Source organism: Denticeps clupeoides, chromosome 9, assembly GCF_900700375.1.
Source record: "Denticeps clupeoides chromosome 9, fDenClu1.1, whole genome shotgun sequence".
NCBI classification, from domain to species: Eukaryota; Metazoa; Chordata; class Actinopteri; order Clupeiformes; family Denticipitidae; genus Denticeps; species Denticeps clupeoides.
In genome coordinates, this window is record NC_041715.1 from 3541228 (window position 1) to 3680511 (window position 139284).

The 139284-nt window shown below is 47.9% G+C and overlaps 16 protein-coding genes, 1 long non-coding RNA gene and 2 other non-coding genes across 37 annotated transcripts in view; 9 read left to right on the plus strand and 10 right to left on the minus strand.

Moving 5' to 3' along the window:
* Positions 1–6239: 6239 nt before the first annotated feature.
* On the plus strand, positions 6240–6796 carry LOC114797366 (uncharacterized). The gene is made up of 3 exons (XR_003750850.1): positions 6240–6354; positions 6456–6648; positions 6746–6796. It is a non-coding gene; the product is annotated as an uncharacterized LOC114797366 (long non-coding RNA).
* Positions 6797–6813: 17 nt separating this feature from the next.
* LOC114796797 (gasdermin-E-like) lies at positions 6814–10041 on the plus strand. The gene is made up of 5 exons (XM_028991287.1): positions 6814–6921; positions 9272–9392; positions 9462–9617; positions 9695–9827; positions 9909–10041. The coding sequence occupies exons 1-5, from the start codon at positions 6853–6855 to the stop codon at positions 10039–10041; spliced, it is 612 nt and encodes a 203-aa protein (XP_028847120.1). The 5' UTR covers positions 6814–6852.
* An 860-nt stretch (positions 10042–10901) lies between these two features.
* On the minus strand, positions 10902–17698 carry LOC114797252 (MAGUK p55 subfamily member 6-like). 5 transcript variants are annotated; one of them, XM_028992027.1, is made up of 13 exons: positions 17591–17698; positions 15097–15147; positions 14047–14165; positions 13800–13952; positions 13536–13688; positions 13167–13394; positions 12939–13070; positions 12768–12864; positions 12602–12670; positions 12353–12514; positions 12072–12274; positions 11803–11931; positions 10902–11720 (listed from the first exon to the last, which is right to left on the minus strand). In XM_028992027.1, the coding sequence occupies exons 2-13, from the start codon at positions 15119–15121 to the stop codon at positions 11544–11546; spliced, it is 1647 nt and encodes a 548-aa protein (XP_028847860.1). In that variant the 5' UTR covers positions 15122–15147; positions 17591–17698; the 3' UTR covers positions 10902–11543. The 5 variants fall into 5 exon arrangements, with proteins under 5 accessions (XP_028847860.1, XP_028847864.1, XP_028847859.1 ...); XM_028992031.1 differs by having other exon boundaries at positions 12602–12667; positions 17430–17679; XM_028992026.1 differs by having other exon boundaries at positions 17430–17678.
* Positions 17699–18572: 874 nt separating this feature from the next.
* LOC114796798 (pro-neuropeptide Y-like) lies at positions 18573–22149 on the minus strand. The gene is given in 5 exon segments (XM_028991288.1): positions 18573–18622; positions 18704–18799; positions 19235–19349; positions 19352–19423; positions 22131–22149. Coding segments are annotated over 5 exon segments (327 nt in total). The 3' UTR covers positions 18573–18597.
* A 2927-nt stretch (positions 22150–25076) lies between these two features.
* Positions 25077–28811, plus strand: LOC114797034 (coiled-coil domain-containing protein 126-like). 4 transcript variants are annotated; one of them, XM_028991638.1, is made up of 4 exons: positions 25077–25235; positions 25367–25383; positions 27037–27300; positions 27707–28811. In XM_028991638.1, exons 3-4 carry the CDS (start codon positions 27066–27068, stop codon positions 27970–27972), a joined length of 501 nt encoding a protein of 166 aa, XP_028847471.1. In that variant the 5' UTR covers positions 25077–25235; positions 25367–25383; positions 27037–27065; the 3' UTR covers positions 27973–28811. The 4 variants fall into 4 exon arrangements, with proteins under 4 accessions (XP_028847471.1, XP_028847469.1, XP_028847468.1 ...); XM_028991636.1 differs by having other exon boundaries at positions 25077–25383; XM_028991635.1 differs by lacking the exon at positions 25367–25383 and having other exon boundaries at positions 25077–25316.
* Positions 28812–33548: 4737 nt separating this feature from the next.
* Positions 33549–43486, plus strand: LOC114796800 (insulin-like growth factor 2 mRNA-binding protein 3). Its single transcript, XM_028991291.1, is given in 17 exon segments — positions 33549–33755; positions 33841–33901; positions 35676–35724; positions 36868–36919; positions 36992–37055; positions 37279–37560; positions 37659–37811; positions 39367–39480; positions 39791–39902; positions 39904–39927; positions 39996–40130; positions 40218–40337; positions 42583–42657; positions 42721–42852; positions 42935–43048; positions 43142–43237; positions 43451–43486. Coding segments are annotated over 17 exon segments (1794 nt in total). The 5' UTR covers positions 33549–33580.
* Positions 43487–44938: 1452 nt separating this feature from the next.
* On the minus strand, positions 44939–48741 carry LOC114797033 (protein QNR-71-like). 2 transcript variants are annotated; one of them, XM_028991633.1, is made up of 12 exons: positions 48480–48741; positions 47975–48109; positions 47787–47894; positions 47530–47688; positions 47296–47457; positions 46877–47206; positions 46749–46793; positions 46246–46485; positions 46028–46133; positions 45733–45953; positions 45560–45647; positions 44939–45483 (listed from the first exon to the last, which is right to left on the minus strand). In XM_028991633.1, exons 1-12 carry the CDS (start codon positions 48733–48735, stop codon positions 45330–45332), a joined length of 2004 nt encoding a protein of 667 aa, XP_028847466.1. In that variant the 5' UTR covers positions 48736–48741; the 3' UTR covers positions 44939–45329. The 2 variants fall into 2 exon arrangements, with proteins under 2 accessions (XP_028847466.1, XP_028847467.1); XM_028991634.1 differs by lacking the exon at positions 46749–46793.
* A 1557-nt stretch (positions 48742–50298) lies between these two features.
* On the plus strand, positions 50299–55171 carry LOC114797067 (oxidoreductase NAD-binding domain-containing protein 1-like). Of its 4 annotated transcripts, none has more exons than XM_028991694.1 (8): positions 50299–50432; positions 50826–50963; positions 51036–51099; positions 51916–52022; positions 53127–53268; positions 54063–54311; positions 54452–54560; positions 54669–55171. In XM_028991694.1, exons 2-8 carry the CDS (start codon positions 50863–50865, stop codon positions 54821–54823), a joined length of 927 nt encoding a protein of 308 aa, XP_028847527.1. In that variant the 5' UTR covers positions 50299–50432; positions 50826–50862; the 3' UTR covers positions 54824–55171. The 4 variants fall into 4 exon arrangements, with proteins under 4 accessions (XP_028847527.1, XP_028847525.1, XP_028847526.1 ...); XM_028991692.1 differs by having other exon boundaries at positions 50363–50459; XM_028991693.1 differs by having other exon boundaries at positions 50394–50450.
* Positions 55172–57378: 2207 nt separating this feature from the next.
* trnaa-cgc (transfer RNA alanine (anticodon CGC)) lies at positions 57379–57450 on the minus strand. The gene has a single exon. It is a non-coding gene; the product is annotated as a tRNA-Ala (tRNA).
* Positions 57451–58534: 1084 nt separating this feature from the next.
* On the plus strand, positions 58535–58606 carry trnae-cuc (transfer RNA glutamic acid (anticodon CUC)). The gene has a single exon. It is a non-coding gene; the product is annotated as a tRNA-Glu (tRNA).
* A 1144-nt stretch (positions 58607–59750) lies between these two features.
* dazl (deleted in azoospermia-like) lies at positions 59751–62043 on the minus strand. Its single transcript, XM_028991298.1, has 8 exons — positions 61951–62043; positions 61782–61873; positions 60850–60901; positions 60658–60724; positions 60224–60360; positions 60027–60107; positions 59885–59935; positions 59751–59795 (listed from the first exon to the last, which is right to left on the minus strand). The coding sequence occupies exons 1-8, from the start codon at positions 62041–62043 to the stop codon at positions 59751–59753; spliced, it is 618 nt and encodes a 205-aa protein (XP_028847131.1).
* Positions 62044–65734: 3691 nt separating this feature from the next.
* On the plus strand, positions 65735–70625 carry LOC114796799 (inactive phospholipase C-like protein 2). The gene is made up of 7 exons (XM_028991289.1): positions 65735–66002; positions 66220–68277; positions 68810–69169; positions 69635–69838; positions 69951–70026; positions 70111–70220; positions 70317–70625. Exons 1-7 carry the CDS (start codon positions 65916–65918, stop codon positions 70464–70466), a joined length of 3045 nt encoding a protein of 1014 aa, XP_028847122.1. The 5' UTR covers positions 65735–65915; the 3' UTR covers positions 70467–70625.
* A 171-nt stretch (positions 70626–70796) lies between these two features.
* Positions 70797–81417, minus strand: tbc1d5 (TBC1 domain family, member 5). Of its 4 annotated transcripts, none has more exons than XM_028991978.1 (23): positions 81306–81417; positions 78832–78862; positions 78185–78284; positions 77797–77845; positions 77607–77715; positions 77159–77248; positions 76998–77072; positions 76850–76917; positions 76620–76722; positions 76419–76507; positions 76246–76296; positions 76052–76121; positions 75795–75967; positions 75012–75154; positions 74739–74845; positions 74552–74637; positions 74149–74420; positions 73218–73280; positions 72492–72700; positions 72316–72412; positions 72133–72212; positions 71859–72035; positions 70797–71322 (listed from the first exon to the last, which is right to left on the minus strand). In XM_028991978.1, the coding sequence occupies exons 3-23, from the start codon at positions 78279–78281 to the stop codon at positions 71119–71121; spliced, it is 2412 nt and encodes an 803-aa protein (XP_028847811.1). In that variant the 5' UTR covers positions 78282–78284; positions 78832–78862; positions 81306–81417; the 3' UTR covers positions 70797–71118. The 4 variants fall into 4 exon arrangements, with proteins under 4 accessions (XP_028847811.1, XP_028847812.1, XP_028847810.1 ...); XM_028991979.1 differs by having other exon boundaries at positions 78821–78862; positions 81306–81378; XM_028991977.1 differs by having other exon boundaries at positions 78185–78862.
* A 4528-nt stretch (positions 81418–85945) lies between these two features.
* kat2b (K(lysine) acetyltransferase 2B) lies at positions 85946–96997 on the plus strand. Its single transcript, XM_028990563.1, is given in 19 exon segments — positions 85946–86352; positions 86895–86936; positions 86938–87031; positions 87133–87278; positions 87389–87475; positions 87574–87755; positions 87850–88041; positions 89390–89487; positions 89561–89683; positions 91154–91290; positions 92443–92651; positions 94330–94456; positions 94526–94636; positions 94716–94859; positions 94954–95068; positions 95655–95685; positions 95777–95840; positions 96336–96420; positions 96498–96997. Coding segments are annotated over 19 exon segments (2382 nt in total). The 5' UTR covers positions 85946–86151; the 3' UTR covers positions 96692–96997.
* Positions 96996–112487, minus strand: LOC114796474 (uncharacterized). Of its 4 annotated transcripts, none has more exons than XM_028990560.1 (36): positions 112339–112487; positions 109880–109948; positions 107840–107864; positions 107726–107743; positions 107531–107593; positions 104658–104794; positions 104421–104534; positions 104170–104227; positions 104042–104083; positions 103422–103490; positions 103202–103344; positions 102994–103119; positions 102852–102909; positions 102688–102771; positions 102504–102611; positions 102392–102423; positions 102184–102252; positions 102069–102093; positions 101965–101976; positions 101799–101864; positions 101576–101715; positions 100984–101103; positions 100838–100895; positions 100431–100475; positions 100280–100342; positions 100066–100205; positions 99878–99985; positions 99682–99739; positions 99503–99571; positions 99105–99404; positions 98931–99011; positions 98684–98749; positions 98466–98599; positions 97694–97819; positions 97483–97540; positions 96996–97383 (listed from the first exon to the last, which is right to left on the minus strand). In XM_028990560.1, the coding sequence occupies exons 1-36, from the start codon at positions 112357–112359 to the stop codon at positions 97232–97234; spliced, it is 3057 nt and encodes a 1018-aa protein (XP_028846393.1). In that variant the 5' UTR covers positions 112360–112487; the 3' UTR covers positions 96996–97231. The 4 variants fall into 4 exon arrangements, 2 of the variants coding, with proteins under 2 accessions (XP_028846393.1, XP_028846394.1); XR_003750737.1 differs by having other exon boundaries at positions 97365–97383; positions 97659–97819; XR_003750738.1 differs by lacking the exons at positions 96996–97383; positions 97483–97540; positions 97694–97819 and having other exon boundaries at positions 98524–98599; positions 99098–99404.
* A 3749-nt stretch (positions 112488–116236) lies between these two features.
* cd164l2 (CD164 sialomucin-like 2) lies at positions 116237–120767 on the minus strand. Its single transcript, XM_028991300.1, has 6 exons — positions 120471–120767; positions 119598–119702; positions 119256–119329; positions 119090–119116; positions 118690–118841; positions 116237–117377 (listed from the first exon to the last, which is right to left on the minus strand). Exons 1-6 carry the CDS (start codon positions 120547–120549, stop codon positions 117362–117364), a joined length of 453 nt encoding a protein of 150 aa, XP_028847133.1. The 5' UTR covers positions 120550–120767; the 3' UTR covers positions 116237–117361.
* Positions 120768–123222: 2455 nt separating this feature from the next.
* On the plus strand, positions 123223–124784 carry LOC114797204 (G-protein coupled receptor 12). Its single transcript, XM_074933637.1, is given in 4 exon segments — positions 123223–123274; positions 123610–124142; positions 124144–124386; positions 124388–124784. Coding segments are annotated over 3 exon segments (930 nt in total). The 5' UTR covers positions 123223–123274; positions 123610–123617; the 3' UTR covers positions 124550–124784.
* A 205-nt stretch (positions 124785–124989) lies between these two features.
* wasf2 (WASP family member 2) lies at positions 124990–128994 on the minus strand. The gene is made up of 9 exons (XM_028991216.1): positions 128692–128994; positions 128032–128182; positions 127780–127914; positions 127546–127699; positions 127242–127359; positions 126400–126521; positions 126174–126323; positions 125627–126090; positions 124990–125528 (listed from the first exon to the last, which is right to left on the minus strand). Exons 2-9 carry the CDS (start codon positions 128162–128164, stop codon positions 125371–125373), a joined length of 1434 nt encoding a protein of 477 aa, XP_028847049.1. The 5' UTR covers positions 128165–128182; positions 128692–128994; the 3' UTR covers positions 124990–125370.
* Positions 128995–131069: 2075 nt separating this feature from the next.
* ahdc1 (AT hook, DNA binding motif, containing 1) overlaps positions 131070–139284 on the minus strand; it is a 14402-nt gene continuing 6187 nt past the window's right edge. Inside the window, exons 2-5 of one of the 2 annotated variants that reach the window (XR_003750813.1) lie at positions 137939–137973; positions 133780–137575; positions 131733–132084; positions 131070–131644 (exon numbers count right to left, since the gene is read on the minus strand). Coding sequence is in view for 1 of the 2 variants with exons in the window: in XM_028991845.1 (XP_028847678.1) it covers positions 133797–137480 (3684 nt within the window). In the remaining variant the exon portion in view is untranslated. Of the gene's footprint in view, positions 131645–131732; positions 132085–132975; positions 133423–133779; positions 137576–137938; positions 137974–139284 lie in introns of those variants that run through there. The other variant, XM_028991845.1, reaches the window with a different exon arrangement.

Consider the following 139284-nt stretch of genomic DNA (forward strand, 5'->3'; position numbering starts at 1 on the left):
ATCACTTTTGTGTCCTATTAATGTGTTCATAGAACAGGGGACAGAGTGGTGTTGACATGAATGATCTCTTGATGCTTCAGTAGAATATTGGTGGTTATTTGGCTGGTAAATAATGCTGTGTTCTGATTATCAGAAGAACGCAGTGTCATTATTAAATGTCTGACCTGATTAGAATGCCGCGGTGAGAATGAGAAGAATTTCCGTCCTGTTCATTACCGCCGTCCACAGACAGTTGCAGGAAGCAGCGTGTGTGGAAAACATCAGGAGTAGATGCGAAACAAAGGGCTCAGAACCAAGGTCATGCTCCAGTTTTCTGGGATCAAAGCTACTGTTCTTGAAATAAAAAATTTTGGTCATCAAGTAACCAACATCAAACCAGCGTACAACTTCAGATCAGTTGGAACCCGAATGACTGCAGCATAAATAAACAGCTACATAAGACTTTATCACATTCAGTTGCGGAGCTTCAGGTGCTGCTTATTTATTTATTATTGTTGCGTGTAGTAGGAATATTACTTGTATGAATATGGACTGGTGTGCTTTTTGATATTAATAACTGGGTTGTGTTTGGTTATTGGTATAATTTTGGTGTCTAAACCTGAGATGAGAACCACACATTCATGCATTTGTCTCGATTTTCCATCCTGTGTTCCCATGGCACTGAAAAGAAGCTAATTAGCAAAACAGTCTTGACTGCATGTGTGTGTTATGCACGTTACTCACTCTCATTTGTAGGGTGTGTGTGTTTGTGTGTATATATAGCAGGTGGTCATCTGGATGTGTCGCTGTTTCTGACTCTAACATCAAGATGCCCGTTGCTCTCTGCCTCTCCCTCCTGCTCTCCGCTTTGATTCTGTCCATCCAGGGGGTTTCGGTTCTCCCAGAGCTCCTTGCCCCGGACAACAGCCTGCACTGGCCCAAGATCAAGGTAAGTGGCCTGTGACCTCTCACCTGTTCATAATTGGGTTTGAAATACTCTATCAATCAATCAAAAGATTGACTTCAAAAGAAGTCAAAAGAGTATAGTAACACCCATCAAACCATCAACCAATTCTCTAATCCACCTGTCAAACCATCAACCAATTCACTAATCCACCCGTCAAACCATCAAACCAACCAATTCGCTAATCCACCCATCAAACCTGCAACCAATTCACTAATCCACCCATCAAACCATCAACCAATTAACTGATCCACTCGTCAAACCATCAAACCAACCAATTGACTAATCCACCCATCAAACCATCAACCAATTTGCTAATCCACCCATCAACCAGCCACCAATTCTCTAATCCACCTGTCAAACCATCAACCAATTCACTAATCCACCTGTCAAACCATCAGCGAATTCACTACTCCGCCCCATCAAACAATAAACCAATTAATTAATCCACCCATCAAACCAGCAACCAATTCGCTAACCCACCCATCAAAACCATCAACCAATTCGCTAATCTATTTATCAAACCACCAACCAACTCACTAATTCACCCATCAAACTCTTCACCAATTCACTAATCCACCCATCAAACCATCGACCAACTCACTAATCCACCTGGTCAAACCTTCAACCAATTCATTAATCCACCCGGTTTATGAACCAGGAACGTCTTTGTGTTTCGTCATGTTAACTTTCTGTTCCTGACATTTTCAGCGATTTCAGGAGACCCCCCCGCAGCCTGGAGGTTCTCGACTCCCGCTGCCCGTCATTCAGTTCAGCAGCCGCCTGTCGGCTCCTTCCCTGCTGTGAAGCTGTACCCCCGCAGCGGGGGAAGCCGTCCCACATGCACGCCAACCTGCCACTCCGGTTCGGCCGCTCGGACCAGTGGGAGCGCGGGCCCCGAACCAAGTCCTCCCTCAACCTGCCGCAGCGCTTCGGCCGCTCCTACATCTGCAGCGACTGTCCCCGCGCCGGGACCCGCCCGCCGTCCGCCACCCTGCCACAGAGGTTCGGCCGGAGAGGGCGCGCCGAGCGCGGCGGAGATGATCCGAGATCTTCTCACCAAGCTGGTGGCGGAGAGCGAGTGAGTGGCTCACACCTTCTCGCCCCACGAGTGACGCGGTGTCTCAGGAAATGTTAAATGACCTGTGTGTGTGGTGGTGTGTGGTGTGTGTGGGTTTGTCAGGATGCACCCTGGAGAGCTGCTTGAAGGTGCGGTGTCAGAGGAGGACAGCGCCATTACGGATCTACTGTAGAAGATGAACTCTGATGTTCTGCCCTGTTCTGTAGTCTTTATGATTATCGATGTGAACTGAAATAAATTGTCTTTTAACAGAAACAAATTGTTCTGTGTAAAGTATGAATGGAATAATGTTATTTTACTATGGATTTTTAGTTTTATTAGTGCCGTCGGTCCTGTGGATAATTTAATCCACAGAACATCATCAGAAACCTCATTGCCAAGACCTCCAGGGTGTGTGTGTCAGAGAGAGAGAGTTTATAGAGTTCCATCCCTTCAATACTTTCCAGTATGAATCACCCAAACCCTCCAAACACACACACAGCAGACACTCCGAGTGTTGGGTTTTGGTTGAACGGCCTTTATTGCGCTTTATTCCTCATACATATGGACCATACATATGGATTATGGGGCAGTGGTGGCCTAGCTGTTAAGGAAGCGGCCCCGTAGCCAGAAGGTTGCCGGTTCGAATCCCAATTCGCCAAGGAGCTACTGAGGTCCCCTTGATGAAGGTCCCGTGAAGGGCGCCTGTCATGGTGCCCACTGCTCACTCAGGGTGATGGTTAAATACAGAGGACACATTTCGTTGTGTCACCGTTTGCTGTGCTGCAGTGTTTCACAATGACAATCACTTCACTTTCACTTTCATGAGAATCAATGTTTTAGTGAAGACGTTAGAACGTTCGTCCTCCTCCATGTGAAGTGCTGGAGTGTTCAGAAATATGGCAACAAGTCATCGTGACCTGCTGTCACCGTGTTCTGTGCGTGTGTCCGGTTTAATTGACCCTGCGCTGCTCAAACCCACTGCCGTAGTAGATCCACGACTTCCCGCGTGAGACGCGGATGTTCGTGTCGTTCTAGGACACAGAATGAAACCGCGAATCACATTAACCAATCAGCGGTCATAAGGTTCTCATTTCTGCGCAACGGGGGCCACGCCCCTCCACAGCGCACACGCCCCTTAGCGGAAGAACTCTCATGATTATTCATCAGTGCCGCTCAGGTGGGCGTGTCCCCCGCCCACTGGTCCTGAACAACTGAAGCTCACAACAGACCCCGTCTCTGGAGTTGGGGCTCCGAGTGACGTCACGCTCTTCTATAACGCAGATTTGGCGCTTTGTGCGGTTGGACGGCGACAGGATAACAATCAGGTAACGCGGCCACGCTTTTCATCTTTCAGCAGACTTTTTACCTCATGAATATTCATCAGCGCCGCTCAGGTGGGCGGTGTCCCTGTCGCTCAGTCTCTGGAGTTGGGGCTCCGAGTGACGTCACGCTCTTCTATAACGCAGATTTGGCGCCTGTGCGGTGGACGCGAGACTCCGACAGCGACAAGATAACAGTCAGGTAACGCTTTTTCATCTTTCAGCAGACTTTCTACCTCACGAAATGCATTCTTCTCGGGCGTGTGAAGAGCCCCTGAAGTGCGCAGCTTGTTTAACAAGGTCTGAGATCCTGAGCAGAACCTACTGGAGCACCAGAGTTCTGCTGGAACTGGACGTGATAAATGTAGAGTAAAATCATTTATGACATGGTGCTGAATGTTCTGAATGACAACTGAGAATATAAATTGTGTGTTTGGTATTTCATGCCTTTGGAATTTACTCTGATTGGGAAATGACTTCTCAATGCTGAGTGTGATGAAAGTCCCACTCTTCATCTCCCCATGTGACAAGAGGTCTGTCCCACATCATTGGCACTGAGAATCTGATCAAATGTTGCTTTTTTGTTGATAATAGACAGAGTTATGAAGAATATTTCATGATCATCATGTCATAGATAATATCATACCCAACCCTCATCTCCTGATGAAGATAGGTTCTAGGAGTGATCTTCTGCAAAGCAAGATCCTTCAGATGCAGTATGCAGAGCAAAAAGTAAAAAAACAAGATGGTTATGAAGCACTTAATCAGAAACAGACCCACAAGTCTAACACAAGGAATTATAATCTAGCACTCGGGATTATGAGTCCATCAACTGGAATTATAAATATTGCAACTGGAATTCTGAATATTGCAACTGGAATTCTGAATCTACCACCAAGAATTCACCAGTCTAGCAAAACGGAATTATGGAGTCCTAGCACCAAGAATTCTGAATTGTCCACCAGTAATTCATAATCAAGCACCAGGACTTCTGAATATAAATCTCCCTCCAGGAATTCTGAGTTCTAGCACCAGTAATTCTGAACATTCCACCAGTAAATCTGAATCTGCAGTCGAGCAACTGGAATTCTGAATCCACAATCATGGAATTCTGAATATCACAACTGGAATTTTTAATCTAGCACCAGGATTTCTGAGTCTAGTACCAGCGTTTCTGAATCTAGCATCCGTAATTCTGAAGGGTGGTAGTAGCCTAGTGGGTAACACACTTGCCTATGAACCAGAAGACCCGGGTTCGAATCCCCCTTACTACCATTGTGTCCCTGAGCAAGACACTTAACCCTAAATTGCTCCAGGGAGACTGTCCCTGTAATTACTGGTTGTAAAGTCGCTCTGGATAAGGGCGTCTGATAAATGCTGTAAATGTAAATGTAATGTAAATGAATATAGGCTAGCAACTGGAATTCCGAACCTACCACAAGGGATTCTGAGTCTAGCACCAGAAAGTCCACATTTTCCATCAGTAATTCTGAATCAGCACTAGGAATTCTGAGTCTAATACCAGGAATCCTTTATCTACCACCACAGAGCTTCACTATGTCTGTGTGTATGTGTGTGTGTCAGATTTCTGTGAAAGTGCTTTTCTGTGACCTGATCTGGGTACAGTAGTGATGACACATCAGATAAAAGCAGAAATGAATCTGATGCCCTGACAAGAGAGAGAACCTCCTCACAGTGCGTTAATATTCTGTGTTCCCCATGGTAACTGAGTTCATGAGTGAGTGGGGCACCTCAGTCCCCGCCCTGCGCCCAGTGTCCCCAGATGGGCTCCGACAGGTGTGACCCTGAGTAGGTGTTTTAGCACAGCGAATGAGTATCCTCTAAACCTCCCAGCCAAGTTCACTGGATACAGGATATTCTTTTATTCCGTTTAAAATGGAAAGGATAAGACTTTCACTTAGGGGTTCCCTTAAGACAAAAAGTTGGGGTCCTTTTCTCAATCTGGTAAGAGTAAGAATTTCCCTTCTGTTCCTGGGTGATACATTTCATGTCTGGGTGGAGCTTTGCAGTGGTGATTTTCTTTTTTTATTTTTTATTTATTGTTTATTGATAGGTTGTTTATTGATGGGTTATTGTATTTGTTTATTGATAGGTTATTTTTTTCTAAAAACTATGAATGAACACATGTGGAGTTCTGTACTTAACAAAAAGTGGAGACCTGGCCTCCACAGTCACCAGACCTGATCCAATCCAGAAGGTTTGGGGTGAGCTGGACCCCAACAAGTGCTAAACACCTCTGGGAACTCCTTCAAGACTGTTGGAGAAGCATTTCAGGTGACGACCCTCTTGAAGCTCATCGAGAGAATGCCAAGAGTGTGTAAAGCAGTAATCAGAGCAAAGAAACTAGAATATAAAACATGTTTTCACTTATTTCACCTTTTTTGTTAAGTACATAACTCCACATGTGTTCATTCATAGTTTTGATGCCTTCAGTGAGAATCTACCAACGTAAATAGTCATGAAAATAAAGAAAACACGTTGAATGAGAAGGTGCGTCCAAACTTTTGGCCTGTACTGTATATGTATGGATGTATATTTTTTTTTTCCTTTTGTTTGTTTCTTTTTATTGGGGTCTAGGTTTGGGGATTGTTTGAGCTGTTTCTTTTGTAACTATTTGAGAACGTGGTTATTGCTCATGTTCTAATTCCAATAAACAAAGTAAAAAAAAATTACAGCGAATGAGTAAGTGACTGTTTTGCACCCGGTGTTATTGGGGCAGAGGGAACAAAGCAAGTTCTTTAGGAACCTATGAGCAGGACGTCTCTTCATTGGAAAATTGTTGCTTGGTCTTAGGAGATGTTAGGGAAGGCCACCGGTCACCTGGTCCGGCAGATTGACCCGGATGGTTCTCTGATCGGAGTGTCCCGGCTGGCGGACTCGGATAGGCTGCAACCCGCTGGGTGTGGTTCTAAAGCGACCCGGACGATGGCCGTGGAGCCGAGCCAAGTACAGGCCCACCGACTTCACCCTCACACACATCACAACCGGCAGGAAGTCACCAAAGATAGGTATACACAAACACACAATTCAATTCTGCCTCTGTGTTGTATGAAGGTTTTTGTGTTTGTGTGGGTTACTGACGAGTATTTGTGTGTGTCTGATTGTGCAGAACTGACTACAACAGACTTCATGAATTATAAGGGTACATACACAGAGAAAATGGGTGGGGCTCTACACGCTGAAATGGGAGGAGCCAGGATGCAGGCAGAGGGGCGGGGCTCCTCTCAGCTCCAGTCGTCTTTTGGAAAACTGCGCAAGGAGGTGGTGAACGTGCGAATGCTGCTGGACAGCTCTGAAGACCGGTCAGTAAAACACACACACACACACACACACTGCAGCACACTGTGTGTGTGTGTGTGTGTGTTTAGGTGTGTAACTTTGACCTCTGTTGTTCTGTAGGCTGGTGGATTTGCACCACCCCTTGGTTCAGCAGACAGGTTCTCAGTTGGGTTCTGTTTCTGGCCGTCCTGAAACAGAGGATCATCACCTCCTCTCCCTGCTCCATAATGTTCTCCGGCCTGCAGCGTGGAACCTGCTCCGCTGTTCTCAGAGCCCTGGGCAGCAGGAGCATACAGGTACAGAACGTTCAACTCATGAACAATTTCCACATTCTAACCCTAATAAACATACAAAAACCAACACATACATTCTAACACGCAAACACTAACATGCAAACACACTTACATTAACACACACAACACCAATACAGGGAGTGCAGAATTATTAGGCAAGTTGTATTTTTGAGGAATAATTTTATTATTGAACAACAACCATGTTCTCAATGAACCCAAAAAACTCATATCAAAGCTGAATGTTTTTGGAAGTAGTTTTTATCTATTTTAGGGGGATATCTGTGTGTGCAGGTGACTATTACTGTGCATAATTATTAGGCAAATGAACAAAAAACAAATATATACCCATTTCAATTACACTCAAGGACACTCAACATTTACATTTACATTTACAGCATTTATCAGACGCCCTTTTCCAGAGCAACTTAAAATCAGTATTTAAAGGGACAGCCCCCCTGTAGCAACTCAAGGTTAGGTGTCTTGCTCAGAGACACAATGGTAGTAAGTGGGATTCGAACCCGGGTCTTCTGGTTCATAGGCGAGCGTGTTACCCACTAGGTTACTACCAGCCTGCCATCCATGGATTCTGTCAGTGTTTTGATCTGTTCACCATCAACATTGCGTGCAGCAGCAACCACAGCCTCCCAGACACTGTTCAGAGAGGTGTACTGTTTTCCCTCCTTGTAAATCTCACATTTGATGATGGACCACAGGTTCTCAATGGGGTTCAGATCAGGTAAACAAGGAGGCCATGTCATTAGTTTTTCTTCTTTTATACCCTTTCTTGCCAGCCACGCTGTGGAGTACTTGGACGCGTGTGATGGAGCATTGTCCTGCATGAAAATCATGTTTTTCTTGAAGGATGCAGACTTCTTCCTGTAGGACTGGGAGTTGAGCTTGACTCCATCCTCAACCCAAAAAGGCCCCACAAGCTCATCTTTGATGATACCAGCCCAAACCAATACTCCACCTCCACCTTGCCGTCTGAGTCGGACTGGAGCTCTCTGCCCTTTACCAATCCAGCCACGGGCCCATCCATCTGGCCCATCAAGACTCACTCTCATTTCATCAGTCCATAAAACCTTAGAAAAATCAGTCTTGAGATATTTCTTGGCCCAGTCTTGACGTTTCAGCTTGTGTGTCTCGTTCAGTGGTGGTCGTTTTTCAGCCTTTCTTACCTTGGCCATGTCTCTGAGTATTGCACACCTTGTGCTTTTGGGCACTCCAGTGATGTTGCAGCTCTGAAATATGGCCAAACTGGTGGCAAGTGGCATCTTGGCAGCTGCACGCTTGACTTTTCTCAGTTCATGGGCAGTTATTTTGTGCCTTGGTTTTTCCACACGCTTCTTGCGACCCTGTTGACTATTTTGAATGGAACGCTTGATTGTTCGATGATCACGCTTCAGAAGCTTTGCAATTTTAAGAGTGCTGCATCCCTCTGCAAGATATCTCACTATTTTTGACTTTTCTGATCCTGTCAAGTCCTTCTTTTGACCCATTTTGCCAAAGGAAAGGAAGTGCCTAATAATTATGCACACCTGATATAGGGTGTTGATGTCATTAGACCACACCCCTTCTCATTACAGAGATGCACATCACCTAATATGCTTAATTGGTTGTAGGCTTTCGAGCCTATACAGCTTGAGTAAGACAACATGCATGAAAGAGGATGATGTGGACAAAATACTCATTTGCCTAATAATTCTGCACTCCCTGTACACAAACGCTAACACACAAATACTAACACACAAACACTAACATGCAAACACACAAACAGCAATACACAAACGCTAACACCACCAACACTAACATGCAAACACACTAACATTAACACACAAACACTAACATGCAGACACACTTACATTAACACCCACAAACACCAATACACTAACAGTAACACACAAATACTAACACACAAACACTAACATGCAAACACCCTAACATGAACACACAAACACCAATACACAACGCTAACATACAAATACTAACCACGCAAAACACACTAACATTAACACACAAACACTAACATGCAACACACAAACGCTAACACACCGATACTAACACACAAACAGTAATATGCAAACACACTAACATTAACACACACAAACACTAACACAAACACACACAATACTAACACGCACAACTAACATGCAAACACAAACTCTACCATACAATGCTAACACACACAACATTCTAACACGCAAAAACGAACACATAAACTCACTAACATTAACACACACAAACACATAGAGAGTTACATAGACACTCCTCAAAATTCTGCTGTTTTACTGTTCTGTAATGTTTGTGGATTTGTTTTAACAACCTGGTGTGTTTTGTTTGTGTGTGTTCTCAGGTCAGTGTGAGTGAGAGCACATCGGTACAGCTGGACAGTGACGTTTCCATGGAGATCCCTCCCAACACTGTTCTGGCCTACAGTGTCATTGACCTCCTCATCAAAGAAAATGGCAACTATGGTGAGTGTGTGTTGTTGGTGTGACATATTTATTTGTGTCTCTGCACATATTTATTTTGTGTGTGTGCAGAGTTTTGCCTTCAGCCTGAAGTTCAGGGTGGATTTGCATCTGGGAGAACCTCCCGCCGCTCTTGGGTGGATGAGGTGGACCATGGGGATGGTGCAAGGGTGGAGCCAGACCAGGAGATACATGGGGCAGGAATTCCACTCGTGAACATACAGCAGCGTACGAGTAACTTTACGTTTATTAGGGAATGGATGTGTGTATTTTTGTTCATTCATCATGTGTTTGTGTGTGTGTAGAGTTAATGCAGGTTAAGATAGACTTGCAGCACCTGTGTTGTCTTGTGGACTCAACCCGGTCAGATCTGCTCCACCTGCTGACTTCCCTCCTGCCTGACCATGTCCTCTCTCTGGACTGCGGCTGGAGGAAAAGGTGAGTGACAGCTCTGGACCAATCACATCCCCCCGTTATTATTAAGCAGGAAGTAGAACTGTGACATCCTTTCTCTCCTAGTTGGATGATTTATGTTCAGGTGACCCAACCTGCCTACAGTCTGCATCAACCAGCAGCTCCCAGAATGGCTCAACCAATGAGGGATCCTCGAGTCCGAATGCCCCCTCAATCAGGGCCATGCATCTGCTTGTAAGCGCCCTAGAGGGTATGTAGCAATCACATGACCAGATCCTTACTGACCAATCAGCATCTTTGTAGTACAGGAGCAAATAAGTGTTTTATTTTATTCCATCCTGTTTCTCAGTGGGAAGAATTCACAGTGTGTGTGTGTGTGTGTGTTTGTGTGTTCAGAGCTCCCTCCCAACTGTTTAGATCAGTTGGTCTCATGCTGTTCCGACGGGCTTCTGTCCTCCATCAATCAGCTGGTAATTTACACTCATAACGTACTCACACACAAACACACACACACTCAATGACTCGTGTGTGTTTCCAGGTAGCCGCTCTGCTGGGATCTCAGATCCTCCATGTCGATGAGCTGCCACCACATCTGCAGAGTGCGGAGTTTTTGCTCCGGGCGGAGCAGCTGCTGGACTCGGCGGGCGTGGCGCTGAAGCGAGAGATGGGCGGCGTGTGGGCGGAGTCTCAGGACACCCCGGGACCTGCGCCCTCTGCTGCTGTGTGTTGCTGTCCATGGGTTGAACTGCCTGAGCAGCACGGGGACATTCCCTGTGCCATTGTAACCACTCAGGGTAGCAGAACAACTCAACAAATGATGATGATGGACGATGGTGACGATGCCAATGTTCCAGAAGTTCAGCAGATGCTTGCAGAACTGTTCCATGTTGAGAATTTTGCATTCTGATGTTCTTTATTCCTCATCTGTGTGTGATGTGATGATATTTCAGAACTTTTGTCATGTATTGTAAGACCGTACCAGTATTTCATATCAGTAATATCTTATAAAACCTGTAATAAGACCTGGTATCTTCTCTATCATCATATTAAGGATTTCATTTTTAATCCAACACACAAGAAAACTGGCACTGATGCTTCTGTGATGAGATGAATGGCATCATCATTTATTGTTTTTTGGGGGTCCTTTTCACCACATTAGATAAGAACTGAAAACATTTAAACTGAAAACAAATGTGAAAAGCAGGCAGCAGGAAGTGATGAGCGGACAGAACACAAAGAATAGACAACAATGTTGACATTAAAAACTACGACACAAAGGATCATGGGAAGAAAAGGCTGTACTATACTGTACTGTACTAAACTAACGGTCCCATAAAGAAAGCAGAACAGCTGAATCGGGTTTAGAGGGACTTTTACAGGTTCTGATTTACTCAGCTGGTAATGCTGATTATTTCCCCATAAAGAATCTCTATTAATGATAATATCTAGTGGAGTGGAGATCTCCTGTATTAAAAACATGATAGCGATGATGAGCTCTGTGCAGGATACTCAGTTGTTCTTGATTGAAATAACACTGTTTGGAACATTCATATTTTAAACACACACACAGACACACACCATCTCCAGTTTGGCCGTACTGATGTGACTAGAAATGTTTGATACAAAATTTCCCGTAATAAAATAAATTAAGATCCGGCTTGAGTAGAAAGTCCCGGGGTTTGGGGGTTTGGCATCCCGTGGGTGTGGCCAGGAACTGAGAGGGGCTGCTTACACACAGGTTCAGAAGACCCAGTTGACGGGGACCCACTGTGGCTGGGAGCCGAGCTGCTGGACGGCGTCCTGCAGCGCCTCGAACGCGGCGTCCAGGTTGTTGTTGACGATGGCCAGATCGAAGTAGTGCCTGTAGGTTCTCTGAATGCGGGCGCTCTCGTCCACCGTCTTCTTCAGATCCACGTCCTGATGGGGAAACCCGCGTCACAGACTCAGCGCAGACACACACACACACACACTCACACAGTCGGACGGATTCGGGACTCACTGTCAGCTGTTTCCTGCTGAGTCCAGCGTCCAGTGCAGCCTGATGCATCGACTTCAGCGTCTCAAAGTCAGGGGCCGCGATGAAGACAACGAACGGCATGAACTCGCCCGTCCTCACCAGCTTCAGGGCCTGGAGACAGACAGAGAGAGACGTCATGATCAGGACTTGTGAAGACAGCGTCCGAATTCATAACTTGGCTCTGACTGGTCGAGATCTGACTCAGCACTTTATTTCTCGGTTCTGCGCTTGGTGTCTCTCCGGTTCCTCACCTGTGGGTTGACATCCAGAATACAGGTGCGTCCAGTCTTAGCCACCTCATGAATGGACTCCATCTTGGTTCCGTACAGGTTGCCGTCGTACTCACCGTGCTCCAGGTAGCGCCCCGCCCGAATGTCCATCTCCATCTCCATCCGACTCACAAACCGATACGAGTGTCCATCCCTGTCGTCGTCACGTGGCCGCCGAGATGTGACTGACATCAGGAGAGAGTGAGTGTAAGGGTGGCTCTCTGTGTGTGTGTGTGTGTGTGTGTGTGTGTGTTCATGCTTACAGGGAACTGTTGTTCCGAATTGCGCCGGGTGCTGCAAAACCAGACGGTTTTTCAGGCTCCGTCTGCCCACCCCCTGAGCGCCAATCAGAACCATGGTCTTCCTTTGGAACGGTGGCATCCTGGCCACCTCCTCGTAAATCTGAAGCTCATGCCTGTCGAACTCTGCAACCAACAATGGAGGCTCCGGTCAGCTAATCAGAAAGGCCGGCAGAAAACCTGAACCCTGGACCGATCCGAAAGCGGACTCACCTGCGTTCCTGGCCGTCAGGTACATCATCTTCTTCTTCTTTTTCCCTGATACTGTCCCACACAGCACTGCTGAGGAGGACAGGAGAACGTTTCAGCTCCAGAGGCCTTCAGATGGAACGTCTTACAGTGGTCCTAAAAAGGACTCTGCGTGTGGGTGTTTGTTTACCTGACCCATCCCAGTCTTTTGGGACAAACGCTTTCCTCTTTTCTTCTAGAAACTGACTGGGGATCAGACCTGTAGCCCCGCCCACAACATGGCAAGCCTGGCAGGAGAGAAACACGAAGGTGCATTTAAAACAACATGAACAGGATCCACCAATGACATCGCAAGGCTCACCTGCCACCAGTTCAGATCCTCCCTGTTCACAATCTGAAGGACGTCCCCCCGGGAGAATGCTAGCCCCGCCTCCTTACACGGGATTAAATTGTCATTGGCTGGATTGTAGTCAAAGTGTGGCTTTACATACACCTGGAAGAGGGACAACAGATACACACTAACACCATGTGTCTGGGCAGTGTGTGTGTGTGTGTGTGTGTGTGTGTGTGAGTGTGAGTGTGTGTGTACCTGTGGAGGTGAGGGTGTGTCTCTGTAACTGGGCAGGATCTTCAGGGTGATCGCTCCACTGATCTCCTTCAGAAGATCCTGTAACTCGGTCGGATTGTTCCCCACGTCCCGCCCATTCACTTCCTTTATGATGTCACCTACATGCAGGAGACCCTGCCTGTCAATCATGCCGCCGTGGAGAATCCGTGCGATGATCAGATCGTCCTTCTCCACACGGAATGTCACGCCCTGAACAGGAACACACACAGTCTGTTTGATTAAACAGTGGTGACCACTAGAGGGAGCAGTCAGATCATTTTTATATTTCCAAAATAAGGGAATTTTACAATTAATGCAGTAATGAACACACACACACACACACACACACACCAGTGGTTCTCCAGCCTTCTTGCGAATGCCGATCATCCTCACAGCATCCGCCTGCATGAGAGCGCTGTTCACCAGTGCCTCATTGGTAGCTTCTGGTGGAGGCGGGGCTTCGTAGCACTTCGTAGCCACCATATCATGAGCTTCCAGGAGTGACTGAGGGGGAGGACGCAATGTTATTACAGGCTGTAATGACCCCGCTCCTACCAGCAGCACCACCTGGTTTATTATTCATGATGATGATGAAGATGATGATGAAATTCACACCTGGAAGTGTGGCTCCTGCAGGATCCTGGACAATTCCGCTGCACTGTCATCGCGGTTGCTCAGGCCAGTGATGTCACCTAGGATCTCAGTAACGAGTTCCACGTTGTTCTCCTGCACCGCCTCCAGCTTCACGTCCTCTAGACGCTCATGAGCCTGCAAGAACGCACACATTCACACACACTTCACTTTACGTGCACATTCTCACTTTGTGTGTGTGTGTGTGTGTGTGTGTGTAAGTGTGTGTCACCTTCGCCAGTGAGCGCACAATGGGACTCTCCATAATTCCTCGAAGGAAGATCAGGTCAAGGTCTTGGCTTCCAGCGGACGAGGGGAACTCCCCCAAATTATCCAACACCTGCTGCATCGCTGCAGACACACACGTACACACACCCCACACACACACATACACCATTAACACTGATTTATGGTTTCTAGAAAGACTCCTGAACTCACCTGAACTGGCGAATTTTAATGTAGAACGTGTGGAACAGCGAAACCTTCCATCATAAAGACAACGTTCAATCACCTTCTGTGCTGGTGAAACCATTGTGGGTCTAACTTCTCTAATCCGGGGCCTCGGATGGTGCGTTTCTCTCGGATGAACGGGTAGGACGCTCTCATTTACTACGTCGATGGAACTGGGCATTGCTACTTCGGACTTTCCTGCCAATCCCTGGCTGCAGCTCACACTGCACTGCATCTGTGACCTGACATGAACATCCCGGGGTATTCCAGCGCTGACAGAAGAGGATGGGTTCTCCGCTCGATCGCTCACTGTGTGTGTTCGTAAAGTTCTGCTGGGTAAACAGCCTGGACCTTCTCAAGAGTGACCATCGTACACTCAAACACTCACTGAAAACCACAGGCAGCATGTGTGAGGCTGCCAGTTTGATCCTAGAACATGGCAAGAGAAACCTACCGATGTGGAACTCACATTCTGCCCACATCAACATAATCCCACAATCCCCTGCTGCATGTGTCGAGAGCTCAGTGTAGACCCCGCCCCTCCAACACACACAAGCACACATTTTATATAATCGGCACTAAGTGCGTCTCACACATCTCTCTCTCTCTCTCTCTCTGAAGTTCTGCCGGGTGGTATGACTGGTGTGTCAGAAGTGGTGGATCTGTAAGAGGATCTGGCCCTCTACCCCTAATCCTGCCAACCCCCCAGCCCGAGTCTGCATGCTGTAAATCCCAATGGGATTATAATCCCGTACGGAAGCACAGCGGCCCAGGATCGACCACCAGACCAGGCACATGAATTATATTGAAGATGTTATAAACACACACTCACCTGTCCCTACGATTGTACACACCATCAATCCAACAGCTCAGTAGTGTGATCCTAAAAACACACACAAAACAAACACATAAATGAAAGAAAAACCTAATGGAAGCAAAATAATAAATGAATTACAAGATAACACTGCCTCTAGGCTACAACGTTTCTGTATTACAGTCCATCACACAACTGTGTCTCCAACACAGACAAAGCGCTACTAAACACACACGCACACACTCTGCCCCTGGTACTCTTCACGGCAAACCTCTTATTGTTCTAGAGCAGCACTGAGGCTTACTGTTCTCATCAGCAAAGGAACAGTTTACTGCAACACACACAGACATGCACACACATCACACCAAATAACCCCACATTATCACTATAACTCCATCATCACATTTTCATGCCATGCCAACCAACATTCCCACCATCCCTCAATCACCCCATCATTTCATCATCACATTACTCCACAGCACAGTCATTAAACATCACCACTATCCCTCCATCATCATCTCATTATCACATCACTCCACAACTCCAACCAACATCCCCACCATCCCTCCATCACCCCATCCTCACGTTACTCCACAGCACAGTCATTGAACATCACCACTATCCCTCCATCATCATCATCTCATTATCACATCACTCCACAACTCCAACCAACATCCCCACCATCCCTCCATCACCCCATCCTCACATTACTCCACAGCACAGTCATTGAACATCACCACTATCCTTCCATCATCATCATCTCATTATCACAGCACTCCACAACTCCAACCAACATCCCCAGCATCCCTCCATCACCCCATGAAGTCATCATGACATTACTCCACAGCAGTCAAGCAACATCCCCACTATACCTTCATCATCATCTCATTATCATATCACCCCACAGCAGTCATTCAGCATCCTCACTATGCCTCCATCACCCCATCAAGTCATCATCACATTACTCCATATCACAATCATTCAACATCGCCACTATCACCCCATCATCATCATCTCACTTTCAAATCAGTCCATCACCATTACTCTACATCACCACTCCAGTTATAAGATAACTTCACTGATTAAATTAACTCAAATAATATTTTGTACTTTTACTTGTTTTACTTCAGGTTTACGTCTTAGTTCTACTATTCAATACATCATGACATCTTTTATTTTAAATGACCTCCGAGTCTGAAGACATTCTGCACATATAAACCTGAAACCGAGCCCCTCCCACCTCCTTTGTTGCCAGGCAGCCTGAAGGAGAACCGTTTGTTTTGTGACTATCACTTCAGTTAAACAGTAAGTAAAGGACTCGAAGCCTCAATTTGACCCTATGATATCTGTCACACAAGCACACCCACACAGTGCTGTCCCACTGAGAACGTCTGGAGCGTGTTTTACTCACGTTGGCTGTCGGTTGCAACTGAAGAGGCTGAAGATATGGGAATGGGGGGGAGGGAGAGACCAAGCGCCAGACACACACACACCGGTCATATGTAGGTCATACTGTGCCCCACAAGCACCCCAGCATAAGAGGATTGGTTCACTCAACCACAAATAATAATGACAGAACAATAATTATTATGACAATATTTTATCGTTATGGACTAAATTCTGTCTCTAGTTCTCTCTCTTAAGCACACATTCACAGCTCATTCCTGTTTTTGAGTGTGGAGTACCGTGTGTGACATAACCCACTCTGTCACATGACTTCGCTCGTCTTTCTCTCCCCCCTCTCCTTCAGGGCCTTGCGTATTTGTGTATTTGTGTGTGTGTGTGTGTGTGGTGCAAGTACAGAGTCTAAATGAGGTCACTGTTGGAAATGAAGTAAAAATATCTCAGGGACGAGTGTGTCTGCACTGGGACAGCTGATCTGAGATCTGATCTGGTCTGAATTCAAAGATCATCTATTATAAATGTAGATCTCAGTTCAGCAGATTAGTTCCTGTAAGATTCTGTGCTGGAAGGGGTGGAAGTTCAGGGTCATGGTCAGATATCAGTGCTGCAAAGACAAAAACATCTTTAACATAATTTTTTTTAAACAGTTTTAAAAACATTTGTAAATGCATATGAGGACACGTTGGGGTTAAAGGTCCCGGAAGGATCCTGCAGCATCTCCCTCTAACCCAATCTTAATGCCTCTGGCCTGGCCTGTGGTCAGTGAACCATCTGGCCACCAGGTCATTGGGGCATGACCAAAAGTGCATACACGCTCTACACACACACACACACACACACACACACACACATATGTATAGCTGTATGCGTGCGTGTGTGTGTGTATGTGTTGTATGTGTGTGTGTGGTGTGTGTGTGTGTGTGTGCATATGTGTGTAGATATAATACCGAATTTTTAATTGCAGACGGTCGTCGATATCTGAAGAAAATAAATTAATAATCCAGCGTCCAGAGAAACGATTTCATCCCGGAGCGTCTCCTGTCCGCACCACCACCTCCTTTTCTCCTTCTTCTCCCCTCCTTCCGTCCGGAGCGGAGCGGAAACTTACCGCCGAGCCGCTGAAGGACGCACTGGGTCGGCCGGTCCTGCACAGTGTCCCGGTTCCGATTCAAACCTCCACTGTCCCGGAGCTCGGCGTCACGTGGTGACATCAGATCTGCCGGACACGCCCCTCTGCGTGACGCCAGACAGAGCTGGCCAATCAGCGCGCCAAACAGTAGAACAGTAACAATAAAAAAATAATAACGATAAATAAATGTACTGAGGTGTATGCATGTTTTAATATCCATTGTCAACTTGGAACATCACAAATGTTGTTCTATTGAAAAGGCGGGGAACTGGGGCTGCAGAACCCGGTGGAACCCGGATCTCTGGTTCCACCTGACCCCATAAAGCAGCGCACCACATACCATCCAGATTAAATTTTGTACTTTTTTATGCTGTAATTAATTTTCTGCAAATGGAACTGAAATAAGAGCCATTATAGAAAGTTTTAATGTACACATTTTATAAGATGATGGAAGGGAATTATTGTTATTATTATTTACTAATGTTAATTCCAAGGTTTGATATTCTTTAATTATATTCATATCTGTATGAAATCACACAGTTGTGGATTGCAGGAGTGACGTAGATAATTTCAGAATACACAGAATTTCAGCAGTCTCACGTACAGATGGAAATTATTTTATGCTGTTTTTTATATATATACAATTTTGTACGTCATTAAAAAAACGAAACCAAGATTCGGCTCCTACATTTGAGGTTTTTATCTTTATCCAGAAAAATAGTTAAATCCATTCATTTATTTACTGTGCAGTGTGAAGAGCAAACTGCAGATTATGTCACCTTTGACCCCTAATGTAAAGCCCCTCCTTTCCCTACGGAGGTGTGTGTCGTCTTGTTCACATCCATCCACACAATGGTGCTTTACTCTCTTTATTGTCACACACACACACAAAAAAAAAAATCACACTGCTAAACAGTTCAGGAGCTTCAGGAAACACTGGACTGATCAGGATGAGAAGTTTGTGCTGCAGGTCAGAAGGTCAGATGTCACCAGAGAAGCATCTCGTCATATCTAAGAGTGAGACGGAAATTCAGCATTTTAAAATTCAATTTTCACCTCCTTCGCGCGTCCAATTTAAATCCCGCCTCTGACCTGCCCGGTGGGCGGGGTCTGCCCTGTGGGTGGAGCATTGGCTCCTCCAGCAGCAGATCTTTGACCAGCGAGTCCGAACCTGACCTCTTCCCATACCTGGGAGGAGATAAAACGCACAAACTGAACACACACAACCGAATAATAATAATCAAGAATAAATGAGCCCTAACAATAATAACCCACACACTCACAAACACACACGCACATACCCCCACATATAACATACACAGGTTTATAAATTGTCTTTAGTAGGGTGGTAGTAGCCTAGTGGGTAACACACTCGCCTTTGAACCAGAAGACCCGGGTTCAAATCCCACTTACTACCATTGTGTCCCTGAGCAAGACACTTAACCCTGAGTGTCTCCAGGGGGGGACTGTCCCTGTAACTACTGATTGTAAGTCGCTCTGGATCAGGGCGTCTGGTAAATGCCGTAAATGTAAATGTCTTTACTCTGGAATATTAAAATAAACAAATATAACACGTGCATAACATAACAGTTGCCACCAATAATGCGCTCTGATTGGCCTCACCGCTGCCGCGTGATCAGGTTGATGTAGTGGCGCAGCGTGGCGTAGTACTTGCTCAGCTCCTCCGCCGGCGCGCCCGCTCCCGGGTCGTCGGGTTTAGTCGGGTACCCGCGGGTCCCCGCGCCAGGCACAGCAGCGCCAGCCACACGGCGCAGCACGCGTACGGGACGCATCGCACGATCCACGGCACAGCTTAAAATCTGCCAGGAACGTCTGGACCCACTAGAACCCGCGCAGAAGGGTGGCGTGGAGCGTAACTCGCTGTGGATCTGGGTTCCTGCTGCTGCCGCCGCCGCTGAGGTGGCATTCTGTCCAAGCACCAAGGTCTCTGCCTTAAATACTAACCCTAAGCAGGAGACGTCAACATTGCGTGTGTGTGTGTGTGTCTGTGTGTGTGCATGTGTATTACTGATTGGACATTTAAGGTTCTGATATTGAAAACCAGAATGGAACCATCATCAGCTTCATCATCATCATCATCAGGGAGCCACACTGCAGATTAATTATTTATAGTGTTTTATTGGTTAAGAGCAGAATTTGGACACAGCATCCTGAAGCCACACAACATAACATACAACTCAACATACACACACAACTTCACTATTTGTGTGTTCAGGTTCTCTGCTGAAATAGGAATCTCATTCCAGTAGCGATGGACTGGAGGTGTCAGGTCTTGCTTTTGGGGTTTTAAAAGAGCAGCTGGAGAGTTCTGGAGAAACACACACACAGACGGTTTAACAGCCCATTTGTGCTTCAATTGATGCTCATTATAAGTCTTTAAATGAAGCACAGGCAGGGAGCAGTGGGTCTCCTGGCTGAGGTGAAAGGTGCGTCTGGACATTTTAAATCTGCACTGCAGCCTTATTAATATTCATGGAAAGTGTGTGTGTGTGTGTGTGTGTGTGTGTGTGTGTGTTAGTGTGCATGTGTGAATCGTGGCCGTGTATATTTGTGTTTTCAATTTGACAAATTTATCATCTAATGTAACACTGACCATGCTCACCCCCACACACGCACACACACACACACTTTTTCTCACACTCTCTCAGATGCACAATTCACAGACATTCATTTCAGCTTAAGTGCCCTGGCTGTGTGCTTCCTGTGTAAAGTTAATGGCTTTTTAAATGTGTGATAAAAGCAGCATCCACAGTCAAACCATTCAAGGCACTTTAATTTATTACACACACAGTTAACAGATCTCAGGACACACACACAATCCTGACTCATATTCTTTATGATTCTTTTTTCCCTGATGGTTCTGTTCTTTCTCATGTAGTTGAGTAGTTTAGTAACAACTCCTCTTGTAAGTCGCTTTGGATAAAAGCGTCTGCTAAATAAAGTAAAGTAAAGTAAAGTAAAGCAATCTCCACTATTCCTGTATGTTCACCAACATACTCTTTCACTCACTCAATCCATCACTCACTCCTTCACTCACTCAACCCGTCACTAACTCCGTCACTCCCCCACTCAACCCCTCACTAAATCACGTAAACAATACCTCACTCAGTCACTCCGTCATTTACTCAGTCACTCCCTCACTCACTCCGTCACTCCCCTCTCAACCCCTCACTAAATCACATAAACAATACCTCACTCATCACTCCCTCACTTACTCAGTCATTCCCTCACTCACTCCGTCACTCCCCCTCTCAACCCCTCACTAAATCACATAAACAATACCTCACTCATCACTCCCTCACTTACTCAGTCATTCCCTCACTCACTCCGTCACTCCCCCTCTCAACCCCTCACTAAATCACGTAAACAATACCTCACTCATCACTCCCTCACTTACTCAGTCATTCCCTCACTCCCTCACTCACTCCGTCACTCCCCCACTCAACCCCTCACTAACTCACGTAAACAATACCTCACTCATCACTCCCTCACTTACTCAGTCATTCCCTCACTCACTCCGTCACTCCCCCACTCAACCCCTCACTAAATCACGTAAACAATACCTCACTCATCACTCCCTCACTTACTCAGTCATTCCCTCACTCACTCCGTCACTCCCCCACTCAACCCCTCACTAAATCACGTAAACAATACCTCACTCATCACTCCCTCACTTACTCAGTCATTCCCTCACTCACTCCATCACTCCCCCTCTCAACCCCTCACTAGCTCATGTAAACCAATACCTCACTCATCACTCCCTCCCTCACTCCATCATTCTTTCACTCAACCCCTTACTCACTCCCTCAATCAACCCCTCACTCACTCCTTCACTCACTATCTCACTAAACACATCAATCACTCAGTCTTTTTTTTCACTCAACCCCTTACTTTCTCCCTCACTCAGTCATTCCCTCACTCAACCACTCACTCACTCAGTAACTCACTCTGTCACTCCCCACTCAACCCCTCACTAACTCACGTAAACAATACCTCACTCATCACTCCCTCACTTACTCAGTCATTCCCTCACTCACTCCGTCACTCCCCCACTCAACCCCTCACTAAATCACGTAAACAATACCTCACTCATCACTCCCTCACTTACTCAGTCATTCCCTCACTCACTCCGTCACTCCCCCACTCAACCCCTCACTAAATCACGTAAACAATACCTCACTCATCACTCCCTCACTTACTCAGTCATTCCCTCACTCACTCCATCACTCCCCCTCTCAACCCCTCACTAACTCATGTAAACCAATACCTCACTCATCACTCCCTCCCTCACTCCATCATTCTTTCACTCAACCCCTTACTCACTCCCTCAATCAACCCCTCACTCACTCCTTCACTCACTATCTCACTAAACACATCAATCACTCAGTCTTTTTTTTCTCACTCAACCCCTTACTTTCTCCCTCACTCAGTCATTCCCTCACTCAACCACTCACTCACTCAGTAACTCACTCTGTCACTCCTCTACTCAACCCCTCACCTAACTCCTTCAACCCCATAACTCACTCCCTCACTCCATCATCCTTTCACTCAATCCCTCAAACCCTCCCTCACTCAATCCCTAACTTACTCACTCACTCAGTAACTCCCTCACACAACCCCTCACTCGCCAAGTAACTCCCTCACACAACCCCTCACTCACTCAGTAACTCCCTCACACACCAAGTAACTCCCTCACACAACCCCTCACTCACCAAGTAACTCCCTCACACAACCCTCACTCACCAAGTAACTCCCTCACACAACCCCTCACTCACTCAGTAACTCCCTCACACAACCCCTCACTCACCAAGTAACTCCCTCACACAACCCCGCACTCACCAAGTAACTCCCTCACACAACCCCTCACTCACCAAGTAACTCCCTCACACAACCCCTCACTCACCAAGTAACTCTCTCACACAACCCCTCACTCACCAAGTAACTCCCTCACACAACCCCTCACTCACTCAGTAACTCCCTCACACAACCCCTCACTCACCAAGTAACTCCCTCACACAACCCCTCACTCACTCAGTAACTCCCTCACACAACCCTTCACTCACCAAGTAACTCCCTCACACAACCCCTCACTCGAACTCCTAACTCATCACTCAGTAACTCCCTCACACAACCCCTCACTCACTCAGTAACTCCCTCACACAACCCCTCACTCACCAAGTACTCTCTCACACAACCCTTCACTCACCAAGTAACTCCCTCACACAACCCCTCACTCACTCAGTAACTCCCTCACACAACCCCTCACTCACTCAGTAACTCCCTCACACAACCCCTCACTCACTCAGTAACTCCTTCACACAACCCCTCACTCACCAAGTAACTCCCTCACACAACCCCTCACTCACCAAGTAACTCCCTCACACAACCCCGCACTCACCAAGTAACTCCCTCACACAACCCCTCACTCACCAAGTAACTCCCTCACACAACCCCTCACTCACCAAGTAACTCCCTCACACAACCCCTCACTCACTCAGTAACTCCCTCACACAACCCCTCACTCACCAAGTAACTCTCTCACACAACCCTTCACTCACCAAGTAACTCCCTCACACAACCCCTCACTCACTCAGTAACTCCCTCACACAACCCTCACTCACTCAGTAACTCCCTCACACAACCCCTCACTCACTCAGTAACTCCCTCACACAACCCCTCACTCACCAAGTAACTCTCTCACACAACCCTTCACTCACCAAGTAACTCCCTCACACAACCCCTCACTCACTCAGTAACTCCCTCACACAACCCCTCACTCACTCAGTAACTCCCTCACACAACCCCTCACTCACCAAGTAACTCCCTCACACAACCCCTCACTCACCAAGTAACTCCCTCACACAACCCCTCACTCACTCAGTAACTGCCTCACTATCCTTAAACACTTAATCCTGTTACTTAGGGTCACACCTGCCAGAGCCCGGGGACACCGGCCAAGGACTCATTTACATTTACATTTACAGCATTTATCAGACGCCCTTATCCAGAGCGACTTACAATCAGTAGTTACAGGGACAGTCCCCCCCTGGAGCAATTTTAGGGTTAAGTGTCTTGCTCAAGGACACAATGGTAGTAAGTGGAATTCGAACCCGGGTCTTCTGGTTCATAGGCGAGTGTCTAACCCACTAGGCCACAGGACTCACCCATAGCAGGGTGCCACACGCACACATACACGCACACAACAGTCACTTACACCTTCACATCTACCATTTAGAGTTTCTAATCCACCTAGTGTACATGTGATTGGACATCGGGAGAAAACCCCTCCAGGGTGGAAGCATCTTAGTGGGTAAAACAGGACCAGAAAAACCACAAAGTCCCAGGTTCAAACCCCACTTACTAATATCATGTCCCTGAGCAAGACACTTAACCCTGAGTGTCTCCAGGGGGGACTGTCCCTGTAACTACAGATTGTAAATTGCTCTGGATAAGGGTGTCTTGTAAACGATGTAAATGCAAATCCCTGCCTACTGCATGCAAAATCACACGGAATTATATAGAATTTAAATTCATTTTACATATATAGTAACTCGTTGAAGCAATCTATTATTCTAAAATACTTTTTGTTTTTTTGCTGTTTCAGATTAAAGGAGGGCAGATTGGAACACTGCCGCCCCCTGGTGGCCTCATTTGAAATCTGCTCATTTGAGTCAACATTCAGTTCCACATTCAGCTGGTTTTGCCGTGTCCAGTTCTTCTGATGCTGAGGCCAGCAGTGGTGTTGACAAGCTGTCAAGCAGAAGACGCCCCACATCGGTCAGTAGACTGAAGGCTCTGGTTTTCCTCGAGTGTGGTCTTCTGGGTTGTGGTAATATGAGATGATCTTTACATGTTTAAGTCATCTCATCATCATCTTGAGGCAACTGAGAGAAGATGAAAACCTATTATTTCAGCTAAAACCTATTATATCAGCTATTATTTCAGCTTTAAAATCTTAAGATTACTTTGTGGAAATAAGTGTGTTCACATTTTTTTTAATTATTTATAGCAAGAACAGAAAATAATAATAATAATAAAAAAGTTCATTCAATGAATCAATCTGCCTGTCAATTTTGTTCCTCTCATTTAGCGTCATAGTCTATTCAGACTTAGTATTGGGTTCATCAAGGAAAATAAAAATTTTGAGAAAACTCGGAGGCGGTGCCGGTGCATCAGCCATACCAGGAAACACCAGCGCGGCGGTTTCATTTTCACTCAGTGAGCAGCGAGATGGAGATATAACGGAACACGCATCAGTGCAGAATAAGTAAACACATGAAGAAACACATACACGGCGACATTAAGCGAACAGAATAATTGGTTCAACCTTCTCTTCATCCCATTAGTCACGCCAGCTGCCACTCAAACTGGTGGGCGTTAACTTTAACTCGCCGGACTTTCATTGGCTGTGGGAAGTCGGAGTCAGTCACGTGGGTGTGTGCACGAGAGGTCGCCAGACTCGATCACGTGACTGTGTGCAGCGGCGGTCCAGCTCGGGTTTTTTTCGCGTTACTACTATTATTATATGATTATTATTGGTGGCGGTGGTATAATAATGTCATCGCAAATGAGCGACGCCAAGGATGGACTCTTTGAAGCCCACGTGAGTACTGCTGCAGTGGACAGAAATGTGGACCACGCACCAAAGCTAACGGCTAACCGCTAATGCTGCACATGACAAGAGGTGTTTACATTTCATATTTATCTCATATTCATCTCCATCCGCCTATCAAGAACACTCGTTTAAACAGGTACTTATGAAACAAATTTGCCGTAATAACTACAATTATTATTGTTATTAATTGTGGCAACATACAATTCCTGTATACATAGAACAACTAATTACACCAGAAAAATCTCCTCCACTGTCCTCAAAGAGACATTTTTGGTGTGCAGGAGGTTATTGGATGTTCTGTGTTGGGTGGGGTTCTGGTCTGGAGGAGGTTATTGGATGTTCTGTGTTGGGTGGGGTTCTGGTCTGGAGGAGGTTCTTTGATGTTCTGTTTGGGGGTGGGGTTCTGGTCTGCAGGAGGTTATTGGATATTCTGTGTTGGGTGGGGTTCTGGTCTGGAGGAGGTTATTGGATGTTCTGTGTTTGGGTGGAATTCTGGTCTAGAGGAGGTTCTTTGATGCTAGTGGGTGTTCTGTGTTGGGGTGGAGTTCTGGTCTGGAGGATGTTATTTGATGTTCTGTGTTGAGGTGGGGTTTTGGTCTGGAGGAGGTTATTGGATGTTCTGTGTTGGGTGGGGTTCTGGTCTGGAGGAGGTTCTTTGATGTTCTGTTTGGGGTTGGGGTTCTGGTCTGCAGGAGGTTATTGGATATTCTGTGTTGGGTGGGGTTCTGGTCTGGAGGAGGTTATTGGATATTCTGTGTTTGGGTGGGGTTTTGGTCTGGAGGAGGTTATTGGATGTTCTGTGTTGGGTGGGGTTCTGGTCTGGAGGAGGTTCTTTGATGTTCTGTTTGGGGTTGGGGTTCTGGTCTGCAGGAGGTTATTGGATATTCTGTGTTGGTGTGGGATTCTGGTTGGAGAATGTTATTGGATGTTAGGGGCAGTGGTGGCCTAGCGGTTAAGGAAACTGCCCCGTAATCAGAAGGTTGCCGGTTCGAATCCCGATCTCTCAAGGTGCCACTGAGGTGCCACTGAGCAAAGCACCGTCCCCACACACTGCTCCCCGGGTGCCTGCCATGGCTGCCCACTGCTCACTCAGGGTGATGGGTTAAATGCAGAGGACAAATTTCACTGTGTGCACTGTGTGCTGTGCATCACATGTGACAATCACTTCACTTTTTCACTTTTTATTTATATTATGGATGTTCTGTGTTTTGGTAGGGTTCGGGTCTGGAGGAGGTTATTTGATGTTAATGGGTGTTCTGTGTATGGGTGGGGTTCTGGTCTGGAAGAGGTTTTGGATGTTCTGTGTCAGGGTGGAGTTCTGGTCTGGAGGAGGTTATTTGATGTTAGTAGGTGTTCTGTGTTGGGGTGGAGTTCTGGTCTGGACTAGGTTATTTGATGTTCTGTGTTGGGGTGGAGTTGTGGTCTGGAGAAGGTTATTGGATGTTATTGGGTGTTCTGTGTTGGGGTGGAGTTATGGTCTGGAGAAGGTTATTGGATGTTATTGGGTGTTCTGTGTTGGGGTGGAGTTATGGTCTGGACTAGGTTATTTGATGTTCTGTGTTGGGGTGGAGTTGTGGTCTGGAGGAGGTTATTGGATCTTCTGTGTTGGGGTGTAGTTCTGGTCTGGAGAAGATTATTGGATGTTCTGGTCTGGAGGAGGTTATTTGATGTTAATAGGTGTTCTGTGTATGGGTGGGGTTCTGGTCTGGAGGAGGTTATTGGATGTTCTGTGTAGGGGTGGGGTTCTGGTCTGGAGGTTATTGGTGTTATAAATGTGTGTGTGTTACAGCTTGTCTGAAGACCTGTCGGTGTTTTGAGATGCTGTGTGCTCCATGGCGGAGGAACACGCCGCAGCGCCTCAGTGTGGCCCTCCTGCTGGTGGGTCTGTGCTGGGGCTTCATGCTGCTGCACTACACCCTGACTCGCCCGCAGAACCAGTCCAGCACTGAACTGCGCAGGCAGATCCTGGAGCTCAGCCGCCGCTACGTCAAAGCCCTAAACGAGGAGAACCATGACCCCTCTGGACCTCAGGGCACCTCCATGGCTGGATATGGTGAGGCTGTGTGTATGTGTGTGTGTGTGTAGTAGTGGTTGTAGTCTAGTTGGTAAGAGACCCTACAATGAACCAGAAGACTACAAAGTCCCAGGTTCAAACCCCACTGAGCGAGACGCTTAACCCTGAGTGTCTCCAGTGGGTGACTGTCCCTGTAACTACTGATTGTAAGGCGCTCTGTATAAGGGCGTCTGGTAAACCGGGCAGAAACAGCCTTTGGGGCAGTGGTGGCCTAGCGATTAAGGAAGTGGCCCCGTAATCAGAAGGTTTGAATCCCGACCCGCCAAGGTGCCACTGAGGTGCCACTGAGCAAAGCACCGTCCCACACACTGCTCCTCAATTTTTTTTGCCTTAATGTAAATGTGTGTGTTGCCCTCAAACTGATCTTGACGCGGATGCCTTGCAGCGGATCTGAAACGTACTATTGCTGTTCTCCTGGATGACATCCTGAACCGTCTGGGGAAGCTGGAGGGCCACGTGGAAGCTGTGGTCAACGCCTCCTTCCTCAACACCTCCCATCCAGCAGGAGGCGCCCTCATGTCTTCACCTGCCACCTTACAGAAGCTTATAAGAAAGGACACGGCCGTCAGCCACCCTGAAGCATCCAACTACCACAAAGTCACGATGCCCCACCCACCACAGCGTACACGCAGGCCTCGCCCGGAGAGATAGGTGTGCGGTGTGTGTGATGGACTGTACCGCCAGTAGTGCTTTATAATGAAGAAGCTACACATGTAGCTGTCACTGCTTCATTTTTTGTTTATTTTGCCTTTGGGTTCTAAGCTTCTAATGCGGGAGTGTTTTGTTTTTGGGGAACATATCTGACAAAAAGGGGTGTGCAATTTGTCATAGAAATGAGACTGATGAGAGTTGATGAATGTTCCGAGTCAAATACAGTTTCTGTGCCACTTATGAAGAAAATGCCAACAATGTGCATGTGTGAGTTGTTATAAAAATGTTTTACATGCCATTGACCGCAATGTGAATAGACTTTTTTGATCATATTTGAAGTTTTTTATTTAATATATTAAGGAATGTTTCAGTGCAAAATCCAGTCATCTTTAAAGATTTACAGCAAATTTTATTTTGAACACTTTTACCCACAGATTGTTTTGATCCCTGTACGAAGCACTGTCAATTTTATCCATTATATGCTTTTTATATCCTTTTAAAATATATTTTTAAATTTCCTTTCATTATCACGATATTTAAATGAGCTTTAACATAAAAAAAGAACCCAGATTCATTCTCCACGATCAACATTCATGTGAAAGTTCATTACCCTAGTGCCCTTCAGGTTTCTATGCGGTACGTCACAGCTACTCTCGCGAGATATAGCGTGACTGTATTGGAATTCTCGCGAGGTTTGGGGGTAGCCACCATTTGCCGTACTGACTGTAGTAGATCCAGCGGTCTCTTTGCGTTTCTGTATCGGTGTAAAGAGTTAAAAATGAATGGCAATCGGCTCCTCTTCCGCCTGTTTTCTTCCTATTAAACACGCTTTTAGTGTCCCGCGCTGTGTTAGTTACTCTGAATGACTCGCGTATGCTACGGTAATGCTCTATGGGTCTGAATAACTGACGGTCTTAATACTAGATATAATAACTACATTCATGTTCTATCGGCTCATTTACTAATATAATAAAAGACTTTATGGCGTATATTTATATCAGAAGTAAGTAAACAAGACCAAGAATTAGCAGCAGCAGCAGAAGTGACCGGAAGCGCCGTACAGGGGGCGGGGCAACCGGAGCTCTCTTCTGATTGGTACAGAAAAGACTGTCCAGAGCACACATTGACCCGCCTCCCAGCCCGACCTCTGACCTTCAGCAGTTGTTGTCCCGTTCCTTTCTGCTGTAGCTAGTACTCTGAGGGATTTCATGACTATGTTACGGGTGTCAAAGCACGTGATTTTAATTCTATGGAGTGAGAGGTGACTGTTATTGTGAAACACTTTGCGTGGACACAACGCAATGTGTCCTCTGCGTTTTTCCTTGTGTCCTTTTATGAACTTTTACACCCAGCAATGAAACCCAGGATTTCATATGCCGTATTTTGGCCATCCATCACACTTGCAGTGTGTTTCGAAATACTGGTGGATTGTCCATTGTAGGACGAACCAGTGGTAGTTAGAATTAGCCATTTTAGTTCCATGTCGAGACGGGCGTTGTTCCCTACGTTCGAGTATAAATACAGGCAAGAAGTGTGTATGTGTGTGTGTGTGAGAAGGTTTGATCTGACCTGAGAAGTGCAGGTCTGCCTGGACCATCTGTATGCACACGGTGGAAACACACACACACACAGACAGTATGTCTCAAACTTTTTTTCAAGAAATAAACATTTGGAAATGATTTGTGTGTAAAAGTTCAAAGTGAACTTTATTCTTCACAAACACAGAAAGACAAAGTAGCAATGCTCAGATTCCACAGTGTACACACATGCACACAAATATGACTGCACATTAACAGCAGGTCAATATAAGATCACACTATATAGTTCTCCTGGCATTCGAAATTCCTTCTTCACCCCACTTCTATCCTCCAGTCTTATAAAACACAGGCTGACAAAACAGTACATTTAATCAATTTCACACATATATATATATATATATATATATATATATATATATATATATATATATATATATATAAAATCAATTAACAGAATCAATGATTGTGCAGTAATTTCTACAGTCCTGTAATGAAAGTGCAGGTCATCAGAGTTAATCTCTTATAGGGAATAGAGTACAGAATTTAAGTTTTAGTTAGTATAGTTTAGTGTGTATATACATAGCTATTTTTCTTTCTTTTATGATTGCACTGGGGGTGGGGGGGAGACCTTATTTCAATACACGGTATACTGTTCCAAATTGAATGAGGATGGCAGTGGGAAAGAGGAGCGATCAAATCAGTCAAGACTGTACATATTTACTTCACTTTAAGACAAATTAGCAAAAGGACTAAGGAAAAGAAGAATAAAGTGAACAACGACACAACAATGGATGCAATTTTAACTGAACAATCCTGAAACGGCTTACAAAAAAAAATTCAAAAATACACCCTATATGATTGCAAACGCACCCTGTACACCACACCCATACACAATAAATGAGTTTCAGACCTTAAGTGACGCGATTAGTTGTCACATGTGACACAGCACAGCAGCCGTGACAGGGAATCGAACCCGCAACCTTTCGTTTCTTTACCCCCGCTAGGCCACCACTGCCCGACTATCCAAATGATTTTTACTTCGATTTATGTCCACCAGGGGTCAGAAGCAGCTTTAAAATGGAGCTGACTAAATATCACAGGTCAAAGGTTACAGGACTACACTGCCTCAGATGTAACAAGGTGAAGTTTGAACCAGCGGCAGGACCCTGGTAGTTTTCTGCTTTATGAAGGAAAGAGCTGTGGTGCAGTATGATTACCTGGTTCTGTTGAAGTTATCCGGATTTTGCCCATAAAGCCATTTCCACGCTTTAAATGTCCAGCGGACTGCTGATGGGGTGGTAGTAGCCTAGTGGTAACACAGGTTCAAATCCCACTTACTACCATCGTGTCCCTGAGCAAGACACTTAACCCTGAGTGTCTCCAGGGGGGACTGTCCCTGTAACTACTGATTGTAAGTTGCTCTGGATAAGGGCGTCTGGTAAATGCTGTAAATGACATCAGCTGGATTTCCTTCATACTTGTTCTATGGTTAGAACCAAGACTTCACGGTAAAAATGTTTATTATGAAAGTCATCACTATCCAGTCGGTGTTCGGTCAATATGACACAAAACCACGGTGTTGTAAAGGAGTACAAACCACACAGGAGTCAGGAGGAATCGCTTAATGTGAGGGGGCTTCCTTCGTTGATGGGTTCAGAACTGGACCAGAAAGGGTGGTACTAGCCTAGTGGGTAACACACTCGCCTATGAACCAGGAGACCCAGGTTCAAATCCCACTTACTACCATTGTGTCCATGAGCAAGACACTTAACCCCGAGTGTCTCCAGGGGGGGACTGTCCCTGTAAGTCGCTCTGGATAAGGGTGTCTGATAAATGCTGTAAATGTAAATCTAAACATCCCAGGTTCTATCCTTTTTACGACTGTTCTAAAGGAACATCTGCGTTCTAGCACAGAACAGTCCTCCGCAGGCATTCGAACCCAAACGTGGAGGGGCAACGAGCTGGGCGCCGAACAGCCGCAGCATCCGGATCTTCGATTTGTCACACAGCAGACACCTTCTGAAGGGAACGCCACTGAAGGCTCCTCACGCCCGGAACATTCCAGGGTCATCTCCAAACAAAGACGCGAAGTGGCTTTCTATTCAGAGCCACGATCTGCCATAAATCTAAATTCAATTGAGCACGAAAAAAAATTATTCATTCATATTTAATTCAGACGCTCACATTTACTCTGGTGAAATTTAAAAATGCTGTAAATTTATAAATGCTGTAAATGTAAAAAGCAGCTCCGTTTTACTCTAAACACCAATTAAAGCATTTATAAAAGAATAAAACCATGCTGAAATTAATAGTATTAAAATTAAACGTGAAATAATTAAACGAAGAGCTTCTGACGTCAAAATGGACACTAACATTATGCTTTCCGTTAGCAAACTATTTGCTTTTCTGTAAATCGTAATTTTACCATTAAATCGGATTTATTTAAAAACGGAATCTTAAAACAATTAGAGTCGTAATTATAGTTTTCGCTGCGCGCAATTAAAAGCGCAGAAACACAGAAACGTCGAACACGTTTAACGTGAGAATAATTCCACCGTCCCGTCGAACAAATTTAGGAGGCGCGATCGAATCGAAAATCGAATTCTGATGAAGTAAGTTTTTACACCGACGTGGACATGCCGGGAAAATGAAATTAACGTGCAGATTAATAAAACGCAGGATTCTCCGGCCCGAACGCCGGAAAGATTACTCCCGTCTCGGGGTCTTTTGTGTTCCCACCGCCATTTTCTTTAGAACCGACCCTCCGCGATCCATACGAAGCGGGAGGGCGACGCGTTCAAGGCGGCTTTACGTTCCCGCGAACTCCGGGCTCGGCTCGGCTCCCGCTCGGAACCGACTCGGCTCCCGCTCGGAACCGGCTCCCGACGGCTCACTCCCCGCGGATCGAGCGAACTTTCTAACTTCGTGAGGAGCCCCGCCGCGCCTCAACATGGCGATCCGGAGGGGGAACGTTCCATACGTTCCCCGCACTCGCCCCCCTGCTCCACCCCGCAGGCCGGAACCGGTGTTCCAGAGCGGACGAACAGACTCGCGAGTTCGTTTTTCAGTTCATCCACACCGCCGCAGAATCCCGGAGAACACGAACGCGCAGGCAGAAGTGCGCGAAGGAACAATCACGCGGTTACGTAAAACCCGCCGGAGTCGAGTCGATGGCGAACCGGTACCTGGATCCGGAAACCGGGAATCGGTGCGGGAGGTTCGTCTTTTCGCGCCTCGGCTCGGAAACCAACCGAGCGGGACGGGCGGCCGCTGATTGGCTGCGGGACGGGCGGCCGCTGATTGGCTGCGGGACGGGCGGCCGCTGATTGGCTGCGGGCTGCGACCAATCGCACCGCGAGCTCGTCGTTCTCATGTACAGCATTTATCAGTCAGTAGTGACAGGGACAGTCCCCCCCTGGAGACACTCAGGGTTAAGTGTCTTGCTCAGGGACACAATGGTAGTAAGTGGGATTTGAACCTGGGTCGTCTGGTTCATAGGCGAGTGTGTTAACCACTAGGCTACTGCCACACTGTATTCACCCGGTGGTGTTCTACCGGGGCTGAGGAACGCGGGAACGCTCCCGCCGGACGCGCCTGACCTTTGGCCCACACGTCACACGGTGCGGGCACCCGCGTGCCCCGCCCCCTTTTCTGTAGGTGACACTCGCCCACCGGAAGTAGGAGGGGCTTTTCGCCATGTTCCCTGCGGCCGTGGAGGACCCACGCCACGCCCCCCTTTACGCGGACCGGTTCCACGCGCGCGCGCGCGCTCTCGTCCGCCCCGGTCGTCACGTGACGCGCGCTCGCGCACGTCAATTAATGTAATTGGGAAGTTGATTAGTGAACGTTGATTAGTGAACGGCGACACCACCGCCGCTCCCCCGAGCCCTCACGCGACGGGGCTCCGCACCACGAGGGCGGCGACACGACGGCGACCAATGAGAAGCGGCGGCGGAGAGGGGAAAAAAAAACGTATTTCACCGGGAGCGGGTTCTCGTGGAACCGACGCCCGGTCCGTCTCCCCCGGTGTCTCGAGGCGGCGGGACTCGCCCGTTCACTCCGCCACCGGCATGAACAAGCTCTACATCGGCAACGTGAGCGCCGAGGCCAGCGCGGCCGAGCTGGAGTGCGTCCTGCGCCAGTGGAACCTCCCGCACGCCGGCCCGGTGCTCCTCAAGTCCGGGTACGCGTTCGTCGACTGTCCGGACGAGAAGAGCGCGATGCGGGCCATCGACGTGCTGTCCGGTGAGCAACTTTCCCGGGACGCGGCGGTCCCCTTAGGCCGCGGCGGGCCGCCCGTTCCTGACGAGCTGCGTTGTCCCCCCCGCAGGTAAAGTGGAACTTCACGGCAAAGTTCTGGAGGTGGAACACTCGGTTCCCAAGCGCCAAAGGTAACTCCGCTGGAGCTTCTCGTCCAGGCTCGTTTCCCTGGTTTATGTTTTTTTTTTTTTTTTTTTTATTCTTGTTTTTCGAGGAACTTGATTCATTTGACAAGCAGTAGATCGGAAGCCTGGTTCTCTCTCTCGCTCTCTCTCTGTGTCGGGCCTCGTGTTCTACGTCTGGGTCACCGTTGAATGTTCTAATGTTCTGTTTGGTTTCTCCTGTTTCTCGGACCACTACTTTTATTTATTTCATTTATTTAAATTCGTTTACATTTAAAACAAGCGTCAATTACACGGAACCGCTTCGATTGATGCTCTCGCGAGGAATTCTGCTCTACGTAAGCGCGTGGGGGTCAGAGGTCACCGCCCTCTCTTACGGCCGCACCAGCGCATGCTGGGAAATCCCCCCCCAGACCAGCTGACTGGTTTCCAGTTCTAGAATTAACTCTATACACGAGGAGTAATTCTAAATTAAACAATTGAGTATCTTAAATTAAATTAGTAAACAGATGTTGTATTTATGAATTTATAAAATAATTTTCGGCCGGTTCTCTGCTTCTGGGGTGTGTGTAGTGGGGTTAATGGGATTTTGGTTGTTTTTTTGTCGTAACTTTTTTTTTTTTTTTTTTTTTTTTTTTTTTTTTAAACTGCCCACCCTTCATCTGAATATCCCTGCTCGCGGCAGACCCCCCTGCATGAATGCATGGATTGTTGGTTGGATTTGAAGGTCCCATCCCTCCCACTTGCTGCTCCCTCCCCCCCATTCTCTGTCGGATCAGTTGTTTCCACGGTGACAAGGCCCCACCCCCTGGGGGCCATTATGGGGTCTCTGCCCGCAGGTTACGGTCCCGTTCTCTGTGTGTGTGAGACATTCAATTTAATCTCAATGCAATTTAAATACTTTTTTCATTTTTAGCTGTCTATCATTTTTGATCTTTCAAAATTAGTTTTGTTTTATTTTACCTTTTATTTAAATATATTAGCTTAGAGTTTAAAAAAAGAAAGTGACATGATTTGCAGCACAGCACACGGTCTTTCTCATTCAACAGTCACCTCAGTGGCACCTTGGCGGTTCTGGATTCAAACCGGCAACCTTCCGATTCAGAGTTCCACCCTCAGATGGGGTTTTTTTTTTATGTTTTAAGAAAGATTAGAAATGTAAAAAGGGGCAGTGGTGGCCTAGCGGTTAAGGAAGCGGCCTCGTAATCAGAAGGTTGCCGGTTCGAATCCTGATCCGCCAAGGTGCCACTGAGTAAAGCACCGTCCCCACACACTGCTCCCCGGGCGCCTGTCATGGCTGCCCACTGCTCACTCAGGGTGATGGGACAAATTTCACAGTGTGCTGTGCTGCGCTGCTGTGTATCACATGGGACAATCACTTCACTTTACTTTTCAATGAATTTGCTGTAATTACGTCTGAGCTGGAGCTTTTCGCCTTCACCAAATTACTAGCAGTGTGTGTCACTTCTGGTTGTCTTGTAAGGACATTGTAAGAGCTGCTCTGTAATGTAAATAGATTTTTATTTTATTTTTTTAAATTATTAGTTTGATTGTGGAACCCGGCTGGCTGCTATTCTGTTTGCTATTCTAATGACTGAAATTATTATTATTATTATTTTAAATCTCAATTCTCCTGAACGGTTCCTGATCTGCACCAGTAGGAACCGGCCTGCTGGTTCTGTGTCGGTCGGTGAAATCGGGGCGGATCTCAGCAGAATGTGGGGGTTCTAGGCAATGTGCAGGCATGATTTATTCTGAAATGAATTCTTTCTTCTTCTCTCAGGAGTTGTAAACTCCAGATCAGGAATATACCGCCGCATTTGCAGTGGGAGGTAAGTGTGTGTGTGTGTGTGTGTGTGTGTGTGTGTGTGTGTATCCTTGGTTCTGCCCCTTCCTCTTCATGTTTTCCGTCCTTCAGCCTGTTGACCCGCCTCTGCGTGAAGTGAACGCTGCTTTTGCCTCGTCATGGCTGTGGAATGGCCAATGGCTGGCGAGTGTGTGAGGAAGTGGGTGTGGCCTGCATGTGCAGTTGGTCTCGTTAGCTTTTAGGAGGCGGGGTTCGTGCCATTGCCCCCAGTCCCGTTCTTTTATGCAGGATAAGATTTTATTTATATTTTTTGCTAAATTCTAAAATGTACTAATTCGGTTTCTCATGAGCAGTCAAAACCACTTTTATACAAAAAAAAAATGTGTAGGGTGAGGTTCTGTAGTTTCGCTCGTTGAGGTGTGGTTCTGTCAGAACACTGCTAGCTAGAATAGTACTTGATACTCGTTATTATTTTTATGACTACAGGGGCAGGGAACTTTTTAAATAATTTTATTTAATAAAGAATATTTTTAGAATATTAAATTCAGAACACCATATATATGAATGAATAAATAAATGCATTAATATATGAATATTTTTGAGCCAAAAAAACTCCTCATGCTGCAGAAGTGAACAATAAATGTGTTTTTGCGCAATTAGAGCTATAATCAGGCCTTAAAAGTTACGCCCGTCCTGAGCCTGACAGAATACGCTTTCGCATCTCTCTCCCGATAATTAAAATGAATCACCTGACGAAGACATTTTAATAAAACAAATTTCCGAATGATACAGAGAGGATCGGTTTTTATAGACTGGAAGTTTGTTTGCTGATTTCTGTCGACCCGAGTCCAACTTGGGCCAAAATGGTTCAAATTGAGCCCAGACCCGACCCAAAGCGAAATACTTACAGTGCCCTTGCATTTTGTATTTTCTAGCAGACATGTAGCCTGTTGAATATTGCATAGAAAAGTCTCCTGGTGAATTCCGTGAACCGGCAGATGCAAAACTGGAATTTTAAGTATCGATAATGGTGCTAATTGGTATTAAATATTTGTATTGATGTCTGAGTTTTTTTTTTAATACACAACCCTTAGTCACATTGCAGAATAAACTCCTGAGTTGAGAGATTCTGATTGTTCTAGCTTCTTTCTTTCTCTCTCTCCCACAGGTGCTAGATGGACTGCTGGCAAAATACGGCACGGTGGAGAGCTGTGAGCAAGGTGAGTAGATGCACACCACGAACGCACGCAGAGGAAGAGGTTCTGCGATTTGATGCTGGTTCTCCTCCACAGTGAACACCGATACCGAGACGGCCGTGGTCAACGTTCGCTATGCAGCCAAGGACCAAGCCAGACAGTGAGTCCCAGCATGCACTGCAGCTCACTGCTGCCCCCTGATGACATCGCTGTGTGGAACACACACACACATGGAATATCTCCACATATCTACTAGTCCTGTGATGTTCCACCTTCAGCCATAAAAAAAAACAAAAAAAAAAACTGATATTTATGGAAAGTCAGTGAAAGTGGGCGGGGCCACTCACACACTCGTTCTCTTTCTCCGTCCCTCGCTGCTCCAGAGCCCTGGAGAAACTGAACGGGTTCCTGATGGAGAACTACGCCCTGAAGGTCTCCTACATCCCCGACGAGACAGCGGTTGCGGTAGATGTGGGCGGGGCGGGCGGTCGTCGCGGGTTTGTTCCACGCGGCCCCGCCCGCCAGGGCTCGCCCTCGCTGGGCATGCGGCCGAAACCGCAGTCTGACATCCCGCTGCGCATGCTGGTACCAACACAGTTTGTAGGCGCCATCATCGGCAAGGAAGGAGCGACCATCCGCAACATCACCAAGCAGACGCACTCGAAGTAACACTCTCTCTCTCTCTCTCACACACACGCTCACCCTCTCGCGCACACATCACTCCGCCGTGCTCATGTCAGTCTGTCTCGCTGCGCGTGCGCAGGATCGATATCCACCGCAAGGAGAACTCTGGCGCGTCGGAGAAGCCCATCACGGTTCACTCCACGCCGGAGGGCTGCAGCGCCGCCTGCCGCAGCATCATGGAGATCATGGCCAAGGAGGCGCTGGACACCAAATTGTGAGTCTCGACGTCGGTGTTTTCTAACAGCGGGAGGGATGATTGAGACAGGACCTAAATGGTAGTAGCCTAGTGGGTAACACACTCGCCTATGAACCAGAAGACCCAGGTTCAAATCCCACTTATTACCATTGTGTCCCTGAGCAAGACACTTAAGGTTAAGTTGCTCCGAGGGGGGACTGTCCCTGTAAATACTGATTTTTGCATGTAAATGCAAATATTTGCATGTAATTTGCATGTAAATGCAAATATCTTAGTTAACGAACCTTTTTGATGAGACTTAATACGAGACACAACATAAATGCTGCTCGTGTGACTACTATAATGAAATATATCAAGTAATATTGTTAATAGAATAAATATAGTTACAAATTTAAAGCCATATTAAAATGTCTTCATTTTTGGTGACTAAAGCAAGACGAGACGCTATTTCCTCCTTTAATCGCGTTGTTGTTTTTATGCAGTGGAGTGCACATATGACGCCACTTCCGCAATACGGTATTTAATTAGAATTTCCCGGATACTTGTGGGGGTTTAGCAGATGGGGAGGGAGGAAATCATGGATCTTTGGATGCACTTTATTTACAATGAACTGGGGAAAGAAAATAGAATCTGTATTCTTGAGTTTATAAAGTGACTTAGTAGATAACCTTGTTTTAATAGTGAAATGGGTTTGAATGTTGTCCATTCGAGTAAGAAATTGTGCTATATACACACAGGTTAAATAGTTTTGCATTACTAAAAAAAATACGATTTCCATTGACAAACTAGACATGGATAATTCTGACTCAGATTTTTAGTCTACTGAAACTAGACTAAAAGGACGAGACAACACTAATTAAAAATAAAATTAAGAACCATCCGCCAAAAACGACCATGCTCAGCCTCCATTTTCATGCTAATCGAAACGCCTCACCTGACCACTTATTAACCATGCAAGTACACGCCCAAGTAAAATGATAGACATTATCCCAACTTCTGACAGAAAGTCCTTGTAGGGCAGTGGTGGCCTAGCGGTTAAGGAAGCGGCCCCGTAATCAGAAGGTTTGCTGGTTTCGAATCCCGATCCGCCAAGCTACCACTGAGGTGCCACTGAGCAAAGCACTGTCCCCACACACTTCTCCCCGGGCGCCGGTCCATGGCTGCCCACTGCTCACTCAGGGTGATGGGTTAAAAATTTTCACTGTGTGCACACGTGTGCTGTGCTGCTGTGTATCACATGTGACAATCACTTTCACTTTAAACTTTACTTTTTTAAATCACGTGCATGTTACCCTAATTGAACAACGCGATTAGCATATAGGGCAATTTGTTGCCTACTAATAATTCAGCGGCAAAAAATGATGCACTTTTCATTTTTATGTAGAGATCACAATGTTCAAATTACATAAAGTTAAACATGAATAGTTTATTTTCCAAAGCCACAGGGTGCGGTGGGTGTTTTAAGTCTTCAGAGATGGAAAAAGCTGCATGTGGCTCCAGAGCCGCTGGTTGGCCGAGCCCTGTTCTGGGAGACCCCTGTGGGGTGAAGGGCATGGAGATGATGGCTGATCTCTCTTGCAGCACTGACGAGGGTTCCTCTGAAGATCTTGGCTCACAACAACTTTGTCGGCCGTTTGATTGGGAAAGAGGGACGGAACCTGAAGAAGATTGAACAGGAAACTGAGACCAAGATCACCATCTCACCGTATGTAGAGCTCATCACACACACACACAAACAACTCTCAAAACAACTTGGGGCAGTAGTGTTCTAGCAGTTAAGGAAGCGGCCCCGTAATCAGAAGGTTGCCGGTTCGAATCTCGATCCACCAAGGTGCCACTGAGCAAAGCACCGTCCCCACACACTGCTCCCCGGGCGCCTGTCATGGCTGCCCACTGCTCACTCAGGGTGATGGGTTAAATACAGAAGACAAATTTCACTGTGTGCACCGTGTGCTGTGCTGCTGTGTGTCACAAGTGACAATCACTTCACTTCTTCACAAACTCCTCCCCCTCAGGCTCCAGGACCTGACTCTGTACAACCCGGAGCGGGTCATCACGGTGAAGGGCTCCATCGAGGCGTGCGCCAGAGCCGAGGAGGAAGTCATGAAGAAGATTCGAGAGTCGTATTGAGAACGACGTCGCTGCTATGAATGTAGGACACACACACACACACACGTCCACCACCATTGACCCCTCTCAAAACCACTCCTCTCTCTTTAGCTGCAGTCCAACCTGATCCCAGGCCTGAATCTGAACGCGTTGGGCTTGTTTCCGGGTGGCGCCGCTGGGGGTGTCACCCCCTCCATGGTCAGCGGCCCCCCAGCTGGACCTCAGCCAGGATACCCCTCCTACGGGGTGAGAGAACGAGAGAGAGAGAGAGAGACTCTTCTAATACATGGTCTTGCGTTTGTCCAGTGTTTAACTCAGTGTGTGTGTGTGTAGGCACAGCCGGAGTCTGAGACCGTTTACCTGTTCATCCCGGCACTGGCGGTGGGCGCGGTCATAGGGAAGCAGGGTCAACACATCAAACAGCTCAGTCGCTTCGCTGGAGCATCAATCAAGGTGTGTGTGTGTTTGTTTTTAATATAATTCAGTTGTCCACTTTCCTGGTTATTCAGCTCATCTGACCCTGACCACCGTATTGGCCTCAAGTTTCTTAGTAGTAGTAGTAGTAGTAGTAGTAGTAGTAGTAGTCGTCTGTCATAGCCTACTTAATAGGCTGTGCTACGCAGGTACATTCATGTGGGGTGTGTTCTTTTCATATTAAGCAATCCCTCCAGGATTTAGCAATAAACATTTGTGACTACTTCAATCAGGGCACCTGCAGGGTCTTAAAATTTTGTATTTGTAAATTTAGGCCTTAAGTTGACGTTCCTTGTCGCGGCATGGAACCGTGGTGTGTATGGGATGTTGTGGTAAAGATCTGGGCATAAAAGTTTAGGACGTGAGGACGGGGGAATGTTACGCATTATAGAGCAGGGATGTCTGTTATAAATGTGTGTGTCTGAAGATGACACGCGTTTGTACCAGGTTTGGTGCATGTAGGATATACTGTCTTTCAACAGGAAGCCTTGTTCAACGTACAATAAAGTCCTTATTAGTGGGCAGTGGGGGCCCAGCGGTTAAGGAAGCAGCCCCGTAGTCAGAAGGTTGCCGGTTCAAATCCCGATCCGCCAAGGTGCCACTGAGCAAAGCACCGTCCCCACACACTGCTCCCCAGGCACCTGTCGTGGCTGCCCACTGCTCACTCATTGTACTGGGTTAAATGCAGAGGACAAATTTCACTCTGTGCACCGTGTGCTGTGCTGCTGTGTATCACAAGTGACAATCACTTCACTTTCACTTATCAGTGCTTTTTTTTTTTTTTTTTTTTTTTTTTTTTTTGTTAAGATTTTAGCACAGTAAACATTTTTAATTCACAAATCATATATTTCCTTCATATGCTAGGAAAGGCGCGACATTAGTCGTAAAAGTGGTCTTAAGATTTTAAGATTCAATGTTCTTTGGTAACTGTGAAACTGCTGAAATAACTGAGACTCCATCGGGATGGTTTTGCCTCAGCCGGTCTTGCAGGTCCACAACTTGAGTGCGTGGCAGTGGGATAAAAAGGTTTTCCATTTACTGCTTTAGTTTGTTCCACCACCACGTTACGTGCAGTACAAAATAGTGTAACAGGAAGTGCAAGAGTGACAATGGCGTCAACCAGTGGTAGGTAGTGGCCTAGTGGGTAACCAGAAGACCCGGGTTCAAGCCCCGCTTACCACCATTGTGTCCCTGAGCAAGACACTTAACCCTGAGTGTCTCCAGGGGGGGACTGTCCCTGTAACTACTGAAAGGCGCTGTGGATAAGGGCGTCTGGTGAATGTAAATGCAGTGGCCGTCTAAATGAACTCGAACTTGACTTCTAGACCAACTCCATGTTCTGCACCATGTGATTTTGTAAAGGCCAAGTTGAACAACATTCCTGTCGTGTGGTCCTTTTCCACGCCAACACAGCAGCATCAGTACGCCGGTAAGCAGAGTTAAAAATCGGCCTATCTGCAGCAGCCAGTACAAGGAAAATGGACATGCAACATTAATTTACCCCCCACTTTCATGCAGAACCCTTGGGAACACTTTAATGGTGCAAAATATAGGACGTTCTGCAATAGGTCAAAATTGCCAAAAGGTTGCGGCGGTTCAATAAAAGTGCAAAATGCAAGTAATTTGATTGTTGCGATCATGACATTGCAATTCCTGGATGGAACTTATGTTTGTCCCTTGGTGAACCCAATCCAAGGTCTTCATAGACCTAGTGAGACATTAAATGAGAGCGAGAAGAAAAAGCTTGCCAGGCACTTCCTTGCTCTCTTACCTCTTGGATCAGGAAGCATGACTGAAAGTGAAGAGACATGTAGGATTTTTACAAAAAAAAAAAAAATGGTTTCTTTGTCTCAAAAAGCAGACCCTATTTAGAGAATAGTCTGAACTTGAAGTTCTTTTAATTTTGTAAATTTTATTTATTTATTTATTTATTATTATTTAAACTGGTGCAAAGGTGACAGCAGTGTTTGTTGTGCATGAGAAATACTCCCAGCAGGTGTCCCTTTGCATGAAGGATACTTTTTTTTTTTTTTTTTTTTTTTTTTTTTTTTGTGAGCTTTGTGCAGTAAATTGCTGGATTAGTACATTTTGTGGGATTTGACACGAGGGGACTGAAAAGGCCCTTACAGAGCTGCATGTTTCCCCGGGTAATGGTAGCAGACGTGCGTGTCTTCTGTCGGGAGGGCGGAGCTTGTGTGTTGACCCGCCTCTTCCTGTCTCTCAGATCGCTCCTGCTGATGGAACTGATACCAAACAGAGGATGGCGATCATCACAGGACCACCTGAGGCCCAGTTTAAGGTGTGTGTTTGTGGTTTTGAAGACTCTGTGAAGGTAGAGAACGTGAAATCTTGTGCTCCTCAGGCTCAGGGTCGTATCTTTGGGAAGCTGAAGGAGGAGAACTTCTTTGGTCCTAAAGAGGAGGTGAAGCTGGAGGCTCACATCAAAGTCCCGTCTTCTGCAGCAGGAAGGGTGATTGGAAAAGGCGGGAAAACGGTATACCACAGTCACATGCTCTCACATCTTCTCTACTCGTCTGCGTTGTAATAAGTTCTCTCCTTTTAAACCCCCTGCCCAGGTAAATGAGCTGCAGAACCTGTCCAGCGCGGAGGTAGTGGTTCCGCGAGATCAGACCCCAGATGAGAATGACCAGGTGGTGGTGAAGATCTCAGGCCATTTCTACGCGAGTCAGGTGAGCGTGGAACTCCTCCATGTTCTAACCGGGCCAGTTCTGTGGGAGCGCTGACCGTTACGTGCCGGTTCTCTTCCGGTTCCGCTGCTGCAGGTGGCTCAGCGCCGGATTCAGGAGATCCTTTCTCAGGTGCGGCGACAGCAGCAGCCCAAGCCGGCCCCGCCCGGCCCACCCATGGTCCAGGAGGAAGTAGAGCACCTCTGTCGTCAGGGAGACGGCCCGCCGACCGACTGTACACATCTCTCTCAGGGTTCAAGTCCCGCCCTGATCACACCCTGGGGACTTCCTGTTCTCTCTCCTGGTCTCCTCCCCTTCACTCAACTGGTCAACCTGCACTTTCTCACAGATGTTTTCAGTTGGTTTATGAAATGATGAAATGATTGGGTTTTCTCTTGCTTTCAGACTGGGCGGGACTTACTGACTCAGGGGTTTGTTTGAGACAGGAAGGGGAGGGGCTTGACCTGGAAGTTTGTGACATTTTTATAAATTTGGGTGCATTTTATTGATATATAATAGTAAGAGAATAGGAGGTGGACGACACTGCCGCTGAGAACTGAGGGAAGTGTTGCTTGGTCTTGGCCAGGAAACCAATGAAATATGCATTTTTACCGATCTACCTCAGGCTGTAGTACCTCAGAAAAGATCTATAGAAAATAATTATATAAATTTTTTTTTTTTTTTTTTTTTATTTGCTTTGTGGTATTTTGTATACTTTGTAAAGCTAATAGTTCTTGAACATTTTTTTTATTTTTTAAGAAAAATTTAAACGGTCGGCTGCCAACTCCCTGGTCCTCATCTGCTGCCATGTGGCGCCCCCTTCTGGGGTCCGTCGGTCTGGTTGGGTGTCCGGTTCATTTTGTGTAGATCCATGGTCTGGGGAATAAATTTCCACTTCAATGCCAGAGTGGATATAATAAAATCAAATCTGAATGTCTCTCTAACCCCTCCCTTACCTGCCGAATTTATTTAGTTTTTGGTTCTGCTCGGACTTCCACACTAGTACCGCCATCTACCTCAGTCCCTTGCACCGCGACGTCTTTTCTGTTCTTGATTCTACCTCTACGGAGACTACCGTTTTCGAATCAGAGGGTCACTTCTCCCTGATAAATGGAAATAAAAATAGAGAAGCTTTAAGTGGGAATGATTAGAGTTTAAAGGTCAGTGAACATTTATTTTTGCCTGCCTTATCTGACTGTTATGTGAATTCAAAAAGGGAAAAAAAAAAAAAAATGATATTTGATTTGATTCATCAGTGTCTTCATGGTAAAGGGTCATTTTGGGTCAGTGAATGAGTAAAAGCCTCCTGTGTTTATTTCCTCAGATTTTTCTTTGCTGTTTCTTTTTCCCCTTTGGTTGTGTGCTGGATCATGTATTTTGGAATAATGTGACTGATTTTTTATTTTTTTTGGGGACACGTGTTCTGATCTTCAGCATGGCCTCCCTTCCTCCATGCTTGTCACACCTCACACAACTCACCTTGTCAAAATGGAAAAAATAAAGTCAAGTTGGCTCCAAGCAGTACTGTGCCTTGCTTTACTCTTTAACTGTGTATTATTGAACCTAGGGGGACTGTATAGACTGAGCACTGGACCCCTCTGCCGGGACTTCAGGGCTCACAGATATAAGATTATGACCCACTGATTGTCCGGTTACAGTGGGCGGGATTTTATTAGACACCAAGTGAAGCAGAAAGAATGGTCGATTCTTGATCACCTCTGGACCAGAATGTAATGACTGGACTGCTGGACCAGAGCATCTCTTCTACTGGAGCTCTGGATAAGGGTTCCCTGCCACCCAAAAAAACCCGGTTCTCTAAATGGCAAACTTGGGAACCTGCTCTACATGATGTGGCTGACCGGCACGTGTGTGTGTGAGAGAGAGAGAGAGGGGTTTAGAGAGACAAAAGTTTATATGAGTTCATATTAACACTTTATACCAAAATTCATCCATGCTCTGGGATTGTCTCTGGTAGGAGGTCCGTAAAACAGCTCCATTAACTGTTAATTTATTAGAAGTTCCAAACATGCCATATTGTACAAAGTAAATTAATTAAACCATTTTATATTAGAAGCGTTTCCACATTCATTTGTAGGATAATAGAACATGAAGTGTTAGTAGTTTGTGGTGTTGAAGCTTCAAGTAAGACTTGTCCTGATGGAACATCTGGACGTTTTAGTCACGCTGATAAGACTTTGAGCGCCTGTGATTGTGTGTGTGTGTATGTTAAATATGTTAAATGTGTAATAATTTTCCCAATTTATAAAAATTGACCCCCTGTGACCTACAGGGGGCGCCTGTCTGACAGCAGGTGACTTCGCTCCTCATTGGCTGGGAAGAGTGCTGCCCTCACTCTCCCAAGATGACCTCTGACCCCTGATGGCTCTCCGGCATCCTCAACCATTGACCTCCGCACCGGACGGTAGACTTTATAACGTCTGAGAGACAGAGGGGGGGGGCGGGGTCACAGGCTGGATTTGTGTGTGTTATTGCGAGCATGTACGTGTATGTCACCTGTACACCATGAAGCCGATGATGGCGAAGACAATTAACAGCACAGCGCTGGACGTCAGGACGACCTCCGCAGCCTGAGGTCTGAGCTCTGGGGACAGAGACAGGCGCTTATTACATCGCTTCATCCCAGTAAAATGACTGTTGCCTAGGTAACAGTGTTCGGCCACACGTACCCGTGCGCTCGGCGCTGCTGATGGTGACGGTGGTGGTGGCGAGGGACATGCTCCTGGAGTCCTCCAGCGTGATGTTGACGCAGTACGTCCCGGCCTGACGAAACGTGCGATTCAGGCTGACCTGGCAACCAAGTGGGACCAGTGGCACGGCGTCACACACGATGCTCTTCACCTGGCGACAGGTGCCGTCCGAAACGATGGTGCAGGCAGAGGTTGGAACGCTGCAGAGCAGACAGACGGGTGTGTGTGTGTGTGTGTGTATATGGGGGGAGGTTGGTGTGTGTCACTAACTCACCTGCCAAGGTACGTCACCAGGAAGTTGACAGTTGTGTTTGTCACTCTGGTTGCCGTGATCTCCACTATCCTGCTGGGAGGCTCTAAACGTATATTGGGCATCGGCTCTACACACACACACACACACACACACACACACACACACACACACACAGTGATCTAGACACACCTGTGTGTACAGGTGTGACCAGGTGAGGACCGTATGAAGCTGCTCCTCACCCACGATGCTGATCTTCCCCTCGAACGTGCCATACATGTAGCGGAAGCAATCCGTTGCGGAGAGACGCGAGTGTCGGAGCAGGGGCGGGAAAGAGGGCGGGGCCGAGGGCTGCACGGTGACGTCGCTCTGAGAGGGGCTGGCCACAGGGGGCAAGGACGTCACGTCCCCGCCGGTTGGAAGCGGGTCAGTAGCGTAGGCAGTGGTGGTCTGGACAGGGGGGCGGGGTGTGGTGACTGGGGCTGAAATTGACAGAAAATAAGTCACACACACACACACACACACACTGAAAGTCTTTTTTTCATAGTATATCGGGACATGAGCGGAAACTTTGGATTCTGGTCCCACCTATCTGTGGTGGATGAATTACGGGGACACTGGCCCTGTCCCCATAATCCCAAATGTCCCTGTAATGTTGGTGCGTATTCAGGTCAAAAGTCTTTGTAAACCACAAAAACCAATACACACACCATGCACATGCACGACGATGCACATGCACACACACCTTTGCTGGTGAGGACATGAGTACCAGGAGGGTGGGCGGGTGCAACTGTCAATCAGAGACAAGGACAGTCACGTGACCTGACGCGTGCCGTTGCAGTGGTGGGCGTGGCCGGCAGGTGCGTGCATTACCTGTCGTCGATGGGACTCTGGGGTGCTTTGTAGTTTGGGGTGGGGGCGTGGGCGGGGGGCAGGATGTCCGAAACGCCGCCTCCACCACGAGCTTCACGGTGACGTTTCCCGTCACGCTGTACGCGTGGGTCGCCACGTTGCTATGGGTGACCAGCTGGTTGCCGTCGCGGAAATCCCAGATGAAGTCCACGGCGTCGGCTGTCTTCAGGAAGCTGCTGGGGTCGTGCAGCTGCACCACAAACACGATGTCGGCGCCGCGGATGAAGACGTTCTGCTGCGAGATGTTCCCCGCGGCCTTCTGGGACATGTTCACTGCCAGCGGGATCTTATCTGCCAGAAGAAGACAGTCTCCATGGCAACAGCTTTGGAGTTGTACCTGTGTGTGTGGGGTGGGGGAAGAGGCGCATTGCGGGACGTACCTGTGATGAAGTACACGGTCTTGTCCGCAGCAAGGGGGCTGTACTTCCTGCGTTCACGTTTCCTGTAGACCAGCACTTCCATAAGCCCCGCCCCGAACGTCCAGCCTGTCGTGTTCAGGGTCAGGTGGGACGAGGAGCCGTCGCACGTCTCGAAATACTGACCTGGGAGGCGAGACAAGACAGACGTACTACCTCCAGGGGGACCGTCCCCGTCACCCCTGGCCGCACACTCACCCATGCTGTGCCAGACGTAGACGTAGCTCCTCTGCCTCCAGTCGTTGGTCTGGGGGAAGGGCTTCCCGTCCGGAAACACGTTGCAGCTTTTCGGATCCACACACTTCCCAAATCCATAGTCCTCCATCCAGGATGTCCAGTTGGACAGCTGATCTTTGGCTGAGGAGGAACGTCACAAGCACCAATGAGGAACGTTTGACACCCACCGGTCACGTGGTCCGAGGTACCACGCAGGTCCTTCAGAGAAGCTGCTGCACCTGACGCCTCCATCCCGTCTGCGGGGAACTCCAGCGCGGCCGTGAAGGTCAGGAGGGACCCGTTCATGGCGGGACTGTCGCTGGTGACGCGGACCTTCGGCGGGGACCCTGGTGGGCGGGGCGAGTGGAGCATTTTTTAATCATCGGACTCTTCTTACTGATCCGTTCGGGTGGGCGTGGTCACCTACCATGTCTGCGCGAGAGTCCGGCCGGTCTGAAGGGCGGGTAGAGGGACTCGTCCCACGGGTTGGTGTCGGGATCCCACCCGGGAATCGGGAACGGGACGGGGAAGGTGTGTTGGTGTGGAAACATGTCCCTGTACCCTGGCGCGCGTGACACACACCACGTGGACTTTTATTATGATGTTGATGATGAAGATTATAAATAAGAAGACAGGGCAGGAACGTGGTTCCTGTGTGTAATCAGAGAGCAGCGCGGCAAATTGAACTCACAAGACAACTCGCGCGCGCGCGGGCGCGCGCCCCCGACGCTTAATTGGGTTCATGGGACCGACCGAGCGTTCCGAATAAACATCATCATCATCATCATCACCGCTCTCTGTTACATACATACACGACTTTCCCCTCTAACAAGTCACAAACATTCACACAACTAATAAGACACGAATATTAAAATAATTTCTCTTGTTCAGAAACTTGATTTGTGAGCGAGTCCCGCAGGTCGGAAACTTACTTCTCCCGTCGGCAGAAGCGCCGGACAAGACGCAGAGGACCAGGACAGCAGCAGCAGCAGCAGCAGCAGCAGCGGGGGACTCGACCGTCTTCATCCTCCTCTTCATCCCCATCTCCATCCTCATCCTCAGCTCCGTCCTCTGTGCGCTCCAGCCCGCTTGTGCGCGCGAACCAACTTTTAACGGCGGTCCGGCGCGCGCGAGGTGACATGTGACGCGCGCGTAACGAGACGCGTCTGATCGTTCATTACAGCTCATGTGGACCGAGAGACGCACACACACACACACACACACACACACACAGAGACACACACACATAGAGACACATCCACACACAGAGAGACACGCACACGCAGACACACAAACACACAGACACACACACACACACACACACACACACACAGAAACACATACACACAGAGACACACACACATAGAGACACATCCACACACAGAGAGACACGCACACGCAGACACACAAACACACAGACACACACACACACACACACACACACAGAAACACATACACACAGAGACACACACACACATAGAGACACATACACACACACAGAGAGACACGCACACGCAGACACACAAACACACAGACACACACACACACACACACACAAACACACAGAGACACACACACATAGAGACACATCCACACACACAGAGAGACACGCACACACAAACACACAGACACACACACACACACACACACACAGAAACACATACACACAGAGACACACACACACACATAGAGACACATCCACACACAGAGAGAGACACGCACACGCAGACACACAAACACACGCGCACACACAGACACACAAACACACAGAGACACACACACAGAAACACACACACATACAGAAACACACACACACAGACACACATAAACACCCACACCCACACACAGACACACACACAGACACAGACAGACAGACACACACACAGAGACAAACACACACACACAGAGAAACACACCCAGGCTGTCTATAGGAAAGTTTCGTTTAAACGCAGCCAAATTCTAATGAAACATCCTTTATTTACATTTTTATTTACAGCCCATTTTAAGGTCAATAACAGCAATCAAATATGAACACTATTCCATTTAATAAGTGTTTCTGCTGCGTGTCCGCGCTGTTTGCTGAAGTAATAACGATGCTCGTGTGTCACGTTGCTCCCCGTTTCCGCGACGTTTCCCCCAGAATAAAAGCGGAAGACGCACCTGTCATGCGGCCGGTCCTCGCGGCGCGCCGCGGCGTCCGGTCATGCGGCTGGCGGGGTATAAAGTACGTAGAATACCAATACACACGCACTTCATATGCGTGTGTGAAGCGAGAGACGTGGCCATACAGACTTGGGGTCAGTGGTGGCCCAGCGGTTAAGGAAGCGGCCCCGTAATCAGAAGGTTGCCAGTTCAAATCCTGATCCGCCGAGGGGCCACTAAGCAAAGCACCGTCCCCACACACTGCTCACAGAGACACGAGGTCCCAACACACTGCTCCCCGGGCCCCTGTCATGGTGCCCACTGCTCACTATGGGTGATGGTTAAATGCAAAGGACACATTTCACCGTGTGCTGTGTTAGTAGGGCTGTAGTAGCCTTTCAACCATTGTGTCCCTGAGCAAGACACTTAACCCTGAGTGTCTCCAGGAGGGGACTGTCCCTGTAACTACTGATTGTAAGTCGCTCTTTTTCTTAATTGCGCTACTTTGTCCTCTGTCCCCTGGTGTAAACCTGTTATTATGTACAAACGGACCTGTATGAAAGTGTATGACGATGTATGATGTGTGTTTCGCTCAGCAGCATGTAATTCGCGATGCTGCCGGCGCCAGATAGGGGGCGCTGACGCGTTCTAGGCGCCTCGCTTCGCGCCGTCCGGGCAAGGCGAGAAGCAGTAGTTCAACTTCCGGTGTGAAAGGTGGCAGGCTGCTTCACGTGAGAGAGAAGGTGCCAGAAGACGCCGGTGTATGTCTGGTGTGTGTCCCGTGTTGTGTGGTGATTTGGTTTTGGTTGATTATGCGCTGTGTTTGTTTGTTTGAGACTGAAAGACTCGCTCATCAGCAGCAGCAGGGTCAGAGTTCAGAGTTCAGGGACGCGGTGGTCAAACTGATGAGTCGGTTTCTGTAACTTGACCCGATAAACCAATAATTTCACCCCTCTGTAAAATACACGCTGGTGTAGATGGAGTAGGTGGTGTAGATTGTATGGTGCTGGTGGTTTTGTTTATTTGATGTATGATGTTGTGTGGTGGTTGTGATGATTGTTGTGTGTATTTTGTGCCTGATGTTGTGGTGGTTGTTGTGTATATTTGATGTATGTTGTGTGTATTTTGATGTTCAGGATCTTAACACCACCGGACCTCCTGCGCTGCTACCAGATGGGCGTCACCAGTTTTCTGAATGCAGCCATCAGGAGTTCTGTGGGTTCCAGGGCGACGGTGTTTCTGCGACCGTCCCCCTGTTTCAGCTCCGTACCCAGGTCAGGGTCTTGGTGACTCTCATGACTTCAGGACCGGGGGTCTTCAGAGTCTTAGTGTCTTCTGTTTTTCAGGAAAATGATGTCAGCAGGGAAGATGGATCATCTGCAGAAAACAGGCAGAAACTACAGACAGATGGTGGGTACAGATAGCAAATATGGATATTTATATATACACACACACACACAGTACCAGTCAAAAGTCTGGATGCCCCTACTCTGTGTGGGTTATGGAGACTAAGATGGAGCCATTCTGAAGAATCCAATACAAGAAACATATTTAGTATTTGTTGTATCAGGAGAAAAGGAAGTATGTTTGAGCATCCAGTTTTTTTTTTAATGAGATGCTCATTAACATGAGCGAATGATCAGAAAGTGTTCAGCATTCAGGAGTGATTGAAATCGCCCCCGTCGTCCAACTTAAGATGGCGGAGAGAAGACGTGTGAGATGCTGCCATCACAGTAAAAGCTCCCTGATTTGTAGAGACTGAAATCTTCAACTTTTTCTATGTTATGTGAAAGTGAAGTGATTGTCATTGTGAGACAGCACACGGTGACACAACGAAATGTGTCCTCTGCTTTTAACCATCACCCTTGGTGAGCAGTGGGCAGCCATGACAGGCGCCCGGGGAGCAGCGTGTGGGGTCGGTGGCACCTCAGTGGCACAATTCGAACCAGCAACCATCCGATTATGGATCCGCTTCCTTAACCACTAGGCCCCCACTGTAAACGTACATAACACCATGTTCAATAATGTAAAAAAATGCAAGCCCCATAAATGAGTAGGGGCGTCCAAACTTTTTTACTGGTTGTGTACATAAACAATATTTTAGTTGAAATGTTACTCGGTCGTGTGAGGTGTTGCTGGGAAAATATCAACATCAATTATTTACGTGGTCAGAGGTTAAGAGTGAAAGGTCACCGTCTCATGGTGATGTCGTCGCTGTGCCGTCAGGCTCTGTTCCCGGCGCGGGTCACTGGCATCGGCGCCGAGTCCCAGACGGTGCGGCGGCTGCGCCTAGAAGTGACCGACCCGGACTTCAGCTTTCGAGCTGGGCAGTGGTGAGTCCACACACACACTTCTATGGTGGTTTGTAACAGTAGAGTGTGTTGTGTGATCTGTGTGTGGGTTGTCACGTTCCCCAGTCTAGGGGTTTTAAAAGGTCCCATGACATGGAAATTATCACTTTGTGTGATTATTTAACATTAATACAAGTTTAAAGATCTTGTTCAGCAAGGCAGCTGAAGCACTACATTATGGGATCTGTGGTTTTTGTGTCGTTGGCTCTTCGTGACGCCGGCCATAGTCGTGGATCTGTATGTGGGGACCTCGTGGGATGTTCACTGCGGGCCATGAGCCTGTATAAGGTCCTGCGGTGGTTAGAAATTATGGTAGATGTCCCTCTTATGACTGCCTCTCTCATCCTAAAAATAAAAAATACATTTTAAATAAAAGATAAAATCTACAGCCACCACAATGGCGTGCCCTGGAAAAATCTGGATACATTTGGAAAGAGACTTCGGATACAGTATTAGGGGACCAACAAGACAGATATAAAAGCAAAAAAAAAAAAAAAAAAGTCATGTCATGTCAGGGGACCTTTCAGAAACGCAACATGGGTGTGGAGAGCAGACAGCCAAACAAAACGAACAAACTGTGTGTGTGTGTATGTATGTATACACTCATACAAACAATACCAAGCAGCATCAGCACAGCTGACCGACATCAGAAGAGCCTGAAGTGGTGGTACGGAGAACATAACTCTGTAAGCATGTAGGGAACACAAACAAAAGTGAACAAAGGAGCACAGATACACACAGAAGCTGACACAAGTGTCACGGGTTAACACCGGAGAGCAGTAAATTCAGCACCAATAAAGTATACGCAGACATCTCTGTGGACCCTGGGGACACCCTGAACGAGTAAGGGCCCAACAGACCCTGGGGACCTGCCAACAACACTCTCTTTAAGTCCCCTGATGTAGGTTGTGGTGGCCAATCATCAGATGGTAGGTGGAGCTAGTAGATTTAAACTCCTCCCACAAAGTGAACATAAAAGAAAAAGGGACACAACACGCAGCCAGACACACAGAAGATGTGGGACCATACGTCTAGGGACATGGAGACATAACAGTGTGTTGCTGATACTGTGTTAATCTGTGGCAGGGTGGACCTATTCATCCCCGGTGTGGAGAAAGTGGGCGGGTTTTCCATATGCTCCGCCCCTGGGCTGCTGCAGAGGGAGGGTGTGCTGGAGCTTGCCGTCAAATACGCACAACACCCACCTGCACACTGGGTACACACACAGGTGAGTGTGAGGAAAGATCTACATTTCTTACAGCCTTTTCCTGGGTGGTGGTGGCCTGGTGTGTAACCCACTCACCTAGTAACCAGGTGACCACAAAGTCCCAGGTTCAAACCCCACTTACTACCATTGTGTCCCTGAGCAAGACACTTAACTTTGAGTGTCTCCAGGGGGGGACTGATTGTAAGGTGTTCTGGATGAGGCCGTCTGATAAATGCTCCCAAATTCTCCCATACCACCCCTCTGCTACGTTCCCTTCACTGGCTCCCAGTAGCTGCACGCATCAGGTTCAAAATACTGATGCTGGCCTACAAAGCCAAACATGGAGCAGCACCATCCTACCTCACAGCCCTCATTACACCTCGCACTGCACCTCGTCTACTCCGAGCCTCCAGTACTGCTCGCCTGGTCCCTCCATCTCTGAAGGTAAAAGGAAAACATTCATCCAGACTCTTCTCCGTCTTGGCCCCTCGGTGGTGGAATGAACTTCCCCTCGAGGTCAGAACAGCTCAGTCACTGAGCACCTTCAAACGGCAGCTCAAGACCTTCCTCTTTAAAGAATATTTAGATTAAATTGTAATTTTCTTGTCAAACTTTGTGTACAGAATCTACAACAGAGTGAATTAAATAGATGTATTCATAGTTGGGGTCCTAGTGAACCGGAATTGATCTCTTCATCGATGGTAACTTGAAAGCACGTTGTAAGTCGCTCTGGATAAGGGCGTCTGCCAAATGCCGTAAATGTAAATGTAAATGTAAATGCTGTAAATACTGTGTGTCCCTTTTTTCTTTCTTAGTGTGCTCTGGATTCTCGTGTAGTGGTCAGAGTGGGTGGAGATTTCTTTTTTGACCCCGCCCCTGGTGATTCACCTGTTGACCTTCTCCTAGTTGCCGGGGGCGTTGGCATCAACCCCCTCAACTCCATCCTCCAGCACAACATCGACCTTCTGCGACACTCACACACTCACACACACAGCCAGGTGTACATTCCTGGGCACACACACCTCTGCTACAGCGCCAAGAACACAGAGGAGCTGCTCTTTAAGGTGTGTGTGTGTGTGTGTGTGTGTAGAACATAATTTTCAGCATCAACATTGTGATGTTTACCACAATGTGTGTGTGTGTGTGTGTGTGTGTGTGTGTGTGTGTGTGTGTGTGTGTGTGTGTGTGTGTGTGTGCATTTCAGAGCTCCATTGTTGAGGTTTGTGAGGAATTCCCAGATTATTTCTCTTGTCAACTACATGTCACACAGCAGAGGGGGGAGATTGACCACAAGCTTCAGCCATACACCATATGTGAGTACACACACACACACACACACACGTATAACCACAATATAAAGAGTATGTCGTATGCTCATGTTTATTTTGTGCCTGTGTGTGTGTGTGTATGCGGGGTGACAGCTGAGAGGATATCAGAAGCGGAGCTGGCTGAGTGTGTGAACAATAGAACAGTGTGTTTCCTGTGCGGGCCGCCACCCATGATAGAGAGCGTCTCCACCCAACTACGCGCCCTCGGCCTATCAGAGGACAGGATCCGCTATGAAAAATGGTGGTAAACTGTGGTCAACACACAGTTCTCTCCTGACTTGAACACACAAGCTAATGATGCACTTGACTCTCTGGACCACACCATTACGTGCGCACGCATAAACGGACAAACAGTTGGGGGCGCTGCTGCTGTTCTGGGTTTTTGGCTTGAAGTGTGCAGCTGGTGATAGAGATTTTTTATTTTGATTTATTTATTTGCATTGATTTTAACAAACTCCTTCTGGTGGGCACAATAGAGGCAGATCTGTGGTACCTGCTATGGACACGCCCCCCCTGTACCTCCCGCCAGAAGAACTTTACTCAAACTGTTGAAGTGATTTATTTATCTGTGCCAATAAACATGTACAGTGACTCACGTTGACTTTGTATTCCTACTGTATATTAATCATGATTCCCTTGAGGCATTATAATAGGGCTACAACTAACGATTATTTTAATAATCGATTAATCTGTCGATTATTTTTTTTGATTAATCGTAGAATCTGATTTAAAAAAAAAAAAAAAACAAGAAAAGCATTCATTTCCAACCCTTTATTCAAAAACAGAACCAAAATCTTTAGAAAGTGCACAAACATGTTGCTCCTTGAGCTGTTATAATAATAATAAAATAAAAATTGACTAACACAAAAAACATACACATGTATGCTTTACATCTGCCAAATATAGACTTTTTTTTTTTTATAAAGTGCCATCTGAGCTGCCAGAACGATAAATCATTTATAAAAAAAAAACAAAGAACAATACAAATCAGAAAATTTAACAGGATTTGTTTGAATGTCAGAACTTGTTCTCTACACTACACTGCAGATGCACACACTCGCAGACGCACACACTCACAAACTCACACTGACACACACACACACACACACTGCAAAAAAATGCTTTTCTAACTTAGTAGTTTTGTCCTGATTTCAGTCCAAATCTCTAAAAAATCTTAAATCAAGATACATTTACTAGACACATGAAATAGCATAAGAAATGATGTCTTGTTTTCTGATAAAACATCTCAAAATTAAGTGATTGTTTAAAACAAGCAAAATTATCTGCCAACGGGGTAAGAAAACTAATCTTAATGAGATATAATCTCAAACAGAAGCATTTTAAGCATCACTTAATTTTCTCATGCCATTTTTCTTGTCTAGTAATCTTGATTTAAGATTTTTTTTTTTTAAACACCAGCACCAGGGACATTACGTTCCTCACTTCAAAACGGAACAAAAGTAGGATTCTGTAGCGACTTCCCCTGCTGCTGAACTCCCTTCTTCCTCCTCAAACACTCCAACATGTTTGCGTTTCAGGTGCAGGATCATTGCCGTGGTGCTCCCGTGCCGTGCCATGTCGCTTTTGCATATTTTCGCGCAGATTTCTCTGCCTCCGCCGTGTATCTGTCCTCTACCTCCGCTCGTTTTTTTTTTGTGCTCCGCGCTGACTATGAGGCGCCAAACTCTGCTAGCATCTGTGCGCGAGAGAGACCGAGTGTGTTAACTCCGCTCCACGCTCAAATAGTTTTCTTTTAATAATCAAACGTTTCCTAATCGATAACGAATCGATTAGGAAATTCGTTGCCAACTCTTTTAGTAATCGATTTTTATCGATTCAATCGATTCGTTGTTGCAGCCCTACATTATAATAATAATAATGTGAACTGCTAAACAAGGACATACCATGAAACAAACCAGAGGGTCACCACAGCCACCACCACCGTTACAACTACAGCTTCAGGGATCTTCAAATGGACCAGTAACATCATTGTGGACACGTAATCTAGACCATGACACTGACTACATCCTGGACTTCTCCAACCCTACAACTGTAGGACTTATTATTATATCATATCCAACCCTGCACTGACACCATTTGCAGGCTCACTCTACCCTGGAAGGGGGTCCCCCTCTGTATCACTCCTTCCCAACGTTTCTTCCTTTCTTTTTTTTTTCCTTGTGTGCAGAAGGATCAAGTGTGGGGGGTGTCAACTGTAGGGCCTGTCAAAGCCCATTGAGACATACTGTGTGTGATTTTGGTCCCAGGGGCGGGGTCAAAAAAGAAATCTCCACCCACTCTGACCGCTACGCGAGAATCCAGAACACACTAAGAAAGAAAAAAGGGACACACAGTATTTACAGCATTTATCAGACGGCCTCATCCAGAACACATTACAATCAGTCCCCCCCTGGAGACACTCAGGGTTAAGTGGTTTTGCTCAGTAATGGTGTGGGCCGGCATTTCTTTGGGGCACACAGCCCTCCATGTGCTCGCCAGCGGTAGTCTGGCTGCCATTAGGTACCGAGATAAGATCCTCAGACCCCTTGTGAGACCACATGCTGGAGGACTCCAAATTCAGACCTCCATGGCTTGATAAACTTGGTTTACATCTACAATTTTTGTGTTTTTTTTGGGTTTTTTTTTTGTCAGCACATTCAACAAATTATTTAATAATAATTTAATTCACTCAGATCTAGGATGAGCCGTATATGAAATAAAATAATACAACGTGAATGTGCCTCGCTGGTGAAGTCAGCGGTCACCACAATTACAAAAAAAAAGAAGAAAAAAAAAAACCGAGTGGAGATGCCGGGGATTGAACCCGGGACCTCATACATGCGAAGCATGCGCTCTACCACTGAGCTACATCCCCTCGACGGAACGCGGAAGCCGGATCCGCCGAGGCTCCTGCCGGAGAGCCGTGCGAAGGGTCCACACGCGGCGGACGGACGCCAGAAAAGCTCGAAATCGATTACGATGCGTAAAAATGCGGGGAGATATTTATTACAGCCAGTGTTGGGGATAGTTACTCAAAAAAAGTAATGTATTACATATTACTCTCAAAAATAGTAATGCCTTACTTTACTTTATTACTCCCTGGAGAAAGTAACTAGTTATATTACTAGTTACTTTTTTTTTCTTAATAATGGCCTGAGATGCATCAGATGGAGGGAGCACATACAAAGGAGGAGTGTTCTTTAGGGTCTTTATTACACCAACAACAGACTGGCACTGTCTAGCACAAATAACTACAAACAACTGTACTTGTGCAATCAAGTACAAAAAGTATTAACTTCCTCAATGTTTAACAAACAATCAATCAAACTTCTTCTGGGCTGCTCGTTCATGTCACTCTGTCGCTTCGCAACGAGCCTGATGTGTCCGTGCTGTCGCTGCAGGTGCTTCTTCAAGTTGGAGGCAGAGTTACAAGCGGTGGAGAGCAGCTTTCTCCCCGGGCAGAGTGTTCACTTCACCGTCAAGTTATTTTCCTTCCGTTCAACATATTCAAAATAATGCCTGAATCTCGACCCGTCGAAACTAGCTTTCTGTTGCTGGGAACCTTCCTCTGAAAAAAGAGCTTGCCGTTGTTGACGCGTCCATTTTTTTCCCCATCTGTCTTTGCGGGTGCCGCTCTGCTGCCGGGTGTCGACCAATCGGTGATGGTAAATGATCCCTCGTGACAAACCCAGGCCAATCACTGTTCCGTTCACGCCCCCCGCCCCGCCCCTTCTGTTCTCTGTGTCGTGTGCCTTGTGTGTGATGAAGGTGAAACTGGCAAATGTAACGCAAGTAACAGGCGAGTAATGCCTTACACTACTAGTTACTGAACAAAGTAATATTGTTACAGTAACGCGTTACACCCAACACTGATTACAGCACGTTATAATAAAATACGGACGCCTGAAAGACCGTAGGACCGTCGGAAAGCCGTAAAAGATGGCCGCCACAGCGCACAGTCCCTGGTGGTCTAGTGGTTAGGATTCGGCGCTCTCACCGCCGCGGCCCGGGTTCGATTCCCGGTCAGGGAAGGTTGCTTTTACTCGTCATTTATGGAAGAAATTCAACTCGATTAACGTAATATGAGCTTAGCAAAAAAGAAAAAGGTATTATGAACGTTTTTTTATTATTTAAAATTTCAGCGTCTTAAGAATTTATATACTTTTTTTTTTTTTTTTTTAACAACTGAGCACCATGCAGAACACTACACCACCACTTGCTTAATTTTTAATCTCTCAATTCACCACCAGGACAAGGCAAAAGGAGTCATCATTTTACTCTATATTCTGCCCGCGAGTCAGATTACGCGGTGTGAGAACAATCATCTCCGTTAGGAGGAGACGTTTCAGCAAAAGAAAGAAACTATCATCAAAAATGAATTCAACTGGTTTAATGTCCACCAAAAGAAGGAAACCTTTACAAGCAACTAGTGTACAGTGAAGTGAAGAGGGGCGCGGTGGCCCAACACTCAACAGGCGGAACCTACAAATCCCACAATGTCTCAGGACACCGGTACGGTCACCGCTGCAGCAAACGAGAACAAAAAGTGCACAAACCATGCAGAAAACTAAGAACGTGAACGCTGAACACGCGAGAACGCGGTGAGGAACACACAAGGCGGCGGAGAAGCGGCGCTGGAGAAACCATTTGATGTGGTCCTACGTTCGAGTTGATTCAGATGGAAGTTGATTCCAGACCAGGAGGATCTGCGGGACGCTGGCGGGGCAACAACTGAAATGTTCCAACCACGTGACAAAACTGGGAGCACGAACGTGAAAAACCCAAAAGAAATGGAAATAAAAAAAGGTGAACGGGTGAGAAATGTTAAGCTCCTGGGATCAAGTCTGGAACACACACACACTCGACAAAGGGTTAACATAAAAATAAATAATATCCAAAAGTGGTTTTAAAAGTCTTAATTATTGAATTTTTTTTTTTGTTCCCTGCTTCTACATCACGCTGAAGCACTAAACCCCCCCCCCACCCAACCACCCTCCGAGCACATGTCGGGTTCCCTGTTCCAACAGTCGAGAGAAAAGCTTTAAGATCGGGGTTCTGCGCGCCTCCTCCTGCCAAGGGAAGAACACACACACACACACGACGTGAGCAGCGGGCCGGGCCGGCGACCGCGGTCAAGGCAGCGGCGCTCGTACGGACCTGCCCGCGGCGAACACGCTACAGTAACGTCAACAGCGTCTGTACCCCGCAGTCCACGTAGTTCTGAAACACACACACACACACACACACACACACACTTTACATCCAGCTCGGATCAGAGGGGCGTGACCACTACAGAAACGAAGGCTCACCTGGTTTATGAGTCGCGTTCTCTGTTCTCCAGACCAGTGTGGCGTAGCGTACTGAAACGCAACATCACCACGTCTAGTAGATGTCGCTGGATAAGGCTGTGAGTGAGTGTGTGTGTGTGTGTGTGTGTGTGTGTGTGTGTACCTGGTATGAGTAGGCTGTTTGGGCATAGCTCATGGGCAGAGGAGCGATCACTGGGGACTGGATACTGGAGTAGGGGAAGGGCTACACACACACACACACACACACACACACACACACACACACACACACACCAGGTGGGAGAACCGTTTGAAGAGAAAAATGAGGAATTCCATTTACGGACCGGTCTTCACACACACCTGCATGTACGGCCCTGCCGTATTCAGCACCGGCGAGTTGGGTTGGACGCCGACAGCCGGAGGACAGCACGCGCAGTAGATTGATTGGGAGGGGCTTATCCACGGAGACATGGGCATCAGGTGAGACTGCAACGTGCCTGAAAGTGAAGTGATGGTCATTGTGATACACGGCAGCACAGCACACGGTGCAGACAGTGAAATTTGTCCTCTGCATTTAACCATCACCCTTGGTGAGCAGTGGGCGGCCATGACAGGCGCCCGGGGAGCAGTGTGTGGGACGGTGGTTTGCTCAGTGGCACCTCGGCGGATCGGGATTCGAACCGGCAACCTTCTGATAACGGGGCCGCTTCCTTAACCGCCAGGCCACCACTTCCCCATTAGCACTGATACACACACACACAACCTTAGGAGGCAGCCGGAGGGACGAGACATACGTGAGGTGCGTTCCTTCATAATGGCCGGTCCCAGCTTGAGTTTCCTCCCCTTAAAACTGATCGGCTGCTGTAGACAAACACAACGAAAACACAACGCAAACACAACGAAATACGGAAGACCGTCAGGCAAGAATTCAGCAGCACGTGCGCACACACACACACACACACACACACAGCACGGAGAGCTCTTACTTCGACGATAGTCTGAATGTCCACATCTTCGCTGAAATAGATGAAGCCGTACCTTGAGGACAGGAAGTGAAGATCGGTGAGCCTCATCCACTTCACACGTGGTCCTCACTAGAGCTGTAATTCTTGGGCCCCTTGTAAGGCCGCCCAATTAATCGAATTTTAACCACGATTCGGCTGCCACAATTACATCAAGATGATCGCCAGCGATGTTTAAATAGCCAACCACAAGGGGGCAAAAGAAAGCATAGACAGAGCTGCAACCTCATATTGTGATTAGAGTTAGACAAAAAAAAAAAAAAAAATGATCTGTTGTGATGTATCATTGTGATGCTCTGCAGCACAGCACGGTGACACGGTGAAATGTGTCCTCTGCATTTAACCATCACACTTGGTGAGCAGTGGGCAGCCATGACAGGCTTTCATATTAAGTATTCACATAGTGACCTGCCTTCGGTCATCTCTTAAGCCAGAAATTGTTGACAGGCTGTTTGTTATCAGAAAAAATATCTGGCAAAGATGTCTTGCCTAAAACAAATAATCGTGATTAATGATCAATATTGCAATGCAATATTGATATAAAAAAAAAACTAAAAAAAAACAACAATCATTTTGCCCACCATCGTGCAGCCCTTGCGTTAGATTTTTTTTTATTATTTTACTCAGGCACAGGTTGAATTGTGCGTCGGACAGTCTTCGATTCGCCGCGCCCTGTTTGAAATTTGTCGACCGCTGTGAGGTCTTGTCCTCGCCGCGCACGTGCAAACGCAAGAAGTTTGTACCGCGGTCTCGCCTGCTCATCACGGCCAGAGCCACAGGGGGGGAAAGTTATTTATATACAGTACCGGCTTCTTTAGGCTCGATTACGGCTCTAGTCCTCAGCGCGGTCCACTGGTGGAGAGAAGTAGCACATCTTTCGTCCAGAACCTACTCACCCTTTGCAAATGCCCCCTCGGTACGTGATGATCTTCACCTCTTTCACCGCCCCATATTTGGCAAAAAACTCTTTGATTTCGTTTTCGTCGACCTGGGTATGAAACGGGCCAGATAAGGAAGGGGAGAGAAGAGGAGAAGAGCGGGGCCCACCTGGCGTCAGAAACCCACCTTCATGTCAATCCCACCCACGAACAGGGTGTTGGGGGTCATTTTACCCTCCGGCAAGATGTAGCCGTTGGACAGCTTCAGAGCTGGGCCCATCTGTAAAAAAAAGAAACCGGAGACGGTCGGTTCACATTTATTTACTTCATCTCGTCGCGGTATTTTTTAGTTAATCATTAACCAGTGAATTAGCACGTTCGGGAGATATCGTATTTCCCCCCTTAATTCGGGAGAAGTTATTCGGTCGCTTCTGAACGTGTTGAAGTTGGACCCTCACGACGCAAAACGCAGCGAACCATCTCGAGGCCAAACCTACACACGTTTACTCCTTTGGTTTTATTAACCAACACTTATTTACAGTAAAGCCCCCTTGAGCGGACGGCAGAATAATGTAAACCGAACTCGACTGCTGCAGTTAAAAGCTTTTAGCTGAAATCCGCCATCAGGCCCAACCGCCGCGGCCACGAGGCGGAACTTCGAGGCCGGCGGGGCGGGAGACGGAGCAGGCCGGACCGCCGGGGAGCGGCGGGGGCCGCGGCAGTTCGTGGGCTGAGGCGGATTCTCACCGTTTAAAAGCTTTAAAAGAACAAAATCGATGATGAATTGCCGCGTCACTCCGGCGTCTTGCGACTTTTCTCTACGAGCGACCGGGAGTCGGCAGGGAGCGCGCACAGGTCACTAATGAGGCCCCGCCCATCACGTCGGCGCAGACAGGTCACTAATTATGCCCCGCCCATCACGTAGGCGCGTACAGGTCACTATCGAGGCCCCGCCCATCCCGTCGGCGCGCACAGGTCACTAATGAGGGCCCGCCCATCACGTCCGAAAGCACAGGGCACTAACGATACTCCGCCCATCACGTCGCACGTACAGGTCACAATTCAAGGCTCCGCCCATTACGCAGCCCGCGCAGTTAATTGGACTTGGGGAGCGGTGTTGCCAGATTGGGCGTTTTACATCTTCCTGGTTGTAACTAAATATAAATTGTGTACTGTACCTTGTCGATATGTTTAATAATAGTGCTGTAGTGGAAATCAGCCAATCAGCACTCTGTGCCTACAAATATCCCTGAGAAGCGCACGTTGTTAGTCTCATATGAGGAGTCGCTGGATGAAACCTGTCTGTTCGGATGTTGGAGGTGGATTGTCCACCAAAACCCAAGGGTGTAACTTTGGGTCTAACACTGGGATGGAGTGTTGTTAAAAAGCTCTGAACAGTGGTGTATAATACGACTGTAAATGCCAGAACACCTTTTTTTTGTGTAGTAGCCTAGTGGGTAACATGAACCAGAAGACCCAGGTTCAAATCCCACTTACTACCATTGTGTCCCTGAGCAAGACACTTAACCCTAAGTTGCTCCAGGGAGACTGTCCCTGTAACTACTGATTGTAAGTCGCTCTGGATAAGGGCGTCAATGGTAGTAAGTGGGATTCGAACCCGGGTCTTCTGGTTCATAGGCGAGTGTGTTACCCACTAGGCTACTACCACCCAATCACCGAGGGGGGCCAAGATGGAGAAGAGTCTAGATGAGCGTCTTCCTTTTACCTTCAGAGATGGAGGGACCAGGCGAGCAGTACTGGAGGCTCGGAGTATACGAGGTGCAGTGCGAGGTGTAATAAGGACTGTGAGGTAGGATGGTGCTACTCCATGTTTGTCTTTGTAGGCCAGCATCAGTATTTTGAACCTGATGCGTGCAGCTACTGGGAGCCAGTGGAGGGAGCGTAGCAGAGGGGTGGTGTGGGAGAACTTGGGAAGGTTGAAGATCAGTCAAAATGCTGCTGCATTTTGTATGAGTTGTAGAGGTTGGATGGTACATAGTGGTAGACCAGCTAGAAGGGAGTTACAGTAGTCCAGTCGTGAGATTACTAAGGACTGAACCAGTAGTTGGGTGACCTGGGTTGATAGATGAGGACGGATTCATCTGATATTGTAGAGAAGGAATCTACATGAGCGGGAAAGATTGCTGATGAGAGTCGAGAAGGAGAGTTGGTTGTCTATTGTTACTCCAAGGTTGCGGGCTGTTGTAGAAGGAGAGAGCTGTGAGTTGTACAGGTAAATAGCAAGATCCTGATGTGGTGAAGAATCTGCTGGAATGATTATTAGTTCAGTTTTGGTGGGATTGAGTTGGAGGTGATGGGCTGCCATCCAAGACGAGATGTCCGTTAGACATGCAGAGATTTTGGAAGCAGCATGAAGATCAGAGGGAGGAAAGGAGAAGAGGAGTTGTGTGTAGTCAGCATAGCAGTGGTAGGATAATCCATGTGAGGAAATGACCTCACCAAGTGATCTCGTGTAGAGGGAGAAAAGGAGTGGACCGAGTACTGAGCCTTGAGGGACACCAGTGGAGAGTCTACGTGAGGTAGAGGTGGATCCTTTCCAAGTCACTTGGTAAGATCGCTCATCAAGGTAGAAAGCAAACCACTGCCATGCTGAGCCCTGAATTCCAAGCCTCTTCAGGATAGACAAAGAGGTCGAGCAGAATAAGAACCAATGACAGTTTACATTTACATTTACGGCATTTATGAGACGCCCTTATCCAGAGCGACTTGCAATCAGTAGTTACAGGGACAGTCCCCCTGGAGCAACTTAGGGTTACGTGTCTTGCTCAGGGACACAATGGTAGTAAGTGGGATTCGAACCCGGGTCTTCTGGTTCATAGGCGAGTGTGTTACCCTCTAGGCTACTGCCACCAGTTTTGCCAATCTGTTGGATGCTACAGACTCGCCAGGTGTGTTTTGACAGTGAACGGGTGCTGGTTTATTAGGCCAGAGGTGAGAAGGGTGGAGGAACCTGACTAGCCATAAAGTTCCTCGCGTTATTCAATGCTTTTAAATGGTAAATATTTGATTTACCACTGGTTTATAACTTTATAAGATTTATAACAGTAAAATGAGGCATGTAATATGAACTTCTGGTGACTGTTATTGTATTGTATTTATTGATCAATTGTAATGATGTTAATTCACATATTGAATGGAATTTCACAGTCAATGTTCCGTACTGGTACAAAAGGTCAACACTGCCAGATTCCAAAATTTCTAAATGGTTAACAGTTAAGAATATTCTAATTCAATGTTCATTTATAATTTACAAAAGTACTCAAAACCGATGAAATTCAATTAGCCAGATTACTTTTATGTAGTTACACCACTATTACATGGCTGGTGATATTAATGTCCTGTTTGTGGCACATTAGTATATGTGAGGGGGCAAACTTTTCAAGATGGGTGGTGACCATAGTGGCCATTTTGAAGTCGGCCATCTTGGATCCAACTTTTGTTTTTTCAATAGGAAGAGGGTCATGTGACACATCAAATATATTGGTAATTTCACAAGAAGAACAATGGTGTTCATGAGTTATTTACAAGTTTGTGACCACTTATAAAATGTGTTTAATATCACCAACCATTCCCATTTTATTAAGGTGTGTCCATATAAATGGCCCACCCTGTAGTTTACATTTACAGCATTTGCCAGACGCCCTTATCCAGAGCGACTCACAGTCAGTAGTTACAGGGACAGTCCCCCCCTGGAGACACTCAGGGTTAAGCTCAGGGACACAATGGTAGTAAGCGGGATTTGAACCTGGGTCTTCTGGATCACAGGCGAGTGTGTTACCCGCTAGGCCACTACCACCCACCCTTGTAGTTGTAACAACACTGGTTACAGCGGTAACGGGACAGTGCAAGTTGTAACAGGAAGCGCGCAAAACTTCCGCTTCTGAAGCGAAACGAGAGAGAGAGAGAGAGTGGGAGAGAGAGGTAGAGAGAGCCAGAGGGAGGGAGAGAGACACAGAGAGACTCAGGGTGTGTATCGCGTGTGTTTGTGTGTGAAAGTGCACTGGTTCGCTGGGCGTCGGCGCTGACGTCACTCTGCTTCCCGGGCGACATGGGCCGGCGTTCGCCGCGCGGGGACCGGGACTGCTGAAGCGGAAGCGCGCGCGCGCGCGCGCGGCCCAGCCCGTTACAGCCATGAGCGCGCGCGCGGCCGCGGGTCCGAGCGGAGCGTCGCCCCTGGCGGAGGAGACCGGGACGCCGCGGCGGAGCAGCATGATCAAGGTGAACACGCCCGACTCGTCCGGTTTCACTTTCTCCTTCCGCCTCGGGATGAGATGAGCACACATGATCACGAGTGCGTGTGTGTGTGCGTGTGTGTGTGTGTGTGTGTGTAGTAATGACTGAAGGCACTTCAAGGCTCCTCAGCAGACCCACACACGCATCCTGGTGCAGGTGGCACGTCCGCTTCACCCTCTCATGGTGGTTCCTCTCCCTGCAGGACGGACCCCGCCCCGGAAAGCATCTGAAGAAGACCGTGTCGTTCGGCAGCATGCCCGGGGAGAGCAAAATCAGCTCCGTGATTGGCTGCCTGAGCCGCATGCAGGAGGGCGGCGAGTTCAGCAAGCTCCGCCCCGGGCTCCGCCTCTACAACCGTTACTACCTGTTGGAGGCCGACCGGAGCGCCATTCGATGGGTGCCGTCCAAGAAGGACGCTGGGAAGGCGCGGCTGCTGCTGCGCGACGTCTGCGAGGTCCGGACCGGGCGCAACACGGACGTCTTCCGCACAAGCGGCGCGAGCGACTTCGTGTCCGAGGACCGCGCCTTCTCCGTCATCCACAGCAGTGGCTCTGAGACCCTGGACCTGGTGGCCAGCTCAGCCGAGGTGGCCAACATCTGGGTGACGGGCCTGCGGTACCTGATCTCGCCGGGCTCGAACGCGCACCCGGACACGCCCGCCGCGGCGCAGGACGACACCGGCCAGCTGCGGCTGTCCTGGCTGTCCGAGTCCTTCGCGGCGGCAGGCGGGGCCTGCGGCCGGCTGAGCGTCGCGGAGGCCACGGAGCTGATGCGGCGGCTGAGCCCGTGGGTGAAGGCGTCCCACGTCGAGCAGAGACTCCGCGAGCTGCTGAGGGACGCGGACGCGCCGCCGCACACGCACGTCACGCTGCAGCACTTCGCCCGGGCCTTCCACGACCTCTGCACCTGCCCGGAGGTTTACTTCCTGCTGGCCAACTTCTCCGGCAACAAGGACTTCCTGGACGTCAGAGACGTGATGTGCTTCCTGGAGACGGAGCAGGGCGCGGCCCGGGACTCCGCCCAGCAGGTGATCGACCGGTACGAGCCCTCGCCGGAGGCGCGCCGGCTGGGCCGCCTCTACCTGGACGGACTCACGCGCTTCCTGCAGTCGCCCGAGTGCTGCCTGTTCGACTCCTCCCACGCGCGCGTGTGCCAGGACATGACACGCCCCCTGTCCCACTACTACATCAGCTCCTCCCACAACACGCACTTGACCGACGCGCAGGTGAGGGGAGTGAGCGGCGTGGCCGGGTACGTCCGCGCGCTGCGTCTCGGCTGCCGTTGCCTGGAGCTGGACGTGTGGGAGGGGCCAGAGGGGCAGCCCGTCGTGTGTAAGGGCCACACCCACACGCGCCCGCCGTCCTTCGCCAGCGTGATGGAGGTGGTCGGCCGCCTGGCCTTTGCCGTCTCCGAGTTCCCCCTCATCCTCTGCATCGAGAACCACTGCTCAGCCGACCAGCAGAGGATCATGGTCCGCCACCTGCAGGACTCCCTGGGGGAGCGGCTGCACCAGGGACTTCTGGGTAACGGGGAGGAGGGCCCGCTGCCCTCGCCGGCGGCCCTGAAGGGGAGGGTCCTGCTGCTGGGAAACAGGCCCGTCCGCGAGGAGGGGGCGGAGCGGGCGGCGGCGTCCCGGCGCGTCCCGCTGTGCGCCGAACTCTCGGAGCTGATGTCACTCTGCCACTCCGACGCCCCGCCCGCCGACCTCCCCCGCGAGAACGAGCTGCGGGCCGCCTCCGTCACCTGCTTCAAGGAGAGCCTGGCGGCGCGGCACGCCGGCGAGCGGCCCGGCGACGTGGTGGAGCTCGCCAAGCGCTCGCTGCTGCGCGTGCGGCCCAGCCTCATGCGCGTCGACTCCAGCAACCCCAACCCGCTGGACTTCTGGAAGGCGGGGTTTCAGCTGGTGGGCGTGAACGTCCAGACGCCCGGCGCAATGCTGGACCTGCACCGCGGCTGGTTCCGCATGAACGGGGGGTGCGGCTACGCCCTGCGGCCCTCCCTCATGCGGCAGGAGGTGGCCTACTTCCGCTCGAACTCCCGCGGCGCCCTGCCCGGGGTCACGCCGCAGACGCTGCACGTGCGCGTCATCAGCGGCCGCTGTCTGCCCAAGCCGCGCGGGGCCGGGGCCAAGGGGGACGTGGTGGACCCCTACGTTTCCGTGGAGATCTACGGGATTCCGGCCGACTGTGCCGAGCACCGCACCCGCACCGTCCCGCACAACGGCGAGAGTCCCGTCTTCGACCAGAGCTTCGAGTTCCAGGTCGGTACCCACGTCTGATGAAAACTCACAAACGGGGGGCCAGTGGTGGCCTAGCGGCCCCGTAATCAGAAGGTTGCTGGTTCGAATCCCGATCCGCCAAGGTGCCACTGAGGTGCAAAAGCACCGTCCCCACACACTGCTCCCCGGGCGCCTGTCATGGCTGCCCACTGCTCACCATTTACATTTACATTTACGGCATTTACCAGACGCCCTTATCCAGAGCGACTTACAATCAGTAGTTACAGGGACAGTCCCCCCCTGGAGACACTCAGGGTTAAGTGTCTTGCTCAGGGACACAATGGTAGTAAGTGGGATTTGAACCTGGGTCTTCTGGTTCGTAGGCGAGTGTGTTACCTGCTAGGCTACTACCATCCCATTTAACCCATCACCAAGGGTGATGGGTCAAATGCAGAGGACAAATTTCACTGTGTGCACCGTGTGCTGTTGTGTATCACAAGTGACAATCACTTCACTTTGTTTAACTATAAGTGGGTTCCTCCTCTTTAATGGTTCCGTGTGGTTCTCGCGCCAGGTGAACCTGCCCGAGCTGGCTCTGCTGCGGCTGCTGGTGCTGGACGACGACTTCATCGCCGACGACTTCATCGGCCAGTACACCCTGCCGCTGGACTGCATGCAGACGGGGTTCCGGCACGTTCCGCTGCTGTCCGCGGACGGCGAGGAGCTGCCGCACGCGCGCCTGCTGGTTCACGTGGCCATGACGGAGCGCCGGGGCGGCGGGAAGGCCCACAAGCGCGGACTGTCGGTGCGAAGAGGCCGACGCGGGCGGAGCCTCGTCCAGCCGAGAGAGATCGGGCTGAAGTCCACAGACGAGGTCTTCAGAGCGGCGACTCCGCCCTTGCGGCACGCCACCAACCTGCGAGAAAACGTGCAGGTACGCCTGTTCAGGAACGTTCTGAAGGAACAAAGCAGAGTACGAGCTAGAACTTAGAACTTCAGAGGAGAGACGGTAACATGCTGGGGAGGAGAAACGGAGGAGATGTCACATATTGACAGGGGGGGTTTAAAGGAAGTAGGGAATCAGCTGTCAATCATGCCTGTAAGCTCCTCCCCTTTTAAAACGTCATTCTTTTAATCATCTTTGAAGTTATTATTCTGGGTGTCAGAAATAATTAGTAACCAGTGAGTTCCTCCTCTACAACATGCGGGTAACTAGCAACTAGCAGCCACTTGCTTACATGCTAAACCTACTACACACATCCCTCATTACTGCAGTGCTGCCTGCAGCAACAGGTTAAAGGTCAGGATATTAATGAATGCAATTATGTAATGAATATGATTATATAATTCACAATGCCTACAGTAAATAGTGTGTGTGTGTGTGTGTGTGTGTTTGCAGGACTCTGTGGAATCGTTTAAGGAGCTGTGTGGTGTCTCTGCTTTGTCGAACATCACACAGTGTGTGCTGGCTCTGGGTTCGAGAGTCGTGGGGTCAGAGGTCAGCCTGCCACTGCAGTTTGAGTTGACGCGGCCGTATCCCCAGATGGTGGCGCAGAAGGTTCTGCCCGACAGCCTGCGGCGGGTCCCTGCCGCCTACGACGCGGTTAGTGTGTCTGACCACACCCACCCTGACACACACACACGCGCGTGGCGTCCACTGTAGGTGTAAAGTCGGAGGTGTGTGTGTGTGTGTGTGTGTGTGTGTGATTTTTTAGATGATTGAGGCCTGCAAAGCTCTGATTGAACAGGGTGACGACATCCACAGCAAGATCCTTCACACACACAACGCTGGTGAGAGAGACTGGGATCTCGGTTTGACTGGGTGTGTGTATGCTGGACTAGGAGTCTCTGTAATGTGTGTTTGTGTTGCCATAGCAATGGAATTTCATGAGAATTTACACCACCTGGCAACAAGTGAGGGGTTCAAAGGTCGGAAGGTCAACAGGATCTTAGAGAGTTTCACCTGGAATATAACCATCCTGAAGGTATACAAACACACACACACACACACACTTTTCAAATCCTACCCATGAACCTAAAAAAAAAACACACACACACACTCCTGTGTGTATCCCCTGCAGGGTCAGGCTGATCTGCTGCTTCACGCCAAGTCCGATGCCCAGGAGCTGATGAAGCAGCTGCACTGTGCACTGCTGACCACCGGCCTGTGTGTGTCCGCACAGACGGACGCAGGACCCGGTCACACACCGGATGGGGGTGGGGCCGTATGATGCGATATGAAAATGATCGGCATGCCCTGATCAGGATGCATCGTCTCCGTACCTTGACTGTTTTGTCAATGGCTTCGGTTGAAATGGTGTAATATGGTTGTAAATTCTCACACACACACACAACTTTGAGATTAAACACGGACCACCATGAATTTGAAACTTTTGTGACTCCTTTATCTCCTGCAGTACGACAAATTTTATAAGAAATGCCGCTCAGACACTGCCCCTCCAGCATGGCAGCCAATCACGAAAGCAGAACAGTGTACAGAACTCAAATCCCCCACTTCAATGGGCTGCTTTTTAATTATTCCTGAAAAACGAGGCGGGTCCTAATGAGACAAGTTTTTATTGTTGAATAAGTTTCCAGCTGGAGGGGGGGACAGAGAGACAGAACCAAGAACAATGAAATAGCATAAAACATAAAAAAGAAGAGATGTTTCTAGAATTAAATATAGTTTAATATGGTATGATATAAAGAGTTAAAAAGATACAATAAAAAAAAAAAAAAAAAATCAAAAGGTCACAGTTCTGAGGCACTGAGAGCAGAGGAGATGATAAGAGACAGTCAGAATCCTACAGGTCAGAGCGGAGTACACAGGCGGGTAGGTTATAGTAACAGTATAGTAAAAGTAGGGCAGACAGGCCGCCGGGGTTAAAGGTCAGTGGGGTTGACGATGGTGAAGTCTGAGTCCTTGCTGTGTGTGCTGCCCTCATCGGGGCTGGACGAGCCAGAAGTGGTTCCTATTAGGGGGTCATGGAAAGAAGGTCCAGGGGGCGGGGCTTGGTTGTCAGCCTGCTGGAGGTCCCCGTCCTGAGAGACCAGGATGTAGTCGTCCCAGTTCCGCCGGTCAAAACCCTGAGAGACACCAGAACACAGCAACTCAACACAGACTGCACCGTGTGTCAATATTATAATTTGCGATGTAATGAAGAACATAAACAATTTTATCATTTACATTTACAGCATTTATCAGATGCCCTTATCCAGAGCAACTTACAATCAGTAGTTAGAGGGACAGTCCCCCCCTGGAGACACTCAGGGTTAAGTGTCTTGCTCAGGAACACAATGGTAGTAAGTGGGATTTGAACCACTTCTGGTTCATATGCGAGTGTTACCCCACTAGGCTACTACCACCCGTTATCATAATGACGTTGCTTGGTGATCTTCTGGTGGCGGTATAAAAATTGTAGTTGAAAAGTGATGGAGGTGACTGAGGTGCCACTGAGCAAAGCACCGTCCCCACACACTGCTCCCCAGGCAGCCTGTCATGGCTTCCCACTGCTCACCAAGGGTGATGGGTTAAATGCAGAGGACAAGTTTCACTGTGTGCACCATGTGCTGTGCTGTTGTGTAACACAAGTGACAATCACTTCACTTTAACTTAACTTTACCTGCTGGCCTATTCGTGAGGCCTCGGTCTTGGGTTCCTGTGATGAGCGAGAGCGTGCGTATGTCAGCGTGAGGGCGTTGGAACAGTAGTGATCATCTGCGATGGTGATTTCCTCGTTCTCCTCCGACTCCAGCTGACTCTGGTTAAACCGCAGCGCCCCCTTTAGGATGTCCTTGATCTAAACACACGCACACAAGTAGATGTGTGAGGGCGGTGATGGACAGAACAGTCACCTGACTGACTGATGATGGACAGAATAATCCTGACACTGAAACCTGTTTCAATCCGGCCAGAGACACCAGAACCTCATCTTCCTTCTGCAGACGTTCCTGCAGGATCACATCCTGGATTTTACCTGTGGACCAATCACATTGTAGGACAAAAAAAAAAACAAAAGACGATATGAACAGGATGTATGTGTGGTGTGTGTGTGTGTGTTTTCCAGCTGCTTGACTCACCAATGTGGATGTTCATCATTTTTGCGCAGTATTTACTCATGGCCTCCAGATCATTAATCTGACCCTGCAGAAATGAGACCTGGGCTTCCAGCTCCTCCTACCACAAAAACTGTAAAATTACCACCACATCATGGTTCATATAAAAACGATGAGGAGGAGGAGGGTGGGGTTCTGACCGTGTCTCTCCGGCTCATGGTTTTGCTGTGGGAACGTGAGCGGCTGATGTTGAAGAAGGAATCCTTCTTGGAGGCGGAGAGGGGCGGGGACGAGGCCGCGGAGTCACGGCCCCTGGACACAGGAAGGGGTGGAGAGGACATGGTATGATCCCGCCCACTGGACACACTCTCGCTGCTTGGGGAGGAGCTCATTGTTCGGGGGGTGTGGCCTGTGTGTAGGATAAATGGCACACACACCACTAAACACCTCCCGGTACAGTAATATACTGATACAAGGTTCCTTGTACTTCTGCATCTTAAAACATTAACATATTAGATCTAGAGATACTGGTTTCATCATTTCATTCAAACAGTAAATCATCATATTCGGAATAATCATTAAATGTGCAAATGTTGGTGATTATGGATCATGGAATTCAGAAAAGAATTGATCAATTTTAATATTTCCTAGACTCACTCAAAAATGTAAAAACCAGAAATGTACATTACTTCGTTTCTACAGACTCTACAGCTTTTTCTAATTAAAAGTATCTTATGCACTGTCTGCCATATGAAAATTAAATACTTCAGAAACAATTGAAAGAAAACGATTAACGTTCATGATGTGTGTGTGTAAACTGCTGCCGTGTAGATCATATCGAGACTTTTCTTTTTACTGCAATTTATTGTTGTGTCCCAATTAAAACACCCACATGCTGATCGGCTCGTTGCTGTGGATGAAGTTACCTGGAGTTTCAGACAGAATCTGGGCAGGAAGAGAAACCTGAGAGCCTCCACAAGACCCCACATCTGAGTAAAACACACACACACACACATACACACACACACACCATTAACTTTTACCATTGCAGCCTCGATTATACTAGTCACCCCCAAACACAGCACTTAGGGAGACTGTTAGATCTTGTTATGTCCTGGGTTTTGTGGTGTGTTTCTGTTCAGTGTTTGTGTTGTGTTTGCAGGACCCCACCCTGCTCCTGCTGTGGACAGCCGGAATAAAAGGGGCCTCAGTTTCCTTTTTCGGGGCTGTGCTTGCTGTGCCATCCACTCCGCCCGCCTCCCTACCATTTCCCGATTGCATCACTTCCGGTTCCCCCTGCGCTTCCTCAAGGAAGCGACGCAACTTGTTTTTCGGTGTGTGTTTGTTTTTCTCTCTCTTTTTTTTTTTTTTTTTTAATAAATTACTTGTTAAATTACTTTGTTTCGTCTTAGTAGGTCTTTGTCTTTTCTTTTGTTATGGATCTGTATTTGTTTTATTAAATGTTAGTTGTTTTTTTTAATTCAATGTTAATTTGATTTGCAATTCTCGGCCACTGTTGTCGGGTGAGAGAGATGCGAAAAAGGGGTTCCCAGGAGGTGAAACGGAGGCTAGTCTCTGGAGATTATGATATAAATCTGCTCATTTCCTTTCCTTTTCCTTTTAAGGGTGGTAGTAGCCTAGCAGGTAACACACTCATCTATGAATCAGAAGACCCAGGTTCAAACCCCACTTACTACCATTGTGTCCCTGAGAAAGACACTTAAACCTAAGTTGCTCCAGGGGGGGACTGTCCCTGTAACTACTGATTGTAAGTCGCTCTGGAAAAGGGCGTCTGGTACATGCCGTAAATGTAAATTTCCTTTCCCTCTTAATATAGATCTGTGTGTGTGTGTGTACCTTTGCTGAGATGCACTGGCATGCTCTCAGACTTCAGAAGACGTTGAGCTGGCGTCGGTGTCGGCGTCTGAGAAGGGGCGGGGCCTGTGGCTGCTGATTCTCCTGATTGGCGCATGGTTGCCTGAGTGGACGGGGTTGACAGCACATCACTGTTGATTGGCGAGATTCCAGGGGCCCCGCCCGACATCGCGGGACCAATCAGCTTCCGCCCAAGGCTCAGCAGAGAGCTGGAGACTTTATTGATGTTGAGAGGAGCAGCTTTAGAATTGGAGCTACAGGGGATAGATAGACACACACACACAGACAAACACTCTTTATTAATGTGGAGAAGTGCAGGTTTAAAGCAAAAAGCACAGAGGAGGTATAAACACACACACTGATTAGCACACACCCTCCAATTTACCGTGTTTTACTGATGAGTTCAGCTCCTTGTGTTCTGGAGAACTGGAGGTTCTGCTGGAACTGGTAGTTTACTGGCCGCGGATTATTCTAGATCATAAACAACAATGAGCAGATCAGTCATTAATGCCAATTCACTCATCTCTTCATTCCACAATGAGCGAACTGTTTGAGTCTGTGTGTACACACACCTTAGGGTCTCTGATGAACAGTGCTTTCTGAAGTAGCGCATGAACATCTCCTATTGAAGGGTAGTGCATCAGGAGTCCAAGGCAAGTCTGAAAGTTACTGGCGATCACTGTAGTGCGCGCACACACACACACACACACACACACACACACACACACAATCAAGAGCACAAGTTCAGAAAAGCTCATCTGTACTTTGAACAATGAGTCCAGCCAACAGTTCCTGTTTGTGTGTGTTTGTGTGTGTGCGTGTGTGTGTGTTGTGATCTGCCTCACGTGCATCTCTGATGTAGAGTAGCATGGCAACAAACACGTAGTCGACCAGGTCCAGCGCGAGGCTGTCAGCAAACAAGGCGTCCCAGACGACCAGCAGATCCTGCAGTGGGAACTCCCTACCAAACAAGAGACGTACCCAGCGTCTACACAAACACACACATCATAAAAATAAATTAAATGTAATGAAATATAATTACGAGCATTTTATAATTGTTTTTATTAATTAAAAAAAGGCTTTTTATTGACAATGACATAAAGTTTATGCAAACAGTCAATATTTGCAGTGTTGCGGCTTTTTTTTTTTTTTTTTAAGACTTCTGCAATTCACCCTGCCATAATGTCAATCTACTTCTGGGCCAAATCCTGACTGATGGAGCCCCATTCCAGTCTGCTATTATAAGTTAATCAGCACGACAGAATGATCTCCAGACTTATGCTCGTCAAAACTCTCCCTTGTGTTATTGAGAGGATCACTGAAATGATCTCAGCAGGTCCTTTTGTGGCAGGGCTGAAATGCAGTGCAAATGGGCTTTTGGGGAATTCCTTTGCAATCCATCCGATCGCTCTTCAGAACATCCTGCAGTATAGGCCGATTCCCATAATAAAAACGGAAGCAGCAAACTTTGTGAAAACCAGTATTTGTGTCATTTTCCAAACGTTTGGCCACGACAGTACACACTGACATGCAACTTATATGTACATACCAATTAGTTCTAGCCACACAGTAGATAAATCCACTCACTATACACTACAGTGTACACTGTACACAATATACACACTCACATGCCGTATATCTGCGGGGCGATCTCCAGCCGGTTGAGGTGCATGTGCAGCTCGATGTCGTGTTTCTTCACCAGCTGCTCCTGGATGCGGTTGACTTTGGTAACTATGGCAACAGAAGGGCCAACGTCCTGCGGCCTGGCAAACGGCATGCTGGTAATCATCTCCTCCTTCCCCTGAAACACAGAGCATGCTGGGCAGTTCACCAGTCTGAAGAAGCCAACATTCAAATCATGCAGGCGTCCTGCACCAGGACTCACCTTCCTCACCTCCCGCTCAAAGCTGGAGAACCAGGGTTCCGCCGTCTCCATCAGCTGAGAGAACATGGCACTACGTGTGTAAACAGGACACACATCAGCCAATCAGAAACAAACACAGGACCTGGGTGTGTCACGGTAGTGAACATGCCCATCCAGAGGACCATCATCATACAGCGCTGTGCGTATGTACTCACTAGGCATCATGCTCATGATACTCAGGACTCAACAGAACCTTCATCTCTTCACTGGAACACACACACACACACACACACACACACACACACACACACACACACACACCTTATAATCAGTCAAAAAAGAATTTGGACTGTTTAACATTGTATGATATAAAAGAGAGGAAGATGACCTGGGGTGGGCAGTCTCACTGGCATGCTGGAAAGCCTGGTGGTCGCAGTGCAAAACGAACACAATAGGAGCCAAGAGCTCGTGCATCCCCTACACACACACACACACACACACACACACACACACACACACACAAATGAACACCCTTTTAAATGAATCACTAAAGGGATTGTGATCCTATGAGTGTGTACCATGTATGTACCTGCTTGTAAAGCAGCTGCTGGTTCTCTCTGGCGTAGCAGAACAGGATGTCTGTGAGCTTAGTTCTGACGTTGTCCTCCTGAAAATATTTCATCTCTGGAAACCTGATAAAAAAAATAGGCATTTATAGATCTGTGTGTGTGTGTGTGTGTGTGTGTGTGTGTGTGCGAGCTGGCGTATGTGCATGCGTGAATGCGTGTGCATGTCTGTATGTGTCTGCATGTGTCTCACGTTCTCATGACGTCCTGTTTGATCATCCCCCTCAACTCTTTGTCCTGAAAGAACTTATTCCACAAACTCTGAAGGACAGAGAGGTCAGGGTCAGAGGCATTCCACAGAGCTCACACTCAGGGTTAAAAGGTCAAAGGTCAATACTCACCCCCTCATCCTGTGAAAGGGGGTTGTTGACCAACAAGTCCTGCTGACCAGCAGCTTTGCGGGGATTTGTGATGTGCTAAATGGACAACAGTGGTCAGAAATTCAATTCTTCCCACACACACACACACACACACACACACACACACACAAACAAACTCTCACCATGTCTTTGATCTTCTCATACTGAGCTCTAAATTCCTTGGTTTTTCTGATCCAGTGACTCTTGTCCTCAGGCAGAACATCCAGATAAAGCTGGATATTGCAAACACAAACCCATTTATATGAACAAATCACACTGCAACTAGCAGATTGCTATACGCATCAAGATGTATGTATCCAACACCAGAATATGTTGTGTGTGTGTCAAATTGTATGTATGCAAAACAAGATCATGTTATTTGTGTCAAGAATTCTTGTAAAGTTTTGCGTTAGTTTTATGGCATGGGGAGAAGAACTGAAGGCCAGCAGCTTTACTCATTATGGTTCTGTCTGACTGAGGCGTCCATGTTCTGATCCAATCACATATATTCTATCGCAAACTGATTTCTGATTGATATCACGAAAACCCACCCTGTCCCGCCCACCGGCTCCACCCCACCCACTCCTTCACCTTCCAGCAGACGCTGCGGAAGCGGCTGCTCCGCAGCAGGCCATTAATTCCAGCCTGACGAACTTGTGGCAGGTAGTTGCTGTTCTGGAACAGCTGATCCCACTCTTTCCTACAAGCAGAGAGCAAGAGGCGTGCGTCAACGTCCTACCCGGGACCTTGCGGAATACTGACAACGCCGCCAACCACACACCTGTAGGACAGGTACGTCGACTCCGACCCAGCGCTGCTTTCTGTCGCCGCTGCAAGTAAGCAGACAAGTTGAGCTTTATTGTCATTTCAGCTACATACATGTTACACTAGCTACGGAAACGAACGTTTCTCCAATTAAATACATTCCGACATAAAGTGACCGTGCGTAACATCGACAAACCGGGCCACTTAATGTGCAAACATGTACGCAAGAAGTACATTTAAGGTGAACAAAACATGTAGAAAACATGTAGAAAAGTAGTGCAAACGCTGATGTAGCAGATAATATGTTCTAAACATAGAAGAGTCCAAAGAGCAAAGAGAAAATGGCCACCTGTGTGTGTGTGTGTGTGTGTGTGTGTGTGTGTGTGTGTGACGCAGCAGCTCACCCCCGTGGATCCTGTTGATGTTCTGTAATGGATCATATCCCGTCTCCTGCTCGTCGGTCTGCAGCGGGTGCCTCGTCTCAAAGTTTGGGTGCTGCATGACCTGCACACACGCATGTAAGATGGGAAATCCCAGGTCCCAGGTCCACGGAATTTTGTGCTTTTGTGAAGGTTCAACGCCCGTATTTGTGTCAAGCTGCGACATCCCCCGAACACGAGGTGTCAAAATCCAGCAAAAGGTTCGAGGTGTCACACAAAAGGACAAATCCTGATTGGTCTGTGGGAACTTTTTGGGGGGCCAAATGTATAAAAGAGTTTTCTCTTGTGGGCTGAAACCTGGTTCGTGGCTTTTTTCCTCTCCCTTCCTCTATCCCTCTCTCCTTTCTATTATGTTTGGGTTTATCTGTAACGTTTTTTACATGCAATATTTACATGTAACCGCAATATTAACCTACTTGTGTTAATAAATTAAGTTCATTCTTGGAACCTCTATGGTGCCACGCCTCTTTCATGCCAGGTAACATCAGATTGTGTTTAATAGAGTGAGTGTGCAGTCTCCTTTTCACACACACGGACACACAAACATTCCGCCATCACAACACCGAAGCACATAGAAGAGGAAGATGAACAGATACTCGCCCCACACACACCTGTCCTGAAGAAACGCACGTCACCCCTCACCTGTGGAAACAAGACGAAACAAAGACACACACACACACACACACAGTCTGCAGTCAGACAAATAAAGTAATTTCTGTTGACATGAACACACACACACACACACACACACACAGCGATGCCAAGAGGCACGGAAATAGCAATCAAACAAGACAACCAACCAAAACCGCGCTCTGATCCAGACCAAGAGACACGATCGGTTGTTCACGCCACGCCCCTCGTGGATACGACAGTTCCACGCCACTTCGAGCGAGGACTGGTCTGTGAGGTACAACAGGCTTCGGCCCGCGGTCCACTCATGGTTCCTTTAACCCTTATTGCATCCGATAGAATAAAGTGGACGGAAGATGGCACAATTGTAAGAAGAAGAAGAAAAATGCTACTCCTGCAGTCCCTCCACGTTAAGGGCATTATGAATAGGGTGGTAGTAGCCTAGCGGGTAACACACTCGCCTACGAACCAGAAGACCCAGGTTCTAATCCCACTTACTACCATCGTGTCCCTGAGCAAGACACTTAACCCTAAGTTGCTCCAGGGGGGGACTGTCCCTGTAACTACTGATTGTAAGTCGCTCTGGATAAGGGCGTCTGGTAAATGCCGTAAATGTAAATGAATATTGAGGTGAAAGTGGATGTGTAATTTTTTTTTTTTTTAAGCGAAAGGATTGGACTGTCATTGTGAAACACTGCAGCACAGCACGCGGTGACACGTCGAAACGCGTCCTCTGCATTTAACCGTCACCCTCGGTGAGCAGACATGACAGGCGCCTGGGGAGCAGTGCGCGGTGGTGCGTGATTCCACCCGTGGCGGACCTTCTTGTAGGGAAGTGAGAGAAGCGGCTAGCCGGAACATTCTGGAAACTGATCTGAGATCGGCGGGAGTTCATGCCTTAAGGAGCTCACATGACCCCTGGCGGTCACATGACCAGCACGACTGCAGCAAGGGGCCTGCAAACACACACATACACACACCGCGGCGACTGGAGGTTCCGGTAAAGGGGGGGTGAAGAGGTGAGCCTGCATCTACGCCGGAACTGGATCATGTGATCTGAAGCCTTCATCGTCCCTACAGCGTTGTCCTCATGTTGCACCACTTCAGACTCGGGAACCGGGAACGACTGTAGTTCTGGGAACTGAAATAATGAAGCTCCTGCTTCAGGATGGGGTCTAAAGCGCCACACTACAAACTAGCGGAGATTCCTCAAGTCGGCAGAACGTCTCACGTCCAAAACGTAAGTGCATGTTGAAAATATGAAACTCCACCACTGTCACTCTACTTGTAGAACCCTTCCTGATTCAGCACGATTCACATCATGTTCAGAGCTCCTGACGTGTCATTAATCTAGAGGTCAGGGTCATATCATCTGAGCAGATGAAGATGAAGGGCGTCTGATAAATGCTGTAAATGTAAATGATGATGAGGTCACGACCCCTGTCCCCCCGTAAACCAGGACTGTGAGGGTGGCAGTAGCATCTCCCCAGGACGCACTCAGAAACCATTCTGACAGTGACATTCTGCAGCGAAAAGCAAAACTGCGCCAGTGTACAAACACACACACACACACAAACACACACACACACTGCAGCTGGTAATCAGCATTTTCTCTAAGACATCCACATTTTCTCTATTATCTCCTGACCACAGCCACCCTTTCACTAATGTCCCCTCCAAACTGTACCCTCCCCCTTCACTACTTTCCCCCTACAAAGTTACCCCCCCTTAACTACTGTCCCCTCTCCCTTAGCTACTATCCGCTCCAAACTTAACCACCCTTAACTACTGTCCCCTACCTCTCCACTACTGTCCCCTTCACTACTGTCCCCTCCAAACTTACCCCCACCCCTTCACTACTGCGGCCCCCTAATCAGAAGGTTGCCGGTTCAAATCTGCCGAGGTGGCACTGAGTAAAGCACCGTCCCCAATCTCTGCAACCCGTGCACCTGTCATGGCTGCCCACTGCTCACCAAGGGTGATGGTTAAAATCACTGAAGTGTTGACAATCACTTCACTTTCACTACTGTCCCCTGCAAACTGACTCCTCTTCACTGCTGTGCACTGCTGTACCGGGGTGCATCACAATAAAAAAAATCACTTTCTTTCTTAAAACGGACTGTCCGGCAGGGTGATCGGCCCCAAACCGCCCGTCCTTCTGCTCGCCCAGCAGACAGACAGCCCCACCGGCCGCTCGAGTTCCAGTCAGGCGCCAAAAGCCGCGACTTTCACCCCAAAAACCGAGGCGCCGAATAACTTCCGTAATGCGGAACCGCCCGGGCCTCCTGCCGCACGATCCAAAGCAGCGGGGACTTTCACCGATACAAGCGCGCACACACACACACACACACACACACACACACACACACACACACACACACTCTCTCTCTCTCTCTCTCTCTCTCTCTCTCTCTCTCACACACACACACACACACTCACTCACTCACTCACTCACCGAGCATTAAGTGTGCAGCTCACGCGACTCTCTCCATCTTGCTTCTCCCTCCGCATGTAAACACACTCGCGCGAGTCAGGCGGGCGCGTCGCAGAGCAGCTGATCAGACACGTGACTCCGTGACGTCAGCGCGCACGGTACGCGCGTTGAAACGGGGAGAGGAGGGGGGGCGGAGTCAGGATTAGAGATGGGCAAAAAAAATATTTTCACAATGGATTTTTTTAAAATGTTTATTTCCCACATGCACAGTCATACACGGTACGATATGCAGTGAAATGGCTTTTGCGACTGACATAGACCTCAAAAATTGCAAGTACACAGTGACCCAATATGCAAATATTGCAAAGTACCCAAATATTACACTTTTAATGCTTTTAACAAAAAATGTGTGTAACGGGTAGGGTGAAGGTGTGAAAATGTGTGAAGTGAAAGAAAAGTAAAAATTTGTACAAGATTCTGGGGGAATTGAGTCCAGAAGTGATTGAAAGTGCTCGAGTGTACAGTATTATTGTTGTGTCCTATGTAGTGTTGTTGTTGTTTAGAGGTCGTATAGCCTGCTCCTCCTCATTCTCTCTGTGTTAAAACACGCATAGTTCATATTACTCTGTTATAATATCACACTTTTTTCAAGCCAGTCTTTGCTTATTTAATGTTTTTTTTTCATTCACTGAACAAGCACTTTGTGTCATTAAAAAAAACGAATTGCGATGTCGAAAAGTCTGATAAATGCTGATGTCATGGCAGCTGGCGATTCACACACATTTTAAATACAGAAAGATATAACGACATTTTTAAAAGGTTGGAAAGTGAAATATTTTGTAGTTAATAAAATTCGCACACCTACACCAACAACTACATCCTCTTACATCTACACAACTAAACCCACAACTACACCCTCTTACATCTATACAACTACACCCACAACTACACCCTCTTACATCTACACAACTACACCCACAACTACACCCTCTTACATCTACACAACTACACCCACAACTACACCCTCTTACATCTATACAACTACACCCTCTTACATCTATACAACTACACCCAAAACTACACCCTCTTACATCTATACAACTACACCCACAAACACACCCTCTAACAGCTATACAACTACACCCACAACTACAACCCCTCTTACATCTATACAACTATACCCACAACTACACCCTCTCACAGCTATACAACTACACCCAACTACACCCTCTTACATCTATACAACTACACCCACCAACTACACCCTCTTACATCTACACAACCACACCCACAACTACACCCTGTCACAGCTATACAACCACACACACAACTACACCCTGTCACAGCTATACAACCACACCCACAACTACACCCTCTTACATCTATACAACTACATCCACAACTACACCCTCTTACATCTATACAACTACACCCACAACTACACCCTCTTACATCTATACAACTACACCCACAACTACACCCTCTTACATCTACACAACTACACCCACAACTACACCCTCTTACATCTATACAACTACACCCACAACTACACCCTCTTACATCTATACAACTACACCCAAAACTACACCCTCTTACATCTATACAACTACACCCACAAACACACCCTCTAACAGCTATACAACTACACCCACAACTACACCCCCTTACATCTATACACTACAAACCCACAACTACACCCCTCTTACATCTATACAACTACACCCACAACTACACCCTCTTACATCTACACAACTACACCCACAACTACACCCTCTTACATCTATACAACTACACCCACAACTACACCCTCTTACATCTATACAACTATACCCACAACTACACCCTCTCACAGCTATACAACTACACCCTCTCACAGCTATACAACTACACCCACAACTACACCCTCTTACATCTATACAACTACACCCACAACTACACCTTCTTACATCTACACAACTACACCCACAACTACACCCTGTCACAGCTATACAACCACACACACAACCACACCCACAACTACACCCTGTCACAGCTAGACAAGCACACCCACAACTACACCCTCTTACATCTATACAGGGAGTGCAGAATTATAAGGCAAGTTGTATTTTTGAGGAATAATTTTATTATTGAACAACAACCATGTTCTCAATGAACCCAAAAAACTCATTAATATCAAAGCTGAATGTTTTTGGAAGTAGTTTTTAGTTAGTTTTTATTTTGAACTATTTTAGGGGGATAACTGTGTGTGCAGGTGACTATTACTGTGCATAATTATTAGGCAACTTAAAAAACAAATATATACCCATTTCAATGATTTATTTTTACCAGTGAAACCAATATAACATCTCCACATTCACAAATATACATTTCTGACATTCAAAAACAAATCAGCGACCAATATAGCCACCTTTCTTTGCAAGGACACTCAAAAGCCTGCCATCCAGGGATTCTGTCAGTGTTTTGATCTGATCACAGTGTTCACCATCAACATTGTGTGCAGCAGCAACCACAGCCTCCCAGACACTGTTCAGAGAGGTGTACTGTTTTCCCTCCTTGTAAATCTCACATTTGATGATGGACCACAGGTTCTCAATGGGGTTAAGATCAGGTGAACAAAGAGGCCATGTCATTTGTTTTTCTTCTTTTATACCCTTTCTTGCCAGCCACGCTGTGGAGCACTTGGACGCGTGTGATGGAGCATTGTCCTGCATGAAAATCATGTTTTTCTTGAAGGATGCAGACTTCTTCCTGTACCACTGCTTGAAGAAGGTGTCTTCCAGAAACTGTCAGTAGGACTGGGAGTTGAGCTTGACTCCATCCTCAACCCGAAAAGACCCCACAAGCTCATCTTTGATGATACCAAACCAATACTCCACCTCCACCTTGCTGGCGTCTGAGTCGGACTGGAGCTCTCTGCCCTTTACCAATCCAGCCACAGGCCCATCCATCTGGCCCATCAAGACTCACTCTCATTTCATCAGTCCATAAAACCTTAGAAAAATCAGTCTTGAGATATTTCTTGGCCCAGTCTTGACGTTTCAGCTTGTGTGTCTTGTTCAGTGGTGGTCGTCTTTCAGCCTTTCTTACCTTGGCCATGTCTCTGAGTATTGCACACCTTGTGCTTTTGGGCACTCCAGTGATGTTGCAGCTCTGAAATATGGCCAAACTGGTGGCAAGTGGCATCTTGGCAGCTGCACGCTTGACTTTTCTCAGTTCATGGGCAGTTATTTTGCGCCTTGGTTTTTCCACACGCTTCTTGCGACCCTGTTGACTATTTTGAATGAAACGCTTGATTGTTCGATGATCACGCTTCAGAAGCTTTGCCATTTTAAGAGTGCTGCATCCCTCTGCAAGATATCTCACTATTTTTGAGTTTTCTGAGCCTGTCAAGTCCTTCTTTTGACCCATTTTGCCAAAGGAAAGGAAGTTGCCTAATAATTATGCACACCTGATATAGGGTGTTGATGTCATTAGACCACACCCCTTCTCATTACAGAGATGCACATCACCTAATATGCTTAATTGGTTGTAGGCTTTCGAGCCTATACAGCTTGGAGTAAGACAACATGCATGAAGAGGATGATGTGGACAAAATACTAATTTGCCTAATAATTCTGCACTCCCTGTACAACCACACCCACAAGTACACCCTCTTACATCTACACCCACAACTACACCCTGTCACAGCTATACAACTACACCAACAACTACACCCTGTCACAGATATACAACCACACCCACAACTACACCTCTAAAGCTCTTAATGGTCACACCCCACAGTACCTGAGTGAACTTTTGGTTATTGACAATCAGCCACGCCCCCTGACAGTGTTAAATTCACCTTAGTTAGGCTGTTGCACAAATGGGACAGTACCCGTAATCAGAAGGTTGTCGGTTCGAATCCTGATCCGCCAAGGTGCCACTGAGGTGCCACTGAGTAAAGCACCGTCCCCACACACTGCTCCCACTAGTAGCCTAGTGGTGAACACACTCGCCTATGAACCAGAAGACCCAGGTTCAAATCCCACTTACTACCATTGTGTCCCTGAGCAAGACACTTAACCCAAAGTTGCTCCAGGGGGGGACTGTCCCTGTAACTACTGATTGTAAGTCGCTCTGGATAAGGGTGTCTGGTAAATGCTGTAAATGTAAATGCTCCCTGGGCGCCTGTCATGGCTGCCCCCTGCTTCTGTTTGTTCTCTCCGAGACACGGAATCAAGCGGCCAGACCACCTCCGGTGGTGATACTGCTTATGATTTTTGTAAATTGTTGTTGTTTGTAGATGAGCAACCCAGTGCATTCTGGGACTTTTTTTTCATGCCATGGGACTTGATACTGACTAGAGCAGCAGACACATGAAATCCACTCAGACTTCCTAATATTCATCGTTCTCTGTGGGTTGGAACAAAAACCTCCAGGCAGACGTTCCTCCAGGACCAGGGTTGGGAAACACGGATCTGGGTTTTATTTATGGTGAATAGTGTAAAGCAGCAGCAGAACATTTACTTCAGACGGGAACTTTAAACCAGTCTCTCACTCACACACACACACCCCAACACTCACACACACACACCCCATCAGTCACACACACACACCCACAAGACAGCGCTCTGTTGAAAGCAGTGTCAGGAGGGCCATCAGACAGGAAGCGGAGCTGGGAAACCGGGTGATGGTGCTTGTGGCCCCAGCCCGCCGCTCGGTCCCTCCTGACCTTGAGATTGCTGCCCGCTGAAGGTCGGCGGCTCATCAGCGCCCCCCGGCGGCGCAGGCGCAGCAGCGTCGGATGAGCGGAGCGCGGGGATGAGCGCCATGTCTGCGTCCCGCCGCTGACGAGGGGAAACGCCGACGCCTCGCCCGGGTCTCCGGGATGTCGGACGGCGCGGGGGTCCCGCAGGGCTCCCCGGCTCTGGGCGCGGCCGGTCTGGCCCCGGCGGCGCCCGGGTCCGGCGGAAGCGAGAGCTCCGGCGCCGCGCTCGGGTCGGCGCGGATCGCGGTGAAGAAGGCGCAGCTGCGCTCCGCCCCGCGGCCGAAGAAGCTGGAGAAGCTCGGGGTCTACTCGTCCTGCAAGGTCCGTCCGCCTCGTTCCGGTCCGCTTCCGGGGTTCGGGGGGGGGGCGCGGTCGTTCTCTGACGGGATCAGCTGATCTCGTGGAGTCGCGCGCGAACACGTCAACAACAACAATAACAACAATAACAACAACAACAACACGGGGCGGCCTGTGTGTGTGTGTGTGTGTGTGTGTGTGTTGTGACAGGCTGACAGCTGGGAGGGGGCGGGGTTTGTTGTTGCTCCTGTGCGCGCTCCCGCGGTCGGTTGTTGTTGTAGTGCGCGTGCAGTTGAAGTTTACTGTTATGGTTCATGGTGGATCTTCTTCTTCTTATTATTATTAGTAATATTACTATTGAACATTTCAAACCCAAAACCCAACGATTTGTACTTTTTTTTGAGAGTGTTGGGGTGTGTTTGTGAGTGTTGGGGTGGGTGTGTTTGGGTGTGAGTGTTTTTGTACTTTTCTGCCTCTCTGTGATTGAACTGCGCTGCGGGTAAAATTGTCCTTTGACTGCTGATTGGTTGGCTGCACCACAGCGTGTGATTGGCTCTTCTTCTCAGGCTGAAGGTTGCAAATGCAACGGCTGGAAGAGTCAGAACCCGCCCCCCACTCCACCCCCCTCCCACGCCTCCTCGAGCCGACCAGGCAGCGGCGGTGAACCTCCTGGAGCCCTGCAGGAGCTGTAGCCACGCCCTGAGTAAGTTGTGCTGGGGCCGGGCGGTGGGTGTGGTTAGTGGGCGTGGTTAGTGGGCGCGGGTCGCGGTCAGCCGTTTGATTGGACCGCGTCTGATCGGCTAGGCAATCACGTGATTCACCTGGAGAACGTGGCGGAGGACGAGGTGGACCGGCTGCTGGGCATCGCGCTGGACGTGGATCACCTCTACACCTGCGTCCACAAGGAGGAGGACCCCGACACCAAGCAGGTGTACTTCTCCCTCTTCAAGGTGAACACACACACACACGCACACACGTCCTCCCGTTCCACCTGTCCTCCTCAACCTCCCAGAGTCCTCTCTTGGGTCCTGGTTCCTGCAATTCTGTGTGTGTGTTGTAGCTTCTGAAGAAAAGTATCCTGCAAATGGGCATGCCGGTGGTGGAGGCGCTGGAGAGTCCGCCTTTCGAGAAGCCCAGCATAGAACAGGTACTCACACACACACACACACACACACACACAGATATTCATTAAATGAATTTAAAACAAGTGGAATACTAATGTGTGTGTGTGTGTGTGTGTTTCAGGGTGTTAATAACTTTGTTCAGTATAAATTCAGTCACCTTCCATTGAAGGAGTGGCAGACGATCGTGGAACTCGCCAAGATGTTCCTGAAGCAGATCAACTTCTGGCAGCTGGAGACGCCGTCGCAGCGGAAGCAGCGCGCGGCCGGCGACGACGCAGCCGGGTACAAGGTCAACTACACCAGGTAGCCCCGCCCAGCCCGCGCCACACCCGCGTTACCTGGGACACGGAGGAGACGGCGGTGACGGATGACGTGTGTGTGTGTGTGTGTGTTACAGGTGGTTGTGTTACTGTTACGTACCACAGTTCTGTGACAGTCTCCCGCGATACGAAGCCACGCTGGTGTTCGGTCGGACGCTGCTGCGCTCCGTCTTCACCGTCATGCGGAAGCAGCTGCTGCAGCAAGCCAGACAGGAGAAGGAGAAACTTCCCGCCGAGAAACGTACACTCATCCTCACACACTTCCCAAAGTACGACAACACACACACACACACACACACTTCCCAAAGTACGACAACACACACACACACACACACTTCCCAAAGTACGACAACACACACACACACACACACTTCCCAACGTACACACACACACACACACACACACACACACACATCCTCACACACTTCCCAAAGTACGACAACACACACACACACACACTTCCCAAAGTACGACAACACACACACACACACACACTTCCCAAAGTACGACAACACACACACACACATCCTTACACACTTCCCAACGTACAACACACACACACACACACACACACACTTCCCAAAGTACGACAACACACACACACACATCCTTACACACTTCCCAACGTACAACAACACACACACACACACACACACTTCCCAAAGTACGACAACACACACACACACACACACACTTCCCAAAGTACGACAACACACACACACACATATCCTCACACACTTCCAAAGTACGACAACACACACACACACATCCTTACACACTTCCCAACGTACAACACACACACACACACACACACTTCCCAAAGTACGACAACACACACACACATCCTTACACACTTCCCAAAGTACGACAACACACACACACACACACACACACTTCCCAAAGTACGACAACACACACACACACACACACACACACTTCCCAAAGTACGACAACACACACACACATATCCTCACACACTTCCCAAAGTACGACAACACACACACACACACATCCTTACACACTTCCCAACGTACAACACACACACACACACACACTTCCCAAAGTACGACAACACACACACACATCCTTACACACTTCCCAACGTACAACACACACACACACACACACACACACACACACACACTTCCCAAAGTACAACACACACACACTTCCCAAAGTACGACAACACACACACACATATCCTCACACACTTCCCAAAGTACAAACAACACACACACACACACACACACCACACACACACAGACACTGTGGTAGTGCAGCCTAGTGGGTAAACACACTCGCCTATGAACCAGAAGACCCGTTCGAATCCCGCTTACTACCATTGTGTCCCTGAGCAAGACACTTAACCCTGAGTGTCTCCAGGGGGACTGTCCCTGTAACTACTGATTGTAAGTCGCTCTGGATAAGGGCGTCTGATAAATGCCCTTGTGTATCACATGTGACAATCACTTCACTTTAAATGCTGTAAATGTAAATGTAATCCTCACAACACTTCCCAAAGTACAACAACACACACACACACACACATCCTCACACACTTACCAACATGTCCATAATTTTACAAGTTTTCTTTGTGTGTTTGTGTGTGTGTGTCAGATTCCTCTCCATGTTAGAAGAGGAGGTGTACAGTAATAACTCACCCATCTGGAGTGAGGATTTTCTTGCTGGTTCCTCTGGTGGCCAAGTGCCCACAGGTAACACCAACCACAGACCACACAGACAACAACAGGACCACACAGGTATCAACCCAGATGTCTCTGTGTGCAGTGATCAGTGCGCCCCCGGTGGCCAGATCCGTGTATTACAACAGCAGCCCCAGCCCTGTGGAGTCAGTTGGGGGCGGGGCCAGTCCAGCCAGAAGACCAGCCTCAACAGTGGAGAGAAGCCCAGGTACTGTGTACATATGTTTGTGTGTGTATTAGTGTAGTGTTGTAGTCAAGACTGCCTAAAGTGAGACCAAGATACTGCCGAGACTTAAGGGTACAGAGACCAAGACGCACTAAGCGAGACCAGGTCCAAGGCTTGTCCAGACCATTTTATCAGACCTTGTCAAGGGAAGGAGATGGGACGTACCAGAAAGATGTTCATATTAAGTCTCTCGGGTAAGCTGTGAGTATGGAGATGGACATTTGGCTCTCAAATCTTCGCTGACACTCTTACATACATCTTCTTCTAGCAAGAAGAAAATGGGGGGCAGTGGTGGCCTAGCGTTTAAGGAAGCAGTCCAGTAATCAGAAGGTTGCCGGTTCGAATCTCAATCCGCCAAGGTGCCACTGAGCAAAGCACCGTCCCCACACACTGCTCCCCGGGCGCCTGTCATGGCTGCCCACTGTTCACTAAGGGTGATGGGTTAAATGCAGAGGACAAATTTCACTGTGCGCACCGTGTGCTGTGCTGCTGTGTATCACATGGGACAAGCACTTCACTTTTTTTTTTTTTTTTTGTCAAAAGAACTTTTGTAAGACAGTGCTGGATCTACAGTTATTGACTTAACAAAGGTAGCGTACAGAGATAAAGCTAAAATGATTTGCTCTAAATCAATTTACATCTCAAAAAAACTAAAATACACACATAATGACGGAGAGGACTCAGCCAATCACGTTTTATTTTTTATTTTGGAACATCATACAATGAAATTATTGCTGCTCTTGCACATAGACCTGGTATTGTAATCAGCCAGACTGGTTTTCTGTGCATGCTGACGGAAGGACGGACACAGACTCGGGTTGTGTCATTGATCTTTGTCCAGGAAAATTTACAGGCTCCAGTGAAAATTTCACGGGAGACAGTAAACCTCAAAGGGACCTAATTATTCATGTGACAAGTTAAAACCTTTTGCCGTGTGTATTAATTGGTGTATTGATGGCTTCTTGTGAAAAATTATTTGTCTGAATTCCCACAAAACAAGCAGTGACCCAAGAGTTGTTGAACTATATTATTTTATAGAAATATTAAATAACGGTCCTAAACCTGTGCCCACAGACTGTGGTACTTGTGCGCGCAGGATCATTTTATAGAGTTCTGAGCAGCAATACAATATTGTTCTGCACATGTAGACTTTTACTTGTAGGAGATATAAGGGACATAAGGGGTTACATAGTACATTTACAGCATTTACCAGATGCCCTTATCCAGAGCGATGTACAATCAGTAGTTACAGGGACAGTCCCCCCTGGAGACACTTAGGGTTAAGTGTTCTGTCGTGTTTCACAATGCCAATGAATCACTTCCACCATTGTTGTAGCTATTTAAAAATGTATTTTGTGTATTTAAAAAATAAATATATATATTTTTATTATGAAAGTGTTTCCTTGGATTATATGTTGTGGCAAAGTTGAATATATATGCGTGTGTGTCTAGGTGCTGAGAAACGGAAGCTCGTTGACTCCTTGTCTGATGACAATAAACGTGTTCGTGTCATTGGCGACATTCCTATGGAGCTCATCAATGAGGTCATGGCCACCATCACAGACCCTGCGGCCATATTGGGACCAGAGGTACACACACGTTTACACCTGGGGTAGTGGTGGCCTAGCGGTTAAGGATGCGGCCCGGTATTCAGAAGGTTGCCGGTTCGAATCCTGATCCGCCGAGGTGCCACTGAGCAAAGCACCGTCCCCACACACTGCTCCCCGGGCGCCTGTCACGGCTGCCCACTGCTCACTCAGGGTGATGGGTTAAATGCAGAGGACACATTTCACTGTGTGCACCGTGTGCTGTGCTGCTGTGTATCACATGTGACAATCAGTCAAAGCTAGGCGGAGCTTAGGTGTGGACCTCCTCCCACCGCAGCAGCCTAAAAGAGCCACACACACAAACAAGAGGGAAAGACACAGTTGTCTGGTTGTCATTATTTGGTTGCTCGGATCCATGCACTTTTCCAACTCGCTGCCTGATTAATCCCTCCCGCTGCCAGGCGCTACTGTCACCAGACAATCATTTACGGCATTTACCAGACGCAACTTACAATCAGTAGTAACAGGGACAGTCCCCCCCTGGAGACACTCAGGGTTAAGTGTCTTGCTCAGGGACACAATGGTAGTAAGCGGGATTTGAACCTGGGACTTCTGGTTCATAGGCGAGTGTGTTACCCACTAGGCTACTACCACTACCATCACTGATCGCCACCTCACCTGTCAGTGGTGCTGATGTTGCGGCTGGTGTGTGTGTGTAAACATACACGCAGGGGATAGTGTGTATATGTGTGTGAGTAGGTTTGGGTGTGAATGTACAACACTGTGCAAAAATCTATACAAACCAGCGAAAACAAAACCACTGTTTGTTGAAATGCGTTACTGTATTAGTTTACCTTAACAAAGAACCCCTGTATGGCAAACATTGATTAAAAATTGATTTACTTAAAGAGTTTATTGCAGAATTTCCTTATTTTCATAAAATAGTGGCATGGTGTGTGTAGAGAAAGAGACTCTGAGCAGCAAGACAATATTGTTCTGCATCTGTAGACTTTGGGAGAGTTGGGAGAGACCGACACCCAGTTCATCAGAACATCAACATACATGTTTCCCTACCTGAACAATTACACTGTTGCTGCTGGGAATATGAACATGTGTTTCACTACTGCACAGTACTGTATGTGTATTGATGTGTATGTGTGTGTGTGTGTGTGTGTGTGTGTGTGTGTATTTCAGACGTCTCTCCTGACGGCGCACTCGGCCCGTGACGAGGCGGCTCGGTTGGAGGAGTGCCGCGGTGTGATTGAGTTCCACGTCATCGGGAACTCGCTTAGCCAGAAGCCCAATAAGAAAATCCTGATGTGGCTGGTGGGGCTGCAGAACGTTTTCTCCCACCAGCTGCCCCGCATGCCCAAAGAGTACATCACACGACTGGTCTTCGACCCGTACGTCACCACGGCAACCACCCATCTACCACAAAGCACACTACCACACAGACCAACATGTCATATCACTATACACAGCATATCACGTCACATCACAACACACAGCATATCACAATACATCACATAACCACACACAATACATCACAACACGTCACATCACAACACACAGCATATCTCAGCACGTCACATCACTACACACAGCATATCACAATACATCCCATAACCACACACAATACATCACAACACGTCACATCACAACACACAGCATATCTCAGCACGTCACATCACTACACACAGCATATCACAATACATCCCATAACCACACACAATACATCACAACACGTCACATCACAACACACAGCATATCACGTCACATCACATCACAACACACAGCATATCACAACACGTCAGCACACACAGCATATCTCAGCATGTCACATCACTACACACAGCATATCACAACACGTCACATCACAACACATCACCACACACACAGCATATCTCAGCACGTCAGCACACACAGCATATCTCAGCACGTCACATCACCACACACAGCATATCACAACACATCACCACACACAGCATATCACAACACATCACCACACACAGCATATCTCAGCACGTCACATCACAACACACAGCATATCACAACACATCACATCACAACACACAACATATCACATCACATCACAACACACAGCATATCACAAAACGTCAGCACACACAGCATATCTCAGCATGTCACATCACTACACACAGCATATCACAACACGTCACATCACAACACATCACCACACACAGCATATCTCAGCACGTCAGCACACACAGCATATCTCAGCACGTCACATCACCACACACAGCATATCACAACACATCACCACACACAGCATATCTCAGCACGTCACATTACAACACACAGCATATCACAACACATCACCACACACAGCATATCACAACACATCACCACACACAGCATATCTCAGCACGTCACATCACGACACACAGCATATCTCAACACATCACATCAAAACACACAGCATATCTCAACACATCACATCACAACACACAGCATATCTCAACACATCACATCACAACACACAGCATATCACAACACATCACATCACAACACACAGCATATCTCAGCACTTCACATCACAACACACAGCATATCTCAGCACGTCACATCACAACACACAGCATATCACAACACGTCACATCACAACACACAGCATATCACAACACGTCACATCACCACACACAGCATATCACAACACATCACATCACAACACACAGCATATCACAACACGTCACATCACAACACACAGCATATCACAACACGTCACATCACCACACACAGCATATCACAACACATCACATCACAACACACAGCATATCACAACACGTCACATCACCACACACAGCATATCACAACACGTCACATCACCACACACAGCATATCACAACACATCACATCACAACACACAGCATATCACAACACGTCACATCACCACACACAGCATATCACAACACGTCACATCACAACACACAGCATATCACAACACGTCACATCACCACACACAGCATATCACAACACATCACATCACAACACACAGCATATCACAACACAGCCAAAAAAATCATGATAAAATATCACAACCATGTCACTTATTGTGTGCAGGAAACACAAGACTTTGTCACTTATTAAAGATGGACGTGTGATTGGTGGAATCTGTTTCCGGATGTTTCCATCTCAGGGCTTCACTGAGATCGTTTTCTGCGCAGTTACGTCCAATGAGCAGGTCAAGGTATTGGAGACCGGAACGTTCCTCTGCCTTCGCCTTGCCCCACCCCCTCACACTGTGTCTGTGCCGCAGGGCTACGGGACGCATCTGATGAACCACCTGAAGGAGTACCACATCAAACACGACATCCTAAACTTCCTCACCTACGCTGATGAGTACGCCATCGGCTACTTCAAAAAGCAGGTTCTCCCTCTTCCCTGGCTTCCTGACTGTGTGTGTGTGTGTAGTTGGTGTGTGTTGATAGTACCTGTGTGTTCCTCAGGGGTTCTCCAAAGACATCAAAGTGCCCCGTGTGAAGTACGTCGGTTACATTAAAGATTACGAAGGGGCGACACTGATGGGCTGTGAGCTCAACCCCAGCATCCCGTACACGGAGTTCTCAATCATCATCAAGAAGCAGAAGGAGGTGTGTGTGTGTGTGTGTACGTGTGTGTGTCTGTGTGTCCGTGTGTGTATTCTATGTCGAATCTCACATGCTCCACTGCGTCTCTCTCTCTCAGATCATCAAGAAGCTGATTGAGAGGAAACAGTCTCAGATCCGCAAGGTCTATCCAGGCCTCACCTGTTTCAAAGAAGGAGTCCGGCAGATTCCGATTGAGAGCATTCCTGGCATCCGTACGTCCAACACACACACACACACACACACACACACACACACACACACACACACATAGCAGGTGAGACATGACAAGACAAGTAAAAAGTGTGAATGAGGTGGAGAGGTTTACAGTCTGGCTGTGGTAAAAAGTGTTCCAGTTCTTGGCCAACATTGATTATCAAACAAGACAGCAGGCAGCTTGGTTTCTTTAATATTATCTTAATATAAGACACTAATGTCACTTAATATAAGACACTAAAAACTGTAACTCATTTGCACACCTTCACCCTACCAGTTACACATATTTTATGTTAAAGACGTAAAAGTGTAATACTTGGTTATGTTTGCAATATTTGCATATTGGTTCACTGTTTACTTGCAACATTTGCAATACTGTGGCCTGTAGCAGTTGCAGAAAGCATTTCACTGCACATCATACCGTGTATGACTGTGTATGTGACAAATAAAATTTTGAATTTGACACTGAGAAGCCATTTGATGTACTTTATTATGGGTAATATTCATAAAATCGTGCGTCCTTTCGTCAGAGTTCAGTAAAGGCGTGTGTGTGTTTGAGACTTAACCGTCCTGCCTTCTTTACAGGAGAAACAGGCTGGAAACCTGTCGGAAAAGGGTGAGTTTCACGTCTTTATACGCATGTGTGTGTGTGTGTGTGCGTGTGTGTGTGTTAAGTGATATCAATATCTCTTGTTTTTCTAACCCAGGAAGGAGTTAAAGGACCCAGAGCAGCTCTACGCCACATTTAAGAGCATCCTGCAGCAAGTCAAGGTCGGACAGACACACGCACATTCAGGGAAAAATGATCTAAACCCCTGCTGGTATTGGAAGTTTGCCCACTGATAAACGTATAATTAGCAGTAGTATAATTTCAGCGGCAGGATTATTTGAACAGGGGGATATGCAATATTTAGCATTTTTCTTAATTTTTGGTTTGACAAGTTGACCTTGGTCTCATCATTTTCACTTACGCCTTTGTTTTCAGCGGTTTAGACACTTAATGTCTTAGATATGTTTTAGATATTTTTAGTCGTCAAATTTATAAGCTGCAAACTAACTACTTTGCATAGTATCTCATATAAACTGTCTCATATAAACTGTGACTTAATTTTATGAGATTCTGAACATGCAGCATTTTTCTTTTTTACAAATTTGTTGGATTTACTTCCAGTAAAAAAGACTGGAACAAATCTTTCCCTTTTAAAAGAACCAAGTATCTCAGCACAGGAGAGATTCCCGTGGTTCACGGTTTGCGATTTCCCCCAGTCTCACCAGAGCGCATGGCCGTTCATGGAGCCGGTGAAGAAGTCAGAGGCGCCGGGGTATTACCAGGTCATCCGCTTTCCCATGGGTACGAAACACGCCAATTCGCACACAAAACACCCACGTCAGCTCGGCGGGCTCTTACTACTCCGTTTTGGTGTGTAGATCTGAAGACCATGAGCGAACGTTTGAAGAGCCAGTACTACACGACCCGGAAGCTCTTCATGGCCGACATGCAGCGCATCTTCACCAACTGCCGCGAGTACAACCCCCCCGAGAGCGAGTACTACCGCTGCGCCAACCTGCTGGAGAAGTTCTTCTACAGCAAGATCAAGGAGGCGGGGCTAATAGATAAATAAATACTGGCCCTGGGACTTCGCCGTCTCCGTCTGTTGGACGGATTTCTGTCTTTCTATCTTTTTTCTTTTTTTGTAAGCTGATGCAGCAGCAAGAACTCGACTTTTCCAGCAATTAGAACTCTGAGTTCTGAGGCCAGCACACCAAACTGTACAGAGTGTGTGTGTGATTGTGTGTGTGAGAACGTATGAGAAGTCTTAATTTATTTTGGTCTGGGTACAGGAGGACGCCGCATTTTCTAACCTCCTCTTTCTACTCCTGCGCCTTCCCTGGTTTTATAGAACAAATAAAACAATAAACCACAAGCAGCACCCACGACCCTTTATTATTCGACACCAGAAAACCATTCATTAAAAGCAAAAACGCAGCAGGAGGCACAATGAGAAGCAGAATGATGACGGAAGATGAAAACTAATCATTCTTCAACAAAAGAAATCATAAAAGAAAGTTCTGGACGGATTTTTTTTTTTATGTGGATGAAGAAGTTCCAGGCCCCAGTGGCCAGCAGGATTCATGTCATGTCAGATGCCGACCTGACGTCATCAGACCTTCTGGCGCTTGGCCTCTGCATCGTGTGGCGAGGCTGACCGCTTCACGCCAGCACTGGACGCTGCCAACTGCTGCTGACCGGTGCCCGATTCTGACGGTGACTCCTGATACTGATCCTTACAAATCCTCTGTAAGAAATTAAGAGCTGACACACACACACACACACACACACTGTAAAACTTTCTGTCCAAAGATAGCCGGTAGTGATTGTGTTCATGTGTTTTATCATACCAGAAGCACTCACCTTCAGAGAACCTGGCCCGGCCCACATACTCGTACAAGTCCCGCTCAAGCTTGAGAACCTGCAAATACAAGAACGTGGTAAAGGAAACACACAACACACACACGCTAGACTGTCTGTGATAAGGGTAGGGAGTGAAAATGTGTGTGTGAAGTTAACGAAGAGCTGAAAGAACCTACATCCTCTTCAGCGACCTCTGACCCGGACCCTATACCTGAGCATCCAGCCAGCCCTCTTCCAGTCGCGCCAGTCTCCTGGCCAGATCCTGCAGCTCGGCATCAGTCAGCAGCTGACTGGTTCTCCTCTGCCACACCTCCAGCTGAACTGGGTACTGAGAGATCTGTCAAAAGCCACGCCCCCCGTATACATTTACATTTACAGCATTTACCAGACGCCCTTATCCAGAGCGACTTACAATCAGTAGTTACAGGGACAGTCTCCTCAGGGTTGAGTGTCTTGCTTAGTGTCTTGCTCAGGGTCACAATGGTAGTAAGTGGTATTTGAACCTGGGTCTTCTGGTTCATAGGTGTTACCCACTAGGCTTCTACCATCCCCAGTATATGAATAAACGTATACGACGTTTATTCATAACAGTAACAATAATGAAAAACACAGTGAGTAAATGAACAAACGTGTTACTGATTTACTTAGGCCCCGTCCATGCGGAGACGTTGTTTCAGAACGGCTATTTTCTCTTTTCCGCAAAAGAGAAAATGCTGACGTATTAGCCCAACCTCCAACCTGACCTATAACCCCCCCTGGTTGTGCAATTACCAGAAATCCTGTCTACGACGCACATTTCTAATGGAAAGACGAGGCGAGAACAACAACGTGTTTAACTTGCCGCAAAAGAGAACTAGACGACAACATGTCAGACAACGCAGGTGTTTTAGAAACCAACAACCTGTTTTAGAGAAAAGCATGTGGGCGGGGCCTTAATATGTAGTGGGGGAGGGGCGGAGCTTACGCAACAAACTTCTACTCACAATGCAGAGGTATTGGTGGCGCTGGCTGGTCATGTGACTGATTATGTTCTTACTGGTCACCATCTCTTCACAGGTGAGGCACAGGAACAGCGTGGGCCGAGACACACACCGGCACTCTACAACACACCCCAAACCTTCCACACAAAACACACACACAGTTATACAAATACACACACTGCATCCTGTCTCCATCACTCACACACACATCTACCACTGACCAATGACCGGCTCACTGTGCCTCCACAGTCTGATGAAGGTGGACAGGTGACTCCGTCCTGACTGACCTGTCAACCAATCAGGACAAAGTTGGTCAGTGTACATGGACTCCACATTTCCATCGTCACACCTGACCATCATTTCCTTTATGACCACAGGGGCTTCAACATTAGATGTGAGTGTAAGATGAATTGTGTGTGTGTGTGTGTGTCATAACTTTTTTTAACGTCAGCGCTCTGGGCTCCATACCATAGGTGGGAGGGGCAAAGTCAATGGAGAAGTTCTTGTCATCAGGGTGGGGCTTCATTTTAGGTTCTGAAGTGGTCTGAACTAAAAGGTGAGAGAAACAGTGTTGTGAGTATTGTGCAGAGTGGAAACAGAGTGAAGCTGCATACGTCTAGATGCCAATATCTAACCTCTGACCTGACACCTGCTGAATTGGTTGGGTTGTCCTGCTGTATGAAGGTGAGGATGTGGCTGGTGCGGGTGTAGCTGGAGAAGCAGTGGCTGAAGGGGTTGTGACCTCTGACCTCTCAGGCGGTATGATATCTGTGTTGGAAGTGTCAGTTTTGGGAGCCTCATCTGGCTCAGCTTCTTGGACCTTACGTCCTGATAAGTTGGTTGATGTGTTCATGACTGATGTGCTCACAGCAGCTGATTGGCTGATTGGTTGACTCTCGGATTTGGGAGGAACTGGAATCTGATGTTTAACTTGGTCAAAAACTGAAGATCAAGCGATACAAATTATAATACACACACACACACACTGACAATTAGCTTCAATAAGGTATGTGTATGTGCACTCGTAGAAAGTCACCCACCCAGTTTTCCCCCCGGAACAAAACGTGGCAACAGATTCTTCTGCGTACGCTTCTGTAATAGATGGAAAGCTGTGTACACACACACACACACACACACACACACACACACACACAGTAAAATATCAATCAGATCCCTTACAGGCCTGACTGTCTACAGACACACATACACAATCGCTTACCGCCATAATAATCCTGGTGGTCCACTTCACAAAAGTCTGACTGGTTCAATTTTATTTCCTTCAAAAGAATAGAAATGAGATGATGTATGTTCAGCTGTAATGTAAGCTTATTCTCGGTGTTGTGCACTATAAATAGCACATAATTGTTCCACCACGCGACTGAAATGCATGCTGGGACTGGTTCAGTGTGACCCACCTGCGGCTGTCCTGATGTGTCCAGACTCTCAGCCTGACGGGCCAGAGCCATGAGAACTACGCCCTTCTTCATAGTAACAGAGTCTATTGACCCACAATGGGTTTTATTCTGAAGAGCAAATAAAATCCCATCATGCACTACAGCATCCAATAAGACAAAAAAAAAACACAAAAGATTTTTACACTCACCAGGTATCGGGTCACGTGTCGGAAGCTGAGGGTGTGGCTGACAGCACTGCTTTCCGGAACTTTAATCCTGCACATGACACAGAGGAACGCTGACCTGACAGGAGCTCCATCAGTGTAGAAACACACCAGGTACTGCAGACCTGTGGAGGCAGAGGAAAGAGTCTGGCACACGCACGCTGACACACACACACACACACAAAGCAATGACACTCACCAAGCAGAGGATACTTCCTGTTGGAGGCTTTCAGGTAGCCCTGCAATGTCTGCCATTTGTCTACTGTAGACACACACCCCCAATACAGCACGTCTAACAAAAATTTATATATATAAAAAAATATATATACACACACATGTTGGGATCTGACCGTTGTAACAGCCTTTCAACTCAACAGAAGACAACTTCTTCTTGGCTGAGGAGTGAAAGAGGGACAATTCTTAGACAAACCAACGCGCACACACACAAAACACACATACACACACAGTGAAGTGAAGTGATTGTCACATGTGATACACAGGCAGTGGTGGCCTAGCGGTTAAGGAAGGGGCCCCGTAATCAGAAGGTTGCCGGTTCGAATCCCGATCCGCCAAGGTGCCACTGAGCAAAGCACCGTCCCCACACACTGCTCCCCGGGCGCCTGTCATGGCCGCCCACTGCTCACTGAGGGTGATGGGTTAAATGCAGAGGACAAATTTCACTGTGTGCACCATGTGCTGTGCTGCAGTGTATCACATGTGACAACCACTTCACTTCACACAGTCTTGTTCACCCTACCTTCTTCATATGACAGCCCGGTCAGCTCTTCATACAGCTCCCCAGAGATGTCACACACCTGAGGGAGAGCGAGCGAGAGAGAGAGATGTACATGGACGCGTGATAGTGTGTGTGTGTGTGTGTGCAAGAATGAAGGTGTCTGCTACCTGAAGCTGTTGCCTAGTCTGCTTCTTCTCTTCCTTCGCAGCAAAGACTCTCAGGTCAGGTATGTATTTACCTTTAGAGAGAAGCCAAGCAAATGGAAGTGCATCTGGCTGGTAGTGGGCCTGAACACACACACACACACACACACACACACACACACACACACAAAGCTGTCAGTGAATCTTGTGCGACTATTTTGTTTTGTCCCACAAGCGCGTGCGTGAAGTTTACAGTAACGGTGCCGTGTTTAAATCCTTCATGTTAGAATGAGCAGAGTCCCACAAAGATCTATTCCTGGCCCCCAACATGTGACAGAAATAACGATCACAGTACAAGGTGGTGCAGTGGGTAGCGACAGTGGCCTCCAAGGTTGTGAGTTTGAATCCCAGAGTGGGCGGAGTTTGCATGTTCTCCCTGTGTTGGTTTCCTCCAGTTTCACCCAAAGGAATGTACGCTAGGAGGGCTGGCAACTCTCCTCGTACGTGGTGAGAGTGTGAGTGGGCAAGACCCCGCCCCGCACCCAATGTCCCGGGATGGGTTCTGGCAGCCGGTGCCAGGTTATGGAAACGAGGGAGACAGACACAAGCCCCTCACCAGTACGTTGAAGTAGTGATTGGAGGAGTGGAAGTGTGCAGGGACTACAGCAGAGTCACATATTATCTGGCAGGCATGGCAGAGGTATAGAGGCGGGGCTGAGTAGTTCCGAGTCACACACACAGTCACCAGGTTCAGACCTACACAAACACACACACAGTCAGAAGAATTCACACAACTCTCTCTGACGAACACACACACACACACGCGCACAGTGTCTCACCAATGAGTGGCTCCTGACGCGTTTTGGATTTGAGCATTGTGTAGAGAACAATATCTCCAACTTGGGCTAAAACACACACACACACACGCACTCCATAAATAGCAACACAAACACACTAGGCAATGCAGTAAATTGAAAGTGTATGTTTGTCCCTTTTTCCACTCACCAACAAATTCTCCTGCAGGGAGGGGAAAGTTGAGATTAGAAGACAGAAACACGGAGAAACACACACACACACACACACACACACACACACACACACATACATACCCGGCCCCCACTGTTTGGTGTAATTCTGAAATAAAGAGCATAAATCTCATAAGAACCACTGCTCACATTCAGCCACGCCCACGTCAACCACACCTCAGAGAGCAACTCCTCCCACCTTGGTGTGCCACTTTTTCCACAGGTGGGTCTTGTAGTGCTTGATGAAGCTGAAAAGGCTCCCACAGGTCTGCAGAGAGACAGGAGACAATCAGGAGGTCGAGTTTACACAGCCGAGACCAACACACACACACACACACACCACACACAGCAGTACTGATGGACCAGGGATTTTTTTTACATGTGTATGTTTGTGCGTGTGTCCTCACCAAACAGCATATACCGCAGGAAGATGCATCATCTGCAAAACAGATTCATCTCAAATTCAGGTTCTGTTCTCCAATACAGGCATACATACATGGTACACACACACACACACACCTTTCTTATCCACAGTGGACTCCTTGCAGGAGTTTGAGGGCTTCGTTTCTATAGAAACACATGGCTCATTTGGTGGGTCTGAGGTGGTGGCTGCTGGGAGGGTGAGGGCTGAAAAGCAGTTAAAGCGTTTGTCTCTGTCTGTCTGTCTGTTAGTGTGTGTGTGTGTGTGTGTGTGTGTGTTTACCAACAAGCTTTTCTTTGGGTGTCAGTGCAGGTTTCAGGTCACACTGGTTCTGTTCTTTCCATACGGACTCCAGTCTGTTGAGGGCTACACACGTAAACACAAAGATGAAGATGAAATGTGATGTTTATGATGATGATTATTCAGGTTAAAGGTCAGGTCCTCACCGTCTCTGTAGGAGGAGGCATGGACCTCGGTGAACAACTGCAGGTCCAGAGGGATGACCTGTGGAGACGGGAGCTTCTCATTCATCTCAGCATCTTACACGTTATGAAGTGGCGCTCTGGCGCGAGGGGCGGGGCTTCTCACCTTAACAGTCCCTGAAGGCCGGAGTGACTGCGCCTGGTTGGCCAGGCACAGCATCTTTATGCCAAATAATTTGTTGTACGAAGTGTAGTTACACTTGTTCTCCACAGATTCCGGGTGTGCGACATTCTGCAACGCACACACACACACACACACACAAAAATCAAGCACTGCAGTGACTGACAGACAGACAGGTGAGGTCGACGCTCACCAGGTACCAGTAGAGGTGCTCGAAGCTCAGTGTGTGCGCAAGGGCGTGGCTGGAAGATAACTTCCTGCTGCACAGCAGACAAAGGAAGCCCCGCCTACCGTGTCCCGTGTCCCTGCATTCGTACTGAAGCAGGAAATCCAGTCCTGCAGAGAACAAAATATGAGATTTAAAAAAAAAAAAAAAAAACATCCCACCAAGACACAACAACAAACAAACTGACCAACAAGTGGGTGTGTCCTGTCAGGGTCAGACACGTACTGCTGGATGCCCCGCCTCTCCGGCGCACTGTCTACAACACGAAAAACACATTCCACGCACCCTTATCCAGTGGAGTTTACAATCATTTTAGCAGCGGTGGGATTCTGTAACATGTTTTTCATTTTCAAAAAAAAAAAAAAAAAAAAAAAAAAAGACACCCGATATTCAAATCTGCTGCATATGGAAAAATATTCCATTCAGATTACGACATTCATAATGGCACACATGATTATTTTCTGTCTCAACACCAGTGTTTCTGTCTCACTTCCTTTTGGTCTTTCTGGCTCCCTTCCTGTCTCACTTGGTGTTTGTCCCTCTGTCTCACTTGGTGTTTGTCCCTCTGTCTCACTTGGTGTTTGTCCCTCTGTCTCACTTGGTGTTTGTCCCTCTGTCTCACTTGGTGTTTGTCCCTCTGTCTCACTTGGTGTTTGTCCCTCTGTCTCACTTCGTGTTTGTCCCGCTGTCTCACTTCGTGTTTGTCCCGCTGTCTCACTTCGTGTTTGTCCCGCTGTCTCACTTCGTGTTTGTCCCGCTGTCTCACTTCCTATCTGCTTATTTCTGTTATAGAAGCAGAACTCTGACCGTTCAGATTGGCCTTCAGCTCTCCTGACACCACCTGCAACACTGAGAGAAAAAAAAAAGAATTCAGAACTCAAACTCTCTCTCTTTCACACACACACACACACACACACACACACACACACACACACCTTTGGAATATGGGTGTTTGGAGAGCTCTTTGAACAATTTATCCGGAAGGTGAAGAATCTGCAGGAAAATAATCAACAATCATAAATCATCAAGGCTCCAGCTCAATCCGGCTGTACTACAACACAACAAAAGCTCACACACACATATCATAATACAAATCTTTTGCACTCTACAGTATCTGTGTGAGTGTGTGTGTAAGGAAGTGTACGTAAAGGAGGGTGTATGAGTGTTTTTTTTTTAACACACACACCTGCAGCACTCTGCTCCCGGTGCAGCTGCTCTCTCTCTCCGCTGCAGGCTGCAGCCAGATGACCGTATCCATGGAGATCCAGCTGAAGTTCAGTCGCTCAGGGTCAGTATAGGCCTGAAAATGGAAGGTGGTCAAGTGACCTTTCCAGTGGGCTCTAACTTTATAAATCAGGCACTGGTGAGGATGTGTGGGAGTTAAAAGTTCTGTTTAATGACCTCCACCATCATCACAACTCACAAAGTAGCTGAAGATGTGCTGAGCTGAGTGTAGGTGAGCAGTGGCTGCAGTTTCTGGAACCTTCTCCTCACACACATGGCACAGATAAAACATACCCTTGACCTTCAGACACAAACACAGCGTCAGCAGGTTGGGACCTGTCCAAAACACACACAGACACACACACACACACAGAGAAAAAAACCCTGTTATAACACAAGGTTATAACACAGTAAGGCAATTATCAATAATTAGCATACCCTCCGCTGAAAAAGTGTTTCAAGCATTTCCTGCTGGTGGATCAAAACCAGGTTAAACCAAAAAGACTAAACAGGAACAAAAGTAGGCAATTTATTAAAAAAAATGCGTTTAGGTTGATTGAAAAGAAAGGCCACTCAAACCCTGAGGTTTACAGGACAAGTGGCAGATCCCCCAAAATCGTGTTATAAAATTGGCCTAGTAGTGCATCAAATATGCAGCCTTCAGAGGTGGAAGGAAGCTGTATTGTTGGTCCTGGACGGTCCGGACGGATGATTTCCAACATTACTGGCATGAAGAAGGCCCACCTCCCTCCTCCCATCCTCACTTTGTCCTACCGAGGGACCATTCAGAGTGTTCTCAGCTGCTACAACACTGTCTGGTACGGGAACTGCACTGTCGCCGAGCAGAAGGCCCTGCAGCGGATAGTGAAGACAGCAGAGCACATCATCGGGGTTCCACTTCCACCCATCTCCCAGCTCTATGAGAAACACCTCATCTGCTGAGCTCGGAACGTAATGTGTGAAACATTATTTCACTACACGGTATACAGGGAGTGCAGAATTATTAGGCAAATGAGTATTTTGTCCACATCATCCTCTTCATGCATGTTGTCTTACTCCAAGCTGTATAGGCTCGAAAGCCTACAACCAATTAAGCATATTAGGTGATGTGCATCTCTGTAATGAGAAGGGGTGTGGTCTAATGACATCAAGACCCTATATCAGGTGTGCATAATTATTAGGCAACTTCCTTTCCTTTGGCAAAATGGTTTAAAAGAAGGACTTGACAGGCTCAGAAAAGTCAAAAATAGTGAGATATCTTGCAGAGGGATTGCAAAGCTTCTGAAGCGTGATCATCAAGCATTTCATTCAAAATAGTCAACAGGGTCGCAAGAAGCGTGTGGAAAAACCAAGGCGCAAAATAACTGCCCATTAACTGAGAAAAGTCAAGCGTCCAGCTGCCAAGATGCCACTTGCCACCAGTTTGGCCATATTTCAGAGCTGCAACATCACTGGAGTGCCCAAAAGCACAAGGTGTGCAATACTCAGAGACATGGCCAAGTTAAGAAAGGCTGAAAGACGACCACCACTGAACAAGCCCGTGGCTGGATTGGTAAAGGGCAGAGAGCTCCAGTCCGACTCAGACGGCAAGGTGGAGGTGGAGTACTGGTTTGGGCTGGTATCATCAAAGATGAGCTTGTGGGGCCTTTTCGGGTTGAGGATGGAGTCAAGCTCAACTCCCAGTCCTACTGACAGTTTCTGGAAGACACCTTCTTCAAGCAGTGGTACAGAAAGAAGTCTGCATCCTTCAAGAAAAACATGATTTTCATGCAGGACAATGCTCAATCACACGCGTCCAAGTACTCCACAGCGTGGCTGGCAAGAAAGGGTATAAAATAAGAAAAACTAATGACATGGCCTCCTTGTTCCCCTGATCTGAACCCCATTGAGAACCTGTGGTCCATCATCAAATGTGAGATTTACAAGGAGGGAAAACAGTACACCTCTCTGAACAGTGTCTGGGAGGCTGTGGTTGCTGCTGCACGCAATGTTGATGGTGAACAGATCAAAACACTGACAGAATCCATGGATGGCAGGCTTTTGAGAGTCCTTGCAAATAAAGGTGGCTATATTGGTCGCTGATTTGTTTTTGTTTTGTTTTTGAATGTCAGAAATGTATATTTGTGAATGTGGAGATGTTATATTGGTTTCACTGGTAAAAATAAATCATTGAAATGGGTATATATTTGTTTTTTGTTAAGTTGCCTAATAATTATGCACAGTAACAGTCACCTGCACACACAGATATCCCCCTAAAATAGCTAAAAATAAAAACAAACTAAAAACTACTTCCAAAAACATTCAGCTTTGATATTAATGAGTTTTTTGGGTTCATTGAGAACATGGTTGTTCAATAATAAATTATTCCTCAAAAATACAACTTGCCTAATAATTCTGCACTCCCTGTACTTTGTTGCACTGAAAATAAACCATTCTTGAAGAGGAGATTCCACCAGAGACAGTAGAGGAGGATCATCATGGTCTGGGGAGTGTTCTCCTTGGTGCTGCATGTTGTGGAGGGGTGTAAGATGGCGGCTGGCTGGGGCAGTGGTGGCCTAGCGGGTAAGGAAGCAGACCCGTAATCGGAACGTAGTGGGTTCGAATTCCAAACCACCAAGGCGCCACTGAAGTCCCCTTGATGAAGGTACCTTCCCCACACTATGCTGCGATGATGTGTGTGGTGTAATTTAACAAGTTCACTAAGATGTAGAGACGTTGTCATGGTCACGACAACAACCGCCTGATGAAGGAGCTCTTCCACGATAATCTTTTAGACCATCCTGTGTGTTCCCCTGAATGTGTGGGGATGGGTGGTATGGCACATTTTATGTGTGAGGTACCACAGAAAATGAATACGCAACACATATAAAGGAATATTGGAGGTCACCACATTTTACTGTAACGATTTTTTACCATATAGGGCAAGGAAATGTAAATTTTGAATATAGTGTTCCGCTATGATTTCATTTTATTGCTTTCCTGTATATTTTGTATTTAAAAAAAAATAAAACATATTTAAAACTAAAACAAATATGCTATCTTCACGTTACATTACATGCGCCAACACCTTACCTAAAACAGGGTTCTTGTCATTGCAGTTCAGGCTAGTCAGAGAACTGATGTGGGGAAAATTAACTGCAGAATGAAAAACACACACACACACACACACACACACACACACACACACACACACACACACACAGAGTGTTAACATTGCCCAAAACTTTCACAGAACACAGAACATTTGCACTGTGATGTGTGCTTTACCGTTAGCGCAGCAAACATCTGAGAATGAAAAAGAGAGAAAACCATTTGAATTATATTTTGTAATTAAAACACACACAAACATCACTCTCCCTCAAACACACACACGCAAACTACCTGTCTGAAACCGCAGAGACAAGACCTGTTCAAACAAACAAAAAAAATGAATCACTGTGTGTGTCTCTGTGCGAGAGAGCAAGTGAATGTGTGTGTGAATGAGATTATTGTATATTTTTGGGCCTTCTGTGCAGCCTGTGCGAAGTCATAGAGTTATAAGTGAACTTTATAAGCTTAAGTAAGTAGTAAACAATTCATGGCGGCTGGGAACGTCCCTGAGAGGTTCAGATCGTAGATGTGGCCAAACTCAGCTGGACATTTGAAGCCAGAAGGCGATTTATGATGGCCGAATACACACACAATTTGACTTCTATTGGATCAGACTTCATGTTGGCTGAGGGAATGCCGATGAATAAGATATTAGTTGTGTACACATGTAATGTGCACTACATGTATGCATGTTGTATTTATAAGCACCATTATACAATTCATTATAGTTATGTAGGGTTATTTTTCCAAAATTAAATTTTTTCCTAAATTCCGGTTTAGTTCTTCTAAATTCCACGTTTTCTGTCATAAACTTAAATATTCTACTAAAAACTGATTATGGCTGATGTTCTGGTCACTTTTGAACGCTGGTGGTGCTTTCACTCTGGTGGTAGCATGAGACGGAGTCTACATCCCACACAAGTGGCTCAGGTAGTGCAGCTCATCCAGGATGGAACATCAATGCAACCTGTGGCAAGAAGGTTTGCTGTGTCTGTCAGCGTAGTGTCCAGAGCATGGAGGCGCCACCAGGAGACAGGCCAGCACATCAGGCGACGTGGAGGAGGCTGTAGGAGGGCAACAACCCAGCAGCAGGACGCTACCTCCACCTTTATACAAGGAGGAACCGGAGGAGCGCTGCCAGAGCCTGCAAAATGACCTCCAGCAGGCCACAGATGTGTATGTGGTGGTCAGACTCCATGATGGTGGTATGAGGGCCCTACATCCACATGTGGGGGTCGTGCTTACAGCCCAACACCGTGCAGCATATTTGGCATTTCGCCACTGGCGCCCTGTTCTCTTCACAGACGAAAGCAGGTTCACACCGAGCACATGTGACAGACGTGACCGAGACGCCGTGGAAAACGTTCTGCCGCCTGCAACGTCCCCCAGCACGACCGGTTTGGCAGTGGGTTAGTAATGGTGTGCACTGACTGCCATTAGGTACCAAGATGAGATCCTCAGACCCCTTGTGAGACCATATGCTGGTGTGCTTGGCCCTGGGTTCCTCTTAATACAAGACAATGCTGGACCTCATGTGGCTGGAGCGTCAGTAGTCCGAAGGCATCACTGCTATGGACTGCCCGCCCGTTCCCCAGACCTGAATCCAACAGAGGACATCTGGGACGTCATGCCTCGCTCCATCAACCAGTGGCACGTTGCACCACAGACTGTCCAGGAGTTGGCGGGTGCTTCTGTCCAGGTCTGGGAGGAGATCCCTCAGGAGACCATCCGCCACCTCATCAGGAGCATGTCCAGGCGTTGTAGGGAGGTCATACAGGAAAGTGGAGGCCACACACACTACTGAGCCTAGTTTTGACTTGTTTTAGGGACATTACAGCAAAGTTGGATCAGACTGTAGTCTGTTTTTCCACTTTAAGTTGGAATGTGAATGCAAATCCAGACCTTCACGGGTTGGTAAATTTGATTTCCATCGATAATTTTTATGTAAAGAACAAATTATTCAATAAGAATATTTGATTAATTCATTCCTAGGATGCCTTATTTTTGTGTTATATTTATGAATTGAATGCCTTTTAAAGACGTAAGCGCACACACGCATGCACACAGATGGTCCGCCTTACATGGACACAGATGGGGCTCGTCTCAAGCCCGTCCATTTCTCATCACTTCCAATACATACATTTTTGGGAGAAGGTCTTCTACTCCCTAGCAGTAGAAACGTATGGGAAGGGGACATAAATCCAAGGACAACTGTCAAGCACATTTTAATTAAACCATTCATGCAGAAGAACATTTTGAATGAATCTGCAACTTCCTCAATGATGGCTGTCGACAGTGTGTGTGTGTGTGTGTGTGTGTGTGTGTTTTTACCTGTTGGTGTTTTTTACCACGCACATGTTCCTTGTACTTTGAAAAAGTGCTGAAGTTCTCAGTGCAGTTCTACAGAGGAGAACCAGGGGAGCAGGTGAGTCACAGAACAGCATGTTGGAAAATGTATATAAGTTATCATGCAATTACCATTTTTGACATGTATATCTAACATGTATTAAACTGTATTAAGCTTTGGATTACGCAAACTATATTAATCTCTTGGACGAGAAACTGCGGGCCAAAGGATGTTTTGCAGGACAGTTTGCAGGACAGAGTGACCGCGACCTGATAAGAGGAGGCCTGCAGCTGTGACCTTGGCAACTGTGGAGCGGCTATCAAGAAATAAGCCTACATGCAGAAGATAATTATTAGCTTATATGGTGTGATCCTATGGTAAAATGGACGGCCCCGAACTAAATGAGAAGAGAGCAAGCGGCTGAGACCGCAGAGCGGGTGGAGGCCTGATGTAATGCGCGTCTCTGGCTGCTCCCCTCGCGAGTAAGAACTTAACTCTCTCCTGGGTCTTTCTTCTCAGTGTTAATAAATGTCAGAACGGGTATGGACCTGACACCGCACACGGTTCTAACCACAACAGCTGCAGAACTAACACTTCACCAGAACGCCGCACGTTCCACCCAGAACCGCATCCGCCTGCGCCATCACCCCGCACGTTCCACCCAGAACCCCACCCGCCTGCGCCATCACCCCACATGTTCCACCCAGAACCCAGAACCATTACACCCAGAACCGCACCCGCCTGCGCCATCACCCCGCACGTTCCACCCAGAACCGCACCCCCCCGAGCAATCACCCTGCACGTTCCACCCAGAACCGCACCCCCCCCCGAGCAATCACCCTGCACGTTCCACCCAGATCCCAGACACAGAACCATTACCCGGCACATTCCACCCAGAACAATCACCCGCACCCGCCTGGGCCATCACCCTACACATTCCACTAAGAACCATCACCTGCACATTCCACACACATCTAAAGCTACTGTTGCATTTCTGAAGAAGAACAGGGTGAAGGTGAATGGCCAAGTATGTCTGATCTGAACCCAATCAAACACCTGTGGGGAATTCTGAAGCGGCAAGTTGAGCATCACTCTCCATCCAGCATCCAGGCTCTAAAAGAGGTTATTCTTGAAGAATGGAAAAAGATAGATGTTGCAATATGTTGCCAACTTGTTCATTCCACACCAAGAACACATGGACATACAAAATACTAGATGTAGTAGTTTTTGTTGTGGTGTGGATTCATTTATGCTTCAACCAATTTTGGTAAAACAGAAGATTTTGTGATTAAGCTAAATTATTAACTTTAATTTCATGTTATGGAGTTAAATGTTCAATAAAACCATAAAACCCAGCCTTGTGAAATTTCTGGACATTGCTCTTTTGTTCATTGAGCTACTGATTAAATTCATTTTAAAGGGGGTGTATTCATTTATGCTGAGCACTGTATGTGTGTGTGTTTTGTATTTCAATGTATTTGAGTGGTAGTGGCCTAGTGGGTAACACACTCGCCTATGAACCAGAAGACCCAGGTTCAAATCCCACTTACAACCATTGTGTCCCTGAGCAAGACACTTAACCCTAAGTTGCTTGTAGAAATATACTGCTTTGACATATGTTACTTTGCTAAAGACTGGTAAAACATCTGTTATCAGATGGCGTGAAGGAACAAGTGACTCACTCAAAGAGGAAGTGGAACATATCACTCTAAGAGGAAGTGAAACATAACACCCGCACCCGACCGTGTTAAAACTGTCAACTATGCACCTTGTGGTTTCGCCCTGCTGAAGTGGTTATCTGCCCCTGCCAGAAGACAGCATGAACAAGCAGAAGACCCCACCCCAAAAGACTTTGTTTGTCATTACCTATAAAAGAGCTGAGCATGCACTGAAACATCGGAATCTGTACACAGAGTGCTGGTGCATGTCTTCTGTGAACATTAAAGATTCCCCCTTCTGCGCAGACTGAGTTTTGAGTCTTCATTCTTTCTCAGCCTTGAACAATGAATCCTCCAACAAAGAACCTGGGTTGAAGGACCCGCGGAGAAGACCAATAATCTCACAAATTTATTCCTTCATGCTCCAGGGGGGGACTGTCCCTGTCACTACTGATTGTAAGTCGCTCTGGATAAGGGCGTCTGGTAAATGCTGTAAATGTAAATGTATATATATGCGTGGTGTATGTTGGTGTGTAGATTTAATTATTTTGCACACGCTTTTATCCAAAGCGACATACAAGAGGAAGACACCAGCACATACTCTGGGTTCTGGTATATAAACGCACACACTCACGTGTGTAAAAATGCGTGTGTGGGTCTTGTATTTGTGTGCGTGGTGTATGTTGTGTGTTGGTGTGTATATAAACGCACACACTCATGTGTGTAAACGCGTGTGTGAAAACATGGAAAAGTTTCTCAAACTTTCCCTGCGCTGCGCTACTCACCCGACACGCGAACTGCAACATCCTGTTTCCGGTCCCCCAGAGCCGCGCGGCTGACACAAATAAAATCGTTAGAATTAAAGAAGAAGCAAAAAAAACACGAGAAGCGCGGCAGAGACGCGCGGCCGACGGAATAAAAGTAATAACGGCGTTCCGCGCAGAGCGTTCGGACGCGAACAAGCACTCCGCGCTCTGATTGGTCACCGTCTAAAAAGGGCGGGCGCAACCCTTCAAGACGCTCTCCGATTGGCCATCGTAGAGAGGGCGGGCGCAACCTCAAAAGACGCGCTCCGATTGGGCGCGCTAGGACGCGTCCCCTGCCGGGATTAAAACGAAACGGTAACAATTCCGCTGAATAAAGAGCGACGGCAAAGACAGAATGAAAATAGAACTAAGAGAGTAACAGTTCATGTGCAGTTCACGTTAATAATCATGTCGGGAAAGTTCTACTGATGATCATGTACAGTAAACATATTCTATATCAGATTCTTCAGCCCTGGTCTACATGTGTGTTCACTGATTTGGCAGGAAAAGGAATTCTGCAGATCTTCAGTCTGAATACAAATTCTGCATAGAAAAACTGGAACGACATAAAAAATAGGTAAATATCAATACATCTGCCACAAAGACTTCAACTTTATACATTCTCATCTCCGATCTCATCTAGGACACTTGGACATAACAGGGGGGCTGTAATCTTAACTGACAGGAAGTTATGATTTGATCTCAGGGCAGCAGCGTTTCTTCGTTTCCCGACAGATGGCAATGAGGACAGATTCTGCTCAACAGTAACTCACCCTCAACTCCTGTGACACACAGTGAAAGTGAAATGATTGCCATTGTGAAACACTGGAGCACAGCACACGGTGACACTGTGAAATGTGTCCTCAGTGTGTGGGGACGGTGCTTTGCTCAGTGGCACCTCAGTGGCGAACCGGCAACCTTCAGATTTCGGGGGTGTTAGAGAGAGTGACTCAGTACTTATCTTCATGTTTCCTGCACTGATGCGTGGTACCAATGTCACAATCAACACACACACCACCACCACCATCGGTCCTGTCATTACAATTCTGCGAACTCTGACCTTTCACACAGTTATGTAGAGAACTTTCAGTGAGCTCCACTCAACACGCCTACAGGAAAAGAAGAAACACTGCTGCACTGAAATTAGAACTTAACTTCCTGTCAGTTATGCTGAAGCCCCTCCCCCCTGTCGGTGAATGGAACAGCAGAACTTTAGTCGTCCCTCTCCACCTTCTGACCTTTGTTCCCCTCCTCTTCACAACTCTGACCACTACCTTCAACCTCACTCTGTCTGACGGATCCAAGACTGACCACCATCCATCATTCATTCAACATAACCTTCAGTCTGTCTCACCTTCATCAGTATTTTCCTGCACTCGTTCACATCTTTCAACCTTCTACTCCTTACCACTGTAAATGGCCACTAACTCTGTCCTCTCCTCACTTTCCCTTTCTATGGATCATCTATTTCCCAAAAGGACTTCTCCCCCTGCTCCTATGGTATTTTATGAACCACATGGTATGTTTGTGGGCCTTTTGCAGCCTGCGCAAACTATGAGCCATCACGCAGTTATAGTCTGAACTTTTTATGCCCTTTCAATGAGACCATGCACTCACACGCACACCTGCAGGAAGGCCAACCAAGGCTTGAGAGGTTTGGAAAGAACCGAGATAAGACTAGCAAGGCCGAATAAGTTATGGGGGGGCTCAGAATGCCCCGAAGAAGGCCCGACTGTCACAGCTGGACGGACAATGCTTAATTGTAGACTGTTTTTGGCCTTTGCCAACTCAAAACATACTGGCTGGGCATCAGCAGCCAGGAAATGAATTATGGTGACAGATGTGCAATTACACTCACACACTTAAACTGCGTGGAGGAGCACAGATAAATAAGATATTTGTCGGCGACATGTATAACACTATAGCGCTACACATATGTTAGATTTTGAACCCTTATTCATAAACTGAAGTTGATATTCATAAACTGAAGCATTATGAATTGATCATTGTTGTATGTCTAAGCACACACACACGCACATAGAGGAGTTAAGGTGTGTCCTTGAGGCCTCCATTAGCTGGTGCCTCCCTGAGCTTACTTTGCATGGATCCTGGGAGTGAACATAAATATTAAAACAAGCGTATAACACATGTTAATTAACCGTACTTGCAGAAAAACATAGATAACACAAAATTACTGAGACAGGAAAAAAGGTTAAGCACACACACAAGTACCTCAGTCTTTTGGGTCTTCTTGACATGTGACCAAACATGGTCTGTCGACTAGCTGGCTAATGTCTTGTTGCGTATTGCAATAAACAATTGTCTACAACAGTTTTCTGTTGTTAGAATTTATTGATCGAATCCTCCACCACACTCCCTGATTATCACAGCAGTCACAGGGAACTAAGAGCGGCAGAGTGGAAATATAAGAAATCACAGCTTGACTTAGAAAAGAAAAGAAAAGAAAAGTGAAGTGATTGTCACATGTGATACACAGCAGCACAGCACACGGTGCACACAGTGAAATTTGTCCTCTGCATTTAACCCATCACCCTGAGTGAGCAGTGGGCACCATGACAGGTGCCCGGGGAGCAGTGTGTGGGGACGGTGCTTTGCTCAGTGGCACCTCAGTGGCACCTTGGCGGATCGGGATTCGAACCGGCAACCTTCTGATTACTTGGACAGTGGACCTGCTTGGACCTGCTGCATCATCAGAATTTCCTATGCAACTTCTCCACTAACCTCACCTCTGCTAAACCTCTGCCCACAACCCTCAAACATATTATCATGTTTATTGAACCCTCCAACTCCAATACCTGCTGAAGACTCCGCCATCTTATTCAAATCTCAAAGACATTCTCCACCACAACCCCTATTCTACACTCCAAAGACTCCCCAACTGCCCTACTACATTTTTTTTTTAAAGCTCACATCAGATGAAATCATCTAGATCATATCTACAGGCAATCCAACCAGCCTTTGATATAGTTAACCACAAGGCTCTCTTGTCTATCCTGAAGAGACTTTGAGTTCGGGGCTCAGCATGGTAAACGTTTACTTCCTACCTTGATGAGTGGTCTTGGAAAAAATCCACGTCTCCACTGGCGTTCATCAGGGTCCCCTCCTTTTCTCCCTCTACACAAGATCACTTGGTGAGGTCATTTCCTCACATGGGTTATCCTACCTCTGCAATTCCTTCCTCAGATGCACATGCTGCTTCCAAAATCTCAGCATGTCTAACTGACATTTCATCTTGGACGGAAGCTTATCGTCTAAAACTAAATCCAACCAAAACCAAAATAATATTCATTCCAGCAGATCCTTCACCACATTAGGATCTACCTGAACAACTCACAGATTTCTCCCTCTGCAACTGCTCACAAATTTGGGTTATAAATTGAGAGCCAACTCTCCTTCTCGACTCACATCACCAATCTTTCCCGCTCATGTAGATTCCTTCTCTACAATATCAGACAGATCCGCCCCTTATCTATCAACACAGGCCACCCAGATACTGGTCCTACAGTCCTTACTAATCTCATGACTGGACTACTGCAACTCCCTTCTTGGGTACATATAGAACGAACAGGAAAGCACGTTGTAAGTCGCTCTAGATAAGGGCGTCGGCCAAATGCCATAAATGTAAATGTACAGGTGTGCGGTGAACACAAAGAAACTCCGTAGAGGCCGAAGCCCACTGAAGCCTGGGAGTTTTGGGAGGACCAAGAAAAGACTAGCAGGGCCTAGCAACACAGAAGTTATCGAAAGAGAGACACAGAGGTGAGGCACTGCATGACCTTGAGACACTCAGGAATGCCTCCACTCTTTATCACCCAGTTGTCTTACACGGATCCTGGGAGTGAAGAAAAATCTTAAGACGAGTGTTCAAATCATTTTAATTAGCCTTACATGCTGAGCACATAGATATAATTGGACTACACACACACACACACACGCACGTACACACACAAACATATGCAACCTGAGACAAGAAGAAAGGATAAGCATGCACCAAATTAGACCATTTCTCATTTCCTAATGTTAAAAACATTACTAGCAGTTCTTTAACTTCAATGGGTTCTTCTGAACATAAACCGTCCTGAATATGAATGAAATATTGAAGAACATGAACGGTTCTTCTGAACATGGCTTCTCTTGCCTACTTCTTCCTTCTTTGCGTCATGACCGCGTTTACTCTGTGCAACAACTGCACGGAGGACAGTTGTTGTGCTGGACGTTCATGTCTTTTATTACTGAATGAATATCATGACATTTACTTACGGTAGAACCAGGATATTAAGCACAACAAAAGGCGACTGTTCATTTTCCACTGGGACAGCGAGACAGTGTAATTATTATACAAACACCATGGTATACAGTTATGTAGGTGTTATTTAGTCTTTATAAATGAGGTGGATAGTCTCCGGGTTGGAGTCTGACTCCGAAGCGGCCCTGTCGGAGGGTTTAGTCCCCTCGGTGACATTGTCAACAGCACATCAGCGTTAGTGTTGAGTTTTATAAGAAGTGTGAAGCTGATTGTTGTGTAGATCTGGGCTGATGTTTTCATAACTGAGAGTAAAGTTAGATTTTTTTTAGAATAAAGGAGATTTTTTATTTTATTGCTTAGCAACCTGAACAATTGGAACTGATTAACACTTCCAGTGTGAACAACCTTACTGAATATTAGCACTCACACACACATATACATTTAAACAAAGAAATAAATACATAAATAAATAAACAACAACCAATTCAAATTGACACAACACAATAAACAAAAAAAAATAATTTATGAAACCCAGAACACAACCAGCTTTAACACACAAGTATGTAACTCACAATTATGAGTAAAACATGATCAAATACAAACAAACAGAAATTATGAGTAGAGAGGAACAAACACAGCAACACAACTATCAGATTAGAACAAAAGTACACAAACAGACTCACACACATTAACATACACACAGCAGGCTACTGCTCTTCGCTGTCTCCTGCACCATCACTGAGGCTGATCTCTGTGGCAGGAGATGAAGGAAACACAAATACACATTAAATACACACACACACACACACACACACACACACAGAGCAACAGAGACACAACTATACACACACAGAGCAACAGAGGCACATCAACAAACACACATACAGAGCAACAGAGACACAGCTAGACACACACACACACACACACACACACACAGAGCCAGAGACACATCTATACACACACACACACACACACACACACACACAGAGCACAAGAGACACATCTACAAACACACATACAGAGCAACAGAGACACAGCTATACACACACATATACACACACACAGAGCCAGAGACACATCTATACACACACACACTCACACAGAGCAACATACACATCTATACACACACACACACACAGAGCACAAGAGACACATCTATACAAACACACACACACACTCTCACACAGAGCAACAAGAGACACATCTATACAAACACATACACTCACACAGAGCAACAGACACCTCTATACACACACACACACACAAAGCAACAGAGACGCATCTATATACACACACAGACACACACACACACACACACAGAGCAACAGAGACACAAATACACACACACACACACACACACACAGAGCCAGAGACACATCTATACAAACACACACACACACAGAGCAACAGACACATCTATTCACACACACACACATACACAGAGCACAAGAGACACATCTGTACAAAACACACACACACCACACACACACACACTCACACAGAGCAACAGACACCTCTATACACACCCACACACACACACAAAGCAACAGAGACATCTATAACACACACACACACACACACACACACACACAGAGAGCCAGAGACACATCTATACAAAACACACACACACACTCACACAGAGCAACAGACACATCTATACACTCACACACACACAACCACAAAGCAACAGAGACACATCTATACACACACACACACACACACACACACACACACAGAGCAACAGAGACATCTATAAACACACACACGCGCACACAAAGCAACAGAGACATCTATAAACACACACACACAGAGCAACAGAGACACATCTACACACACACCACACACACACACAGAGAGCCAGAGACACATCTATACAAACCACACACACACACACACACACACACACACACACACACACACACACACACACACACACACACCACAGAGCAACAGAGACTCATCCAAACGTACACACACACAGTCCAAGAGAGACATATAAACACACACACACATTCACAGCAACAGAGACACAGAGCAACAGAGACACATCTACACACACTCACATGGTCTCATAGGTGCTGTCTTTAGTTTTGAGGAAGCGCATGGCAAAGAATCCTCCAGCCTGGAGTACCAGAACCAGGATGATTCCCCCAATGAAGCTTGAGAGGTCAAACGAAGCCTGAGAGAACTGAGGGGGGCGGAGCAACGGTGACCCCTGAAAGAGAGAGGGAGAGAGAAAGTGAGAGAGGGGGTGTGAGAGAAGGACAGTGAGAGAGAGAGGGTGAGAGAGAGAGAGAGAACATGAGAGAGGGAGAGAGAGAGAGTGGGTGAGAGAGGCAGAGAGAGAGAGAGGGAGGGTTGGAGAGGTAAAGAAAGGGTGAGAGAGAGAGAAAATGACAGTGAGAGGGTGAGAGAGGGATCCCCCCACTATACCTACACAGAACCTGAAACTTAGAACCTTACCTGCAGCAGCATCATCATCCTGAGGTACTGCTCACAAACACACACACACACACAGGTTATTTGGGATAAAATCCCTTCAAACACCTACACACCTCACACACATTCCCTACAACTAAACAATCCTTCTCTCTCTCTCTCTCTCTCTCTCACACACACACACACACACACCTGGACACATAGCAGTGTCGTTGAAAATACTGCAGTCCTGTGCATCATCTGCAGCAGAAACACACGCTGTGTCTGCAGGAGGGAATAAAGAGGCACGATGAGTGTGTTGTGTGTCTGAAATGAGACTGTGTGAACGCACACACACAATAATGTGCAGACAGTGATGTGAACACTATGTACTGGGTTTTGAGAAGGATAATAAGACTGAATTATTTACTGCGTGTCTGTTTGAATTATTAACTGAGTAGACCAGAGTCCAACTCAGAGGGTCACATTTCTTTTCTATTGTGTGTGTGTGTGTGTGTGTGTGTGTGTGTGTGTGTGTGTTTGTGTGTCTTACCATTCTCACAACTTCTCCAGACACAGCTGGTGAGATTGAAGGCAGGGTCTCCACTCACACAACTGTCACATGACTGCAGCTGAGAGCAGTCACTGGCCGGCTCACCTGCCAATCAAAGAAAATGTATGTATGTCTATGTGTGTAACAGATTGTTCAGTAGGAATCTATAAACCATGAGAATAGAACAGAAGAAAGAGAAGAGGGGATAAAAAGAAGAGAAAAGAAGAAGGGGAGAGAAGAAAATAAAATAAAAAAAGAAGAGAAGAGGCGAGGAAGAGAAGAGAAGAAGAGAATAAGAGAAGAGGAGAATAGAGAGAGAAGAGAGAGAAGAGGAGGACAGGAGGAGGGAGAATAAGAGAAGAGGAGAGAATAAGAGAAGAGGAGAATATGAGAGAAGAAGAGAGAAGAAGAGAAGAGGAGGACATGAGAGGAGAAGAAGAGAAGAGTAGAAGAGCAGAGAATAGAGAAGACGAGAGAATAAGAGAAGAAAGAAGAGAGAGGAAAGAGGAGGAGAGAACAAGAGAAGAAAAGAAGAAGACAAGAAGAGAAGAGAAGAGAAAAAGAAGAGAAGACTATGAGAGATTTTTCTCCCATAACAATGATCCATAGTTGATTGTTGCAGATTATTGATCACAAAATGATTGAGATTTCCAGTCAGCAGAGTGGACATGAGAAGGTTTTAATCAATGGACGAGTGGAGGCAGCGTTGCCTGGCAACAAGCTGTAGAAACTGCACAGCAGAGGTGTCTGGGTAGAGGAGGGGCAGGAGAGAAAAAGTTTTAAAAAGAGGAGAAAATACTGCAGTGACGACACACACACACACAACACCACACATACACACACACAGACACGACAGACAGTCGCAACACTTACCGGTTGTTTGAGAAGTGACCCTCATTGTCACCTCCATCATGACCAGAACCCCCAGAAACACTGCATACACTCCCCTCATTTTCACACACACACACAAACACACCACACATACACACTCAGACCCAACACACGGAAAACAGACTCTCCAGCAACACCGACACGCAACACGCTGTTTCACCCCAAGCCTGGTCACCCCGCAGCCAGCACACACTCTCTCACACACACACACACATACACCTCACTGCAGCTTCTGCTCTGATGAGAGACGACCCAAGTGTGTGTCTGTGTGTGTGTGTGTGTGTGTGAGTGTGTGAGAGGACAGCAGCACCACCGTAATGTGAGCCCAGATCACAGACGTTTCCTGGCAACTGGCTGGTGTTTAGGAAACGTACACCGAAAAGCGCGCACACACACACACACACACACACACACACACACACACACACAGAAATTCAGCCGTCACTCTTGTGCTGATGGGGGCTGGGTATTGAATTGTCTCTTTGATGAAGCATGAAGGGAAACCTGCGCCAGTGCACTGTCATCCTGCCCTGATGATTGCGCACACACACACACACACACACACACACACACACTCTAACACTATCAATGAATTTCTGACGTCATTCGAGGATGATTGTGCTACCAGCTTGAGTAACGCTTGTACAGACAGGAAATATCCATCTACAGACAGGAACCAGAATTCCCTTTTACCACATACTACCGCATACTAGTACTACTATTAATACTAGCATACTAGTATTAATAGTAGCCACATACTTGTACTACCGTATTAATACTACTGAATTACGACTACCGCAATGATACTACCGCATTACTCCCACTGCATTAATACTACCACATTTATACTACTGCATTCATACTACAACATTAATACTACTGCATTCATACTACAACATTAATACTACTGCATTCATACTACCACATTTACACTACTGTATTAATACTACCGCATTGCACCTACTGCATTGATACTACCGCATTACGACCACCTCAGTAATACTACTGCGTTAATACTACCACATTAAAACTACTGCATTGATACTACCGCATTACAACCCCTGCAGTAATACTACTGCATTTACACTGCTGTATTAATACTACCGCATTGCACCTACTGCACTGATACTACCACATTACGACCACCTCAGTAATACTACTGCATTAATACTACCACATTAATAGTACCGCATTATGACCACCTCAGTAATACTACTGCATTAATACTACCGCACTGATACTACCACATTACAACCAATGCAGCAAAAAATACTTGCACATTTACACTACTACATTAATATTACCACATTTCACCCACTGCATTGATACTATTGCATTACGACTACCTCAGTAATACTACTGCATTAATACTACCACATTGTGCCTACTGCATTGATACTACCGCATTACAACCACCGCATTAATACTACCACATTTATAGTACTGCATTCATACTACTATATTAAAATTACCGAATTGCACCCACTGCATTGATACTACCGCAATATGACCACCTCAGTAATACTACTTCATTAATACTACCACATTGTGCCTACTGCATTGATACTACCGCATTACAACCACCACATTAATACTACCACATTTATGCTACTGCATTCATACAACCACATTAATACTACCACATTTCAACTACTGCATTGAAAATACCACATAACGACCACCACATTAATAACACTGCATTAAGACTATCACATATAAACTGCCTGATTTATACTACCGTGTTAATATTAACGCATCATGGCTACTGCATTGGTACTACCACATTACAACCACCGCATCAATAATACTGCATTATGACTACTGTATTGATACTACCGGATTACAACTACCACATTTAAACTACTGCGTTAATACTACATTAATACTACTACCACATTTATACTACCGCCTTAATATTAATGCATTATGGCTACTGCATTGATGCTACCGCATTAATATTAACGCATTAAAGCTACTGCATTAATACTACATTAATACTACCACATTTATAATACCGCATTAATACTGTATTGGAGTATAATTACAAGCATTTTATTGACTCATTTTATTGAGTCAATATTTGCAGTGTTTCAAGACCTCTGCAATTCGCACCTCTACTACAACATTAACACCATCACGTTAATAATACCACACACTCCTACCCAGTCTTCCACGTCATGTTCACAACTACTACACAACTACACAGAGCTACACAAGTTTTTGTTTGTCTGGTAGTAGCAGGATAGTGCTGTGGTGGGCTAGAGTGTGTGTGTGCGTGTGTGTAGGTGTGTGAGTGGGTGAGATGCTTTGTGCTCCGTTTGTGGTGAAGGAGGGGGGTGTGTGTGTATTTGTGTTAGGTGTGTGTGTGTGTGTGTGTGTGTGTGTAGGTGTGTGAGTGGGTGAGATGCTTTGTGCTCCGTTTGTGGTAAAGGAGGGGGGTGTGTGTGTATTTGCGTTAGGTGTGTGTGTGTGTGTGTATTTTCTGTTAGGTGTGTGTGTGTGTGTGTGTGTGTGTGTGTGTGTGTGTGTGTGTGCGTGTGTGTAGGCGGGGGTCTCCGTTACGGGAAAGACTCGGAGCGACTCCTGCCTCCGCCGCAGTGGGCGTGGCCCGCGCGTTGCGGATTTTATGAATGAAATGACGCCACGACGCTCAGGGACGCCGCCGATTGGCCAGGGACCTGCTGACGTCAGGCGGGCTCTGCGGAAGGCACGTCGCGCTGCCCGAACCGACTCAGTGGCGAACTGGCGGACCGGAGCAGCGGACGGACGCCGCGTGAGCGTCTCAGGTACGTCAACAAATCTCAAATTCTGTATGAAGTTGCGTGTTACGTGAGTGTAATATGATGACATGATTACGATTGTGGGTCTTCAAGGTGCGTGATGATGAATGCATGTGTTGAACTGTGTGTGTACTTGGTCATGACTGTGTGTGTTGTGTGGGTTAAGGATGCATGGTTATACTGCACCAGTATCTTTGGTCCAAAGTCAAATGGGCGGTTCTTGAACATGAAGTAAAGTAGGACACGTCTCATCAACTTTGTTGATCAACCTGATGGCTTTTAACCACCCCCCCCCCCCCCCCATCCCTCTCTCTCTCTCTCTCTCTCTCTCTGACTTTCAGAGTTGGCAATGAATGAATCTGTTTGGTTCCTGAGCTCCTCCTCGCCTCTGACCCCTGACCCCACCACTCCCATGGTGGTGTCCGTGTGGGACATGGCGGAGTGTGTGTCCGGCGCGTTGATCTGCTGTGAAAACGCCATCGTCGTGACGACCATCTTTTCCTCGTCGTCCCTCAGGGCTCCAATGTTCTTGCTGATTGGCTCTCTAGCATGGGCGGACTTCCTGGCGGGGGCGGGCCTGACGCTCCGCTTCCTGGCGCGCGTGTGCGTCCACTCTGAGGCCCTGGAGCTCGTCGGCGTGTGTGTGTGTGTGAGCGCGCTCAGCGCCAGCGTGTGTTCTCTGCTGGGCATCACTCTCGACCGCTTCCTGTCACTGCAGCACGCGCTGACCTACAGCTCCCACACACACCGCGCCCACACACACGCCGCCATCGCCCTCACCTGGCTGCTGGCCGGCCTGCAGGGGGCGCTGCCGCTGCTGGGGTGGGGCTGCCGATCGGACTCGTGCAGCGTGGTCCGGCCGCTGACCCGGGCGGCACCTGGGCGCGCTCTGTGGGGGCTTCCTGCTGGTTGCTGCTGCTGGTGCTGCAGCTCAACACCCACATTGGCAGGGGTGGTGCGGCGCCACGCTCCGCATGATCCAGCTGCAGAGACACACCCTGACCCCGCACGCGCAGGCGCGCAGCCGCACACACACCCTTGCCTTCAGCCTCGCCGCCTTCACCGGCTGCTGGCTGCCCTTCGCCATCTACGGCCTCCTAGGAGACAGCTCAGCCCCGCCCCCTCTACACCTACGCCGCGCTTGGTTCCGTGGCAACGCTCTCGCTGATCAACCCACTCATCTACGCCTTTCACAAACACCACATCCGCAGAGTGCTGCTGAGGGCGTGCGGCTGCGTGCACGCCCATGCCAAACACACACCAACACCCAGCGACGTGTGACAATCGATCAGACAGACACACACACACACACACACACAGGCGAGGGGTGACTTTGTGTCTCCGATGGAGATTCACTCTGTCTGCAGAGTCCCCTGTGGGGACACACACACACACACACACCAAACAGTATCAGTGGGCCTTCCGGAGGAAGACCTTCATCGGCCAATAGGACCAGAGCTTCAATGTCCAGCCAGCTGCCATGTGGTTTCTTATTGTTAATAAACGAGTTTCTTTAGTTTGGATTGTGGTTTTATGTGACCAACATCAAATTCTACAGAAAACCAGCATCAGAACACAGAACCGAACTTCGCCGGGCACCAAACTAAATTGTTGTTTGCTCATGTTCAATTCCTAATCTGAGTAAACGAAATGAAACCTGATGGTGAAAAGAGGGCTGAGCTCCATGCCCTCGGGTGAGCAGATGGATGCAGACTCAGATATTTCTTTTTTTTAACACTGATACATTTATTGAATAAAACAAACACAGAAAAGCTCCAGATCCGAAACTCGGCATCCATTCAGATTTAATTTTATAACAAACAGCAAAGGCACTTAGGAATAGCGGAGGAAAAAAAAAAACAGAATAAACCAGACAGACCCTGAGCGCCCATAAATCAGACATGTCAGACCCCAGAAGTATATTTCAGAAACATAATTGTGGCAACAGGAAAGAAATTGATAGTGATGCATTTCAGTCACTGTGTTCATGAACCTGATTCATGCACTGAACTCGTGTGTATGTGTGTGTTTTGTCTGACTGTAAAATGAGTCTTTTTTTTCTTTAACACACACAAACAAGCACCGAGTTAATGAAGACGGTCTCACTCAGACCACTCCTCATCATCGAACTCGGACGAGTCGTCCTCGGAGTCGCTGCACTCGACGGCGATGCGGCGAGACAGGATGGCCGCAACGTCGTTTCCCACGTAGTCCCTCTTCTCCTGCTCGCGCTGCTCCTCCACCTTCCGCAGGTTAAAGCCTGGAACACACACACGCACACACAGACGGCATCAACGAGAGTCTGTTCATGTGAGAAGTGTTGTAGACAAGCCTGCGAGTGAAATGCGAGATTCTGACCCTGACGTATGGCCTGCAGAAGATCGCTGCGGGCGTCGCTGGGGGGTGGAGCCTGCGCTTTAGGTGCACTGGGGGCAGGCACTCCAACGGAGGCGGGTGGCATTGGCCCAGCAGAGGGCGGAGGGGGTGGCCCTGGTGGTGGAGGGGGTGGAGGTGGTGGTGGGGGTCCAACACTCGGTGCTGGGGGAGGAGGAGGGGGGGGTGGGACTCCAGAATGAACAGGAGGAGGAGGTGGGGCCGGAGGAATGGCAGAAATCCCAGGTGTGCCAGGAGGGGAGGAGTCAAAACCAGGAGGCGGGGGAGGAGGAATGCCCATGTCACATGGGGGAAGGGGTGGGGGTGCTGGAGGCGGGACCAGAGAGGACCGCCCTGGAGGGGAAGAGGCCATTGGTGGAGCAGGTGGGGGGTGATTGGGGCTCAGCATGCTAATTCGCTTTGGGGGCGGAGCTCCATGATCATTGTACCTGAGGGGGAGAGGAAGAATTCAGAAACGGCACTGAGCTGATGGCCAATCACTGACCCACAGACAGGAAGGGGCGGGACTCACGTCATGTCTGGTGGAGGGGGAGGCAGGAAGTCATCCGGTGTCATGGGAGCAAGGGGTGATGAGGGATCCGAGATAAACGAGTTCTGATCCTGTACAGAGCTGAAGCCATCGGCAGAACCAATACTGCCATTCAGCATCTCCAACGAGTTCCTGGACATACATGAAACATGTATGAAATAGAACACACACACACACACACAGAAAAACACAATCACAACAGACTCACCCCATTTCACTGTTCTTCTCAACAAACTCCGCCCCCATCTTCTGACGCTCCCATTCCTCCTTCCGGGTTTTAATCTTCCGGGGATTCTGGTTCCGACGGTTGGGATTGTCCTTCTTCTCTTTCTGTTCACACACAGACACACAAGTGAGCTTTTCCCTGGTGTTTTTTTAGGGTTGTGCCAAAAAATGAAAAAAATCGATTCAAACCAAATACCCTCATTCCAATAATCTATAAAATGTTTCCCCAGTTTACACATTTCCGCTGAATATGATTATCTGCATTCAGTTCTCTGCTCTGTCATTCCCTGTAACATGTGATGTGGAGGGGAGGGTGTTATCTGCTCTACCATTTACATTTACAGCATTAATCAGACGCCCTTATCCAGAGCGACTTACAATCAGTATTTACAGGGACAGTCCCCCCCTGGAGCAACTTAGGGTTAAGTGTCTTGCTCAGGGACACAATGGTAGTAAGTGGGATTCGAACCCGGGTCTTCTGGTTCATAGGCGAGTGTGTTACCCACTACCACTGTGCCACAGGGCAGTTTAACTGTGCGGCATAATTAGAATGGAAACCCAGGCGACGTTTGCGGTTTGTGTTTGTGGGTTTGTGTTTCCATTTTCTAGTAATGTGAACACTATTTTGGGGACAGACTCCCGACTGATTCATAAAATGCTCCAACCGAACACACAAAGTTATCTGCATTCATAAAAAGCCGAAGTCAAAATGACCCAAACAGCAACATGGAAAACAACATGGTTAAATTCGGAATCCTTCTCTGTGGCTGTACTTACATTTCTTCTCCACAATGTGGATTGGTGTGTGTGTGTGTGTGTGTGTACCCTGTGCTTGCGTTTCTCCTTCATGATATCTTTGGTGTCCTGCAGCATCTTCTCCTTCCACAGATCAAAGAAGTAGGACGGGTCGGTGTAGAACTTCAGTGCCTCCTTGCCATCCTCTCTGAGACACACACAGACACACACGTGTGATTAGGAGGTGTGTGTGTGTAGAGTGTAAATTTGATCACAGTCCAGTCAACATCAGGAATGTAAAATTTCCTGAGTCCATGGTGAGAAGAAGGGAGGTGGCTGCAGTTTAGTGCATTTGTAAAAGTGCAGCTGTGTGTGTGTGTGTGTGTGTGTGTACCTGTACATGCTGAGCTTGTTGAGGGGTGGAGGCTCGATGCATATCAGGTACGTCTCCTGAACAGGAACGGGCAGGGAGGGGCGGGTGAAGAGCTGCTGATCCTGGATCAGGCTGGAGCGGAACGCCTTTCGAGTGGTGATGGCCTGGAGAGACACTGAGAGACGCAAGAGAGGAACTTGTGAGGGTGTGTGTCTGTGTGTACAAGTGTCGGGTCGTTTGTAAATCGCCGCTCACCCTCTTCCTCTTTAGGGTCCAGTTGTGTGACTTTAATCTGCAGCTGGTCGACTCGCTCGCCCAGAGTCCCGACGCGCTCTGCAAACGCGCTCGCCTGAACGAAGAGCTCCCCGAACACGTCCTCAGCAAACTTACCTACACATGCGCACACACACACACACACACACACACACACACACAGAGAGAGAGCTGTGCGTGGATCAAATGCTCCGCGTCGGACGTGCTTCACATCTCACACAAATTCACACTCACTGAGCGAGCCAAGCTGGCGGATGATGTTGGCGAGGGTGATGTTGGTCACACACTCCAGTTCACTCTTAATGGTGTCGGGGAGGGTCTGTCGGCACAGGTGCCTCGGCTCAATGTTCCTGGTGACCAGCGGCATCCTGGGGAGTGGGCGGGGCTTCCCGAACACACACAGTTACATCAAGATACGCTTCCCCAACAGTAACACACACACACACACACACAACGCAGAGGCAGAACCGAAACCCCCCCAACCCGTGATGCGCGGCACCGCGCTCGTCCACCTGCAGGGGGCACAGACAAAACTGCAGGCACCCCTCAAACAAGATGACCCCTGACCCCGCGGCCACACCCACACTGGCCGTCAGAAAAGCACGGCCTGTTACTGTAACCGTGAGGTGACCCGAGTTCAAATCATCTTGACTCCGGCGCCGACGTGACGCGCAGGGTTTTCCTCATTCTACACACACTTTGCCACCAAATTGAACTCCTGTTCGGGAATAAGCGCCCCGGTTGTGTTTAATGGGTTCTGTCTGCTTGAATTTTACAGTGAAACTGGTACAAGTCCCCGCAGGCCCCAGTAAGCAGGAAGTAGTGGCTCGGCACGGCACGGCCCGTCAGGCAGAAATGTCGGTAAAAGAAGTGAAACAACAAACAGAAACTTACCGGTCACTCCAGAAAAAACTCCAAAAAGTCGAACTTCACGTCAAAATTTCACCGATTCTCTCATCACGTACGACTTTTCCAACTCAAAACGCCTTCATTCACGCCAACTGCGGCGAGAAGAGGCAGGCGGCGCAGGTCCAAGATTTACCAACTTCTGATTGGCCGGCGGCTGCCTGAGCTCTGCGCCGATTGGCTGTCGGAGCCGTCAGTCTACAGCGGGGGCGGGGCTGCTCCACCCTGGCTGCTGTCGAGCCTGTTCGGGCAAATACGAAAAATGTCGAAATCTCCGGAAGTGGCGCCCGCTCCTCCATCTTCTCCCGCTGCGCCGCTTCGCGTCGCTTTAAACGGCTTATTAATCAGGGGATTTCTCGGATTTTTGTGCGCGTTAGAATAACGTGTGCGTGTGTGACACGGGTGTTTGCTACAACCAGACAAAACGTATATTTATCTTCAGTGGCGGTGGGAGCCTAGCGGGTAAGGAAGCGACCCCGTAATCAGAAGGTTGCCGGTTCGAATCCCGATCCACACACTGCTCCCCGAGGGTGATGGTTTAAAAGCAGAGGACACCTTTCGTTGTGTCACACAATCACTTCACTTTCACTTGGAAAATATCTGTCAATCAATACAGGTGGTTGAGTCCAGTTCTGCATCCCGTCCTGGAACCAGTTGTAAGAGGAATTCATCACTCGGGAGATGATATGCAGACCCCCCTTCCCCCCGCATATGTATATACACACACACCACTTTTATTAAACACTCGCATTACTTAAATGGTAATAATAGAACTGCATTAAAACACACACAAGGAAGTGACTCTGTCGCCATCTGGTGATCAGAAGTTCCACAGCTGGAATTACTGGACACTGTTACCATAGAAACAGTCGAGTCCTTGTTACCATAGTAGCTGTCTCTGCATGCTGCTCCTAGTGTGTGTGTGTGTGTGTGTGTGTGTGTGTGTGTCATATAACCACACTTTTCATAAACTTATCTATTCACAAAATACCAAATTGTACATTCTGTGGCCTGAACATGCTGCGTGTGTAGGTACTGTGCCCTGTGGTTGGCCGTTTGTGTGTGTTCATTATTGTACTGGATCAGGAGGAACTGCAGCGAGGTCGACACCAAATGAAGTCCTTCTCCTGCACTCACACTCAGGAGCTGCAGGTCCTACTGCTGCAGAACCCTGAGGAGATCCCACATCTGCAGTGTAGAAGAGTCTCAGCAAACAGTGCAGGCTCAGCTCTCCAAGTCCCTAAGTTCTGAAGCCACAAGATCCACATCTGCTGTCAGTAGGAACCTGCAACCTTAAGTACATATGACTGTAACTTTTTTAAAAATATCACAGGTTTCCACCCCATTTACACACAAACCATGAGAAGCGACGTCAGAATGAGCAGGAATGTTGGACATCTGTGTTAATTCCCAGTTGTGTGCATGTTTGCCTTTGTTGTTTAAGCCTGATTGTTGGGTTATGCGGACGGTTGGAGAGTTTTGTTCTGTCGGGAGGTTGAATTGGTGCTGGACGCGGTTCCGTTTCTGTAAAAGCAGTATTAGGGGCGTGGAGAACGGAGGGAGGAGACGGACGCTGCGCTACACCTGGACATGTCACATTTAGACAAGAGGGGGGTTAAATCGTCCAGAATGAGGAAGTAGGCGGTGTAATAGCTGTCAATCATGGCCACAGGCTCCTCCCCTCTTAACGCTCTGTTTATAAAATTAATCTTTGAGGTGTCAGAAATAATTACCCAAGAAAAAGAAGGTCTGCGTGGGTAGTTAGTTCTTCCTCTCCAACATGTAGGTAACTAACAAGCAGCCGCTTCCTCTTTCTAGATGGTTCTTTTCGTAAAGTCCATAAACTGAGATTAGTAAGTCGTATCCTTTCCCTGTGAAGAATACAGAATGCTGCTACCTCCACCTAGAACCATCAGGTTCTCGTCAGCCTGCTGCACAGTCCCAAGTGTCAACAATGGGCAGAAATGGTCTGTCATTTCATCATGTGCAGAACCGGAGCAGACTGCGTAACACAACTATCCGAATCCTGTAATAGACGTTTAGCTGAGGCTGTGTGTGTGTGCCTACAGTTACACGTCTACACACACACCTCAATGGTAACCATGGTGACACTGCGCCAGGGAGGAGGAAATGACTCGTGGGGGGAGGGGTGTTGGGGGTCTGAGATAGAATATAAGGGGGGGGGGGGCGTTGTAATCCACACACACACACACACACACACAGTCCTGACTGACCGTCCTAAACCACATTCTTCAGATGGTCGGTGCATAATCCACCAAAACACGCACGCTCAAGGTTCCACGCTTTGTCAACGCGCCGCACACGCCCACACTCTCTCTGGCGCTGAATGAAGTTTGGAGGCCGAGTGTAAGCAGTGGCGAAGGGTCGTGTATTTAAATAGTCACTGAGTGGAACAGACACAACAATAATCACCACAGAGCAGCACAACACAGCAAACCACGGAGAGAACGAAGAGAACAGGAGAGGTGAAAGAAAGAACGACAGAAAAAAAGGTCCCTCCCCCTGCAGGCGGCGCCCAACTCTCATGTCCATTTCTCCTGAGAGGAAGTGATGTAAACACAGGGACAGAATGTAGAAGGGTGGGGATACCATGCCGTAGACCAATCACAGCAGAGCAGAAGGAGGGCCCATACAGACCCCACCCTTCGTTAATGACTTGACAGTAGGACACACCCCCTGATGGGCGTGTTTAAGTGTCCAATAAGCAGCAGTGTGAAGTCACGTTTCTGTATCACCTCGTTAGAGTTTATAAAACATTCCTCTGCGCTTCCCAAGATCCACATCCAAAATGACGCTGTGGGTGTGTCTTATGTACAAATGCTGGTTTCGGAGGGTGTGGCCAGGGCAACGGCTTCAGGATGGGTGTAGGCTCGGAGGATGGAGGTTCTTTCGAGTCTCTCCGGTGACAGAACCCAGGATGCTGCGAGGCAGAAAGAGGGAGGCAGGGTAAATGTTGGAAGTCGTGATGCTAAAGCCTTTTACTAGAAGAAGACAGACAGAGCACATACCTGGACACAGAACAGGGTGGGGCAGCGTCCTGTCTGGCTCCTCCTCTTCAACACATTCATCCTGTTGCCTCCAAACCCCTCCCCCAAACTGAACTGAAGAGAAGGAGCGCCACTGTGTGTTTATGAAGTTATGAGCGTACAAATATTTCACTGTGCGTTTTGCTCATGTTGTATATGTGTGTTGAGTAGGAGTGTGTGTGTGTGTGTGTGTGGTGTAAAAAAGTAAATGTCTGATGTGAGTGTGTTGATTGTCACTGCTGGAGAAGGAGAGAGTTAAACTGTTTCTCTTATAGTCTCTTTATTTCTCCATAAAAAGTCATAAAAATGTCTGACAGGGCGGAGTCCACTTTACCTGAGTGAGACGGAGAGAGATAGAGAGAGAGAGAGAAGGTTCAGAGTGTTAATCAGGACATGACTTATTTAACCTGGTAACAGGGGGGTAGTAGCCTAGCGGGTAACACGCTTGCCTATAAACCAGAAAACCCAGGTTCAAACTTACCACTTACTACCATCGTGTCCCTGAGCAAAACACTTAACCCTGAGTGTCTCCAGGGGGGACTGTCCCTGTAACTACTGATTGTAAGTCGCTCTGGATAAGGGCGTCTGCTAAATGCTGTAAATGTTAGTGTAAATGTGGTGGTCACCTCTCCCGTTTCCTGTGGACAGTCAGGGTGCCATCATCTCTCCTGTACAGGTCTGTGCGTGAATATGCCTCCCCAGACCAACGCTGCCCCGGATTACAATTTTTTTTTGTAATTAAATTTGTCCACATTAACGGTTAGTCCACAACTCTGGATGCAGAGTTGTGGACTCTGCATCTATCTATCTATCTATCTATCTATCTATCTATATATATATATATTCTCATTCGTCTAACACATAACAATTCCCCATAACAATTACAATTCCCCATATATAACATAACAATTCCCCATATATATATAAAAAAGGGGCAGTGGTGGCCTAGTGGTTAAGTAAGCGGCCCCATAGTCAGAAGGTTGCTGGTTCGAATCCCGATCTGCCAAGGTACCACTGAGGTGCCACTGTGCAAAGCACCGTCCCCACACACTGCTCTCCGGGCGCTTGTCATGGCTGCCCACTGCTCACTCAGGGTGATGGGTTAAATGCAGAGGACAAATTTCACTGTGTGCACTGTGTGCTGTGCTGCTGTGTATCACGTGTGACAATCACTTCACTTTCATATATATATATATATATATATATATACACACACACACACACACACACACACACACACACACACACACACACACACACACACACAAGCACACACACACACACACATATATATTAGTGTTGGACTTCAAAGGTTTTCAAATGTTTTAAAAAAATATTTCTTAAAGGCCTCCATTTCAAAGGCCATTTAACATCTGTCACATGATCTCAGTGTAAACCTGCCAGTGCTGGACCTTCTGATTCTGGTGTTCTCCGGAAAATGCCAGTCGAGCTCCACGGTGCTGGGCAGTGAGCATGTTGGGCCCTCAGGCCACCCTCATGAAATCTGTTCCTAATGATTTTAATGGTTGGGTCAGAGATGGTCACACCAGTGGCATGTTGGAGGCCACTTTATAGGGCTCTGGCAGCACTCATCCTATCCCTCCTTCCACAAAGGAGCAGACACCAGGCCATTCCCAGCTCTGCGAGAGTCTCCTGGAATCTCCTCCATGACCTTAAAAATGGGAGACACAGCAAAGCCGGCAATGGCACGTATTTAATTTGCCTGTGCAACCTCTGTAGGGTTCCGGTATCGCCTTGTGCTATCATTGGCAACACTGACCCTAGTCGAATGCGAAACTACCGTAAAGGAGGAAAAATGTCTGTGGCCTCCACATCCCTTTTTTATGGAGGTGTCTCATTGTCGCCCCTTTAGTGAATCTGTTGTTAATTTCATTTCACTGACCAGATCAATATCCCAGAAGTTGAACTATATCAGGGTACATACCATGATTAAAATATGTTCCTTTAATAATCCTTTAAAAAATATATGGGCAGGTTTCATTTGTGTAATAAGAATTAAGCAGCTCACCTGTTACCATGGCGACTCTACAGGCTGGTGACCGTGAAACTCTCGTCGCTGGGCTGGTCCAGCAACTGGCACAAAACCCCACCCTGCGGGTACCCCAAATCCTCTGTGTCACATGCTGTGTGGGTGTGGCCTCGGTGCATGGGGGAGGGGTAAGGTGCTGGTGGTGGCACCCTCAGTCCAGGGCTCATGATTGGTAAGTCTCTTTTCGGCGGGGTTCGGGGGTCCTCATAGCTATGGGAGCTGTACCAGCAGGGGGAGCTACTGTAGCTGGGAGAGTCATACTGGGAAAACTGCTCTTTACTGGGGGTGGAGCCACATTGTGTCAAAAGGCGGGGATTGGGGGAGAGGGTGGGGCTAAATGCCCTGGAGGTGGAGCAGAATGAATGAGGGGTCTGGGCCGATTTGGGGTACGGCTTCAGGGTGTCTGGCTGTGCTGACAGACCAGGGGACAGAGAGGCAGAGTCACTAGGGTAGATTTGAGCAAATCGTTCGTCAGAGGAGGGTGTGGAGGCGTGGCCTGAATAGGGAGAGGGGTATTCACAGGGCTCTGGGGCATGGCTCAGAGGCGATAGACTGCTGCTGTCTCCGCTGTAGTAGTCCAGGGTTTCCTGAAACACGCTTCCTGACGGGGGTTTCTGTTGCTGTTTAGGGGTGGGAGGATGCTCTCGTTGGCAGGACGAGTATCCACTCCGCCCAATTCTGGCCCCCCTAGAGCCCCGCCCTCCAACACCACCTCGTTTTGGGGCAGACCCTTGAGAGGACGGACTAGCAGGAGACCCCATAGGTCCTGTAATGGTAGAGCACCCCTCCCTTTCTGCTTGATGGGTGTCTGTCCTTTTTCTGCGCCCCCTACCAGGCTTGGCTCCACCCTGGAAAAGCACATTTTGGCTCCAGTTGTAGGAGGGGCCTGCAGAGTTCTCGTTCCAGTCCATCATTAGCTTCTCCAGACTTGATAGGCTGGACTGGCCCTCTGGCCCCACCACCAACATGTCCTTTGGTTTGTTAGCACCCACCCCTCCCATGTGGGAGGAGTCTGAGGACGATTCAGACAGGGTGTCTGAGCATGGACGCTGCTTGGCCTTTTGAGGTGTGTAATTTGAGATGTCCAGGATATCCTTAGACTCAGGTGTTACCAAGGACCCACTGTGTTCTGGGTAAGTGTGGAACTGCATTGCCCCCCACCCTGACTGGAAACCCCACTGGGTGGAGGAGTACTGTCGACACCCCTCAGGAGGAGAGCAGCTGGAGGAGGAGGTGAATGGGCTGACCTTGGTCCCTGTTACATATCCCCCTCCTGGGGAGGCTGGACCCTGGGTGGTATGGGCCGGACTGCTGTAACCGCCATAGCCACGTTTAGCTTGGGCCGAATAGCTGGAATAACCCATCTGGCACTGGCTGGACGGGGAGCCAGAGGGGTTTTTCAAACCAAACCCAAAACTGGAGTCGCCGATCCGCTGTGGGGGCTGGAAGGTGGCACTGCCTCCACCCGTTGATGTGTGTGTGCCCCCGCTGTAGCTGCTGGAGAAGGTGCTGTAGCTCCCTGCTGGGTGTGGCGAGCTGGGGGAGCGGGACAGGGACAGAGCGGGACTTTTGGGAAAGGCCGGAGTGGGAGGGGACGTTTGGCTATAGGAATAGGGGGGTCTGGCTGCACAACTGTTGCTTGGAGGGTGCTGGGCACCTTGCCCCCCCTCTGCAGGTGCTGCTGTACCTTTAGGGCTGTGTTTTGGGAAGGCTGGTGACCAGCGGTGGGGTGAACCATCAAACTGGGAGAGTTTCCGACCAGAGTGACTGGAAATGTCCAGCAGGTCAGACGAGTCGTCAGAGTCCAACAGGGAGCGGAAATATCCGGCAAAAAGCCCCTGTGACTCCTCCCCGACCGCACCACTCCGCACCCCAGAACTTGAGTACAGGCCGCCTTTACCCCCAACCTCGCTGCAGGAGAAGGGGTGGCCATGAAACACACTCACTCGGTCTCTTTCTAGAGTCCCTTTCCCAGACCAGGACGCGCTTCCATTGGCCCAGTCCTGTGTGCCGGCCTCTCCGCACACCCCCTTCAGAGCTCCATTCTTGCGTGATCTCCGCTTGCGCGGTGGCTTATCTGCTCCTCTGCCGGCTTGTTCGGCCATTTCCAAACGACCCAGCCCACCACCACCTCCGACCCCCCCACCTTTCCCTCTCTTGCGTGCCACTCCGAGCTCAGAGGGTGGAGGTTTTCTTTTTTTCCCAATCATCTCAAAGAAGTCACTAAAGGAACTCTTGTGGGCGTCGACTCTTCCTCCCGCCACGCCCCCTCCCCGGCTGCCCACGCCGCCCCCCCTGCCACCTCTCCTGCGGAAGCCCGAGAGCCGCTGCAGCAGTGCAGGTAGGCCCGGGTTTTCGGGCGGGGCGTGAGCGCTCTCGGGCAGGGTGGGGGTCCAGCAGCGAGGAGGGGAACAGCGCGCCGTGGGCGGGGGCTGGTGCGTGAGGAAGGCGAGTTTGGACAGGACGTCGCTGTACTCGGCACGCACGTCGTTGGTCTCGCTGGCGTAGCAGGGCTGCGGCGAAGGCAGCTTCACGCGTCTCCTGCGCCTCGGTTTCTTCTGTCCGTCCCCGGTGCCTCCGCCGGCCGCAATGGCTGCTGCAGCTGCCCTGGTCTCCTTCAGGTCCGGCTGACCGGGTGGGGCTTGTTTTGGTGGTCGCCCCCGACGACGTTTGAGGATGACCGGCAGCTCTCCAGGCGGAAACATCACCATGACACTTTTCCCGTTGTTCTTCATCCGTAGCAGTGCCGTTGGCTCTCGTACGGACCCCTCCCCCTCCCCGCCATCACAGCTCAAACCTCCCGTGGACTCGCGACGTGCAATCCCAGACCCTGGATCCAGGGATGAGATCTTGTAGCTCTTCTGCCGGCGACTCAGGTGCACCGGAATTCTGGGAACTTTTACCACGATGCGCCGCATGCCCACGAATCGGCCTCTCCGTCTGCGTGGCGCGGAACCCTCTGGAGCCGGCAGGCAGGAGGAGGCAGCGGGGAGCAGAGGAACAGAAAGAGGCTTGTGGGGCGCGACAGGGAGGGCGTCCTCTCTTGTCCCTCCATCCTGCTCCTCCCTCTCCGTCCTCCGGTCGTGCTCCTCACTCGGCCCCCGGCGCAAGCGGCTGGACTTCCGCAGGCGGCTTGGGAAGCGAGGACGTCCAGAGCTACGCAGTCTGTACTTCCTGTCACTGTCCAGAGCAGCTGGGAAAGGTGTGTGTCCCTGGTCATGGAGAGGGTTCGGTTCCACGGGTGTGGAGGGTGGAGCAGGATGTGGTCGTGTGCGGGACGGGGCTGCGTTAGGGACATTGGTGGGGGTAGGTGTGTGCGAGTCCATCTCAGAATCAGCGGCTGCATGTGTCAATGCGTTTGCAGGGGGGGGCACAGTGTGTGTGTCTGTGAGGGACAGGTGTGCGTGCACCTGTCCTGACAGAACAAGCGTCTCAGAACCCGTCGGCTGGCAGGCGGGCAGCTGATCCTCATGGTTGCGCAGGCCATTGGCAAGGGGGTAGGTGGGGTAGAACTGGTACTGTAGTGCAGAGGTGGAAGGGGCAGGGCTTAACGAACTGCCGCCCACCACGGCTCCACCCTCACTGCCCCACCCCTCCGGCTCCACACCCTCCTGCTCCTCCACTCCAGCACACGGAACACACACACCAAGAGAAGTCTGCTGTTCAGGGACACTACTCATAGAAGTGTGTGTGTGTGTGTGTGTGTGTGTGTATTTAGAACGTTCTGTGTGTGTTTGACCGTGTGTTTTCTATCTCAGAGCCCCAAGACGACCACCTGAAGAATGAAACAAGAAAAAACAGAAATAGATCAACACCAGATGACAAGCGACCACAAAACCACCGGCATCTACATTAGCGCAGCCTTACACACAGCACGGTGACATCTTCAGTGGGGGCAGTGGTGGCCTAGCGGTTAAGGAAGCGGCCCCGTAATCAGAAGGTTGCCGGTTCGAATCCCGATCTGCCAAGGTGCCACTGAGCAAAGCCCCGTCCCCACACACTGCTCCCCGGGCGCCTGTCATGGCTGCCCACTGCTCACCAAGGGTGGTGGTTAAATACCGAGGACAAATGTCACTGTGTGCACCGTGTGCTGTGTATCACAAGTGACAATCACTACACTTTGAATTTGAGATCTTACCTGCTCTGCTGCTGTGTCCATGGCGACTGGCGAACCTACGAGAGAGAACAAGGCATCACCACACAGCTTTTGTTCAGGGTTGTACACTATTCTAGGCCCGGGCGGTCCGTCATTCATCTGACTGATGAGAACGGTGACAACTGATCGAAGGCACCGTGCCATCAGGGTGTGAGTCGGAGATTTACTGCTCGGTTCAGTTGGGTGGTGAGAACGGTGACCAACGCATGCTGTACATCAACACTAATCAACACTGTCTAACTCACACCTGAACTGTGTGGCGCGTATGTGCCAAATTTCAGCCGGGTTCCTGCAGCAACCTGATTGGCACGAGTAAATGCTCATTCACGCACACACACACACACACACACAGTGACATGCACAATGTGGCTTACTTTGTGTTACAGTGCATAGGTGTGTGTGTGGTTTTAGGTCTGTGTGTGTGTAGGTGTTGCACACATTGGCTCTGGCAGGAGTGCAGTTGTTGCTAAGATACAGCAGCCCTGACAGAGCAGGAGACAGGGGAGAGAGAGCGAGCCAGAGAGAGAGAGAGAGAGGGAGAGAAAGAGAGAGAGAGAGAGAGAGAGAGGGTGGGAGAGAAGTGGGTCATGGGGTCCACTGAGACACACAGTGACAGTCTGCAGAAATGCAGCTGTCATCACACACACACACACACACACACACACACAAACACACACACGCGGCCCTCTGCACAGTCCCCTGTGCTGTTGCTCCGCCCCTTTCTATCACCCCTCCTATCCTCCCTCCTCCCCTCCAAATCCAGCTGCAGGAAATTCCACATGATCTTCATCATGAGCGTTAGAATACCACACACTCAAACACACACACACACACACACACTGAGCTTCAATTTCTTATGCTCCTTACACACAGATATTACACAAACACCAACACACACACATACAACAGGTATTTCAGTCCTCTAATCCACATAACATACACAGTACAGCACATAACACACACACACACACACACACACAGATTAAGACCTTGAAGCCTCTCTGCAGCAGCCCTGACTTCCTGGCCTACAGTTGCTGTGGGAGACGCTGCAGCAGGGAGGCTGTTCCAACAACAATGCCCCCTCCCTTCCACACACACACAACCACACACACAAGCACAATATGTTTCTCACAACAGCATATGCATTGCATCGTTCTCTCTCTCTCTCTCTCACACACACACACAGAGCAGATTTTTGGAAGCAGTGAAAACAGCGTCTGTTTCTCTTTACAGTCAGATTCCCTCCATCCTCCTCCCCGTCTCACCCTCCCAGAGTGAGAAACATCCATCCATCTCTCTCTCCCTCCCTCCCTCCCTCCCTCCCTCTC

Excerpts from the sequence above, each read along its gene's own strand:
- LOC114796797 (XM_028991287.1), top strand. The coding sequence starts at position 6,853 with ATGTTCTCCGGCCTGCAGCGTGGAACCTGCTCCGCTGTTCTCAGAGCC. Across the intron at positions 6,922-9,271 it reads TGGGCAGCAGGAGCATACAG|GTCAGTGTGAGTGAGAGCAC; the intron begins GTACAGAACGTT and ends GTGTGTTCTCAG. Across the intron at positions 9,618-9,694 it reads ACTCGTGAACATACAGCAGC|AGTTAATGCAGGTTAAGATA; the intron begins GTACGAGTAACT and ends GTGTGTGTGTAG.
- LOC114797252 (XM_028992027.1), bottom strand. The coding sequence starts at position 15,121 with ATGGTGTGTACAATCGTAGGGACAG. Across the intron at positions 13,953-14,046 it reads TTGTGCGCTCACTGGCGAAG|GCTCATGAGCGTCTAGAGGA; the intron begins GTGACACACACT and ends GCGTTCTTGCAG. Across the intron at positions 13,395-13,535 it reads AGAAGGCTGGAGAACCACTG|GGCGTGACATTCCGTGTGGA; the intron begins GTGTGTGTGTGT and ends GTTCCTGTTCAG.
- LOC114797034 (XM_028991635.1), top strand. Across the intron at positions 27,301-27,706 it reads CACCTCCATGGCTGGATATG|CGGATCTGAAACGTACTATT; the intron begins GTGAGGCTGTGT and ends GATGCCTTGCAG.
- LOC114797033 (XM_028991633.1), bottom strand. The coding sequence starts at position 48,735 with ATGAGCTGTAATGAACGATCAGACGCGTCTCGTTACGCGCGCGTCACA. Across the intron at positions 46,134-46,245 it reads GGGGAAGATCAGCATCGTGG|AGCCGATGCCCAATATACGT; the intron begins GTGAGGAGCAGC and ends GTGTGTGTGTAG. Across the intron at positions 45,954-46,027 it reads CTGGTGACGTACCTTGGCAG|CGTTCCAACCTCTGCCTGCA; the intron begins GTGAGTTAGTGA and ends TCTGCTCTGCAG.
- LOC114797067 (XM_028991691.1), top strand. Across the intron at positions 51,100-51,915 it reads GCAGAAACTACAGACAGATG|GCTCTGTTCCCGGCGCGGGT; the intron begins GTGGGTACAGAT and ends CTGTGCCGTCAG. Across the intron at positions 54,561-54,668 it reads GCTTCAGCCATACACCATAT|CTGAGAGGATATCAGAAGCG; the intron begins GTGAGTACACAC and ends GCGGGGTGACAG.
- dazl (XM_028991298.1), bottom strand. The coding sequence starts at position 62,043 with ATGGGCCCAGCTCTGAAGCTGTCCAACGGCTACATCTTGCCGGAGGGT. Across the intron at positions 60,902-61,781 it reads CGAGGGGGCATTTGCAAAGG|GTACGGCTTCATCTATTTCA; the intron begins GTGAGTAGGTTC and ends CCTGTCCTCAAG. Across the intron at positions 60,108-60,223 it reads CGGCAGGGCCGTACATGCAG|CCCTTCCCCTACTCCAGTAT; the intron begins GTGTGTGTGAAG and ends GTGTGTGTGTAG.
- LOC114796799 (XM_028991289.1), top strand. The coding sequence starts at position 65,916 with ATGAGCGCGCGCGCGGCCGCGGGTCCGAGCGGAGCGTCGCCCCTGGCG. Across the intron at positions 69,170-69,634 it reads ACCTGCGAGAAAACGTGCAG|GACTCTGTGGAATCGTTTAA; the intron begins GTACGCCTGTTC and ends GTGTGTTTGCAG. Across the intron at positions 69,839-69,950 it reads TCCCTGCCGCCTACGACGCG|ATGATTGAGGCCTGCAAAGC; the intron begins GTTAGTGTGTCT and ends GTGATTTTTTAG.
- tbc1d5 (XM_028991977.1), bottom strand. The coding sequence starts at position 78,386 with ATGTCGCAGCTTGACACAAATACGGGCGTTGAACCTTCACAAAAGCAC. Across the intron at positions 75,155-75,794 it reads GCCCCGCAGATATACGGCAT|ACGCTGGGTACGTCTCTTGT; the intron begins GTGAGTGTGTAT and ends GTGTTTGTGTAG. Across the intron at positions 72,413-72,491 it reads CCATGAGCCGGAGAGACACG|GAGGAGCTGGAAGCCCAGGT; the intron begins GTCAGAACCCCA and ends TTTTTGTGGTAG.
- LOC114796474 (XM_028990560.1), bottom strand. The coding sequence starts at position 112,359 with ATGTTGCAGTTCGCGTGTCGG. Across the intron at positions 107,865-109,879 it reads GTGGTAAAAAACACCAACAG|GTCTTGTCTCTGCGGTTTCA; the intron begins GTAAAAACACAC and ends TTGTTTGAACAG. Across the intron at positions 98,600-98,683 it reads GCACAGTGAGCCGGTCATTG|GTTTGGGGTGTGTTGTAGAG; the intron begins GTCAGTGGTAGA and ends TTTGTGTGGAAG.
- cd164l2 (XM_028991300.1), bottom strand. The coding sequence starts at position 120,549 with ATGAGGGGAGTGTATGCAGTGTTTCTGGGGGTTCTGGTCATGATGGAG. Across the intron at positions 119,703-120,470 it reads GGTCACTTCTCAAACAACCG|GTGAGCCGGCCAGTGACTGC; the intron begins GTAAGTGTTGCG and ends TTTGATTGGCAG. Across the intron at positions 119,117-119,255 it reads ACACTGCTATGTGTCCAGGT|TACCTCAGGATGATGATGCT; the intron begins GTGTGTGTGTGT and ends GTTTGTGAGCAG.
- wasf2 (XM_028991216.1), bottom strand. The coding sequence starts at position 128,164 with ATGCCGCTGGTCACCAGGAACATTGAGCCGAGGCACCTGTGCCGACAG. Across the intron at positions 126,522-127,241 it reads AGGAGAAACGCAAGCACAGG|AAAGAGAAGAAGGACAATCC; the intron begins GTACACACACAC and ends GTGTGTGAACAG. Across the intron at positions 125,529-125,626 it reads TCTGCAGGCCATACGTCAGG|GCTTTAACCTGCGGAAGGTG; the intron begins GTCAGAATCTCG and ends TGTGTGTTCCAG.